Source organism: Ricinus communis, chromosome 6 (assembly GCF_019578655.1).
Source record: "Ricinus communis isolate WT05 ecotype wild-type chromosome 6, ASM1957865v1, whole genome shotgun sequence".
Lineage (NCBI taxonomy): Eukaryota > Viridiplantae > Streptophyta > Magnoliopsida > Malpighiales > Euphorbiaceae > Ricinus > Ricinus communis.
In genome coordinates, this window is record NC_063261.1 from 22521924 (window position 1) to 22661813 (window position 139890).

At 30.1% G+C, this 139890-nt stretch overlaps 16 protein-coding genes, 1 long non-coding RNA gene, 2 other non-coding genes and 1 pseudogene across 25 annotated transcripts; 10 read left to right on the top strand and 10 right to left on the bottom strand.

Moving 5' to 3' along the window:
- The first annotated feature begins 5924 nt into the window (after positions 1 to 5924).
- LOC8287254 (E3 ubiquitin-protein ligase MARCHF8) lies at positions 5925 to 10962 on the top strand. Its single transcript, XM_002530356.4, has 2 exons — positions 5925 to 7152; positions 10379 to 10962. The coding sequence occupies exons 1-2, from the start codon at positions 6770 to 6772 to the stop codon at positions 10611 to 10613; spliced, it is 618 nt and encodes a 205-aa protein (XP_002530402.2). The 5' UTR covers positions 5925 to 6769; the 3' UTR covers positions 10614 to 10962.
- Positions 10963 to 16958: 5996 nt separating this feature from the next.
- LOC8287252 lies at positions 16959 to 19734 on the top strand. Its single transcript, XM_002530354.4, has 3 exons — positions 16959 to 17528; positions 17750 to 18115; positions 18969 to 19734. Exons 1-3 carry the CDS (start codon positions 17244 to 17246, stop codon positions 19593 to 19595), a joined length of 1278 nt encoding a protein of 425 aa, XP_002530400.1. The 5' UTR covers positions 16959 to 17243; the 3' UTR covers positions 19596 to 19734.
- A 148-nt stretch (positions 19735 to 19882) lies between these two features.
- On the bottom strand, positions 19883 to 20667 carry LOC8287251 (18.1 kDa class I heat shock protein). Its single transcript, XM_002530353.4, has one exon. It carries the CDS (start codon positions 20576 to 20578, stop codon positions 20078 to 20080), a length of 501 nt encoding a protein of 166 aa, XP_002530399.1. The 5' UTR covers positions 20579 to 20667; the 3' UTR covers positions 19883 to 20077.
- A 3184-nt stretch (positions 20668 to 23851) lies between these two features.
- On the top strand, positions 23852 to 25969 carry LOC8287250 (UDP-glycosyltransferase 76F1). The gene is made up of 2 exons (XM_002530352.4): positions 23852 to 24740; positions 24821 to 25969. The coding sequence occupies exons 1-2, from the start codon at positions 24269 to 24271 to the stop codon at positions 25720 to 25722; spliced, it is 1374 nt and encodes a 457-aa protein (XP_002530398.1). The 5' UTR covers positions 23852 to 24268; the 3' UTR covers positions 25723 to 25969.
- A 7293-nt stretch (positions 25970 to 33262) lies between these two features.
- Positions 33263 to 35273, bottom strand: LOC8287249 (7-deoxyloganetic acid glucosyl transferase). Its single transcript, XM_002530351.4, has 2 exons — positions 34644 to 35273; positions 33263 to 34303 (listed from the first exon to the last, which is right to left on the bottom strand). Exons 1-2 carry the CDS (start codon positions 35191 to 35193, stop codon positions 33378 to 33380), a joined length of 1476 nt encoding a protein of 491 aa, XP_002530397.3. The 5' UTR covers positions 35194 to 35273; the 3' UTR covers positions 33263 to 33377.
- Positions 35274 to 40754: 5481 nt separating this feature from the next.
- LOC125370366 (17.3 kDa class I heat shock protein-like) lies at positions 40755 to 41366 on the top strand. The gene has a single exon (XM_048375452.1). The coding sequence runs from the start codon at positions 40863 to 40865 to the stop codon at positions 41349 to 41351; it is 489 nt and encodes a 162-aa protein (XP_048231409.1). The 5' UTR covers positions 40755 to 40862; the 3' UTR covers positions 41352 to 41366.
- Positions 41367 to 45397: 4031 nt separating this feature from the next.
- Positions 45398 to 47481, bottom strand: LOC125370376 (7-deoxyloganetic acid glucosyl transferase-like). Its single transcript, XM_048375478.1, has 2 exons — positions 46819 to 47481; positions 45398 to 46466 (listed from the first exon to the last, which is right to left on the bottom strand). The coding sequence occupies exons 1-2, from the start codon at positions 47366 to 47368 to the stop codon at positions 45547 to 45549; spliced, it is 1470 nt and encodes a 489-aa protein (XP_048231435.1). The 5' UTR covers positions 47369 to 47481; the 3' UTR covers positions 45398 to 45546.
- A 2037-nt stretch (positions 47482 to 49518) lies between these two features.
- Positions 49519 to 50340, top strand: LOC8287248 (17.3 kDa class I heat shock protein). Its single transcript, XM_002530350.4, has one exon. The coding sequence runs from the start codon at positions 49630 to 49632 to the stop codon at positions 50116 to 50118; it is 489 nt and encodes a 162-aa protein (XP_002530396.1). The 5' UTR covers positions 49519 to 49629; the 3' UTR covers positions 50119 to 50340.
- A 5975-nt stretch (positions 50341 to 56315) lies between these two features.
- Positions 56316 to 58663, bottom strand: LOC8287247. 2 transcript variants are annotated; one of them, XM_015726146.3, is made up of 5 exons: positions 58170 to 58663; positions 57802 to 58068; positions 57318 to 57648; positions 57103 to 57222; positions 56316 to 56757 (listed from the first exon to the last, which is right to left on the bottom strand). In XM_015726146.3, exons 1-5 carry the CDS (start codon positions 58299 to 58301, stop codon positions 56645 to 56647), a joined length of 963 nt encoding a protein of 320 aa, XP_015581632.2. In that variant the 5' UTR covers positions 58302 to 58663; the 3' UTR covers positions 56316 to 56644. The 2 variants fall into 2 exon arrangements, with proteins under 2 accessions (XP_015581632.2, XP_002530395.3); XM_002530349.4 differs by having other exon boundaries at positions 57802 to 58071.
- Positions 58664 to 59562: 899 nt separating this feature from the next.
- Positions 59563 to 62155, bottom strand: LOC8287272. Its single transcript, XM_002530348.4, has 5 exons — positions 61595 to 62155; positions 61155 to 61484; positions 60515 to 60965; positions 60315 to 60428; positions 59563 to 60196 (listed from the first exon to the last, which is right to left on the bottom strand). Exons 1-5 carry the CDS (start codon positions 61889 to 61891, stop codon positions 60084 to 60086), a joined length of 1305 nt encoding a protein of 434 aa, XP_002530394.1. The 5' UTR covers positions 61892 to 62155; the 3' UTR covers positions 59563 to 60083.
- A 20114-nt stretch (positions 62156 to 82269) lies between these two features.
- On the top strand, positions 82270 to 82797 carry LOC125370320 (secreted RxLR effector protein 161-like). The gene has a single exon (XM_048375350.1). The coding sequence runs from the start codon at positions 82270 to 82272 to the stop codon at positions 82795 to 82797; it is 528 nt and encodes a 175-aa protein (XP_048231307.1).
- A 6814-nt stretch (positions 82798 to 89611) lies between these two features.
- LOC8287507 (guanylyl cyclase 1) lies at positions 89612 to 95728 on the bottom strand. Of its 4 annotated transcripts, none has more exons than XM_048375738.1 (11): positions 95480 to 95728; positions 94377 to 94688; positions 94100 to 94224; positions 93423 to 93486; positions 92900 to 92974; positions 91767 to 91855; positions 91599 to 91660; positions 91342 to 91414; positions 91110 to 91185; positions 90303 to 90362; positions 89612 to 90047 (listed from the first exon to the last, which is right to left on the bottom strand). In XM_048375738.1, the coding sequence occupies exons 2-11, from the start codon at positions 94551 to 94553 to the stop codon at positions 89889 to 89891; spliced, it is 960 nt and encodes a 319-aa protein (XP_048231695.1). In that variant the 5' UTR covers positions 94554 to 94688; positions 95480 to 95728; the 3' UTR covers positions 89612 to 89888. The 4 variants fall into 4 exon arrangements, with proteins under 4 accessions (XP_048231695.1, XP_048231694.1, XP_015577887.2 ...); XM_048375737.1 differs by having other exon boundaries at positions 93423 to 93534; positions 95480 to 95722; XM_015722401.3 differs by having other exon boundaries at positions 89612 to 89930; positions 93423 to 93534; positions 95480 to 95714.
- An 11706-nt stretch (positions 95729 to 107434) lies between these two features.
- LOC8287509 (rop guanine nucleotide exchange factor 5) lies at positions 107435 to 110885 on the top strand. 2 transcript variants are annotated; one of them, XM_048376235.1, is made up of 7 exons: positions 107435 to 108113; positions 108305 to 108421; positions 108516 to 108670; positions 109176 to 109250; positions 109327 to 109617; positions 109709 to 110065; positions 110147 to 110255. In XM_048376235.1, exons 1-7 carry the CDS (start codon positions 107771 to 107773, stop codon positions 110195 to 110197), a joined length of 1389 nt encoding a protein of 462 aa, XP_048232192.1. In that variant the 5' UTR covers positions 107435 to 107770; the 3' UTR covers positions 110198 to 110255. The 2 variants fall into 2 exon arrangements, with proteins under 2 accessions (XP_048232192.1, XP_048232191.1); XM_048376234.1 differs by having other exon boundaries at positions 107437 to 108113; positions 110226 to 110885.
- A 96-nt stretch (positions 110886 to 110981) lies between these two features.
- TRNAP-AGG lies at positions 110982 to 111053 on the bottom strand. Its single transcript has one exon. It is a non-coding gene; the product is annotated as a tRNA-Pro (tRNA).
- A 1025-nt stretch (positions 111054 to 112078) lies between these two features.
- TRNAD-GUC lies at positions 112079 to 112150 on the top strand. Its single transcript has one exon. It is a non-coding gene; the product is annotated as a tRNA-Asp (tRNA).
- A 75-nt stretch (positions 112151 to 112225) lies between these two features.
- On the top strand, positions 112226 to 113059 carry LOC8287505. Its single transcript, XM_015722433.3, has one exon. It carries the CDS (start codon positions 112370 to 112372, stop codon positions 112886 to 112888), a length of 519 nt encoding a protein of 172 aa, XP_015577919.1. The 5' UTR covers positions 112226 to 112369; the 3' UTR covers positions 112889 to 113059.
- Positions 113060 to 114702: 1643 nt separating this feature from the next.
- Positions 114703 to 115366, top strand: LOC8287504. Its single transcript, XM_002524210.4, has 2 exons — positions 114703 to 115088; positions 115209 to 115366. Exons 1-2 carry the CDS (start codon positions 114746 to 114748, stop codon positions 115223 to 115225), a joined length of 360 nt encoding a protein of 119 aa, XP_002524256.1. The 5' UTR covers positions 114703 to 114745; the 3' UTR covers positions 115226 to 115366.
- Positions 115367 to 115770: 404 nt separating this feature from the next.
- On the bottom strand, positions 115771 to 118342 carry LOC8287503. 2 transcript variants are annotated; one of them, XM_002524209.4, is made up of 6 exons: positions 118041 to 118342; positions 117804 to 117940; positions 117036 to 117102; positions 116509 to 116675; positions 116203 to 116344; positions 115771 to 116084 (listed from the first exon to the last, which is right to left on the bottom strand). In XM_002524209.4, the coding sequence occupies exons 2-5, from the start codon at positions 117924 to 117926 to the stop codon at positions 116252 to 116254; spliced, it is 450 nt and encodes a 149-aa protein (XP_002524255.3). In that variant the 5' UTR covers positions 117927 to 117940; positions 118041 to 118342; the 3' UTR covers positions 115771 to 116084; positions 116203 to 116251. The 2 variants fall into 2 exon arrangements, with proteins under 2 accessions (XP_002524255.3, XP_025014025.2); XM_025158257.2 differs by having other exon boundaries at positions 117804 to 118340.
- A 7499-nt stretch (positions 118343 to 125841) lies between these two features.
- Positions 125842 to 126293, bottom strand: LOC125370446. Its single transcript, XR_007216419.1, has 2 exons — positions 126155 to 126293; positions 125842 to 126067 (listed from the first exon to the last, which is right to left on the bottom strand). It is a non-coding gene; the product is annotated as an uncharacterized LOC125370446 (long non-coding RNA).
- Positions 126294 to 129852: 3559 nt separating this feature from the next.
- On the bottom strand, positions 129853 to 133367 carry LOC8287500 (annotated as a pseudogene).
- Between the last annotated feature and the right edge of the window lie 6523 nt (positions 133368 to 139890).

Sequence of the window (139890 nt, forward strand, 5' to 3'; positions counted from 1 at the left end):
ATTTATAATAGGGTAAAAGAAGTTTGGATGTTTGACATGGAATTTATAGGTAGATGAGTACATGTGATTGTTATCGTAAGAATTTCTAATTAAGCAGGTGGTTAAGAGGAACAATCAAAATTAATGAGCATATTCCGTGAATGATGGGACAAAGAAAACAATATAACAACTCAGCAGCTTGAGTAAGATAAGTTTTTAGGCTAAGTCCAATCTTGTTCCTTCTTTCAATTGAAAGAGACTCCCACAATTGCATGTCCGGGCATTTATGTTAATGGAGATAAGATTGCCACTACACTTTTTTTTAGACAAAGAAAAATGAAAAGGAAAGGCAGTGACAGGAAATGAATGAATGGTACTATATATGGCATACCCATTAATTACTTCTTTTCCATTAGCTAATAATATATAACTAGAGAGTTGAAAAGATTTGGTAACACGTTTTAGCATATGGGCATCTTTGGCAAGCAAGGCATCAAAACAAGGCTTTATTAAAGCAAACCAAGATCTCGGAATCCATGCATGTAACCTTATTCTTTTTTCAGGCAAACACTTAAAAGAGCGGCATAATCAACCAAACAGTGTAATCAATACATTTTCATTATTAATTACTACGCTCTTGAGGGTTGAAAAAGAAGTTTTGGATATTTTTTTTAATTTTTTTTTATAAACCGACTTTTTTTTTCAAATTTGTTTGTGGGAAAGAATCACTTTATCTAATTTTTATAAGAGTGATTTTTAAAAAAATAAAAAAATAATATAAAATAAAAATTTAGGTTAGAAAAAAACACACCCATAATTCCTTGCCCTAGCAAGCATATGTTTTGTCCATGTTTTTCATTATTGTCCCTATATATGGCAGCCGGATGGGTATTTTCGAGTAACCGATCCGACCTAATCCTAACAGGATGAATTCGGATAATAATAAATGGATATGGGATGGAATTAGAATTTAATTTTTCTATACGAATCGGGTTCAAGTCGGATTTAAATTTGAACCGCGGATATCCATTGCCCGAATCTAATTATATTAAAATTTATTATATTATATATTATATTTTATTTTAAATTTTACTAAGTTTATTTTTGGATTGTATTAATATATTAAATATTTAATATTGAATATTTAAATTTTAATTAGTTTATAATCATATTTTTTAGTATATTTTAGAATTTAATTATTATAAATAGGTTTGATAACCAGGTACTCATTCAATTATCCGAATGTTTATATAAACGGATATGGTACTCGCTATCCATTTAAATATTAATAAATATATTTAATAATTATTTCATTTAAACGGGTTTTAATAGGATTCGAGTAGTATGCATGTATTTTTATTCGAATTTGGGACTGGTTCGAACAATAAAGACAATTTCTTAAACAGATTTATTTGTATATTAATTGGGTTCGGATTCAGATATTTCTAAATAGACGAGTATCCTATCCATTGTCATCCCATGTATTATATGTCCCAGCTCAATTAGGATCTTTCTCGAGTTGGAACTTAAAAAAAATAATTTTTGAGTAAATATATACATAATTAATATCCTAGAAGCAAACTCTAGTTGATGATACAAAACACAAATAATAGAAAAGATACTACATCATTTTGAATTTTATATATATATTTAGAGTTAATATAGAGTATGTCCAGTAGAATCTTTACGGGTGGCAAAATATTTTTTAAAATTTTTAGATTCATTACTTTGAATTTTCCAATAAAGAAAAGAGAAATTAGTTCATTACTTAAAGAGATAGTGATCCCAGTAACAAACAGCTTCCATAAAATTGAATCAACTACATATTTATTATGCAATACTTTCATAAATAAAAACTTTTGTAAAATATTTACTCTATAAGTATGTTTTATCTGCGGATGAAGTTAATAAATGAGTAAAATATAATTATTAATAATAAAATATGAAATATGTGCGAATTATTAACAACATTAGATTTTGTATTATTTATTAATTCATTACAGTTTATACAAGTTGGTAAATGTTATCCAAAAACTTTAAATATGTCTATTCTCTTTAGCACGCTGGGTTTTACCATTGGGTTCGTTCATGATGAACTACGAGTTGGGCTGCAATGAACCAGGGCTAATTTCTAAAACCTAGTAGACCAAAATATTTCAGAAAATCTGTTATTGGGCCAAACTTAATTTTTGAAAAGGCCTACTGTATACTTGGGTTAGTGGACATGTGCACAGAACCTTCTCTTCCATGGGTTAGTGACTCTTAAATACCATTTAAAAATAGAAGAAATTTCATGGTGCATGATTTTTGTTAAAAAAAAATTAAGTTCTTTATAATTTTTCTTCAGTATATTTTTACTACAATTTTTTTTTAATTTATTATAAAAGAATCAATAGTATAACTAAAAAAATACTGAAAATATATTATTTTTAATTTGTATTATTATGAATTTATTTTTTCATTTTATATCTTTTTTATTTTTTAAAATTTTATTAGAAAAAATACTAAAAATACATTTAAAAGATATCGAAAGTTTATTTATTTAACTTGTATAATTATAAATTTTTATTAAAAATTTTGTCTGATAAAAGATATTAAAAATATATCTAAAAAATACCATAATGATATTATTTTTAATTTGTATTATTATGAATTTAGTTTTATTATATATAAATATATGTATTTTTTTTAGATTTTATAAAAAATACTAAAAATGTACCTAAAAATACTGAAAATTTATTATTTTAATTTATATTATTATAATTTCTTTTAAATTTCGTCCAAAAGAAAGTATTAAAAGTATATCTATAAAATATTAAAATGATCTTAATTTAACTATAATACTATCAAATCAGCCAAATGAGCAAGATTTAATATCTTTTATATTATATTTTTATGTTTGGTATTTATGAATTAAATAATATATGTACAATAACTAGTGTGTTTTGATGATATATAAATACGTATATTAAAAAAGACTATAATATATCAAAAATATACTAAAATATAGTTTAAAATACATGAAGATATAATTAATATAAAATTAAAAAAATTATTTAACAGTAATAAAAATATATTTAAACAATACCAATTAAAAATAGGATGTGATAGTACAGTTAAAAAAAAACTGTATAAACAATTTTTTTTTAAAAGAATTGTTAAAAAAAAAAGACAGTACTTTTGTAAAAAAAACCTTAAAAATACTGGATTAACAAATTTACTCCTTTAAGTGATATTTAGGCATTCGGTTTTCAGTTTAAATAATCACGAGGACTTGCATTGCTTTAACTTGAGCATGAATATCATTCCATTACATTATTATTGGTTTGCACTATGAGTATAATAGTTAGTGAATTGATAATTGCAGTAGAGGTGTGAGGGACATACCTTTCTTGTCCCATACTATATACTAACCATCAGTTCAAATGCAAATTGGTACATTTCAATGCAGGTTGCTAAAGGTATTAGGTTAGGGAGGGTTTAGTGGAATCAGCTTGTAATAAAGAGGTGCTGCTTGGTGTACTCCTCATGAACCTCCAGGCACTACTGTTACCATTAGATAACATTATAAACGATAGGAGGATTAAGAAATGTACAAATACAATCTGAAAGGTTTAGTCTGATATAAGAGAACACGTTTTAAACTACTTGAATTAATATTAGTCAAACTCACAAAAAGTTAAGCACTGAATATCAAAAAGAAAAAAGAAAATTGCTCAACTGCATAAGAAAGACAGTAACTGAGACTCCACTGTTTGATAATATTTCTGCATCACCTGAAGTCAGTGTTACAGATATTTACAGTAAAGAAGTATCAGTTGTTCAACATTTTGATGTGGAAAGCCAAAGAAGTTATCAGAATGGTTATATGAAACGAGAGATCATATCTCTTGATGTAATCATACCAACTTCATATTCATTTGCCATCATACAAAATCTTGGAAACCAAACTTGTGACATAAGGGCCAATGAGCAGTCCATTTTATAGACTTAACCAAAAGGGCATGCAGCTCTTAGGAATCGGAACTGAACCAGCCAGTTGAGGAATCAGAACTGAACCGGCATGGGCTGGTTTTGTTGTTCTACTCCAAGGCACAAATACATGGAAGCAAGGGAGTTTGAGAACAGGACATAGGCATGCAATGAAAGACAGTAGCCATGATGAAACAAAGGCATCATCAGAAGAACAGTGTCAGTTATGATGCTAATTCATTCAAGCCCCCAAATGAAAGACACATCATCAAGGGTGATCAGACCATCTTGCCAACAAGAAGAGAATGCTCAGAACAACAATATTCCCTCGAGCAAATAGGGTTTCTTTATGCTGCTGAACCTATAGCCAATCTTCACTTCCTCATTCAGAGGCACTTGTTAGCCCATTTAGTGCTTATAATCTTCCTAGTGGCCTGAAAATTTGCTTCAGGTTTTTTTTAGAGCAATTCCAACTCAGGGTTTTTTGAAGGTGATTATCCAGATTTCATAAATTTAAGGGTCAAATTGTCATTTAAACTATATTTAAAAATGAGAAATTTAATTTATTCTCCTTCTATTCTATACTAATTATTTTCTTTTCAAACAAAAAAAATTAAATTATTTGTTTTTTTATATATTCAACGTAATATTTTTTTTTCTTTTATATTTTATCCTTATGTTAACCTTATTTATAATTAGTTTTACAAGATTTTATAAGTTTATAGAATAATATAATAAATTTAATAAATATCTATAGAAAATAAATTAGACTTTATTTAATTATTTTTTATAAAGTTTATTAAACATTTTTTAATTTAAATAAAATATTAAAAAATCAATTAATATGAAATGGTGAGAATAATATATTTTGATGAATATAGAGATATATAGACGTCCTATATAAACAGTCCAATCTATTAAAAAACAAAAAAGGAAAACTTCATTAGACTATCATTTTGATTTAATGTATTTTGCTGTAATTTACTTTTTTATTTTTTTATTTTAATACTCTATGGATATAACTGTTAATAAATAACGATCAAATTATATAATAACATTAACAAATTTTGACATGGCACACAATAACCAATGTTCTTCCAACTGACACTTCAGCACTTGTTAACAGTGTTATGCAATTTGACCGTTATTTGTTAATGATCAATATCCACATAATGACAAAAAGTAAATTATAAATTTTAAAACAAAAAAATATTGAAATATAAGATAGTTTACTAAATTTTTTTTTTTTTAAATCAGCAACATTTCTGCACTAGCTAAGATACTATATAAATAAATATCTATTTCAAATGACTAGAGCTAAGATAAGCTTAAATAAATTTCACTTAAATTTTAGCATCATACACTTCAAATTAGGATTTTATTTATGATTAATTTTTATTATTATCCATGGATAAATAAGTTTATGAAAACATTTGAGGTTTAGCTCGAGTAGTAAGAGCTTTTGTTTTGAAATCTCTCCATTATGTGAGATGAGTTTTTATTTTTATAGCAAATGTAAATAAATAATTATATCTTTTTATATAATTTACGGCTAATTAGGCTTTCTATTAATAAATAAATAAATAAATTATACGAAACATTAAACGGATAAACCTAACAAAAAGGATATACATTGTCGAAACTTAGATCAAGATATACAATTACTCATACATACGTAGACCCACTATTTTTCTGATCGTAGTTCAAGATTCCTTAAGAATCCAAAGAACCGGGCTCTTTTGATAATTTGATTTTGTTTATTATTCCCTTTGCAAATTTACAAGAGTTGTGTGGTTGGGATCTCTGGAGTCTCAAGAATTGGTAAAAGATCTTTCTATCCCAGAAGGATGGCCAATTGGTCCCCTGGCTGTCTCCTTATTACAACTTTGACCAAAAGGGTTAAACTTAAGACAATGCCTTAATTACACAAGGTAAAATCTAAAGTTAGACATCAAAATATTATCATGTTCAATCATGAAGCTGCTGTGATCTGCCACACCTCTCCTTTACATAAAGAGAGGAAACAAACAAACAAGAAGCAACCCTCATAAAAGCACATGATTATGTGAAAATGTCCATTTTACCCTTTTGCAAACATAATTTGTACCCAAAAGGGGAAGGACATCATCGGCCTTTTAAAGCTTAGAAAGAGGAATTACCTCCTCAAAGAAAGAGTGCAAGTCCCATGATGCAATTAAAGATAGAGTATCATCAATCCAAAAAAATAAATAAAGTATAAAAAAGAAAAAGGAAAGACTGAAGAAGACAAATTAAAATCTGCTTTTGGCACTTACATTATCCTATGCTGTCTGAGGAAAAATAACAGTTTAATAGGTCACTTCAACATCACAACATCTTCCAAATCCTTCATTTTTTTAAAGCAATTTTCTCTTCCTCTCAATCATTTTAGCTGCACACGTATCCTTTCCTTTGCACTAACCCAATTAATATAATACTAAACAAATACTAAAGGGCAGCGCTTTACACTCAAAAACAGCAAATAAGAAAAAGAAAGGAAACAGAATCTCCATTGTTATTATCTCTTCTACACTCTGCATAATACTGTATTTTCTTTGTTGATCTTTCTCTCTTTTACTGCATAAGTTATGTTCCAAATCTGACACACTATAGTGAGAGAGAAAGAGAGGTGAGGCAGAGAGCACCTCTCACACTACAGTACTGTGATGAACTCAAATACTGTTTCCTAGTTCCTTATCAAAGATTATGAGATAGCTTAAAGATTAAATCTTTTGATTGGGTATTTGTGATCTCTGTCTCATAGTTATTACATGAAGATTCGCTATCTGGGTCTTAAAAAATGGAAACTTTACAAAAATCCCATGTTCTACAAAAACCCCATGTTGTTAATATTGATGATGCTGATATAGAGGGAAGTAGCAGTCATCACCATCAGTCAGACGATGAAGAGCAAAGAAGCTCTTCAAGTGAGTCTGGCTCGAGCAGTGAGATTGCGAAAGAGAGTAGATCCTCTGTGTCTGAGGCGGATCTGGAGTGTGGGATGACTGAGATTAAGGTACATTTGTCAAAGGTTGAAAGAGATTGCAGGATTTGTCATCTTAGTTTAGATGCTGGAAATCAAGATGGTGGTATGCCTATTGAGTTGGGTTGTTCTTGTAAAGATGATCTCGCTGCTGCTCACAGGCAGTGCGCAGAAGCTTGGTTCAAGATTAAGGGAAACAAGTAAGTATCTAAATGAGGAAAAGAACTGACCTTTTACTTTTGTTGTAGTTGTTGAGTTAGTTACCAATTTGTTTCTATTCTTGGCATTTGGTACCTTTTTTTTTTGTGTGTATCTATCACGACTCTTAGTAAAGTATGCTACTAATCTGGCAAACATAGATGTCAACTTGTTGGTTCTCGGTGTTTTATATATTTAAATGTTCTCAGACGTTTTAACGTCGGCAGTAGAGACAAACAAGAGAGTCAATTCTATTTGTAGGCAGGAGTATTGCTACTCTTGCCTTCAATTTTAAACTGGCTTTGTATATTTTCTGACAAGGCAATATGATGCTACTGCTAACAAATTTAAGGATAGAAAGCGACTATGACAAATCGAATAATGTCATATTAGGTGAAATAATTGAAGCCATAATAATAAAGAAAGAGTTGATTGTTGATTGCTGTTATAAATAAGCTCCATGGTGTCTTAGTTGGTTGTTGTCTGAAGTTGTTTTTGAAGTTTGTTGCTAAAGGTATATTTGTTTAGCATAAAATTCTGGAACGATATAGTGAAAATCGTGCAATGAGGATCATGTTGTTGCAAGAAACATGTGAACTCTCTCTAGTTAATAGAAACTAAGTTTAGAATAAAATCCACTTCTATAGAGTAAAAACAATGAATGTAAAATCAGTTTAGCAAAAAATGCAACCACCAAATTTCCTACTGATATACCAATTATGCAAATGTTCTTTCAATTATCTGCTTTCTTTTGTTGTCAAAACAAATGTGTCCCTTTGTCCTATATAATTTCAGTATTTCTTTTGAATCAAGTTGGAGTATATAATTGGAAGGATGTTTATTTCTAGGTTAATATACTTTCCACTTGCAGATGTTTCCAATATAAACGAAGAGTATGGAATCAAATTTTATTTTTCAGTTTGCAAGAATTGGATCAATCATCAATATATTTGTTTGGCACTCAGTAGTTTAAAAATGCTTGCATATGAGAAAGTCAGGTACCCCCTTCCAATTTGTCATGTTGTCTAAATTGATGGCATCTCAAATATTGCTGTCTTATGACATTGATGGCTTATGAAGACTAACTAAAGCGGATTATTGACACTGTATTCAAAGAAAGAAAAGTTTAGTTGGGTGGCCTTAGTCAATTGACCATATCTGTTTCAAGATTTCCACCAGTATTGTAGTCCTAACATATTGTATCAGCGTCTCCACTTAAATTACCTTTTCCCATTTAAACAATTGTTATCATTAACTTATAGAGCTTTTGATGATTTACATTCAAATTCCATTGTAACAATATTGTCTCTTGGAATACATATGAAGGAAACATATATTAGTTCATAAATTTACTTAATGAGGCTTTTTATGTTTGACTGCATGTACAATACGTGATTCCCATGGTGTGCTTGGTATCTACTTTACAGAAATTTCTTATGTCTGCTATATTCTGGAATTACCGTATATTTTATTCGAGGACATCCTTTATGGAATTCCTGGGAAAGTAGATTTGCTTTTGGGGTTTAGTTTTCAGGTATCTTTACTTATAAACCATCCAACTGGCTTCCTTTCTGGTCTATTATCGGTTTCTGAGTTCTATAAGAGTATTAAGTTTTGGTCCTGCAACTGTATTGTATAACTGGAAAACAGTCTACCATTCAAAAACCTTTATGCATTAGGAAAAATCTCTACATAGGGAAGATGGGGAATGAACATTCATCCACCTTTATATCTTGAAATTCTTAATTGGAGCATACAGACTCACCCTGTGCATTTTCATGTGTTATACAGCAGGCAATCCATTGCTCTTGCCAGCAAATCCTTTTTGAGGAATTAAGATTGAGCTGCCATGTAGTGCTGGAAAAAGGAAAATGCACACCATGTACAGTCAAAATTGAACATCCATGAATATTGATTTCAAATGCAGAAACAGGTGTTCAACACCCTGGGTAGTTGCCATGGAAAAGTTGGTCTACAAAATTTAACTTTTAATATCATTTTCCCTGTCATTGTTTAGAATTTTAGTTATTAGAGGCAGAATATCAGTTTCTCCATGTGGTTTCTTACTACATTGTGTAGGTTGTGTATGCTGTGCACAAATCACTCATTACATATAAATGTTAAGTTTTGATTATCACCAGCCTAGAAGACACCTGCCTAAGGTTGTAGCAATTTTTTGGTCCCCTCTAGGCCTATCTTTTTAACTGCCATCATGTTGTCTTCTTCCTGTTTGATTCTACCATCCTTGTTTTCTAGATTGCTCTTACTAGACTTGGTTCCATCTTTCAACAACTGTAAATCTTTCATCTCAGGTCATTTCTCTACTGATATAAATCTATATTATGAGTCAATTTGCATGTTTCGGAACTCAAAATTGCCTCAATACATTTGTCCCTGGTAAAGTAACAGCTTCAATATTGAATATTAAAATGCATAGATGTTGAAGAGGATGAAGTAATTAGTTATAGTTGTTGAGGATACCTTTCTATGAAGTAAATGGAGCACTGATGCATGACAGTTTCAGATTATTTTGGTTTTTCTTAAGTTTTAATGTCAATGGTTATTGGGGAGCATGGACCATTGAAATAGTATGTCAATTAGGTAACCAAGTGCAAAATGCCTTGGAAGCTGCCAATTCTTGGAAAAATGGTCAAGTGATGGATCAAGTCCAGGTATTGCTCTGCAGACCATAAAGGGCATTGACTTTTAGTTTCCATCTAAATTTAGGATGAACTAAAACTGACAAGATTGGGAATTCTGTTTGCAACTTTGATTTTTCATTCTTTGACAATAAAATGGAAATTACTCTCCATACTGATCAACGAGAACCATTACTATTATTGTCTATGGTTTTTGTTTGTTGTCCGGCGAAACATGTTTGATGTTTAACAGTATTGATCTGTGGGAATAGTTACTTTTGCACCAAGTTTGCCTTACATTTTGGTTTTTGTTTTTCTGACTCAATTGCAGGGTGCTAATAGTGCACATGGTACATTTTTGTTTCTCTTTTGACTTGAACAATTTGGAGGATGCTAATTAGTGCACATAGTACATAATTATTGTTGTCTTTACCTCGTGTTTGGAAAAGGAAATATAGTCTTCCCGACTTATATGGATCATACTAGGCATATGATTGATTTATGCATGGTGATTCAGAACAAAATATATATCAGGATGTTAGTGTATTATTAATCGAATTTTAGAAGTGATTTTATTGTTGGCTTGCAGAACCTGTGAGATTTGCGGATCAGTTGCCCGAAATGTTACTGGTCCAAATGAGGTTGAATTGGTAGAGCAGTGGAATGAAGCCAATGAAGCTGCAGTAGCAACCGCAGTTCCATCAGTACACACAGCAGAGACGCGACACTTCTGGCAGGGCCACCGATTCCTGAATTTCTTGCTAGCATGTATGGTCTTTGCCTTTGTCATCTCTTGGCTCTTTCACTTCAATGTACCTTCATAGTCATGCATTTGAGCACTGTGATTTTCTTGAATTCGATGATTGAAGAGATGCCAAGTACCATGGCTGAGTGCATATGCAGGTACCAACTCTCTGCCAATTGATAAAGAAAGTTATTCCCCTATCTATGTTCTGTTTATATTAGTATCAGAGCTCGAAGACAACATTCTGTAACCTGTTCTTTGTTAGCGATGATGTTAGTCGCACAACCAGAGAATGTTTCCTCTACTAGTACAACCTTTTGCTTTTAGCATTCGCAACACAACGCTTGTCTTCTCATTTTCTGAAAATCTGTCCATTTCCGATAAAAAAATCTGAAAGCTTCTGTGTGGTTTTGCATTTTTCTTTTGTGTCTATATTCTCTGATAGTATAGAACTAGTAACCAAGAAAGAGCCCCCCTGATAATGAAATTATGAGTCTCAATCATCATGAATTATAAGTCAATGCTGATAACCAGTAATTCAATCCTTCTATATCCATAGTTCCTTTGTCATTCCTGATGCTTATAAGCTCATCACTCAAATTCTTTCGTCTCAAACATGAGAACGAAATGAGCAATCTATCAACAGGGTCGCCTGTCAATTTTGTAAAGGTCTTTTTTTTTTTTTTTCTAAGGACTTATACAGCTTGAACCTAGTCTCTTATCATTAGTTCATTTTTGGAAACAAAATGAAAATGTGGATCCCAAAATTATGTTCTAATTTTATTTTTGAAACAGTTTAAGTAATATTTTAATTAAGTTGAGATATATATCTATCGTCAGGATAATAATAAAATTGTAGGTGCAGTTCATCAAATATATTTTTATTATAAAAAGGATTTAATCTTTTGTTAATTAAAAAGAATTAAATTACATTTTAAAAAAAAAATTATTCTAACAGTTGCATTTTTAAAAAGGAGAGGTTGCGCTTTTTTATCTTTTTCGATGCATATATAATTAGAATTAATTTATAGCGTGATAGATAAGATATTTATAGTGGTAAAATACTATCCGAAGAGTTTTAATCTAAAATTTAGAACTTTAATAAAATTAAATGACATTTTTATTATCTTATTTATTTACTCAGTCTTTCATAGATAATACTATGAATGCACTTCCCACGTCGGCTTACATGCATCAAACTCGGACTGCTATAGAGAAACTAACTCTCTTAGCCACTCAGACCAACACTCGGCTTTCAACAAATATTTTTTAAATAACCTCTCGTAAAGGGTTGGATACAATGTTTTCTTTTTTAGTTAAAAAAGTAAAAGAAAGTTAGATGAAATCATGAGCACCCTGAATATGCTTTCATTGCCATGAGCTATCATGCTGAGTTCTTTTTACCATATTAGGAGAAATTATTGGCTAAATTTCACATCCATGCTAATCTCTTTCCTTCCTTTCAATTCAACCAATAGAAACTGGAGAAATTATCCTGGAATTTCCACACGTACTAATAACTGCTTCCATGAAATAATATCATTCAGGTGAGTAAACAGGCGTAAAAATTACATAATAATATTCGGTGATGAGACTGAAAACCAAGAAAAGAAAAAGAAAAAGAAAACACAGGTGGTGTCCCATTAAGTACAGTGGTGATATTATAAAAGCAAAAGGGTGGACCTGAGCAGACCAAAATCCGTTAATTATTTGGTGTATATAAACCCCCAATATATCAAATAAAAAATCTTGACAATCGAATCTATGTAATGATAGAATATATGTACAAATATTCTATAGGGATCAAGAGATGTGTACCCCATTGAATTTCAATGATAAAAATGGTGCATTTCTTCTTCTTCTTCTTTTTTCTTATTGAGAATGCTTCTTTATGATATAAAGTAGCTAACATGGGCATGGGACCTGGCTGCTTTAGGGAGTCACTCCTTAATTATTGGAATTGATTAGAAAGGTCCAAAGTGGGAAATGCACTTGCTATTTCATCTAGTTGGAAAACAACTCCATGGCTGTTTGTTATTAAGGTTACCTACTTCTCTTTAAAATATGGTCAGCCCAATAAATAAATAAATACAAAATAATATGGTTAATTATTAAGTTGGAAATCAATCGGAATCAGTTAACTGAAATAAATAATGTCAATTTCAAGTTGGTGTGTAAAGGCAGTCCATATTCTTTTACAGGACAATAGCTGTAAGGCAGTAAATTTGAATCAAATTCCATTTGTATGAATTAAATTAGTGAGACATTTTTATCTCATATTATAAAGGTGTTACAGTGTCTTTTATTTTCTTTAAATATGGGTTGAAGTTTGGTTTGTTCGTATCTATTTATTATCAAATCATTTTCTTTCTTATTTTAAATTAATATGTTTTTGGTTGCATTGTGGTTATATTAATCTTAGATGTTAAGTGGGTGGTCACTCATAATTCACATGTTCATGGGATACCTCTTCCATAGATAATAGAATAATATAAATAATAATTAAGCAAATAATTCGGTATCATTATAAAAGGGTGCACGAGTGGAGGCGCGTGCTATGCTCATGAATAGAGTTCATAATGATATTTAATTTAATACGTTAACTTTTTAATTTAATTTGATAAATATTTTAATTTATTTTTATGTTATTTATATATTTCTTGATATATATAATCATTCAACACACATCTCTGTATATTTTGTGTAAATATATTGATATAATTTTAACATTAATTGAGAAAATATGGTTTTTGATTAATATATAAATTAGAGTGATCTTTTTAATATTATTTTTATTGTATCAAGCGATTTTGATGCTTTTAGTGAGAAATTATTTATTTTTAATGAACATACTTTTAAAATTTAATTGTGAATACATAAAGCTGATAAAATAAATTTTAAAATTATATAAAAAGAGATACTGTCTCGATTAACATATATTCCACTATTTAAAATAAAATTATTTATGTATGTTAAGAAACAAAAGTATAAAGTAATCACAGATTTATGCAATTGAGGTATTATTGATTGCAAAATCTAAAATATTTATGTGGCTTTTGGAGTTTATGAAAGGACAAATAGTTTTGTACCCTTTTCTTCATACACAATCACACTTATTCATGTGGCTACCTATTCAATCATCAAGAAGGAAACAAAGTGATGAAGTGTGATCCGCTATAATTTATATGAGATTGATCTCCAATTATTATTATACTATTTTGCCTCAAAATCTAGAGATTCTATTTTTTTGTAGTTTCTTTTTCCTCTTTTCAAAAGAAAAACAATATATCAAAATAACGTCAAGACAAATTAAATTAAATTAATAAACAGAATTTATTACTTTTCTCATAGGAGGACCACTAAACTAATGATTTTAGTTTTGTTTATTTAAATTTTGATAGTGTTAAAACTTAAAAATTTACATTGAGGTTACTCATTTAGAATTTATCGATAAAAAAATATTTTCCTTTAAATATGATACTTATTTTTATTTTTTTATTTAAAATTAATTTAAAGCGTGTCAAATAGTAAAATATTTTTTTGAAATAATAAAATATTTTTTTTGAAGATTTTTAACACAATTACATATTTAAAGCATCTCAATGATGTTCTTTATTTTAAAGAGCATAATTTCTATTATAAATAGCATTTTAAGGAATATTAACATATAAAGAGTAAAATATTTTATTTAGGTCCAATAGACTCTTTATATTTTATTCCATACCTTATTTTATTTTTATAAATATTAATAGTTTTAATTTTTTTCTTTTTTAAAAAAAAAATTTACTAATAAAAAATAAGAATTATAAATACCAATCAAGTCAAATGCATGAAAATTCATAGTGCATTTACTAAATATAGAGTAAAGAGTGAAGTTTGGCTCTTCGTATGTAGAGAGTCAAATTAACTCTCTACTTTATATTTAAAGAATAAATAGTACATTGAAATCTTATTTTATAACAGAGCTTTTTAAAATAAAAAGTTTGACATATATAAGGAGTACGTTAGAAATACTTTTAGAGCTCAAACTCAAAATCTTAGTTAAATTCAAATAGATATTTACCATTTTATTATACTTCAATCTGCTTTTAGGTGATTTAGTTCAAAGTGATTCTTATTTTACTATTAGACTAATACTTATCTTATGTTAAAACAATATCTACCTTTGTTGTGGAATTCAGATATGAGGAATAAATACTGAATTTGATTAATAACAATAGATAAGATGAGTTGATAACTTTACTCATAAAGAAGATTGACAGTTTCTGAGTAGACATGTGCTAGATCTGCTGAAACATGGGGGAACAAACATCACAAAGCAAGAACCCATATCATTTCTGAAACTTTTAATTAGTGCATATACATTGTTTTATCACATTAATTATTATGGCCCCAAAGGAATAATCTGTTTACATGTTACATGTGGGACACTAATGGACAATCTACTAACATAAATCTACCTTCAGCTACAAGGATTAAACTTAGTAATGTAAAATTTACTGTCAATCATGTCTAATAAACTGGATGTCTTCTCATAACAAATTATATATAATATTGGAAATGGAGATTGAGAAAAGAAAAATAGATTAAGGATCTAATAAAATACAGACATTCTTTAAGAACCTGGTGCCTAAAAAGAAATAAAGGAACCTGATGGGTTTTTCCTACATTATTATTTGTTTTGGATTACGTAGGTCATAATTACATAATTCTATAAGGAACTAAAAATAATAAGAAAATAGAAGCTTAATAATATGAGCTTTTCTGATACATAGAATGTCTTCGCGAATGATACCTATACTTGCCACCTTTTGAATCAAAGGTAATCTAAGATTGTATTATTAAGTTTTGCAAGAACGTGCACAACATAATTGGATACATTATTTTCAAGGCTCACAATATTAATCTTTGGATTTTCCTATGAAAAATCTTAAAAAATATTCTTGCTGTCTTGGTCCAACCAAAGATTATGTATCAATATTCTCAAATGCAATTTCAATTAGTTCTTGAGTATAATTTAGAAAGAAAAAGAAAAACCAGCTAATAAGGCACGGCAAATGAGACATACAAATTTTTGATCGATTGTCTTATTAACCAACATTGCTTCCAATCTCAATTAATTTGTCAGTCGCTTGCTCCAGCACATTTCATGTTTCATGACATTTTTTTAGTGCTGATCAGAATACAAATCATTACTTCTTATCCAATTTGATTGATTCTAAAGTATTAGGAGGATTTAGTGTTAGAAATACTGCTGTCAATAGGCGGTACTTACAACTATTGGGGAGGGAAAAAGGCGAGTATTAAACTCGAAATCTACTTTGAAATATGAAATGAACTTGAATATGATTATACGTAGATATGTATATATATTAATATGTCGTTTACATTTTTCACTATCAGAAGCAAAGAAAAAACTCAAATGTTTACTAAATGAATATTTCCAACTATAGTAATTTTTCTTGTTTTATTTTTCATCAGCAATCAGGTGGTAGCTGGTAGACATCATGAATCGATTCCAATTAATTGCTTCAAATAAGGAAACTTACTTAAAAAAGAAAATTTATATTCTTTTTATAGTATATTTTTCTGGCAATAAGATTTCTAGACTCTAAGCAACTATTGATCCATATCAGTGAAGGCTTACAAATACAGTAAAGTTGGGATATACAGTGAAATTAAGAAGAAAACCAAAAAAAAAAAAAAACTGCTTTAGCATATTATATATCTGTAATCCATTTAGATTGTGTTGATAATTACAGTAATGCAAGACATATCCCATTCACATTATTTTTCAAGAATTTGGTTCAAATATCAAATGCTCTTATCTCTAAATCCTTGAAAAAGTTGTACTTTTAGTATGAAAATTATTTAAACCTACCATAAGAACCCAATGAATTTAATTGAAAAATCAACTGCTTATAGTATATATAATATATTTCCCTAAAGAATTGCTATAAATACTATATAATTAATTATTTGACCTACGTTCACTTAGCAAAAAAAAAAGAGAAAAAGTATGTAAAAGGGGGGAAAAATGTCAAGGTCCTTGAAGACTATATATCAAAAAGAACACAAAACGACATTCTAGAATTCAAATTAAAAAGCGACATTTATGCCAAAATTACACAAATTTTCTTAAGCAGAAATTTCAATGGATGGTTTGGTGTGATTAATTAATTAAAAATAGAGAAGTCGTTGGAGAGGGTATAAAAATAAATTAAAATGAAAAATAATATTTTGTACCCAAAAAGCCAAAAGAAATTTTTAAGTTCTTGCAAACCCTTAAACCACCAAATAAGCATTAATTAGACCAGCTTGATTTGATAATCATGCATTAATCTATAAAATAAACATTAATTATGACCAAAATCCTATTTGTTATATAAGAAATTAGAGATGAAAGCGTGCAAACACGACATTACAGAAAGTATACCACGTTAGAAGAGTGGCTAATGGTCGGTTGGTACGTAATATGTTTTTCTTTTTTTTTTTTCTTGTCCCTGTAGCTGCCAAAACACAGAATACACTTATACTACAAACGCATCTCTCTCTCTCTGCCTTTCAATCCAAGTCTTTTCTCTCTTTTCTTTTCTACTCAAAACCTCTCAAACTTAGAAGCGAGAAAAGAGAACCCAAATCTCTTTTGAATCTTTCCGTGCCAGGAACATCAAGAAAGTGAATCTTTTCTTTTCTTTTTTGGTTTCTGATGAGGAAACTTTGTCCTAATTTTGATAGAGAAGATGGGTTGGACACAGTCCTTGAGGTTCCAATCCCAGAGGAGATGTTTGGTTCTAACAAGAATGGGAACAGGTCATGGCAGAATATGAAAGCTTGGATAAGACCGCAGACAGATAAATCCATTGCTAATTTATTTGGTGGTAAGAATACAGAGATCCAGCTCTTGCTTGGTGTTGTTGGTGCTCCTTTGATCCCTCTTCCTATTCGTTGTGATCATCAGTTCATCAATCGTAATATGAAAGACGAACCTATTGTAAGTGGTACCAATTCACCTCCTAATCATTTAATGCATATATTTAGCTCACTGTAGTGGTTTACAGCAGTGTGAGATTAGTTCAAATTCTAGTCTGATTGATCTTACAGCCATTGGGCGACCCTCCAGTATCATTTCAGGGTTGGGAATTTATTCTTTTATATTGGTGGGAGTCAGTGAACTTACATATTTATCTTCTCCTGTTGATTTTGCGTTTGCAGGAGGCATCAATGGCGAAATACATAGTGCAACAATATATAGCAGCAGTTGGAGGGGAGGGGGCATTGAATTCAGTAGACAGCATGTATGCAATGGGAAAGGTGAGAATGGCGGCATCAGAATTTTGTGCAGGAGAAGGGAGCTTAAACAATAAGGTGTTGAAAGTAAAGAACATGAGAAATGGAGGTGGAGAGATGGGAGGTTTCGTTCTATGGCAGAAAAGGCCTGACTTGTGGTGCTTAGAGTTAGTGGTTTCTGGCTGCAAAATTAGTGCTGGTAGTGATGGCAAGGTTGCTTGGAGGCAGACCCCTTGGCACCATTCCCATGCTTCTAGAGGCCCACCCAGGCCCCTCCGCCGTTTTCTTCAGGTAAATCTATTTGAAATCCTGAAAACTTTGCATTACGATAATGTGATTATTATGATAAATTATTAGACAAGTCCTTGAAAAACATTCACTAATTTGAGATCTTTGCAAATTTTCTTTAGAGGAGGGAGGAAGGGAATGGGGTATGAATTCCACATTGATCTTAATCAAGTAATATTACTGTGGGACCTGGGCACCAAGATTATCGGGTTGTAAATTTGCCCTTGCCCACTAAGTTGTTGATCTTGATTATATAAGTCAACAATCTTGATACAGTCAAAAATAGCTCATAAAAATTCAACATATTTGGTGGTTCTTATTGGCTCTAGCAAAATTAAAACCCAATAAGTCAGGCCTGTTAGCTAAAATGCATCATTAAGGTACTAATTGGTTTTGTTTTATTGAGCTGTTTAATTTATATTTTATTTTTTATAATTAAATTAAACTATTAATCAAAACAAAAATATCAAAATACAAAATCTCAATAAAGTTGAAAATTTTATTGATCAAGCCTTTTGAAAATCTTATTTGATCAGGCCTTCTTTAATGGAGGCATCTTCAAGGTCTAGAGTTGCATAAACATACATAATCCTGAACCATTTAGAGGGTATTTGAGATTTATGCTGAGTGTTTATTTTATAAACTGTTTTTATTAAATTCCTGAACCATTTAGAGGGTATTTGAGATTTATGCTGAGTGTTTATTTTATAAACTGTTTTTATTAAATTTACTTGGAGAAAAAGCATTCATCCTTTTGGAAAAGCAGAATTAGCATTCATAGTCCAAATAAATAGACTTATAATTTCTTTCTCCATTTTTAAAGAAAGTTGTAATAAGCCTGAATCAAATTCAACAGGGTCTTGATCCAAAGTCCACAGCTAACTTATTCTCCAACTCCATTTGCGCTGGTGAAAAGGCGATCAACGGTGAGGATTGTTTCATATTAAAACTTGAAGCTGAAACCTCATCACTAAGAGCAAGAAGCACAAGCAATGTAGAAATGATAAGGCACACAGTTTGGGGTTACTTCAGTCAAAGAACTGGCCTGTTAGTCCAGTTAGAAGACTCTCATCTTTTGAGAATTAAAGCTTCAGGAAATGACAGCATTTTCTGGGAGACATCAATGGAGTCCACAATTCATGATTATAGGACTATTGATGGCATTAACATCGCACATGGGGGCAGAACCTCAGTTTCATTGTTTAGGTTTGGTGAGAACTCAGAAAGCCATTCAAGAACAAGAATGGAAGAAGTCTGGACTATTGAAGAAGTTGACTTTAACATAAAAGGGCTGTCTATGGATTGCTTTTTGCCCCCTAGTGACTTGAAGAAAGACGGAGAAGAAAGTTATGTTGTTACTGGTAATGCAAAATTACCATTGAAGATGAGATCAACTTCTACTAGGATTAGTTCATCCAAGGTTGTTGCCATCGATGTTGATGATTCGGATAATAGTGACGATGAAGACCTTGATGAATATTGAACTTCTTGTAAATTTGTTTTCCCCATTTTGTAAATATGATATCATATATTTACCTCACCTACTCATGAGGTCCTTCTGGATTTGAGTTAATTAGGTAAAATATAATTATAAAGCTTGTAAGGTCGAGCTTTTTATTTAATATCCTCTCTGCTTTTTCTCAACATTAATCAGGATCACCAAATGAAAGGAACAAAGATCACATGATTTTCCACAAGTTACCTACTTGGAACATTCTAATAAATGCACCAAATCTGTTTTTACATGCATAATCATGATCAATAAGAACATACAGACAAAAGGATTGTATTTATTCATATCTTACTATTACATATAGCACAGAGTACTCACAAAAGAAACCTGCAGAAAGCCAAAAAGAAGAAAAAAAAGAAGCATACATATGTCTCAAGCAGAAAGCTTGAACTAGTACCATATTATACATACTGACACCCATTTATAGATCATTACAAGTCCCAATAATTTGTTCAAGTATGAGTTGGGTCCTGGGAGCGAGAAGTACTGATCTCAATAGACTTAATCTCAGGTTTCTTTGGCTCCTCCTTAGGCACAATAACATTAAGCACACCGTTCTCCATAGTAGCTTTGATTTCATCCATCTTTGCATTCTCTGGCAACCTGAACCTCCTCAGGAACTTGCCACTGCTTCTCTCAACTCGATGCCACTTATCATCCTTGTCCTCTTGCTCTCTGCTCCTCTCTCCACTGATTTGGAGTACCCTTCCATCCTCAACTTCCACTTTCACTTCCTCTTTCTTTAATCCTGGAAGATCAACAGTGAATTTGTGAGCCTCTGGAGTCTCTCTCCAATCCACCCGTGTGGTGGCCATCGCGGCTGTCTCGCGCTGAGTTGATGGGACATTGGCCACAGTTCCGGTGAATAGAGGGAAGCCCTCAAACGGATCCCAGATGTCTAGTGAGAAAGGATCGAAGATGTTGCTCCTTCTGCCTCCAATGCTTAGAGCCATTCTTGATGAATACTTGAATTGAAACAAGGTTTAAGAGCTTTTCACGTTTCTTGATTCTTTCCTTGTTCTCCTTTTGTGCGTGTGTGTGTGTATATAAGGACAGAAGCCACAAGGGAAGAGTATGGTGCTTTCAAGATTATCCTGGATAAGTCTGGGTCTTGCGATCTCAGATGAGCTCAGAAACTTACGTGTCTTTTGCCTGAATACTGTTTCAGCGTTCGCTTACACGTCTTCACAGGTCTTAATCTTGTGGGGTCTTAAGGTATGGCCAAATGGCAATGGAGTTGGTTCGTGGCTTCACATGCTGGCATCCCTTAAGAACTCATTCATTCGATTAGACAATGACATGTCATCAGATGAAGGCACGTCAGCAACTCCCCTGCAGAAAGGTCCCTTCATTCCATTAAAGAGGAAAAAGAAATAATTTACAATAATTAAATACGCTCTTGGCTTTTAAATCCTTTCTGTAAATATGATTAAAATATGATCAAAATTCCACTACCGGTGTCGAGAAGGGTAATGGGTCGATGGTTGCGGGAGTGGGAGCGGGGAGTCAAACCTCTATTTTCTTTTTCTAATTTTAATATTAAATTAAAATTTTCTCATATTTAAATTAAAAATAGATATTTTTATAATTTATAAATTAAATTAAACAGTTAAAATTTTAATAAAAATTTAAATTTAAAATCTAAAAATAGATAATTTTTTATTAAACAATAAATATCACCGTTAATTTTAAATTAATGATTAAGATTATACAAACATATCATATGGTGTTCAACTTAAACATAAAAAGAAATTTAATTTTAGTATGATTTTTTATTTATATGATAATATGAAAATATAATAATTAAATTTTGGTAATTAATGACCAAATTAGACTTATGATTGGAGCAGACCTTATAAATATTTAAAAAATTAATAACTTTGATAATATATTTAAATTATTTATTTTACCATATTTATATACTAATTATCATAAAAGAATTAAATATTAAAATAAAAATTATGATTAAATCACATTAGTACAGAGTATAAGAATAAAATAATAATAATTTTTATTTATAATTTTTATTCTATTACATGATTTAGCAGTCATGCCAAACATAGTTCTTGTGCATGCATGTTTCTTATGTGATTTCTATACATTGAACATAAACAAGTTTATGAGACATGGCCACTAGAAATAACAATGCGGCTTTCTGTAGAGAAATCACGGCCAATAGTTTATGAGACCTCTACTAGAAAGATTGGTGGCCTGGTCTGTTCTCCTAAGAACTGAACTTTATGCTAAAGTTATAAGTTTCCTCTTTTTAATTTTACGTCACTCTTATGTCCTATTTTGAGGGTTCAATAGCTAACTGATAAGTTATAGTTGATATATGCAGGCATCCATGGTCCATCTTCCACTAGGAGGTACCTGTTTTGTTCTCTCTGCAAACCAATTTTGAAAAAGGTACCACTTTTGTAAGGTTTTCATCTGTATTAAAGTTAGGACTTATATATAACAACTGAATGGACTGTATGATTGCTTCTTATTTGATGTTTACCACGTTCTACAAGTTAGATTAGCTTACAAAACACTCGTAGAAATAAACTTGTATTGAGATTCCTGTTCCTATGTAGTTTCAGGATTTTAGTTGAACAAATAGGAAATGAATTGAATTGCTGTTGAGTAATAAAGGTCTGAAATGTTGCGGTCAACTAATCTAACGTAGATGATAATACTTGTGTTTACTTTAGACTCAGGGACAAAAACATTGATGTCCATGCTTTGTTTCGCTACGTGATATTGCAGGTGCCCATGTTTTCTTGAAGCTACACCAGTTTTGACAATGTCCTGCACCGTCAAGGCTTGGAGGCCCATAGCTACTCTAGTTGTATTTCTGAGGTCTTGATCTTGATATTTCTGAGGTTTTGGCGGGATTCTTTTCAGATGGAATTTTATTGTCTGGGTAGTTAGCATGGATGCAATAGAGCAAGCACATCGGCTCTGGGTATTCGGTAATGCATATCCATTTTCATTAAAAATTAATGAAAAAGAAAAGAATGTTTTGTTAACCTGGTGAAGCAGAATAACTTCAACAATGAAAAATGGATAATGTTTAAGAAGAATTTTATTTAAAATTTATATCTCAAACGTATGACTATCATAAAACATTAACCAAAAAAGTACAAATTTATGCATACATAGACAGTACCGAAATCGAGCAGGAGTTTTATAATTGAACGTAGTTAATTTGGCATATGAACACAATACCAAGATAAAGAAGTAATTCAGATAAACAACCAGTTAAAACACACTACTATACTACAAAAAGAAAAAGAAAAAGCATTACTTGAAAACAAAGAAAGTAACTCGGACAAACAAGTCCAGAACCATGGCCATTTTGGTACATATGCAATTGTTGTCCAAAACCTTGTCAATACAAACAAAAGCTTGTAAAATTGCACCAAATAAGTTCATCGCCATGCCACAGGAATTACTTCTCATATTCTACAGAACAAAAAAAAAATGAAAAAGAAAAACACAACAATACTGAAAAACAACAGCTGCATATGCAAAGGCTTGAAATCATAATTCACTACTGAAAATTATGAAGCTGAAAAGGAAATAGAGTATAAATTATTCAATGTTAACAACATAATAGAATTAGATTGTACTATTGAAGTAAGCACGTAAAGGAATTTTCAATATAACTGATATGGGCAAAAGCTGTCGAGGCGTTGTTGATCACTACTATGTGAATTTTTATGGATTTGAAGCAGACTATGTGCTTGAATACTTGCTTCCTAAGAATCCATATTATCTAGCAATAGGCACAACTTATAAGAGGGTGATGGTGGCTAGGTTGTTTACAAGCATGGTCAATACTGTTCCCATTCAATTGTCCTGGGGTTCAGTTGTGAACCTTTTGATTGCAGCATGGTTAGATTAGGTGCCAATTAAAGTGGTCCAAAGCAACCCTATCTTTAGTTGATAAGTCTTTTAAGGACCAGAAAACTACATGTTCTAGAATACTGCAACTTGTTTTATTGACACAACCACTGCTCAACTGTCAGTGACCCCTTTTCAGCTGATCATAGTTCGAGAGCTGCTATAACTTGTCGGCTCAGATGTGCTCTTAATTGAATTTAATTAACTAGCTCCATGCAAACAGAACATGTTGATTCATCCATACTGGATTGTTTTTGAACTACTAATAATCCAACCTAATGAATCAACCTGAAAAAGTGAGTATGGTCATGGTTTTCATACTCCAACTAGACCGGTTACTTAGCTCACATTTCATTACTTGTGAATCAATAGACTGCTTGATTTTATGATTTTAGTTATGAAAAACTCATTTTTGAAAAATAATTTATATTAAATTCATTGGGGTGAACCGATAATATCATATGAGACAGATTTATTGGTAATGACACAGCAATCAGTAAAACTACCATATTACTTCTATTTAGTAAATTCTTTATATATTTTATATATTATTTACAATTCATTATATTTTAATTAAATTATGCTTCAAGTTTTGATCGTTCTGGTTTTTTTTTTTTCTTTTTCTTCTGGCTTTACCGCATATAGACGGTGGAGCCGGATTTGAGAACCTTGGCATAACCCCATGTAATTCAAGGTCAGGAACAATGTACCCAAGCAAAAGACTCTTTTGAACTTGAAAGAAGCTCATAACAATGATGCAAAGAAATGGTAAGCGATTAGTTCTCTTTCCATTACCACTGCAAGGGCACATTAACCCTATGCTTCAACTTGCAAATATCCTCCATTCTAAAGGTTTCTCTATCACCATAATCCATACGAATTTCAACTCCCCAGACCCTTCAAAATATCCCCACTTCACCTTCCATTTCCTTCAAGAAAACCTGACTGAAACTGAATCCTCAACAACAGATGTCTTAGATCTACTTTCACTTCTTAACATCAAATGCATTGCGCCTTTTCGCAATTGCTTGTCTAGTTTGTTATCTGATGTATCACAAGAGGCTGTTGCTTGCTTAATCTCAGATGCTATCTTTCACTTCACACAAGCTGTTGCTAATAGCCTCAAGCTTCCAAGAATTGTGTTGAGGACTGGTGGTGCTTCATCTTTTGTTGTTTTCGCCGCCTTCCCATTTCTAAGGGAAAAAGGTTACCTTCCTATTCAAGGTATACAGTCTTCTTTTCACTTCCTTCAACTAATAGTTATATGTACAGATTGAACTAATCAACTTACGCTTTGCAAACAGAGTCTAAATTGGAAGAGCCAGTGAAAGAGTTTCCTCCGCTTAAAGTGAAGGACATCCCAGTGATCAACACATGCCACCAAGAAGATCTATACCAATTAGTAGTGAACATGGTGAATGAAACCAGGGCATCTTCAGGACTGATAATGAACACCTATGAAGATCTTGAGCAACTTGCATTAGCTTCACTTAGGGAGGAATTTCACATCCCAATATTCCCAATAGGACCTTTCCATAAGTGCTCACTACCCTCTTCAAGTAGCCTGTTAGTACAAGATGAAAGTTGCATTTCCTGGCTGGACAAACAAACACCAAAATCGGTAATATATGTAAGCTTTGGTAGTATTGCTGCCATAAATGACACTGAGCTTTCGGAGATAGCATGGGGGCTAGCCAACAGCAAGCAGCCCTTCTTGTGGGTGCTTAGGATTGGATTAGTCCGCGGCAAGGAATGGCTTGAACCACTGCCTTTTGGGTTCCTAGAGGAGGTCAAAGATAGAGGGCAGATTATCAAATGGGCACCTCAACTAGAAGTGCTAGCTCATCAAGCAATAGGTGCATTTTGGACTCATAATAGTTGGAATTCTACATTGGAGAGTATCTGTGAAGGGGTTCCAATGATATCTATGCCTTGCTTCACAGACCAAAAAGTCAATGCGAGATATGTTAGTGATGTATGGAGAATTGGGTTGCATTTAGAGAATGGAATAGACAGAGGGAAAGTAGAGAGGATCATCAAAAGATTAATGGCAGAGAAAGGAGGAGAAGAGATTAGAAACAGAATCGAGTGCCTGAAAGAGAAGGCAAAGCTTTCTTTGTGCCAAGGTGGCTCTTCATGCCAATCTTTGGATAGCTTAGTTGCTCATATTTTTTCTTTTGAGTCTGTAATTTTTCAGAGTCAGTAGAACACCTTTCTATTAGTCAGCTAAGTTTATTAGGAGATGAGACATTCAATGTGCAAACTATCTTTAGGCCTATCCATGGGGTCTTGGTCTTTGTATGCATGTTGTGATATGCATCATTGTTCTTTCTTTTAGAACATGAATTTCATTATGCTTGTACTAGAATAAGACAGTTTTGCTCATTGTTAAGACAAAAATAAATCTGCTCATTATAAAATTAATTGATGGGTAGAGACTCAAATTTGAGTAATCTTTTCAGATGTTGTAAGAGAAAATACAATAATCACACCATTTCTCCATAGGGCTTTTTCCATCAACACATTTGATGTTTATAATCTCTGCATTTCATTTTTCTTCTCCAATTGACACTGATAAAGACTGTGTATATTGTATGAAGAGTAAAATTCATTTTCTCATATGTATTCAGTTATCTTTTGATTTTGATTTTTATTCTTGATGCAATAAAAATCTTTTTAAAGAGGGTGCTGTGGCCCTTGTCACCCCCAGTTGCTGGAGGATCTCTTGCTTTCCTATTGTAAAGGCAACTATTTCCTCAGGGGCCATGGCTTTTGCTAGAAGCTAAATCTGCCATGTTAATATGCTCTCAAGTGTGGATCTCTGAAGTGCTGCTGTAACAATAAATCAACTCCTGAAAACACATTGGGAACAACTTTCATCTACAGATTAAAATACGTACGCATTGGGCCATGTGACATGGGAACATACACCTAAACCTAACATGTGCTCTCTCAGTAAAATACTAAGGTTTACAGCTTCAATGTAATGTTATCTACATTTTTATTGCCATTAATTAACTTATAATTACACGTCAGACCATGATATCAGTCCAAAATATAGATATCAGATTTTATAATTTATCTAATAAATATAAATATTTATATTTGAGTTTAATATTTTAATATAATTAATTAGAAAAATATATTTAAATTGTTATTTTATATTATAATATATGTTTTGATCCGATAAAATTAGACAGACCATGATATCAGTCCAAAATATAGTTTATTATTAGACAAAGGAAGATAAATATTGTGATGTAAAAAATTACTAAATCACGTTATCCTTGTATCATCCATGGCCTCTGCTTGCAGCCACTTGCCTTCATCATCATGACCAAAGTAGTCGTCTGTGCGAGTCGTCACCACCCCACCAGAGCTCGCCTTTACTTTCAGGAGCTCGTAGCTGGAATTTCATACGTGATTGTTGCCGGTGAGGCCTTTATAAGAGACGAAATTTCATTGGAGCCGCCGACCTTCTCCGCCTTGATTCGTCCCAACCATAAAACTACTGGGAAAATGATATGTCTGGACTCGTCGAGTTCAGGGCTCCGTGCTGGTGATGTTTAATTACTTCCTCTCTTCTATATTAGTTACTTTTTTTAGTATTTCATGTAAATTAAAAAAATATTTAATAAATTAAATTAGATTAAATTGGGTAATATTGTATATAAAAACTATAAATAATAAAAAAATTAATTTAAAAAAATCAATTCTATAGAACAGAGGAAGTATACTTTTAAAGATATAATGTGTTTGGTTTATTAATTACCAATTAAAATAGTAAGATCATTTTTCTTGATAGGATTATAATTAACATAAATTCAAAATTTACAAAACAAGGAAATAGATGAGATTCCAATTGCTTAAATAAGGATGCATATAAAGCCTCAAATATAGAAGTTAAAGTATGTAATAAATTAAAATTTTATTATTCAGATTTAATTTAATTATTTTTTAAATTTATAGATATTTTAATTTTAATTTTGATATATTTAATTTAAATTAACTCTTTTTTTATAAAAATAATAGAGTAAGTTGTGTACTCTTTAGAAAAAGTGTAGATATAAAAAAAAAGATATTAAATTTTTCACATTAAATTAAATTTTTAAATTAAAATATATATATTAATTTTTAAATAAAATAAAATAAATAAATAAATAAATATTACTACTTTTTAATATTTTTATTATTTTTTTACAATATTAGTATAAATTTTTTATTTTTTATTTTAAAAAAGAATTATACTCTCACTTTTTTATTTTTCTTTAAAATAAGTTTAATTTGAACTAGATATATAGAAATTTAAATTAAAAAATTTATAAATCTAATAAATGAACAAATTGAATTTAAATAACAAAATTAATGCCCAAATTCAAATTTATTCCTAAATTTATAGGTGAAAGTATATGTCTAACCAATTTCGATCTCTCTCTCTCTCTCTCATCTAATCTGGATGTATAATAAGTATATTCCTTTTATTCGTTATTTTGTCGGTCTTACTTCACTTCAAATCACTAATAGGATAATCATTAGATAATGGACCGGTGGTCAGAAATTTTGACACTTTAATAAATAGGAGATTAACAAGTATATATGAATATTTTTATATTTTAATATTAAATGATTCATACTTCCTCTATCATTTAAAATTAATAAACATATCTTAATAATCTATCGATTTGGTGCATAAGTAGAGACATACATCAATCCTAAGCAAAAAAAAAATTTCTCTAAAGAAAATAAATTTTGACTTGGAGATGGCAACGGCACGGGATTTTTTCTTCAGATATTTGCTCTATCCAAATTTTAATGGGACTAAATTGGGCAGTTATAACTCTATTAGAATGAATTTAATTTTAAATTTTAATATTTATATCAAATTTGAAATTAATCTTTCAGATATTAGCTAGACGAATCTGATTATATATTAAATTTGAGTTTAGAGCATCTTATGTCTATTTATTTTGTAATTTTTTATTTTTTTATTTATCTTTTCATTAATACTTGTTAATTTATTCTAGAATAATATTTTTGTAAATTGATTAAATAAATGTATGTCTAGTTAATTGTCTAAACAGTCTTATAAATTGGTAAGATGCCTACTATTCAATTAAATATCTATAAAATTTATTTTAAGAATTATATATTAAATAAGTTTAAGCGGATTCATATAGTGTCTAACTACTTTTATGAGACAAGTACAAATGATAAAAGTAACTTTTAGAAGAATTGGATGAATTTGCATATGTACATTTTAATTGAATTTAAATTTAGATAATTTTAAATGGATGGATACCTGTCTTACTGCCTGTTGCAGGTGATTAATCTCTTATATGGCAAACTAACTTATATGCAAATTAGAAAGATATTGCCTCGTGGATACGTCAAATTACCAAAATCTTGGCAATGGCAATAAATACAATGAAATGATGAGATTCGTTCTGAACTAAAAATTAGGGGAGAGCGTTGAGGTGTGTTGTTCTACTAAAAGGGCTGAGTTGTAGGGTGTTCTAAAAGGTCTGCTCCTTGCATGAGACCTGGGAATTCGGCAATTGCTTATAGAATCTGATAGTCGTTGCGTGATCCAACTGATACAAGGTGACCAGCTTATTGCTACTGCAAATGACCTTTAGTTCTTGAAATCAGAAACTTGATGGTGAGAGATTGGGATGTCATCGTCTCCCATGAGTACAGAGAATCAAATTTTGCTGCTGATTGGATTGCTACAAATTCCTTACAGTTAGATTATCATTCAATTAATTATCCTCCCAATGGGCTTGGCCTTTGGCTTGATCATGATCTTTGTGGGGTGACCCATCAACAGGTTGTCCCGTTGTAATTTCAGTCATTTCTCCTCTCTAAAAAATATTAGGAGAGGGCGGACGGGATCGGTAGTAGCAAAATATGATTATATAAGTTTTATTCTATTATATAATATTTATAGAATCATACCTAGTTTGGACTGAATTCAAATCTATTATTATAGCATCAATTTCGAAACTAAACAGAAAAATTCAATTAAATCGAAATCTCGAATACTTCCAAAAGAATATTTTTTTCTTAAAATTTAAATTTAAAAATTTCAGTTATTTAGTGAAAGCCAATGTAAATGGTACGGGATGATGAGACTGATTATACAAACTTACAAAGGAGCACATGTTTTCATTTCAGCGTCAGTCTCTCTCTATGTTTACAATCAGAAAATGAAATGCCTTGTGCAATTACCTCATTCAGTGCGTCTTTGCTCTTGCCAGTATGGACCATGTTTAGGTAACATTTAAATACTGAAACAACATCAACCAACTTCTTTTTTATTTCTTTTCTGAACAATAGAAACGCACTTATAGCAGTCAGCTAACTGGCAGATTCGTCTCGGAGCAAGAAAGCTTAGCCACACCGATGAGTTCGACATAATGCAATAAGTTACAAACTTTTTAGGTCACATTTTGAAAAGTTTATCTATTCTAATTATAAAATATTTTCCAAAAAAAATACTATGCTACAGTAAAAGTTTTAAAATAAATAAAAAATATTCATGTTTTGATAATAATAATTTATTGCTTAGAATTATTAACGCGTCTTAAATTTTTAACATAATATTTTTTAAAATTTTTAATATTACAGTTAAACCTTTCTATAATAATATTTTATATAGAAATAATATTTATATAATTATTAAAAGTTATGATTCCATTTTAAACTAGTTATAAATAGAAATAAACTTTCTGTATTAACAATATGATTGTGTCAATGCATAATTATTGATAAGTTTATGATATAGATTTTCAGACTGAATGTATCTTATTTTAATAAAAAAATTATATTATAGAAAATAACTTTACTTAGTTATTGTTTTATTTAATAACACTTAATACTATCATTTTATTTAATAATTTTAAAATATGATAGTTATAAAAAATAATTAAAAAATTTATAATAGATATATAGTATATAGTAAATTACAGTATATATATATATAGATAAGAGAAAAATTTATTGTAGCTATTTATTTCATGAGTAGTGGTGCCAGTTAGTATATGTTATCATAAAAGACGAATTTTGTGAACACCATGCATTAATGTGATATGGGTATTATAGTAAATTAGAATACAATAATTTTATTTAATAGCACTTAATACTATCATTTTATTAATAATTTTAAAATTTAATAATAATTAAAAAATTCATAATAGATATATAATGTATAGTAAATTTGAATAATATATAAGAGAAAGATTTATTGTAGCTATTTATTTCATGAGACATATAATTAGTAGTGGTGGCGGTTAGTATACATTATCATAAAAGACAAATTTTATGAACACCATACATTAATGTGATGTGGGTCTTATACATAAAACGACCGTCAGAATTCCAACCTAACTTTCTAAAAATATTCTTTGAAGGTCTATCATAGAAGTCTACAAACTTATATGACCTCTTGGTTAAACCCCTTTTTATTTCTAGGTAAAATTTATTATTAAGGTTACAAACTTTTTAGTTTTATTTTATAAATCTTTTGATTTTTTTTATTTTCATATTTAATTTATAAGAATATTACATACATGTTTTATGAAAAATTTATTTATCTTATTGAGTTTTTAATACTTTTATTTTTATTTTAATTAAAAATTATCAAGTCCTCAATAAAAATAAAAATATTTAATAAATAAAATTAAAAAATCTAAATGTTAAAAGATACATTTTGCTTTATTTCTATTTCTAGCTTAGCCATGCATGGAGACAACATAAGATGGGTCAGATTTCCCTATAATCACACAAATCCAATATGTTCATATTGGTGACATTATTGTTGTGATGATCAAGAAAGCGGCACCAAATTCACCTCTAGAGAGATTAAAAGTAATTAGAGTTGTAATTGGACACACTTGTAAAGAATTCAAATTTGGTAACGATATGATAACAATGCTGGAGTTGTCATTGATCCGTAAGAAAGGCACAATTGCTAAGAATAGAGATGATTTTACTAAAATAGTTTTATTAGTGCTGAAGTGTTATAAAAATGAAAAAAAAAAAATTCTAAATAAAATATAAAACAATACCATCTAAAATTAAAATAAGACCATGATACAGTTATATAGTATATAATTATAGTATTATTATATAGTTTTTATTGTATAGTTATAGTATTTGAATAATAATAAAATAGAATTTCATTACTAAATTGTGTTTTTTGAGTTGGAAAGAATTAATTCTGGAGCATTAAATAGAAAAAGAAATGATGAATTGAGAATTCAAACTGTGATACAGACTGATACCAAGTCTAGTGAATTCAGTTTGACAAATCAAAACCTGTACGAACCTGACCTTGTTAACTGAACAATGAGTAAGTTTTTACTGCAGAGCATTAAAATATGTCGATTTTTCCCAGCAAACAAACAGAAAATGGCACTTACACATTTATCCAAAAGCAAAATACTGATACGTGTGGTTGGAAATTCAGTGGCCTTAGTGAAGAGAGAAATAAACCCAAAAGCAACAAGCACAAATAGTACGAAAAAGGAAATTAAGGGGATGTCAAATGCATTAGCAACAACTAGGAATGAATGACCCCAAGATATCATCTTGAATTGGATAAGAGGATATCGTTATTCAATGTTAATTTGTGTAGTGAAGTGGACGCTAATGGTTGTATTGTGAGTTGAGAAAGCTAATTGACATGGCCTAGAGCTGGAAAAGGGAAAATTAGTACATGAGGAGGAATAGGAGTTGGCCTATTGTCTCTCATTTTTTTTGCTTGGAACTGCTTAAAGATTATACCATTAACATTTCTCTGATGATCTTGCTTTAGATACTGAATTCTGGAAATTTATTGTTTCTTGGTAATTCTTTCTACCTCTCTGTTCAAATTTATGACTTGAGTTTCCTATTGGCTGTGCCTGTGACTCTTGAGCATTAGAAATGAGTGGTGGGCATGAGAATGAGAATGTGATGAAAAGTCCAAAAATTGGATTGCAATTGGTGACTGTGACTACGAACAATTTCTTAGAGAAAAAAAAAAAATGGTTCTGTTGTTATATACATGTAACTCTGATATAAAGTATGACTTTTCATCTTAGATAAAACATGATATTGTTTTGGATTTTATTAAATTAATTATAAAAATAAAACTCTTTATAATTAATATATTTGATGGATTATAAATTAAAAAATTAAATAATAAGTACATATTTTTTTGCTTATTATTGAATAATAGACTTACTAATTGTTTACTGAGAAATAAAGCAAATTTTTGGAAATTTAAAAACTAATAAAATTATTGATTTATCAAATATTATATATAAAGAATCCATAGTAGTTAAAAGAAAATAGAAAGATTTGAGAACCAAAGCAGAAGATAATGAAGATTTTGCCTTCAGAGACATTCAATTCATAATATGAATAAAGTTAAAAGTATCAGTTCAGGAAATCCAAGAAAGAAAAATGTAAAATAAACTTGACCCACCTCATTTATTAATTTGTACAGAAAATTGATGTAATGACACAATCAACAGTCTTCCGTCTTGCCAAGTTTATGAGGTGCCCTCCTAAAACTGACTCTGCTTCTCCTCCAAATCCATGTTTGGTTCGGTTATACACAATTTATATTTCACATTAGAAGTTGAAAACCAAACTAGTATTTATTAAAGTATATGGATTGTCTTGGTGGCAAAACTAAGAATAACGAGATAAATAGTTTAAACAAATACCAACAATTTAATATCAGGAGAGTGAAAATAAAATTAACCCATAAAGTAGGCTACCACTTGTGAAATTAACCATATTAAATGCTTGAAAATAAAATTACAGGATTCGTGAACTCATGTGAGCCAATGGTTGTTGTAATTTAAGGTGCCACTACATGCTCATCAACCTTATATCTTTTATCAAACTCTCCAAATTACAGAAAGAAGATCCACCATCTTTGACACTGTTTTTTGCTGCTTCTGCCATCCTAGTCGATGAACCCACAAACTCCTCCTTCCTATTCACCATCAGATCAATCACCATCTTCTCAACAATTTCTCTGTCGCACACATCCTTCATGTCCAAGCCCACCTTCCAAACCGCACTCACAAACCTGCTGTTCACTTGCTGATCACCATAATAAGGCCAACAAATCATAGGCACACCAGCGGCTATACTTTCCAAAGTTGAGTTCCATCCACTATGTGTCAAAAATCCACCAGTTGCCTTGTGCCCTAAAACCTCTTCCTGAGGTGCCCATCTCACAATATACCCACTTTCCTTAGGTCCAACCTCAAACTCATCAAGAAATCTTTCAAGATCATCACCATCTTTAGCAGTGATAGACTGAGGCCTTAGAACCCACAAAAACCTTATCTTGCTATTAACAATACCATGCCAGAATTCCATCATTTGGTCTCTTGTCATTAATGTAGTACTACCAAAGCTTACGAAGAGCACAGAACGCTTTGGTTGCTTATCCAACCAATTTATACAGCTTCTATCCACTTCCACGATACTGTTGGAGGTTGTATATAGTTCCTGCTTCTTGATGCTTGTTAGTCTTGATTTCAAGAGCATGTGGAGGGGTCCAATGGTGTATGTTTTTGGGTAGTGAGTGCGAATTTGTGCAAGTATTTCTTTATCTAGTTCTTCAAATGTGTTGAGGATGAGTGCTTGGGATTCTCTCATCTCCTTTGTGATGATCAAGAGGCTAGGATCTGAAGCTTCTTGGCAGAAATCTGGAAGATCTCTGCGCCGGAGAAAGTTTTCCATGCCTGGTACTTTTGTTATCAATTGGTCCATATCTTCTTTTCCTTCAAAATGAAAACAGCACTCATCACACTAGTAATTGTTTTCCAAAAAAATGAGCTTACCAGTGTGAAATTTGGACCTCAATAATCTAATTAAATACCTTACCAATGAAGCTAATCCAGTAATAAATGTAAAATCTCAACTTCAGAATAGGAATAAAAAATGTTAAATATTGAGAAAATTCCTATTATAGATATATTCAACTTCAAAACGATTGTATAAGGCGTAAACTCACTACCAAAATTAACAATGTGTATTGGAGAGAAAAAGTTTGAAAATCTATACTAGGTCTAGCTATATTCAGGTAGTAATACAAATAATGAGGATGTTGCAGTGATATACCTTTGACAGGAAGTTCTTGAGCTGCAAGAACGTCAGGAATTGAAAGAAACGTCAAGACCGAACAAGCACTAATGGTATGAAATTGAATAGCTGGAATTCCAACCTCACTGGCAACATCATAGACAAATCCCATTAACATATCTCCGATTATACAATTAATTGGTGCAGTAATGTTACACTCAACCAGAATCTTCTTGAAAATCGGCTTGCTCTGCATTTTCATTGCCTCTAATAACTCCCTCAACGTATCTGATGTATTTCCAATTCGGCGTCCTTCCGGCCAACAATTTGGTATGGTTTTGAATTGGAATCCAGGATATTTGTCAAAACGAGCTTGAACATCTGAACAACGAAATAGATTTTCATGGATATACTCGAAATTTAGGAAGGTAATCTTTAAACCGGCAAGGGCTAAAAGCTCAGCTAGTTTAAGCATGGAGTTTACATGGCCTTGGCCTGGGGCAGGAAAGATTAACACATGAGGAGGAGGAGGAGGAATTGAGCACTGCTCCATCTCTGAGTAAAGGAAGTGTTGAAGTGGGTGGTACATATGGCTTACAGAGTTGGGCGTTAAATATCTTTCTCATGTATTGAAAAATATTACATTAACTACTTTTCAGAGAGAATGGTAATAGGCGGCTGAACATTGAGACCGGCCACTCACGGCAATAAATAATTAATATATATTTATTAATTTTAAATAAAAAATATGTATGCATTAATTTATAATTATATATATATATATATATATATATTTTTTTTATTAATTATATTATATTTTTCAAATTTAAATAAATGTCTTTTATTGTAAAATTAGTAATTTATTCAGTTTTTTTTTATTATTTTAATTATAAGTAAAAATATAAAATTTAACTTGTAAATTTTTTTATTATTTATAATACAATATTAATGTGTTAAAAATAAGGAGACATTACTTCTCAAGATGTATAGAGCATTAGATGTAGGGTGTACCTCAGATATCATGCAGCCTTCAAACAAACTTGGAGATCAAGATACTACTTTGGAGCCACAAGACAGGTCTCAACAGAAAGGAATCAAGATACAAAAGGACACGTGTTAACTTCAATTAAACAATAAAAAAGCAACTTCCAAGTAAATGGTTCATAATTAGAGTCTTTCTTTTATTACAAAAGAAGAAAACGGGATTTCAATAGGAGATTTAGCTCAAATTAACTCAATAAATACAATTAACTCGTTTGCACCCGTAATGGCAAAGATACTCTTAGTTCAAATAGGTTTTTCTTTTTCTTTTTCTTCTCTATTTTTCTTTGTCTTTCTAATTTAACTGCTACTTTTCTGATGCAAAAAGTAAAATTTACGACATATTCTATATGAAGGATATTTTATGAAAAGTTAAAAATTAAACTAAATTTTATATTTAAATTTAATATAAATTCATTCCATTTAAATATAATATATAATTAGATTTATACACAATTGATCAATCTAAATTGTATATAGATATTTAAGGGTATTTTAGAGTTTTAATGATTTGTTTTTATATATAATATGGTATAAAGATGTGTTTTACCTCATTTTAGTTTTTTTTTTTCTAAATTCAGGAAATAATACAAAAGAGGAGAATTTGAGCTAAAAGTACACTAATGGGCGTTAATTGTATTAAAGACCCAAAAAAAAGAATTTAAATAATTATTATGTAATTAGTGGATAATTATCATTTGAGTTATTTAGTTTGTTTAGGACAATAAGAGATAAACTATAAGAGTTGTGTGTTGAGAAAAGAACTCTAAAAAAGGGAATCTCTACAAGGAGTACAGGTGAATTAGAACAGGGAGTTCTTCGGCTACTGAATCTCTCTAGAGAAGGATTCTATTATTCTCTGCAAAAAATTCTAGAGTTCATCATCTTTGACATCTTGTTAGCTTGTGTTGCATTATTCTTTGAAGAATCAGAAAAGCTTTTCAAAGATGTGGAGAAAGAGGATCAATCTTCTTCATTCCTTGAAGAGCCTTTGAACTGGGAGTTTTAGTTTTCTGTTTTATGAATTTTAAATCTTTCTATTTAATTACAATGATCGTTGGATTAACTATGTTAGCCTAAGTCTCATAAGTGTTTAGTTTGACTTTTTACTTATATATGAACTTTATATATTTTGAGTTTAATGAATGATTCCTTCATATGTTCATTACTTTCATCTATTATTATTGATTGACCATCATATCAATTTAGCAGTAATATATGTTATGAAAATCTTTAGGTTAAAAGTATTAGAAACATCATCTTTACTTTAATTTATATTGGTATAAGAAACCTAAGTTGCATCATTAGCTTGAGTAACTTAAGGAAAAGGCACATCACCATCTCATTGTTAAATTAGGGCTTAAGGGAATTAAGGGGATTACTAAGTAAAAGCTAGACTAAATGCTATTTTATCATATAGTTCATATTATATTTACTTTCAGTAATTTGTATGATAGTTGGTCTTTATAATATATGCTCTACAATTCTTTATGAGATCGACCTTGTGGTGAGCTTACCCGAACTACCATTTGATTCGTACACTTGCGAGTACTACTTTTGACACATCAATAATCTTTACTTTATGTTTTCATTTGATATTTTTTCATTTTGATATTGGAATATCAATAGTACCGATTGAAAATTCATTTAATTTTAATAATGTGTATAGTACAATTTCACATAAGCAATAAATCGAACACAATAAATAGTTTAGCACAAATTAATCTAAATCAAACTGCTATTACTATTACTACTATTCCTCTAAACCTAACTACAGTGGACTTCTTACATTTAATTTAATAAATTAATAATTCAATTAATTAAAAAGATTGAGAAATCAATTTTGAATTTATTTGGGTAATTATTAATTAAATTATTTAATAATTAATTGAAAATTTTAAAAAAAAACTTTATAATTATTAATTATTAGAGAGTAAAATGCTAATTATTTTTATATCATTTTCCTTTATATTTTATCTAGTTGAAATGAATAATTTTATGAAATTATTTTTCAAATTCAAAATTTATGTATTCAGTTAAAATAAAAGTTTATTCATAATTTCAACTCATCAATTCATTAAAAATTTATCCTAACTATACTAACTTCTAGGACTGAGCACGGATCGGTCCAATTCCGTTATCTATAAATCACCAGTACCATACCAAACCTCGGTTCTTTTAAAATTGAAGGTACTAGTACCGTACCAAATATAAAAGGATCCGTACCGTATTGTACCAATTTTTATGGTTAAATACAGTTCGGTTCTGTGCTATTTTCGGTTCTAAAAAATTTTAAAAATACAACTTTAATCTCATTTTTAATCAAATACATTTAGAGAAAATATGATTACCAACCTAAAGAAAGTAGCATGAAAATCTGAATTAAAATTGCAATCACAATCTTAACAACCTGTTTTGCAATTCAATCACTTGTAAGTATAACAATTCATTTAATGTTCAAATACAAACTATTAAAATATATATTACTGCTAGCATAAAAATATTTTGCAGATGGCAATCATTAAAATAAAATATTTTTTACAGTTGCAATCAACAATCTACCCATCAAAAATAAAAATAAAAAAGTAAAAAAGAAAAGAAAAATATCTGGGACTGAACAACGACGACACAGTTATGGGAAGAGAGAGCGCTAAAGAGGAAGACGTCTACGCGAGCCAATTCTTGCTTTTGCATTTTTGCGAGCCAATTATGCGTTGCGCTAAAGAGGAAGACGTCTAGGGGAGCCAATTTCTTCCTTCTTCCTTTTGATTTTCTATCTAGAAATTTGTCTTAGGGATTTTTTCTTTCTGAATTGAAAATTGAGAGGTGCGTCAGTGTGTTCTAAAGAGGAAGACGTCTACGCGAGTAAATTTCTTCCTTCTTCCTTTTGATTTTCTATCCAGAAATTTTGCCTTAAGGATTTTGTCTTTCTGAATTGCAAAATAGAAGGTGCAGCGGTGTATTCTAAATAGGAAGACGGTGTGTTCAAATTGTTAGGTGTATGCTTATAGTATGTGGTAAGAAAAGGCATTAGGATTAAGTTAGTAGATAGTAAATTATAAATTTAGTATTAAAATATATATGTTAGTATCAGTATACTATAATATATTAATATATAACTTATATTTTTTTTTATAGATTATAAAGTACATTATAATATTATAGTTATTTTAAATATGTAGTATTTTTTTATTTCAATAATAATTGCTTGAATTATACAAAATGATAAATATAAAATAATTTTTGTATGTAGTATAAAGTATTTTACAATTATAGTTATTTTTAATAGGTATTATTTATATAATATAAATAATTATTAATAAATATATGTAAAAAATTCGTTCCTACGGTTTGGTTCGGATCGGTTCTGATACGGTTTTTACTAAAGAACCAGTACTATACCGTAATAGAATTTCGGATCAGTTCAATTTGGTTATAAAGAATTTCGGTTATTTCAGTTCTAGTATTTTTCTGTACGGTTATTCGGTTTGGGCGGGAATCACCGAGATCTATGCTCAGCCCTACTAACTTCTAAAACAGAAAAGGTAACACTTCAATAGAAATTTCATACTATGAAAATAATATATTTGATGGCATTAATTTATTTAATTATCTCTCCTATTTTCTATATCTATAAATTATTTTTTAATTGTATATTAATCAAATACAATATTAACTCATCTGGATTGAATTCTACAGTTATTATTTAACACAAAAAAATATATCAATTCATTTGTAAATAAAATAAATATTTCAATAATTTTCAATCAAAAGGAATATTAATGTTTATTATTTTAATGCTTAATAGTAAATTTGAGATTTTAAAAATTATCAAATAGAAAATTATATTTTCTATTAAGAAAAAGTGCTATTATTGTGAAATTAATTTAGAGCATTTTTTTTTGAATGCCAATGACTTGTTGGTCGAAAACTCTAGCTTTATATAATTTTTAATTTTTATAAACTTAATAAATGAATAATTTTAATATTTAATAAATTCTTTACTGACCTGGTATATTAATTATACGAGTGGGTCGACTATACTACTACTACTCTAAACCTAACTACTACAACTACAACAATAATTGTGGTTTTTATGTGAGATTATGTGGTTTTTATATAATTTTGTTTGTTAATTTGTGATAAAGGATATTCGTAATTGGATTTCATTTCTGTTCAAATTTGTTTGGGGTTTTTAATCTTTTATTTTTTTTCCATTTTTAAGCTTTGTTTATGTCTCTTTTTACATGTTCATCAATCTATTACAGTCAGTATATTCAAATATTATATTTTCAATTCAATGTACAAAAACATCATTCAATCAGTAATTCTTGTGGGAAAAAATAATGAAATAAAATTAAGTAAAATCTTAATTAGTTACCATTTCCTTAATCAATTTGGAGTCCTGTAAATACTAATCTAATCTAATGTCAACTTCACTAATCTATAAATGATGTCTAGTGAATAAATAGTTTTCAGTTTATACTCCAAAAAATATTTAATATTTTTCTTTTATTTATGAACGCACGCAATAAAGTCTTAAAAAATAGAAAAAGAATTTTGTAGCAGAGCTAATTTATCATGATAGCAGAGCTAGTATTTTGTGTGTGATGGTGGGTTTGGTTCCGGCCTATTTGCATGTCACGCTAAACTTGAGAGAGGATGTTAAAAGTTATATTTATCTCATATCGCTTGGTTACTAGGATGTTATAATATATATAAGTGGACTAGACACCATCTTCTTTTGAACTAGCTTTTGATATGAGTTCTACAGAAGACTATTTATGAGTATGGTTAAAATTTATAAATATCTTAATAAAATAAATTCAGATTTATATATCACTTTGTTTATTATATAAATATATAAAAACTATAGATTATATAATTAAATTGTCTAAATTTATGTATTAAAAAATTAGTATAGGAATCTATTAATTAACCGATAAATAAAGCCAGTCTTTGCATGCGCATCTATCTGTGCCTGTCCAGGAATTTCTTTCCCATTCCAGAAAGATCACATGTCTCCATCTTCTTGAAGCATCAAGAACTCACTGCAAGAGAAGTACTCAGCAATTGAAGAACACCCTTTTCTTCTCCTATAAATACCTGTATGTTCAATCCTTCAAAGCACGAGAAATAAGTAGCCATTCCAAGCAAATTAAAGAAACACACGCATCCACAACCCAATCTCAAAAACACCAACGGCCCTGAAAGAAAATGTCTCTTGTTCCGAGCAGCATTTTTGGTGGCCGAAGAACCAACATCTTCGACCCATTCTCTCTTGATATCTGGGACCCTTTCCATGACTTCCCATTTACAAGCACAGCCCTAGCAACTCCTCGGTCTGAAATCGCCAATGAGACATCCGCGTTCGCGAACACACGCATGAACTGGAAAGAAACACCTGAAGCTCATGTTTTCAAGGCTGATCTCCCAGGGCTAAAGAAAGAAGAAGTGAAGGCGGAGATAGAGGAAGGTAAGGTTTTGCAAATAAGGGGTGAAAGAAGCAAGGAGAAGGAAGAGAAGAACGATAAGTGGCATAGAGTGGAAAGATCAAGTGGGAAGTTTATGAGAAGGTTTAGATTGCCAGATAACGCTAAGATTGATCAGGTTAAAGCGAGCATGGAGAATGGAGTTTTGACTGTTACTGTTCCTAAAGAGGAGGTCAAGAAACCTGATGTGAAGGCCATTGATATCTCTGGCTAAATATATTATATATAGTCTATATAATCAATGGCAATTTCTGTGACTAGTGTGTGTTATGGTCAATCTAAAAGATGGGTATTAGACCCATCTAATAATAAATATGATGATATTAGATGTGTTAATGTCATGGATTCTATGTAATGGGATTTATGGGTTCATTTTCCATGGAAATGTAATAATAAACTTGTTAGGTCATATTTTGAAAAGTTTATCTATTCTAATTATATATCTTTTCAAAAAAAAATACTATGCTACAGTAAAAGTTTTAAAATAAAATAAAAATATTAATGTTTTGATATAATAATCTATTACTTAGAGTTATTACCGTGTCTTAAATTTTTAATATAGTATTTTTTAGAAATTTTAATACTATAATAAAAATTTTCTATAATAATATTTTATATAGAAATAATATTTATATATTTAAACTAATTATAAATAGGAATAAATTTTTTATTGTAATAAATTACATATTTTTTAAGATCAGTTTTAAAAAATATTTCTCTCTTTCTATATATATATATATATATATATATATATATATATATATATATATATGATTTCTTTAAATATATATTATGTTATGTTTTAATTTTCTATATAATGCATCATACCAAGATCAGTCATTTCAAATTCAACCATCATAGACTTCTTAAAGTCTCTAAACATGACATTGCAATTTCCAGAAAAAATGAGATCATCAACATATAAGCAAACAATGAGCATTTTACCTTCATCTCCAATTTTAACAAAGAGAGAGTGCTCATAAGGGCACTTTGTAAAACCAGTTTAAGAAAATAAGCTTCAATGCGACTACATCATGCCCGTGGAGCCTGTTTCAGTCTGTAAAAGGCTTTTTTTCAATTTGTACACTTTATGCTCACTTTCATGTTTAACAAAACCTGGCGGTTGCTCAACAAAGACCTGCTCCTTCAAGTGACCATGTAAAAATGCTGATTTGACATCTAGTTGAAAGATAGGCCAAGATTTTTGAGCTGCTAAAGCAACCACTATTCTGATTGTATCATGTCTTGCAACTGGAGAAAACACTTCTGTATAATTAATCCCATATTGTTGCTTGTATCCCTTTGCCACCAAACGCGTCTTATACTTGTCAACCTCACCATTTTCTTTAAGCTTTATTTTAAAAATCCATTTTACACTAATGGTTTTATGTCCTTTCGGAAGATCACATAACTCTCATGTATTATTTCTTTCAATGGCATCAATTTCATCATTCATGGCTTTTCTCGACTTTTCTTCTTTGACAACACTTTCAAAAGTGGTAGGATCACAATCTAAAAACAAAGCAAAATGAGTAATTGGATCAGAAATTCCAATTACCTCAAAATCTTCCATCCAAGTTGGTCTTCTTCTAATTCGAGATTGTGTTTGATTCTCTTCATCATCATTGTTTATTGGTGAAGTGTCAGTTGTTGTAGGAGATCTTCGTAGGGAACTTTCAGAAAGTGAAGGAGCCGAAACTCGCTCTTGCTCATCATTTTCATCAAGCAAGACTTGGGTAGGCTGCTGCCTATTCCATTCCCAAGTGTTTTCTTCATCAAAAACTACATCCCTGCTAGTTATAATCCTTTTTGTACAAGGATAAAACAATTTGTAAGCTTTAGAAGTTTCACTTATGCCAACAAAAACACATTTTTCAGCTTTATCATCAAGTTTTTTCTCTTCTTATCAGGGACATGAGCAAAAGCGATGCATCCAAAAATGCGAAAATGACCCACATCTGGTTCTCTCCCGCTCCAAGCCTCTTCTGGTGTTATATTTTGAACAGCAAATATTGGACTTCTATTCAAAATATGCACACTCCAGTTTATTGCTTCTGGCCAAAACTGCTTTGGAACCCTTCTTTGTGCTAATAAACTCTGCACCATATTGAGAATTGTTATGTTCTTTCTTTCTGACACACCATTTTATTGCGGTGTATAGGTTGCTGTTAGTTCTCTTCGTATCCCATACTCTAGATAAAAATCCTCAAAGTCTTTTGAGCAATACTCACCATCTCGATCAGTGCGTAGAGTTTTAATATTTTTTCCAGTCTCATTTTCAACTTGAGCTTTAAAAAACTTAAACATCCCAAATGTTTCAGATTTTTCTTATAAAAAATACACCCAAGTTTTCCTTGAAAAATTATCAATGAAAGTAATTAGATAACTTTTACCTCCATTAGAAGATGGGCCGATTGGACTACATATATCTGAATGCACCAGTTCTAACAACTCTTTTGCTCTCCATGATTTGTTTTTAGGAAATTGGGAACGGTGTTCTTTGCCAACAACACAATCTTCACATACTTAGGAAGGGGCTGCTATTTGAGGAAGTCCTGTCACCATGGGTCTTCTGGTTGAGAGTTTTTAGTCCACCAAAACTGAAATGGCCATAACGAAAATGCCCTAACCAAGAAGAGTCTTTGATTTCAGTAGCCAAACAAGACTGAATTGTTTGAATCTTCAATGGAAACAGTCTGTTGGAACTCATTTGTATAACAGCAATAGCACCTCTAATTGGATCATAAATTTCACAAGCACCTTGTTTAATAATGATGACATAACCCTTTTCTTGTAATTGACCAGCACTCAATAAATTACTTTTCAAGTCAGAAACATGTAAAACATTAGATATTGTTTCCACAAAACCATTCTTGGTTTTTTTTTTAATGTCCCCTTTACCCATCACTTCTACAGTAGAAGAATCACCAAAACTAACAGTTGAATGAAAATCTTCATTTAGAAAAGAGAAAGAAGACTTACTTCCACTCATGTGATTGCTGCAGCCCGTGTCCACATACCAGATATTTGGTTCAGGTTCCCTGCTACTTTGAACAGCCATTAACAACGTTTCTGCTTCTTGCTTTTCAATAAAATTTGATATTTCTTCCTTTACTTTATCATGAGAAAGCTTAGTATAGCATTCAGAACGATAATGCCCAAATTTATGATATCAAAAGCACTCAATCTTGGATTTATCAAATTGTTGGTCTCGTCCTCCTCTACCTCGACCTTGCGAGTGACTGTCATTGCCATTGCTATTGTTTTGATCTCCTCTTCCTCTGCCTCTTCCACGCCCTTTCCCTTTGCCTCTACCTCTTCCTCTTGAATTTGAGGAAGGAATAGACATAGAAGCCTTTAAAGCTTGCTCGTCTGCAGGAGTATCTCGATTCATATTCTGCTCATGAACCAATAGAGAGCTTTGGAGTTCAACTAGGGAGAGTGTGTCAACATCTTTGGGTTCTTCTATAGAACAAACAACATAATTGTACTTTGTTGACAAAGAACGCAAAATCTTCTCTACTATAACCACTGCATCCATCCTTTCACCATGGAATCACATTTTATTCGCTACTATCATGGTCTTTGCAAAGTAAGTAGTCACAAACTCATCACTTTTCATTTGTAGAGTCTCAAATTCCTTTCTCAAGGTTTGAAGTTGTGCTCACTTTGTTCTAGTAAAGCCTTGATATTTCTTCTTCATTGAATCCCAGATATCTTTGCAAGTTTCCTTACAAAGAATTGTTTCCACAATAGAGCAATCGATGGCCTGAAACAAATAATTTTTGGCTTTCAAATCTTTCAACTTCAGCTCCTTCTATTATTGCTCCGTGAGTACTACATCGGGCTTAGTTGTTTCAACACCATTTTCAACAACTTGCCAATATTCTTTAGAACGCAGGAAATTCTCCATCAACATGCTCCAATGGTCATACTGACCATCAAAACGTGGAATAGCAGGCTGCACATAGTTTCCTTCATATGACATTTCTTTCCCTTCTTGTTAGAAATCACATAAACTGCTGCTAATTTCCTTCAAATTAAATAGATCTGATTTTGAACTTTTCTTTTAATCAAATTAAGGCTAATAACAAGAAAAATCATAATTTTGTACTAAATTTTAATTATATTTTAAGATTTAGATTCTACCCATCTAATACATGAATTTTCATATTTGTTTCACTTTTATAACCAATAGAGATAAATTTTTAAATTCTATTGACTAATTATATGAAAGAATAACAATAATAACAAAGAAGATTGATAAAAGAAAAGATTAAAGTTTAAAAGAAAATAAACGAGATAAATAATTCAAGCTAATAGCAAGAAATTATAATCTAGAGAGTGTAAATAAAAGTAAGCGACAAAGTACACAGGAATTGTGAACACATTTGTGGTAATTTACGGTGTCAGTGCATGTTCATCAACCTTATATCTTTCATCAAACTTTCCAAATTACAAGAAGAAGATCCACCATCTTTCACACTGTTTTTTGCCGCTTCTGTCATCCTAGTCGATGATCTCACAAACTCCTCCCTCCTATTCACCATCAGATCAATCACCATCTTCTCAACAATCTCTCTGTCACACACATCCTTCATGTCCAAGCCCACCTTCCAAACCTCACTCACAAACCTACTGTTCACTTGCTGATCACCAAAATAAGGCCAACAAATCATAGGCACACCAGCGGCTATACTTTCCAAAGTTGAGTTCCATCCACTATGTGTCAAAAATCCACCAGTTGCCTTGTGCCCTAAAACCTCTTCCTGAGGTGCCCATCTCACAATATACCCACTTTCCTTAGGCCCAACCTCAAACTCATCAAGAAATCTTTCAAGATCATCACCATCTTTAGCAGTGATAGACTGAGGCCTTAGAACCCACAAAAACATTATCTTGCTATTAACAATACCATGCCAGAATTCCATCATTTGGTCTCTTGTCATTAATGTAGTACTACCAAAGCTCACGAAGAGCACAGAACGCTTTGGTTGCTTATCCAACCAATTTATACAGCTTCTATCCATTTCCACGATACTGTTGGAGGTTGCATGCTTCTTGATGCTTGTTAGTCTTGATTTCAAGAGCATGTGGAGGGGTCCAATGGTGTAGGTTTTTGGGTAGTGAGTGCGAATTTGTGCAAGTATTTCTTTATCTAGTTCTTCAAATGTGTTGAGGATGAGTGCTTGGGATTCTCTCATCTCCTTTGTGATGATTAAGAGGCTAGGATCTGAAGCTTCTTGGCAAAAATTTGGAAGATCTCGACGCCTGAGAAAGTTTTCCATGCCTGGTACTTTTGTTATCAATCGATCCATATCTTCTTTTCCTTCAAATTGAAAACAAAGCCCTCTTCAGGCATCACACTATAAGTGTTTCCAAAAAAATGAGGTTACCAACTGTGAAATTTGGACCTCAATGAGAACCTAATTAAATACATAGGTATTTAATTCTTATCAATGAAGCTAATTAATCCCGTACTAAATGTAAATCTCAACTTCAGAATAGGAGTCAATGTGAAATATTGAGAAAATTCCTACTATAGATATTCAACTTGAAAAAGATTGTATAAGGCGTAATTCACTACCAAACTTGACAGAGTGTATTGGGGAGAAAAAGTTTAAATTTCTATACTAGGTTCAGGTAGCAATACAAATAATGAGGATGTTACAGTGATATACCTTTGACAGGAAGTTCTTGTGCTTCAAGAACGTCAGGAATAGAAAGATACGTCCAGACTGAACAAGGACTAATGGTATGAAATTGAATAGCTGGAATCCCAACCTCACTGGCAACATCATAGACAAATCCCATTAACATATCTCCGATGATACAATTAATTGGTGCAGCAATGTTACACTCTACTACAATCTTCTGGAAAATTGGCGTGCTCTGCATTTTCATTGTCTCTAATAACTGTCTCAACGTATCTGATGTATTTCCAGGTCGGCGACCTGGTGGCCAACAATTTGGTATGGTTTTGAACTGGAATCCAGGATATTTGTCAAAACGAGCTTGAACATCTGAACAACGAAATAGATTTTCATGGATATACTCGAAATTTAGGAAGGTAACCTTTAGACCGGCAAGGGCTAAAAGCTCAGCTAGTTTAAGCATGGAGTTTACATGGCCTTGGCCTAGGGCAGGAAAGATTAACACATGAGGAGGAGGAGGAGGAATTGAGCACTGCTCCATCTCTGAGTAAAGGAAGTGTTGAAGTGGGTGGTACATATGGCTTACAGAGTTGGGCGTTAAATATCTTTCTCATGTATTGAAAAATATTACTTTCCAGTGAGAATGGTAGTAGGTGGCCTAAACATTGAGACTGGCCACTGGCGGCTAGACATCAAAAACATCAAGATGGACTGTACAGGAGGCAGCGGCAGAGTCTCACAAAGCTTGGTATATACCGTATCGATGCACACATATATTAATTTTAAATATAAAAATATATCTCAATTAACTTGTAATAAAATATAAAACATATAATATTATATATATATATAATATTTTTTATTAATTATATTATATTTCTCAAATTTAAATAAATATTTTTTTATTGTAGAATTAGTAATTTATTCAGTTATTTTTATTATTTTGATTATAAATAAGAATTTAAAATTTAACTTGTAAATTTTTTTAATAATTTATTATATAATAAATACAATATTAATGTGTTAAAAATAAGGAGACATTATTTCTCAAGATGTATAGATACACATAAGCGTTAGATGTAGGGTGTACCTCAGATATCATGCAGCCTTCAAATAAAATTGAATATCAAGATACTACTTTAACTTCTAAAAAAGAAAAGGTAACATTTCAATAGGAATTTCATACTATGAAAATAATATATTTGATGGCATTAATTTATTTAATTATCTCTCCTATTTTCTATATCTATAAATTATTTTTTAATTGTATATTAATCAAATACAATATTAACTCATCTGGATTGAATTCTATAGTTATTATTTAACACAAAAAAATATATCAATTCATTTGTAAATAAAATAAATATTTCAATAATTTTCAATCAAAAGGAATATTAATGTTTATTATTTTAATGCTTAATAGTAAATTTGAGATTTTAAAAATTATCAAATAGAAAATTATATTTTCTATTAAGAAAAAGTGCTATTATTGTGAAATTAATTTAGAGCATTTTTTTTTTGAATGCCAATGACTTGTTGGTCGAAAACTCTAGCTTTATATAATTTTTAATTTTTATAAACTTAATAAATGAATAATTTTAATATTTAATAAATTCTTTACTGACCTGGTATATTAATTATACGAGTGGGTCGACTATACTACTACTACTCTAAACCTAACTACTACAACTACAACAATAATTGTGGTTTTTATGTGAGATTATGTGGTTTTTATATAATTTTGTTTGTTAATTTGTGATAAAGGATATTCGTAATTGGATTTCATTTCTGTTCAAATTTGTTTGGGGTTTTTAATCTTTTATTTTTTTTCCATTTTTAAGCTTTGTTTATGTCTCTTTTTATATGTTCATCAATCTATTACAGTCAGTATATTCAAATATTTTATTTTCAATTCAATGTACAAAAACATCATTCAATCAATAATTCTTGTGGGAAAAAATAATCAAATAAAATTAAGTAAGATCTTAATTAGTTACCATTTCCTTAATCAATTTGGAGTCCTGTAAATACTAATCTAATCTAGTGTCAATTTTCACTAATCTATAAATATTTTCAGTTCATACTCCAAAAAACATTTAATTTTTTTCTTTTATTTACGAATGCACAGAACAAAGTCTTAAAAAAAAATAAAAAATAAAAAAAGAATTCTTTTCATTCTTCCCAAGAAAAAGAATGCCATAATATTCTTGTAGAAGACAGTGGAAGGTTTGAGACCTTTCGGCTTTATTATGCAACCAAAAAACAACACTTTCCCACTCAATAGTGCACACGTATTCTCTTGGTCCTACCAAATCTCTTCCACCAGGGAACCCACACTTAAATATGCAAACATAATACAACTTCTTCTGTAAATGGTTAAATATTTTATATTCGAATTTTAAATGATTGTAGGGTTAAAATTTATAAGTATTTTAATAAAATAAATTCAGATTTATTATCTCTTTGTTTATTAAATAAAAATAGAAAAACTATAAGATTATATAATTAAATTGTCTAAATTTTATGTATTAAAAAATTAGTATAGGAACCTATTAATAAACCGATAAATAAAGCCCGTCTTTGCATGCGCATGTACCTGTGCCTGTCCAAGAATTTCTTTCACATTCCAGAAAGATCACCTGTCTCCATCTTCTTGAAGCATCAAGAACTCACTGCAAGAGAAGTACTCAGCAATTGAAGAACACCCTTTTCTTCTCCTATAAATACCTGTATGTTCAATCCTTCAAAGCACAATAAATAAGTAGCCATTCCAAGCAAATTAAAGAAACACACGCATCCACAACCCAATCTCAAAAACACCAACGGCCCTGAAAGAAAATGTCTCTTGTTCCGAGCAGCATTTTTGGTGGCCGAAGAACCAACATCTTCGACCCATTCTCTCTTGATATCTGGGACCCTTTCCATGACTTCCCATTTACAAGCACAGCCCTAGCAACTCCTCGGTCTGAAATCGCCAACGAGACATCGGCGTTCGCGAACACACGCATGGACTGGAAAGAAACACCTGAAGCTCATGTTTTCAAGGCTGATCTCCCAGGGCTAAAGAAAGAAGAAGTGAAGGTGGAGATAGAGGAAGGTAAGGTTTTGCAAATAAGTGGTGAAAGAAGCAAAGAGAAGGAAGAGAAGAACGATAAGTGGCATAGAGTTGAAAGATCAAGTGGGAAGTTTATGAGAAGGTTTAGATTGCCAGATAACGCTAAGATTGATCAGGTTAAAGCTAGCATGGAGAATGGAGTTTTGACTGTTACTGTTCCTAAAGAGGAGGTCAAGAAACCTGATGTGAAGGCCATTGATATCTCTGGTTAAATATATTATATATAGTCTATATAATCAATGGCAATTTCTGTGAGTGGTGTGTGTTATGGTCAGTCTAAAAGATGGGTATTAGACCCATCTAATAATAAGTTCAACATATGATCATATTAGATGTGTTAATGTCATGGATACTGTGTAATGGGATTTGTGGGTTCATTTTTCCATGGAGTTGTGATTTGAAATGTAATAATAAACTTTGACTATTATTGGGTAGATGGCATTTTTAATGTCTATGGACAAGAATATTAGCATTCCTTTCAATTTTTATGATAGTGTTCATAATTTGCTCAATTTTGACCGAATGTGCTATTCAAGTTAGCAGGATTCCCAAATGATTTCACAGAAAAGAAAGAAAGCTCTCTGTCACCAAACAAATCGAAAGAGCAAATAGATTCAGAAACACCAGATGGGTCTTCTTTAAAAGATAAGGCTTCAATTGAACCCATGATTTGAAGCTTAGTCGGTACCACACCAAAGAAAGGCTACTAATGAATTCAATTGAGGTGAAAGCTACTAATGAATTCAATTGAGGTGGTATAGTGCCTGAAGCACCAAACTTTCTAAGTCCACTCACTTCCTCAGCCCATGAAGGAAAGCACTAAAGCGCTGATCTGGACAATATGGTAAAGGCCCTATTTCAATCAATCAAAATTACCAAAATTGAATTCATAATAAGAGAGAAGACTTGTCATTGCTAGCTTCACCTTATTTATTTGATTCAGCTGATATTAGATATTTGGTTAAGATAACTAATAAATTAAACTGTTTAGTGGAATTTTATCAGCAATTATTGTTAGTATGTTAGATATATTTTATTATTATTTATATTATTATTTAATAATATAAATGAATAAAAATAATTTATAATAATTAAAAATATTATAATTAATATTTTTAATTTAATTTTATTTATTTATAAAAGTTATTTTAAAAATAAAATTTAAATTTAGATTCTACTAATAAAAATTCTTAATTTTAAATACAAATAATTTTAAATATTATAATTATTTATTTTTAAATATAAAAATTTAATTATATAGAATCAATTTAAAATAAATATTATTAATAATTTATAATAAAAATAATAACATCTAAATAAATAAATAAAATTTATCAACTAACAGCTAATAAGAAAAAATTTTAAAATAGAATTAATATATCAACACCTGATTAGGACTAAATCAGCTATCAGCTGTTATTTTTTAAATTTTTACTAAATATTTTAATATAGTTGTTCGGTGAGAAACAGCTATTGATTCCATCAGATCTTTGAATTAAACACCCCTTTAGAAACTTGTTTGAATGTAAATGAGTAATAAATACTAATTATAAATTAAGATTGATTAATTTATTTATTTAAGAACAAAATATTTATTGTAAAAATATCAAAAAAATAGAAAATTTATATTTATTTTAATAATAAATTTGAATAGATATTTTTATATTTATAGTGCATAAAAAAATATAAAAAAATTCTCAATTAAATATTAAACTAGCGAGATTGCTCACCGATCTATTAACAAATTGCCTCATTTTAGGACTTATTTTTTAAATAAGTATTATTAAACGAATTTAAATAAATCTTTATTGAGTCGATAAAAAACATATATTGGTTTACGGCCTACACAATGTACTTCACCTCTCACTAATTTCTTTATTATTATTTTATTTTTATTTTTCACCTAGTTTATAAACAAAAATTAATTTGTTGTTTTTTCTTGACCACTCCCTTGAGCTACACAATGACGGTCCAAAATTTGGTCAAACAATGACATTATGCCAAATAGTTTTATTAATTAAGCTTGGTATCTGCATAAAATTGCATCATTTGATTTTCAATGATCATAAGCCATTGCCATTCATGTGTTCTTTTTCCCTGTCAATCTTCTGTTGATTGTTGTTAATATTTTTATAAGATTTCAATCCATGCATCTTTTTTATTTTTAAAATATAGCATACTTTGCTTAATTTTATAAAAGTAGCTTCTAATTAATAAAGGCCTCTGATTTAGGTTTCCTAATTGTTTATTTTTTTTCTTTTTTTCTTTTTTTGCAAACATAATTACTTGCAAAAAGAAGAAATCACATGATTACTGTTAAGCATGCTCTGAAGCATCATTCAACACATAAGTATGGACCCCCTATATTGGTTTTGTCCACTGCAGCTGTATTAATCTGATTCATAATTTCTTTTCCATAATAATTAATATTTAAACCATTACCTAATCTTATGCTTTTTTTATTATTATTATCATTAAGTTTATAATCTTAAAACAGCATGATTTGACTTGCTCACATGCATAACCCAGTATCATCAAACAGGTATGTTTCAAGATCCATTATCTTCACTTATTAGTTATTTTATCAGCTAATTTAAAATTAAAGATGTAAACCATGAAATTAGCAATCTAATCATTCATCTCATTCCCTTAATTTATTGTTGTGTTCCTGGTATATTAAGTTACATTACAATTAAGCTTCACTTTTTCATTTTAAGAAAATAAATAAAAATAAAAATAATATAGTTTAAGCCACCCATCAATATTCCAGTAAACCCATCATTAGAGCATCATTTAACTCTTTCAAATCATTTTCAACTGAAAATAGCAACGATTAACGAACTATGAAGCTTAAATCAGACTGATTTCAAATTAAAGGATAAAGAAGAGAGCTTATAATTTCTAATTTTAGGAGATTAACTGCAAGTAATATATTTGATGGATTAAAAAAAATATTAATCTATTAAATCTATAATGATCGATATAATTTAAAATAGTTATCCACCAATATACTCAAAGCTTTGAAATTATTAATTCATTAAATATTTTATATATATATATATATATATATATATATAAGAGGGTCTACTATGCATCTAATTAGCAATTGCTATAGTTTCTAATTTCTTAAAATATTTGATTATAGGAAGGGAAAATGAAAATCACTATGGTTAAACAACTCACAAGAAAGAAATCAAATGTAACTTTGTAATTGCATAAAGCTTAAATTTTGAGTACCCCTGAATGCATGCAGTTTTCTTGATTGCTTGCTTGCAATCCAATTTCATTTTATGCATGGAGACATCTATATTTCTTGGAAAGCAAATAAAGGCTCTCTCTCTTTGTTTTGCTGACTTGAAATTTTGAATTGTAAGCACAATCATGGGACTTGCCTTTTCTCCACCTACTCTCACTAGTTTTTTTATTTTTATTTTCAAATTCAAACTTGTACATTAAGTGATATCCACTAAAGTTGATGTCCCTCTCCCAGCTAAACTTGGTTTTGATTAATAGATTTTTTATTATATGGGGTTCTTATCTTACAATAATTGATGATTAGGGTAGTGCTTGAATTGATCAATTTGTTTAGTGTAGAAATTGGAATATCCCACCATAATTACTGGTGCAAAAAAGAAAGATTTGCTCCTATGTCCTCCTACAAACCCAAATATTTTTCTTAAATAAGTGTCTGATTTTGTTATATTACTATTTTACTTCCACTTCCACTAATTTAATTAACATAATTCTTTTGGATTTGATTTATTTCATGCAATAATCAGAATGATTTTTTTTTTCTTTTGAATATATTTGATAGGAAGAATATAAACTAGGGCTTTTCTACAATGCAGTTGTGGCACTGATGCATGTAAAAGTCACCTATTATAAGAGGTCATTTAGTTAAATATTAATTTATTACTTAGATGATTATAAGTAATAGTGGGACTATCTTTTTTTAAACATATAGCATTTAAATTTACTAGATTGTCTTATTAAAATTTATTTAAAATGGGTTGGGTCTTATATTAATTATTAATTGTTGCATATAGTCTTTAAAATGGACCAAAAGACTGTATTATGTATGGCTGAGGTGAAGAAATAGATTAGAAGTTGTCTTATTGGTATGGACAAAAATTGGAAGCCACTAAAAACAGGGTATCTTCTAATTTAAATTTTAAAAATTTGAAACTATGTGGAAAGAATGCCACTATAAGAGTAATAAATTCCGAGAAAAGACGAAACTTTGATCTTTTTTTCTTTTGTATTTTTCTTTTTAATGTCTTCAAGCCAACTCACCCCACATGCTGGGGACGTGTAAGGTTGCATGAAGAAGTTGTCTTTTTTTACCATTTAATAAATAAATAAATAATTAAAAACTTAAAAGTTGTGCGGTGCATTTTATCAAAAGATAAATCGAAATTCATATTTTCCGATAATTTTAAATAAAAATTTTCAATTGAATTATCTTTAATTGATAATATATGATCCATATTTAATCTTTTTATAATTACAATTATATAATTGATAATAATTACTTTAGAAATTCTTTTACTCCTTTTGTACCATTTTTTTCCTCTTTTAATTTATGCATATTAAGAATTTTAATTTTTTTAATTATTATTGTTAATTAATTTTTCTTTTGAAAATATCATTGTCAGGCTACCTGCCTTCATAATTAAGAAACCAAATATTAATGGAAAATAGCTTGAATTATTATATTATTAAATTAATAATTAAAAAGTAAATTATATTTTTGAGACATATAAATATGAAAAAGAACAATTAAAATGGGATGAAGGAAGTAATGTATTGGCAATGTTTGCACTAAAATCAAAATAAGACAAGTTTTTGAGTTCACAGAGCACCAAATCACAATAACCAAAGATGTCTATAAGTTTCTTTTTGACAAAGAATAGGCGGGAAAATATATAATAGTTAGTAACTAAAGATGATGGAAAATGACCCAATTGCATGCATATGGGTCCCTACAATTACAAAATTCAATATCACTATCCCCAATTCCCCACCACAGCATTTTCCACCCCTTCAAGCTGAAGCAATTTCCCTCTCCCCCAACACATCTCTTCACCTTTTTTTTTTTTTCCTTTTTCCCCTTTAGCTTTCTTCAATAAAGTAATATTAGTAGTGTCTTTTGGACTATTACAATTGGGAAGAAGAGAAACAAGTGTTGAACTTGAGATGCCCTTAATACATGAGAGTAGGGATGGTAATTGCTCGAGTATTTTTGAACGTCCGATTCTAATATAACGGATTTTAGAAATAGATAATCAGATTTAGAATGGGTTTATCTTTAATTTTTTATATCCATAATAGTTTGGATAGTATTTGAGTTTTATACTTCCAAGTGAAAGGTATCTATTTAATTTTAATATTTTATTTTATTTTTATTTAATTAATTTATTAATTTTTTTCTTCATCGAATTAGTACTTTTTATTTTAATATATTTTTCTATTAATTTAATTGCTGTTTTTTTATTTTATTAATATTTTTATATGATATAAATTTATTAAGCAGACACTAATTTTGTTCCCTCACCTATTAATATAAATAAATTGTTAATAGATAGGATTTTATTATCTGATTAATACACTTAAATACATCTATAAATATAAAATATCGGATTTGGATGAATTTAAATAATATATAAGTAGTACTAACCAGATTTAAAATAAATATAGATAATAAAATTAAATTTTTTATATTAATTTAATAAAATCTAAGTAATTATATTTTAAACGAGTTTGAGATTTTTGTAGCCACGAGGCTACTACCCAATCTTAAAGAAGTACAGTGATATTTTAGTGTGGGAAATTTCCTTCATCACTGTGGACCTATTAGTTTAAACTGAATGATACCATGAAGTCTTTGCTCAATTTAGATCTTTTAAAGGCAAAACCATTTTCAGCCCCCTGAAATTTGAAGTTTGTTTTGTTAAGTCCAGAAACTACAATTATGTTGTATAAAGATCCTATATACTTATTTCAACACTCGTTTCACTTATTTAGGAATTTGGAATAATAATGTTAAAGAAAAGTCAGCAAAATTCATATATTCAAGCGCTTAAAATATTACGTACTGTTTTATCAGTACGGATGGCTATTAAAGGACAAATTGGAGCTCGACAAGTGTACACTCAGCATACATTTTAGAATTTGAAAGGGATAATGTTTATTTAAACACAAATTTGAATATATAATCACTTTAATTTTTAATCTAATTTAATAAAATATTTTAATTTTTTTCAATACCAAATTAAATATAATCTCATTTTAACATTGCACAAGAATATTATTTAGGATTGACCCCGGTTTTACATAAAAGCATGTAAATAAATAATTTCATTTCATTTTTAATGTTAAAGTTAATACATTATAATCTCATTTTTACCTATTAAAAATATAAATCCTCCCTAATAAATATCATTAAGAAATCATTGAAAGAATACTTTGACAACATAACCCACTTATTAGTACTACTCTTACAAAAAAGAAAAAAAGAAATCCAAACTCTCACTCTATTGCCACTTATCTTCCTATATTTTCTTGAAAACTGAAGCAAATTAATCCCATGAAAAAAACCAGGACTTTCTTATTGCTTTGCTGTAAGCTAACACTCTTGAAATTCCTACTTGGAAAATTAAATTAATCAACATTACTAAGAGTCTATAGAATCTTCTTCCTCTAAACTTCCTTTCTTGTATTCTTGGAGTCACTTATTGATCAATATATCCACTCTTGAGGCAATTGTATTTCATGAGTGAGTACACATTGATCAGGATTTAACTTCCTCTTTTGCTGGGCCAAAAGGGTATTTCTTTTTGCTATCCAAGCATCTGCAAAACAACCCCCCGGTGACCAAAGTCATACTCATTGCTTTCAAACGATATAAATCTATAGCTAGTTAATCACAAGAATTGGACATAATATCCCAAATCAAATACTAATTAGCTCTTTTTTAAGTTAAAAAAAAAAAAGATTTACGAGAGAAAGTCTTTGAAATATATTCGTCTAACTCGATTAAGCTTACTTCTTTTTATATATTTAATTTTGATTCTTTAAAGAAAATATTACACTAATGGTATTATTTGTCAAGAATTGAATTTGTATTGGTTAGATTTTATGACGAGTAGTTAATAGTAATAAATAAATTAACTACTCTAAATTAAGGACATGCTTACCGTAATCAGAGGCAAGATCAATGTTAAAACGTGATTGGGGATTGCCCTGCATGTTCACGTCCTCAAGGTTCAATTTCAGAGCATCGACATGCTTTGCTGTATGCAGAACTGAAATGCAAGCTGATCATGATACAAGAAGATCGAATGTTAATACAAAATTGTTATGTCAAGTAAAACCAGAGATTCCCCAAAAGAGACTACAGCACTAGCTATACCGGATGTCTTTCTGTGATCAGTGGTGTCATTGCCATATCTGCGAGGCAAGAAAACCCCAGTGCCAACGCACTCTCGTTTAACACCAGTTCCATTGACCGAAAGAGCTCTGGTGCCTGCACTAGACTGTTGATGGTGTTTATTATTTGGTTGCAGAGGTGGCCAAGAAGACTGAGGCAGACCTAGAGGACGCCCTACATTACTTGTTCCTCTGCTCTGGATTTGTTGGTTGTGGGGCTGGGGGTGAACATGCCAGCCAGTTGCCTTTGCTTGCTGCTTTCCCCAAACTGAAGAGCACTTGTGGTTTAGCTTCACTTGATGCTGCTGCTGGTACTGCAAAACAACAACAGAGAGCCAATAAGTCCCATTAGCCCTTAAAAGCCAAACATACTCATACGATCCCCTGCTTTCTTCTTAGCTAGATAAAGATTCTTATTTTACTTCTCTTTCTAGACAACCAAACAGAGGTTGCCCTTTCCTGATTACCTGATTTAACTGCCAAGAACTGTGACCAAAACTTTGATTTCTCACTACTGTTTCTTGATTCTGGATCCTTGCAGGACGCAGCAATCCCTTCTGATCCCGACAGTTACAGTTCTTGTTTATCTTTAACCTCGCAATATGATCAGCAACTGTATAAAATGGATCATCCCATGTATCATTTCTAGTCCCAAACGGAGTCGTTGGAGGCGACAACGACCAACTTCCGATTCCGCCCAGTACAGATTCTGGCGATCCACCCATTACCCAATTCTTCTATTGGATTAAACAAAAAAATTAAATCAAACCCAAGTCTTGATTTCATCAAAAAAGAAAAAACACAAAACTAAACTTTAAATATCAAGTGCCAATACCTTGGTATCGGCAGCAAGTGTCAAGCAGTACAAGAAATCATCCTCTTCACTACACTCTGTGCCAACAATCGTACTCAAGTCAAGAAACTGAGATGGAAGCAGAGATTCTAAATCTTGAACGGAGGCAGACATGATTAATATATAACAGACAAGAGTATATGTTTTGAGTAATATATAGTACAAGTAGGAGGAGAGGGAGAGAGAGAGAGGGAAATGAAGTGGGTTTTGCTGGTAAGAGAAGATTTAATAATTCGTTAATACAGTTGAGTTGTGAGGTTGTAGCTGGGTTTTTCTTGGCAGGCCGGTGGTGTGTGTGGTCCAAAGCAAGAGGAAGAGAGATGGATTAAGCAAAAGAAATGGACATTTTTGCCTTTGTGGAACTCCACGTATGTTCATGTGGATTGCACGTTATTTTTTCTTTCTTCTATTTATTTATTTTTCTTTTTCTTGTTTTCTTTTGTCTTTAGATTTGTAGCTTTGCATATTGGGCGTTATGTTCATAAATAATAGAATTATTGTCATGCTATGGTACTTGATAATTTTTTGAAATAATTTAGTTCATGAAAGCTTTTCTTTGTTTTATTGATTGGTTTGTGTACATATTTTGAATAAATGGAATTTCGATCTTCATTCTTCCTTAGGTTAAAATAATGGAATGGATTTGAATTTTGCTTGACGTTGAAAGACATTAAACCAAAATTAGGCATTTTCTTTTGATGCATTATTTTGCCTGAGCATTTGTGTTAAATAGATAGGGATTATTAGGGAGAATAAATATAATCGAATTCTATGTAATAGCTGCATAGCACTAGTGCTGCTGGTACATCATCCCCTCCCAATTACTGCTGCTTCACGCTGAAGCAATTTTTTCCTCCAATCCAATCCCTTGCATGTTTCTCTTTTTTCTGTCTCCTTTTTCTTTATTTTATAATAGTTCAGCTTATGTAAAATAAAGCAGTCTTAGTCTATAAGATTTGCCGTCCCCATTAAAAGCTCCCTTTACTTTGAAAGTGCAAAATATAAACAGTCTCCATCCAACTTAATTGATAGGCCAGGTTAGATATTAGATAAAATAAAAGACAAACCAAACCATAATGTTAATCCAAATTATGCTTTCAACTTTAGTCCAACTCTATCCTTGCCCCACATTCTCTTCTCTTTCAAATTGGCACTCAAAAAACCAGTTTTAGCTTGAATGTGAGTTAACCCCAATTACAGAATTTACTGTGTGCCAAAGTTTCAAAGTTCAAAGGATTATATAAATGAACAAAACATCAACAAAAAGGCAAAGAGGGTACACTTTTCTGTGTTCAGATATCCAATTTTGCACAAGAATTTTTTGAAGAGAGTTTAAGCAAAGACAAAACAGAGACATTCAATGGAACCTAAAGAATAAAATAAAATAACCATTTTCTTATTAGAATTTGAACTTCCAAGTACAGGAGGAGCATAAGATAGAAGAAGGTTGTGTATTGCATCAATTTTCACAACCTCCCTCCTAGCAAAGCCTAACCTTTCCCTAATTAAATAAAACAAAAACATAGATTGGAGTACCCCAAAATTCAAAACAGAGAAGACTTTCAATTTCAGCCCATGCTCCCTTCTGGAAGAACCATATTTCATAAACACAATAATTAACCCACTTATTACAATAAAAATACTAAAAACCCTTCTGCTGCTACTTCTACTACAGCTACTTCTACTATTCGCTTTCCTTTCATCTGCAAACTTTCCCAAAAAAAACCCAGGAATTTTTCTTATTTCTGCTTTCTTGAATTCCTTTAAACCTATAGTAAAAAAACCAAAATACCATGAAAACCCTATTTAGATACTTCTCTCTACCTTCTATACTATGCTTAAATTTCTTTATCCAAAAAAAACAAACACTAATAATAATAATAATAGTTCTTGGGCTCAGTATGTCCATTCTTGAGGCAACCGCACTTCATGATTCAGGACCACTCCATCATGGCGTAAATTTCTCTTCTGCTGTGCTAATATGGCATTCCTTCTTGCCATCAACATATCTGGTACAGAAAAACGACAGCCCGATATTAGTTCTCAAAGAAATTATGTTCAGTTCATACAGAACAGAAGTTTAAGGAAAACCCATGATTTTAAATGCTGAAATTTTAAGTTCTTTACCATAATCAGAGGCAAAGCCAGTGTTTGAACGCGGTTGAGCATGGCCATTCATGTCTTCAAAGTTTAAATTTAAAGCTTGAACAACCTTTGCTGGGAGAAGAACTGTTGAGCAAGCTGAAGAAAGAAAAGAGCAATTAGATAATTTTTACATAGGGTCACAAACAAGAATAAAAAGAGATGGTTCAGTAACTGTTTTATACCGGACTTTTTCTTGGATTCAGAGGGGCTGTTGTTGCCATATCGACGAGGCAAGAAAACACCAGTACCAGCACATTCTTTTTTATTATTAACGCTATTAGATCCACCAAGCAAAACAGCTCTCATGCCTGAACCAGAGTGGTGATGTTGTTGATAATTTTGGTGCTGATTTGATTGAACTTGTAGAGGTGGCCAAGCAGACTGAGGTAAACCCAAAGGACGCACACATCCAACACCATTTTCACACCCAACAACACTTCTGCCTCTACTCTGGATCTGCTGCTGTTGATGATGGTGGTGGTAGTGAGACTGGCTCTGTGCCTGAGTGTGGTTGTGGGGGTGTTGGTGCTGGTGTTGTGGATGAGCCTGGTAGCCAACTTTCGCGTGCTGCCTTCCCCAAACTGAAGGACACTGTTGCTTTAGCATTTCTTCCTGCCTCACTTGACACTGATACTGCAACAAACCAAGAAATACCCATTAGCCCACACAAACAGAAACCAGAACCCACTTTATAATTACTTGCATTAAAATATTTTGCTTCTTTTAACAGAACCTCTCATTTTCAAGTTCAACTTCTTGGTAACCAAACACTCAAGATTGCTAAAATAAAACATTTTTTTGACCCCGATAAATATGTATTACCTGATTCATTTGTGATACTGAGTGACCAAAGCTCTGGCTAGAGTAAAACCCAGCATGGGTCTGATTTTTAAGTTCAGTTTCTTGATTTTGAGTCCTGAAAGAACCCAGGGAACCCCTTTCTTGGAAGTTATTGCACTTGCTGCCTTCATTACTCATCTTTAACCTAGCAACTTGACCAGCAGCTGCATAAATCAGATCCCATGTATCATTTTTCACTCCGAAAGGGGTTGTTGGCGGTGACAACACTCCGTTTGGACTCCCGTTACTTGAAACCGACCAGCTTCCGATTCCGCTCAGTGTAGACTCTGGTGACCCGGCCATAACCCATTTCTTTTTTAAGAAAAAGAGAAAAGAAAACGTCAAAACCTACTTTAACGCATTTCAAGAACACAAGAAAAAAAGAAAAAGAAGCAAGTGGGTATTTATTTTTATTTTTTTACCTCAGGTTGAACAGTGAGCTGCTGAGTGAGTCTCCGAGTTAACCCAGCAAGAAAATCATCTTCGTCGCTGCTTTCTGTCTCGGTAGAACCGATAACAGACTCATCTGGTGAGCTTAAAGAAGTAGGGGAACAGCCAAAAGAGTCAAACTCGTAAGGGAACTCAGTTGGGAAAGTAAAACTGGATTTCTTGAACTCAGAGAAATCGTTCTTGTTAAAGTTTTCTTTTTCCATAGAAAGAAACTCAGTTGGCAACCAAGATTCTTTTTCTTTCGAAGACCCAGAAGCAGTGGCCATCATAATATCTCTATAGAAGAACAAAAAAAAAACCCGAAAAAAAAAAACAAGAAACTTAACTTGGAAGAGTGAGTTTATGCAAGAAAATAAAAGAGGGCATGAAAGAAAAAGAAAGAAGAGGAGATGGGAAATGAGAGTTGCTGGTAGAGGAAGATTTAATAATGAGATTTTGCTGCTTTGCTAGGTTTTTGCAGGACTTGGAGGGGCCCAACAAAAAAAGGGAAAGTAAGAAAAAATAAAATAAAAAGAAAAAGAAAAGAGAGAGAGTTTGGAAGTAGAGAATGTGGAAGACAACCTGCTTTTATTAAGGTTTCAGGGTCTAATTGAGACAAGATTCAAAAAGAAAATTCAAAAATAAATGAATTGTAGCAAAATGTTATTTAAGTGAAGAGAGAGAGAGAGAGAGAGATTGAGAACAACTGGAGGCATGGTCCCAGTGGTTGGAAACATTTGTCCTTCTATGTAACCTACCTGCCATTTGTCTATAATTACACTAATTCATACTTTATTATGTGCTAATGTTGGGTTGTTATTTTTGCCTTTATTAGTAATAACATAATTGGCAACACTGGGGAGTTTGAATTTTTAGGCTACTTGAGTTCAAATAAAATCTGAGAAAAATTATTCCATCACTAAATGAGTGTATTCCTCATTTTATTATTATGAAAATTTTTTATTTATAGAAATTTCACTGAAAGATTACATATTATATAAACTTCATTCATCAAATGAATAAAAATTTATTTTCTTTACTTTTTTTATTAATTTTAAAATATTAAATATTATTATTTTATTAGACGAGTCTTTTTTAATAACACGATAAATTAGGTCTATATAATAATTTTTTATACCATAAACTATCTAATAAATAGTAGTTTTTTATTTTTATTATATAAAAATAAAAATTCATTTAATCCAGAGAATTTAAATTGGAAACTCCATTTTTTAAAAAATAAGTATTTTCATAATTTAAATTAGATTTTAAATAAAAATTACTAAATATGATTTATTATATAGAAAATTTAAATTTTAAATTTAATTAGAAAAGAAAATAAATTATATTATATAAAATTATTTAGCTTTTATATAAACTACATATATTGATTTCAATGTAATCAATCTTTTATCAAATTAATCAAAACACTAAATTTATCTTAAAAATAATATATTTTAATAAAGTAAGAAATAGAAGTTTAATATGGTATGTGGAATTAGTAAATAGCTAGTGGTATGTGGTTAAATGAGTGTTTTTCATTAAAATAGATATTTGGTTAATATGATATTAGTGGTGTCTCCTCTCCTTCCATTTGTTGTACATAACAAGAGTGAGGTTAGAAGGGTATTGTTGTCTTTTACTTCTTCTATTCAATTTTAATAGACTTTCTTAGTTCTTTTAGAAATGTAAATTATTTTCTTACTTTAATTATTAGTTTAATAATAAATATCTAAAATATTTTTATTAAAATATAGATATCAATGCTCATAATTAATTTTTACTTACATGGTATGAAAATTAAAAATTACTATATAAGTTTTTTTAATGTTCAATACATAATTTATTTTATTCAAATTTTAAGAATTATAAATAGTTAGATAAGTCTATCAATATGTCAATTAATACATATAAAAAAAATGAAGAAAAGGAGATGGCGATGTCATTGTAGCCAAATATATGAGCTTCACTTGTCCCTCCTAAAATAATGATACATGCAGGTTCGGGTTATCTAGTGTTAATGTTTTTGTTTTTACTTTTATTTTTATTCTTTTGAATTATAAATTAAAAGAAAAAGACTCTTGATCAAATTAAAATATTGCTCGATGTTCTTATTTATTTAATTCATTATAAAAAGAACTTGCATTTGAATATGAGCCTTGCTACGGAAATCATAATTAAATCGTTAATTGATGAGACTGTTTTAAAAAAAAAAAACTTTCATGTAATTTATTTTAATTGTCGAAATTTAATATTTTTATTATAGATTTAGAACTTCGCTATTTAATAATTTTCTTTTTATCTTATTTTTTTATGTTTGATATTTGAATATTTTTTTCCGAGTAACTCTAAATACTAGATATTTTATTTTTTCGTTGATTTATAGAATGTTGGTATCTGATTATTTAATATTCTAATAATTTTAAAGAGGCATTCTTATATTTACCCAATGTATTCATAAGTAAATATTTGGAATAATCTCTAAAAAATAATATTTAAGTTAATCAGAAAAATAAATATTCTCTCGTCAATTGGACTAACTCTATTGAATGATATATGAAATTCTTTATAATTCATATAATGAGGAAGAAATTAGCATAAATTATAATCATGGAAAAGAAAATAAAAGAAGTAATGTCAGAAATAGGATAAAGGAGACATCAATTTTACCGTTGTTTGGGTTCAAATTTATATTTCTTTTTACCTGAATTTACATTATCATCAACCTAATTTGTAGCATCATTTGTTATAATTAACATTCTATGTGATGGTCCCATCGGCAGAGAAATAATATTTGATAAATTTTGGCCCTCAACTTGGAACGTGGGTTTAAGAAATATATGCAAAAATGGGTTTTAATTCATTTATTAATCTCACAAATTGTCATTTTTTATGCATTTAAATTTAAAAGAATAATAAAAGTAAAATTTAAAATTTTTCTAAAAATATTCTTTTTGATATTCAATATCCGGCTTTTTTGCATGTCTTTTTTCTGATTTTACAATTCTCTTTGTTATTTGTAAAATAAAAAATCATCATTAAAACATTATAGAACAGATACCCTTTTTTCTATTACATAAGAATTGGGAGATAGTTGAACAGAAAATGACAGCTTATGGACTTGAATGGTCCAAAAGCTCATTTTGACACTTTTTTGGCACCGCATTGCAATTGCAAGGGCGAAAATGAGCATTTTGTTCATTAATAAAATCATACCAAATGTATGTGTGATCTTTTCTGAAGGTCTCGATCACTGTTTAGATTTAAAAGGAAAAACAAAAGGAATAATGGTACCATTTTAGTTCTAATTAATTTCACTTTGTTTATCATAATTAGCATTGGTCCCACTGCTATAATCTCATGCATTCACACAATCATGCGAAATTAGTTTATTAACCCACTACATGTTTAAGCATGTCTTTGTTATCACTCTAAAATTAAGATATACTTTTATTAGACCCACCTTGACTAGTAAGTAGATTTACTTTTCATTTTAAAAATATATTGTGCTCGAATTTTGAAATTCAAACTAAATAATCTGTATTCATTATTTATCAACTTTTTAGTTTTAAAGCCAATGATCTATTTATGCGATCAGATAAAAAAAAGTATAATATAATATAACGGATAATTTAAACATTAGATTATTCAATCAAATGTAAATTAATTAATTTTAGTTTAGTGTTTACTATTTGATCTTTGTCAATTAATCAAACTCGAGTTAACTGCTCTAAGTAGTGAAATCTCATAACTTTAAAATTATAAATTTGAGCCTAAAAGATAAAGTTAGCATTTTATTTAATCCTAGAAAATATTTTTATATACGGAAATTGAACTCTATGAGATTTAATTTACTGACTTCTTTATTTGGACTCCAAAATCTATCTATGGTGCTCCTTTGGCATGGTTTCAAAGTCAAAAGGCACCATCCTACTCAGGTTTCATTAGGAAAAATCAATGAAATGGAGCATACGGGTTTAAATACTTGGCGCTCCTTTTAATTCTTAAGGTTTGTATCAATCGTTTAAGAGTAAACCAATTGAAATGACTCGATGTGGTTAGTCCAATCATGCAAAAATTACATGTGGGTAGGTCAACTATGCCACTATATATTGGCTAGAAATGGTATGGTGTCAATATCATGAACCAACTAGGATAATTGAAGAGGGAAAACCCATCTAATTATCATCCCAAATTGGAATCATAATCAAGATTGAGGATAATGATGATAAATGAAAAAATCAAACTCTAAACAAAATATAGATTAAGGCAATTACATAAAATATTTTAATTTATATCTATAAAATTTATTTAATATTCGAATGAAAATAGATATTACATGAATAAATAATTATAGACTACATATAAATAAAAATAAATAATGAATGAACATATATATATATATATATATATTAATTATAATTCTAAATGATATAATTTGCAAAATGCATATTTGGATTATATGTATAGACAATATCCAAAATCAAAAATTTCATGATGTATGTTTATATACATGATGTTATATAATATGAAGGAAAATTAAGAAAAGATGCATGCTGTGTTGGACATGAATGGGATGATTAGAGCATGGAAGGGACCTTTTTTCTGATTATTTTGATTGCATAATAGCGAACAAATAGGAGCACATTCTGGGTCCTTAAACCGATGCTTTAATTAACACTGTCTCACTGATTAAAGCATGGACATAATCATTAGCTCTTGTATTGCATTATTTGTTGTCCACACAATCATTCTTGCTTCAGTTTTCCTTCCCCATCATGGTCAAAAACTTCCATCCAAAATGTCAATTGTTTTCTTATTCTAACTTTTACCTTAATCTTTTTACTGAGTGAGACCTAGTACCCATTGGAAAACATTTTATCATTTTTGCATCACACAGTCAATAGCTAGACACCTAAAGGGAGGGAGATGAAGGATTTTCTTAGTTCTACTTGGCCTATCATATTACCTTTAGATAAAATTAATTATACATTGAATATAACATTATTTATTAAACATAATAGTTGTATAAATTGAGTTATTTATTACCACTAATTACTCGTGATTAAAAATCTATTTAAAGATTAGAGTTCGTACTTACAACTTTAAGGATGAACTTTCTTCTTTCCTTTTCTTTTTTTGCAATTTTTTTTTAAAAAAAATCACTTGTATTGTTAATATACATTGATTAACTTGGAATAACAATTTTTTGGTTCGATATAAGGCCAAATATATTGTGAATTATGAACCCAAATTTAGAATAGTTCTACAAATAGCTCAATTGAGGTGTTTTGGTAAATGAAATAGATAATGCATGGTTCTATTTCTTTAAATAAGACGATTATAAAATATAATTGGTATTCTTGTAAATGAAAATTAATAAGATTTTGATTCGAGTCTTTCCCTTCAATCATATATTAATATTACTTGAACTATATTATTTTTATAATGAGAATATATTATTAGAAAATGACTATCCTATATTTAGCCACTGATAATATAGCTCCATAAATTATTGACTAAATAAAATACTAGTTAACTAATTCGCACGCTACTTAATCGGTAAAAAGCTATTTATTTACAAAAAAAAAGTCACATAATGAAAGTGACTAATTCGGTCTTGTCATCATAAGATAGAAAATGAATAAATAAATAAATAAATAAATATATATATATATATATATATATATATATATAGACACACACTTTTGCTTTTCATTTTGTTTCTGAATTTTCCTTTGTGAAGAATAATGGCGTGATTGTTGCAAGCATCATGATGTGGTAGGTTATGGAGCAAAGTTTTATTGCAATGAACTTTATAATTTCCATGATCCAAAAACAGGTGTCAACATAATCACATCAAATATTTCTTTCAATTGCTCACTCCCTTTAGTTCCCATCAGATAATTTTAATTTTATAACGAATGTAAAAAGATAATTATTTTTTAATGCATAGCGTACGGCTTATTGAATCTCTAATAAATAAATAAAATAAAATAAAAACATTATCCAAATTGAGAAGCTCTTATTTCATATAATCTCTTATTTTTTCAAGCAATTTTAAATGGCCGAGAATAATCATTTAGTTATTTAAAATTTTGTTTGATTTTTATAGTCATCTAAATTTGTTCTTTTGGATCACATAAGTCATTTTTTACTAACTTATATATGTATGTATAATCATTTAATTACTTAATTATTTAAATTTTTGTTTGGTTCTTATAGCTATTTGAACTAGTTCTTTTGGACCACATAAGTTTTATTTTATTGTTTCTGGGAACGCATGGAAAACAAACACTTTAACATTGAAATGACTTATAAATGTATTAAAAGAATACTGAAAAATAAGCTAAAAAATTAAAATAATACTTTTTAGAATACTAAATCTCTAAATTTAAATTTTTACTTCTCATCATCAATAAATTTATACTTTTTATATTAATTATAAAACTTTATTATTATTTTAAACATATCTACTCTCTAAGTTATAATTTTTTATAAATTTTTTTATTAAATATGATTTATGCATCACATAATCACTCGCATTTAATATCTGCCAACCAAAGCTGATGGCATCTAAATATAAGGAGATTTATGATTCTAAAAGAACTAGTTCAAGTGGCTATATGGATAAAATAAAAGTTTCAATGGTTAAGTAACTATTTTTAAAAAATTCAAGAGATTATTTATACATTTTATTGTAATTTATTTAACATATGTAAAAATAAATTCTATGTTATAGCATTTATCTTATACGGGTTCCTAATAACATCAAAATAAAATATATATTTTTCAAAAAAATTAGTTAATATGGTTATAAGGGCTAAATGAAAATTTAAATGGCCAGAAACTATTTCTAAAAGTTTAAAGAGCCAAAGTATGCATTAACTCATCGCAACCATTTTCCATAGATTCAAAGAAATTTAGCCTATAATTCCATTTAAAAATTCATTCATTCATTCATTCCAACTGAATATTTAAAAGAAAAATTAACTCAGTTACATAATGTTATTTTATTGTCAAGAAGAAAGAGGAAATCCTAGAAAGCTTCACCGTCTTCAATGTAGCATGCCTTTTACACAGGCAAAATACATAAATAGTCACTCAATTTGTAGGTATTTATAATTCGCTTTTTAAATTCAATTTTAGTTTTGTTTAATTTTTTAATTTTATAAATTATTATTTTTAACTCTTCACTAATGGTAATATAAAAAATTAATATTCTCACAATAACGTTATTTATAATAGATAAAATACATGATTGAATTTTAAAATTTATTCTATTTTTATAAATATCCTCTAAATTTAACTTTACTTCAATAGGGCATATAAACTTCATAAATTGTTATTTAAACCCTTCATAAATGGAAGTTAAGTGTGTTGGATTAATCTCTTGTGAAAAAATTGTTCTATTAGTTTTAATATGTTATTTATTGTATATTAAAATTATTTTTTAAAATTTTATTAAATAAAATAATAAAATAATTTTTAAAAGACTAAAATAAACTTTTATAATTCTTCGTATTTTCTGCCATTAAAGATTCTTTTTTATGCTAATAGACATAATCAATAACTGTAGTAAGAAAATATATAACCGGTGATAAAAAAATAATGAATTTTGTTTAAGAACTAATCTTTACTGTTTTAATTTTTTTTCTCATTTTATATTTTTACTTATTTTATAATATAAATATTATTATTTTATTTAAATTTATATATTTTATAGATGGCATAAAATATATGCGTATAACGTCTATGATTGAAAAAATTAAAAATAATAACTCGTAAAGTTGAGAGATCCAATTGAATTAGAGTTGAGTTCAAAGGGCAATTGCAAAAATAAAACAACTTCAAGATGCTTTTTACATATTTAGCTATTATTTTATATTTTAAATATTATTATTTTATTCGAATTTATGCACTTTTTAGATGACATAAAATACACGCGCGTAACGTCCGTGACGGAAAAAATTAAAAATAATAACATAAATTTGAAAATTTCAATTGAATCAAATTGAGTTTGGGAGTCCAATAGAAAAATTAAATAAATTTAGAAAGTCATTTATATATTTAGTCCTTTTATGTAATATTATTAATAGAAATTTTATATAAACTAATAAAAGTTATCTAATATATATATATAATAAAGCCAAATTTTAATTAGTAAAAATGACAGCTTTCTTGGGCCAAAAATTTTGTTTTTTGGAGAAACTTTGGCCAAAAATTTGTGAGAAAAAGGCAGCTTAAATTAATACTGTTACTGTGTGTATGGTCACAGCTTAAAACCAGGTGTCATAGAAACCCCGTGATTTGTCCTGTAATCAAAGAATTTACCCTCCGTGCAATATCTTTTGGGTTACCTGGGAATCTGAATCTTCGATGACGTGGCAACAGTACAGATTCGGCAGCTTAACTGTCGTTTGTCTTTTTTTCTCTCTCTCTCTCAACCCTCCCCCCCTTTTCTAACGGCTGTTATCTTCTGATTTTCTTCTTTCATTTTTAAAGTTCTTTTAAATAAAATATTTGATTGTTATTCCAATAATGCACCATAATTAGAGTTTCACAAACTCAGCTTATTATTGTTAGAGTTTGCTTTTGTACTTTTTTAATCCTTTTGTTTTTTCAGGAAGAAAATAAAATAAAACTAGAAAAAAACCAAAAGAATTTTCATTTTTTGTTTCATATTTGGATAACGAAAATATGAAAAAGTAGAGTAGACTAAATCTTATGTATTTTTTTATTTCATTTGTTAGGATAAATGGTGTTTAAATACTTAGAAAAGGCAAGTAATTATTTCATTATAGTTTAGGTACTATTCTCTCTTTTTTTTTATTTACTTATTCTATTTTGAGGAGGAATTAACAGAATATAAATTTTTTCAATTTTTCAATTTTTCAATTTATTTTCATTTTTAAGGGTAAAAAATTAACATCATTTTCTTATTATTTTTTTTCTTCATTCTAAAATTTAAAATTTAAAATAAAAAATTAATTACACCAACTGGAAAAATATTGATTAAAAAAATATAATAAGCTGATTTGATTAAGATATTTATCTCAATGAATATAAGATAAATCAACTAAAAATAAAAATATATATAATTATAAATTCAAAATTAATAAAATTACATGAAAATATAAATTATGATATAAAATAAAGAAATCGTAGATATTAACAATTAACACTGAAAATATAAAATATAATTATTTTAACGGTGATTTTTTTATTTTAGTGAGTTAAAATATATTATTATATATATATATATATATTTTTATAATTTTGATGGAAATAAAAATATTAAAATTATTAATTTTATTTTGTTTGAATAGATTAAAAACATTATCCTTATTTTTATTTTTTAAGCTTGTCAAATAAATCTAAATTTGAAATATAATTATTATATTTTTATAATAACTCTATTAATTTAAACTAGTAAATACACCTATACATAATAATGAATTCATGTACTTATACATATAAATATAATAAATAATATATTATTATTATTATCCTTTATGCGTTAGAACTCGTAACGGGCGTTAGGTTCGTGGGGCTCGGCTATGCCAATCTAAGGGCCGGACGCAACGAGCACCATTAAGTCGAATTGATAAAACTTCCCGCCAAAAGGGTGACAGATATAATGATAAAAAAAGAATTAATAAAAAACACAACAAAAATTAATATATAAAAGGCAAAAACATTGTTTTAGGAAATTTCAAGAGGGAAGCGAAAGAAGGGATACGTACGCAGTGGGGACGTGACTCACCAGCCGAAAGGGACGTCACCGTTTGGTAAAAAATACCGGGAAAATATTTATAAATCAAAGTTGTTCAATAAAAAAAAAAGTTGAAAACTTCGATTTTTGATTTTGATGTGTCTGGTGATTTGACGTGGAATGTCGTTTTGATGTATATCCATCACTACTGATGATTATTAAATCAGTAAAATATTAAAAATATATACACTTATAGAAATATTACATCAGCAGCCGGTGTCTGTATTTCCATTTTTTATTATTTTGATATCATAATATTAAAATACATTTAAAATAAGAAAGCAGAAGAGATTTGAAGGAACGCAATATTTTCTTTGCAAACAAACACTAGGCTTTAGTCTAGAGCTGCACAAAAGCTAAGTTTTTTGGCAATCCATTAAAAATTATTTATAGTTTATTTGTTAAGTTAAAATGAGTCGAATTTGGGTTATAATTCTATTTAATATTGAATTGAGCTTGTATTTAAAAAATATTTAATTTATTTAAATTTTTGAATTGATAAATAAATTTATAAATCGACTTGTTTAAAAATTTATAATTTATAAACTCAAAAATTAACTAGTAAATCAAGTTTGTTTATAATTTAACAACATCTTTTATTTGATTTTTATTTTTAATTTCTGTTTTAAATTTTTTATCTTTATCTCTATTTAAAAAAATTGTCTTTTATCATAAATTTATGCGATTTAATAAATTAAATTGAATAAATATTTCCTAAAATATATACATGTATAAAAATTATTAATGCGGATTCTTTAACTTAAAGAAAGTGAATATATGATAATTTTTTTTTCTATAACGATTTAAATTTTAAAATAGTTCTCCCATTAGTGATGGCAATATTATAAAGTATGAAATTTATTGTATTCTAATTTGCTATTGTCGTTATTGCCTTTTATTGTGTACTTTATTTCAGTTGGAGTTTAATTATTATGCTATATTTAAATGAAATTTATTAATTTGAGAAGAAAAAAATATATAAAAAATAAAATAAAAACATATAGATAAAATAAATATTTTGATATTATAAAATATATTAATTTACTACAATATAATTTATTTAAAGATTCTATCTATTTTATTAAAATTTAATTTAATTACATAAATTTAATTATATTAAAATTTAAATTTAAATTTATTCTCATAAATTTTAAATTTATAAATAAATTTTATAAGTTGACTTCAACCAAATATAATATGAGTTTGAAATTAAATTTAAATTTAAATTTAATCATATAATACATAAATTCAAATTTGAATACGAGTTCAAGTTTGAATTCATAATCAAATTAATTACGAGTCAATTTTAAATTAAATTTAAAATTTAAATAATTAAAATGAGCTCATTTTAAATTTAAAAATATTAATATCTATTAAACTCAAATACAAGCCTAAGTATTTAAAAGCTCAATTCGCCTTGATTATATGCATACTTTATTCTGGTAGATAAATAGTCCATAACTTTCCGTCTTCTCTAATACATTTACCGTTAAAATAATAAACACTGTCAACACGTCTTTCTGCATTACGCATTCCAAAACAAAAACTAGACCCACAATATAAAAGTATTTTGCAACATCTCTTGCAAATAAAAAGGTAAATAACCAAAATAAAACATAAATTCAAATAATCAAATTTAGTCTAAACACACTTATTAATAGATACGCAGCGTATTACTGTGATGTACAATTAATTTTATATTACCAAATTTAACCTTCCCTACACAACTCCATTCAAATGATAACAAAACATCTTCTCAACAAAACAAACCCAACCTAAAATGAGGATTTAACAAAGCTATTGGAGAGTAATTTATTTGCTAATTATTATATTATAGCATTTGATTAAATGTTTTAAGCAGCGATCGATAGTCATTTAAGACATTAAATAATTTTAATCTACATAAGTTCTAATTTATATTTTTTTATTTAATAAATATAAAAAATATTTAGATGTACGAATAAATATATAAATAATTCAAGCCCAACTGACATTGGTCCAACAAAAAACAGAGGACCGATGGCAGGACCAATATTAAATTGCTTCACGTATTGTAGTATGGAGAAGAAAGATAGACAGAGGAATGATACAGAAAAATAAAAGAAAATAAAATGAGAGAAATAAAAAGTAGAAGAAAATAAAAATAATAAAGAAATAAATGTAAAGAAGAAGGAAGTAGGAAATCATAGAGAATACAAATTAAATGAAAGAGAATAAATAAAATAAAATAAAAGGAGAGAAAATGGGCAAAGAAACAAATGGTATAATAAAAATGACGAAAAGAATATTTATATATATAAAAACTAGATTTAACAATGTATAAAAGCTCATTGCTAAAATAATAAATAAGTGAAAAATAAAAAATTAGACTGTGATTTTATTTCAAAATTTGAAACAAAAGATTTATGTTTTTAATTTGTTGCTAAATGAATAAGGGCATGAAAGGTAAAAACAGCTAGTAAAATTTAAAAAATAAATTAATTTATTACTAATTAAATATATAACTAAAACTAAAAAAAGTAAAAGTATTTTTAAAGATCTATTTATTAATTAAATTCTAAATTGTATATTTTTGATAATTTAAAAAATTTAAAATAAATATATATATTTTTAGTTTATTTTTTAAAATATTTTTCAGTAATAATATAACATGGCTAATCAATTCTGTTATGAGTTAATAAAATAAATTATTACATTTAAATCATATATGAGAATTTAATGGTCATATTCTTAGCTTTAGAATAAATTATTTTTATTGATCTATAATTATTATTATTTTAATAAATATAATTGATTTTCTATATTATTTTTTATTGTAAATTTTAAAAAATTTATCAGAAAAATATTATTAAACATAATTAAAAATAAATATTTATTTTAAAATTTTAAAATAATTAAATAAAATTTTAAAAATGAAAGATTAAACGTTTAATTTATAACAATTAAACCTTTTAAAATAGTGATGCTATAATTTGGCATCTATCACATCATTCTCTAACGATAAGATAAGAGCTGTTAAAAGAATTAAAATCTTTATAATGCTTATTATACCGTTGTTGTATCCTAAATTCTCTATCACTAAATTTCATTATTATTTTGCTGAATTCTTGTATTATAGACGAAGAATTCATTAAATTCCATAAATAAAGAACCATAAAAATTCTCAAAAGTAAATAATAATAATAATATTTTTATTTATTAAAATTAATTAAATATAGAATAACAAAAAAAAAAAAAACCACCACTGATATGAAAATGGTAGAAATATATATTATACTTTTTAAATTTAAGAAATGCATATATGAAAGTGTAGGCCGGAATTGTGCCAGTGTTAGTTCATTTATTGGAGGGATGATGACCAAAATGTAGGGCGATGAATGTGTCTTCGTCCACACTCAACCAAGTGTGCGTGTCTAATCATTCTTCACCGCACGACTTATTTGTGCTCATCTTTTTCGCTCTTAGGCTGGTTTATCATGCAAGATTTTTATTATATTTTGTTTCTTGAATTTTCAAAATAATAAGTTAACTGATTTTTTCTTTTAGAAATAAAATAAACTTAAGAAAAATATTTTATAAAAATTAATGCATTAAATCAACAAAATTTAAATATATATTTTTAATACTCAAAAAAAATAATCTCAAACACATATCTAATGAAGTTCTATTAAAATTAATTTTAATTTTTTATTATACTATCTTTAGTTAAAATCTATAAAATTTATTTAAAAATTATTTAATAGAGTGAAAATTAATTTATAATTCAAAGTAATTATATTTATATGAAATTGGTTATAACTAAACTAAATTTTAACAGAAAATATAAATTTTTTAAATAAATTATACATTAATGAGTTAATATATTTCATTATATTAAGGTATCTTTTTGAACTATATTTTCTTTTATTTTATTTGATCTCTAACATAGTGTTTGATTGAAACTCATAAGAATTTATAAAAACTAATTTAGTATTCTGTATAATTGAGTAAAAACTAATTAAGTATTCTGTATAATTAAATTTGTATAGCATTGATTATAGCTAAACTAAATTTTAATAAAATTGGTAAAATTTTCAAATGAATTCTATATTAGTAAGTCAATATATTTTATAACACCAAATTATATCTTTCAACTTTATTATTTCAATTTTATTTTTTCATATCTTTTTTTAGAACAAATTAATTTTTTTATAAATTTTAACTAAATATAACATAATTTTTTTTTCAAATTAAATAAATTTCTTAATAAATTTGAACTAAACACATAATCTTTATACATATTTTATTGAATAGAAGCTTTAACAAAATTGTTGTGGATTTGCCTTGTAAGAATTATAAAGAATGAATGGTTTTTGGAGATTTTAAACTTGGTCACAGTAGATTTCTTTATCAATAATAAAACACTAACCCTATGCGATGCAATCGAATTAACAATTTATTTCAAATAAGATGAGGTAATTCGTGAGTCTCACTTTTTGAATGAAAAATAGTCCTTATAAGAATTGCAGATTAGATTATTAAAGTTATCAATACAATAATATTTTATGATGTTAATCTTTATCTCGTAAGTTAAGTGAAATGATTTCATTATAGTTAAAAAAATAAAGAAAAAAAACTCTTTCTTCAATCACAATAGAAGAGAAGCAAATAGTTCGACTGACTAAGAGATTGTTTAGCTTTAATTTTTAACATAAATTATTTTTTAGAAAAGTAAATAAATTGATAATTTTTTTAAAAGTATAATTTAGAGACTGCTTATAAAGATTTTAAAAATCAATATATTGAATAAAACATTAGATTTGCTTCTCCAGTACTAATAACAATTTCAAGTACATTTTAAAACCTTATTTCTATGTAATTTTTCGAAATACATATTAATTTTCTTAATTAATTTTTTAAAAATTAATCTTAAAAGTTTAAAATATATTCAAATTGATATATGTATTGTATTAGATATGTGAGTGTAAATTAATTTTATTCTTTTATTAATACTAAATTAATATTTTAATTAAAAAAGCTGAATTTTATATTGTAATCCATGGCGCAAGTGTAGATAGTGCCAAAATGCACGCACTCTGCATGGTGCGCGTTGAGGCGTTGAACAGATGAAGACAGGAGCAGTATTTGGAAGTGGAAGGCGGTGGGGACGGCCATTGGTCTGCTGGCCAACCAGCCTGCAAAAACTAACCTCTTCAGTTTTCTGGCTATTCAAAGTTTTTGTTTTTTTTTATTATTTAGTTATTTATGTCTTATTTATTAAATAAATTTCCACTATTTGCTTTTAAAATTTAATATTGTTTTAAGGGAGAAAAAGAAAAGTAGCGGCGTGCGACTATCTGCTTTGGGTTTGCTTGATTTTCCCGCAAAAATGTTTTGAATTTCCCGCCGAAAGATGAAAAGAGAAAAAGAAATATCATATGTCACTTTCAAAATATCTTTTGAGACGCCACATCCTATATAAGTCACTGTCATTCCTTCTTCGTTTCTCTTTATCTTTATAATAAGACGGGGATTTTAAGTGGGCCATTCAAAATTTGAACTCGACGGTCAGGATTTAGTCTTCCAGCTTATTCTCCATCTCTGTGGTAGGGGCCGAACCAGAATTTCAAGTATAAAATAAAGATATAAATTAGGAAGGTGATCAAACATTAGAGAATGATACAGTATTATTGTTGCATCTTTCAATCTAAGCTTATCGATTATGTTCCGTTTCGTTTCGAAGGATCGAGATATCTTATTTTATTAAAAAATAAAATAAAATATTTTGTATTCTATATTAGTTAAAATTTTAACTATTTTGGACAGGAATAACTGTGATTGGATAAAAATTATCATTTCAGTCGAGATTAATGAAATAGTCCGAAATGAAGTAATTTTATAGAAAAATATATATTACTGAATTGAATTAAATAATTCGGTAACACTTAACCCTAACACAATAAAATTATTTTTTCTCTATCAATAAAAACAAATTGAAATCTAAGATTTCAAATAATCATCTATTTATCTTTACCTATCACCTCATCTAGCACTCTATAGTTTAACCATATTTTCTTTTTACTAATTAATAATTTTTTATGATCTAATCTATATTATTTAATAATAACTTAAAACTTATGAAATTTTGATTTTTATAATTTTTTCGATAAAATAATATTTTATAATTTAACCGGTTGTATTATAAAAAAATTTTCATTATTATAATTCTATGATAATGAAAAGTTAGATATATATGTACTTATTGCTTTCCAATATACTATTTAATTAGATTATAAACAATATTTTTATAATATTATATTTTAATAATTTAGAATTAACTTACATATATAACTGAAATAGTCCGAAATAGAATAGTGGAATATTTTGATATTGAAATATTTTATTCTAATAACACGTTCAAAATCACAGCCGGAGTTTTTGCAGTTTAAAGTGCTTAAGAAGCAAATTATTAGCCTATGAGAGCTACTATTATTGACTGGCGGCTGCTACATGTTAACTCTGTATGCAAAGCTGTATCATGCTTCATTAGGGTTAGGGTCTACTAATCATCATTTATATAAATTCCGGTGGCAATAAAAGAAAATCATTGAACCGTTACGTTACTAAAATTATATAATTAAATTTTAAATGTTTATCTATTAGTTTTATATATTTAAATAAAATATTTTAATAGTGAAATCATTATTTCAATTTTTTTTTACCATCAGAATTCAGGGTATGTGAGCACATTTAATTGATAATTTTATGGGATAATAAAATTGAAATTACTGTTAAAATATAATATTCAAATTAAATTTATTTATTTTACTAAAATTAATAAAGAATACAGAAATTATAAGGTTTTTTTTTATAGAAATAGTTAAACCTATTTAACAATATATTTTCTATGGTACAATCTTAATATATTATGTTGAATGATGCCAATATCAACCATCATATGCAAGAGGCTGTTAGATGCTTAAATTAACTTTCGAATAACCTCCAAATTAGATTAGGTGAACTCCATCATGGTAACTAAATATGCCCAAAGCCTCGATCATGGCATCTGTGGTTGATATTTTCCTGCTTAACTAGTGTTCTAAATGTTGTGAACATTGATTGTCAAAATCACAGTTCCTCAGGTGTACAGCATTCATTCTCAAAGTGAATCTTCACAATCTTTTTTCTTTTAAAATCCATATGAAGTTCGGATCCCTGAAATTGATGGGTTTTGCTAGATATCGATTATGACTATTATTATAAATCTATTTTTTATTTTATTTTAGACTATTAATTAATATTATTTTAAATAATTTATCTATTTTATATGTATAGATTGTCAATGTGTTTATATATGATTCTTAATTATTTATATGAGTTAAAATTCTATAATGAAATTTTATAATTGTCAAATACTACTAATTAAATTCTAGAAATAAATAAATATTCTTAATAAATAAAAATAATATATTTAATTGATCACTATATATAATTGATTAATTTAATATTAATTATATTAATAAATTATTAAAATTAAAATAATATCATGGTACCCTATACTTATAGTATATTAGAATGACTTAAAATTTATTTATATAATATATGATAGTTATTCTTTTACTAAATTATTCGCCTGATTAAGTCTTTAAGATATAAATAATCTCCTAATTTTTATGAGTCTATTAGTTGTTCTATTTTTATGGTTTGTTTTTATCTTCCGTAACTAACTACTAGTATCTTGTATGGAGTCTCCTTCTTATGGCTAATTAACTAAGCCAATTCTGCATAATAAAGCATCAAAGTATTTTCACTTCTATTTGTGTGTTAATATCAGTTTTAACCTTAACAAATCTGGTATCAGAGCTGTCAAAGAAGACTGATCTGGGGTGAGGGAAACACGAGTGAATCAGGGAGAGAAACTTGAGTAAAATTGCAGAGGGAAACACGAGTGAATCATGGAGAGTTATCAAACAAGATGGCAGAATTAAGCAATTTTGCTCCGTCGTGCATTCCCAAATTTGATGGAGACTATGAAACATTGTCTGATGCACAAAGAAAGACTCTTGACGAAGCAAGATTGAAGGATCTGAAAGCAAAGAATTATCTTTTTAGCTCAATCGATAAGACCATTCTCAAGACAATTACTTTGAAGGAGACCTCCAAGCAATTATGGGACTCAATGAAGATCAAATATCAAGGAAACGCAAGAGTGCAACGTGCCTAGTTGCAGACTTTACGAAGGAACTTTGAATTGCTTGACATGAAGAGTGAAGAATCTGTCTCAGACTATTTTGTAAGAGTAATGGTAGTGGCTAATGACATGAGGAACTGTGGAGAAGATATGGCAGACGTCAAGATCGTGGATCAAATTCTACGCACCTTAATTGAGAACTTCCATTACATTGTTTGTTCAATTGAGGAGTTAAAGATATTGATAGTCTCTGAGTTGATGCTCTACAAAGCTCATTGCTAGTCCATGAGCAGAATTTTAAAAAATCTGTCAATGGTGGAGAAGAGCAGGTGTTGAAGGTTACTCATGAAGATCGTGGAAGCAGAGGCAGAGGAATGCAAGGTCGAGGAAGAGGGAGAGGCAGAGGAAGGCCACTGAACAAAGCGGTAATTGAGTGCTTTAAATGCCATCAACTTGGACATTTTCAATACAAATGTCCAGAACGGGATCGAAAGGCTAACTATGCCGAGATAGAGGAGGAGGATGAGATGCTGCTCATGGCGTTTGTAGAGACAAACAATGCAAAGAAGGAAGAATTATGGTTTTTAGATTCAGGGTGCAACAACCATATGTGCGGCAGCAAGCTATGGTTCTCAGATTTTTATGAAGATTTTCGTCACTCCGTGAAGGTGGGGAATGACTCTCGGATGAAAGTGATGGGGAAAGGGAACATACGTCTGAAAATAGATGGGGTAACTCATACTGTCACTGATGTCTTTTTTGTGCCTGATTTGAGAAGTAATTTACTCAGTATAGGACAACTCCGAGAAAGAGGAGTTACTATCCTAATACAACATGGAATATGCAAGTTGTTTCATCCAAAGAAGGGTCTGATAATGCAAAGATGGATGACAACAAATCGAATGTTCATGTTAATTGCAAACAAATCAGAAGCAGCAATTGGAGAGTCAAAGTGCCTACAAACTACGACAGAAGATGAGTTCAGACTTTGGCATCATAGGTACGGGCACTTGAGCTATAAAGGTTTAAGAACCTTGAAATATCAAAACATGGTGAGAAGGATGCCAATTTTAAAAGGCACAACAGCAGCAACATGCACCAGTTGTTTAATTGGGAAACAACATCGAGAGACCATCCCGAGTGCATCAAGAAGGTTACAGCTGGTACATTCAGACTTATGTGGTCCGATAACCCCTGGCTCAAACAGTGATAAGAAATACAAACTTACCTTCATTGGCGACTATAGCAGAAAGGTATGGATCTATTTCTTATCAAACAAATCTGATACCTTTAATCTATTCAAGAAATTCCAAAGTCAAGTCGAGAAAGAGGCTGGAGAAACATAGGGTTGCTTGCGGACTAACAAAGGAGGAGAATTTAACTTTAAATGAGTTTAAAATATTTTGTGAGGAAACAGGCATAAGCAGGTAACTCACAACAGCATTCATACCACAGCAGAATGGAGTAGCCGAATGCAAAAATCGTACCATCATGAATATGGTGCGATGCATTCTGAATGACAAAGAAGTTCCTAAGAGGTTTTGGCCAGAAGCAGCTAGATGGGCAGTGGATGTGTTAAACAAGAGTCCGACTTCTGTGATAAAGGAGAAGACACTTGAGGAGATGTGGAGTGGAGTGCAACCAAATGTAGACTATTTCAGAGTGTTTGGCTGTTTGGCTCATGTGCACGTTCCAGACCAGAGAAGGAAGAAGTTGGATGACAAGAGTGTTACTTGTGTATTAATTGTATAATGAGTCAAAAGCATATCGACTATTTAATCCAATTATGGAAACAGTAGTGATGAGTCTTGATGTTGTATTTGAGGAAGAAAGAGGTTGTGTGTGGGAGAAAGCAATCGGAGAGACTAGTGATGAACAGTTGATCTGGGAAGGATGTGATAAAGAGCCCGGTGCAACTGATCTAGAGCAAGAAGCACTAAGAGATGCTGATGAAGAACGAGAAAGAAACACCAGGGTTCAAAAAGCACCCTCTTATTTACAGGACTACAAAACTGGGAAGGGACTCTCAGAAGAAGAAGAAACCAGTAATCTGGTCATGTATGCTAGTCTTGAGGATCCAACCACATTCGAAGAGGCTGAGGGAGATGAAAAAATGGAGGAAAGCAATGGAATCTAAATTGGAAGCAATAGAAAGAAATAAGACATGGTGTCTTACATATTTACCTACATGAGCAAAGAAAATTGGCATCAAGTGGGTATATAAGACTAAATTAAATGAAAGAGGTGAAGTAGACAAGCACAAAGCCCGGCTTGTAGCCAAGGGCTATGCGCAGCAATAAGCAGCGGACTACAATGAAGTATTCGCACCAGTAGCAAGATGGGATACAATACGCATACTTTTAGCCTTGGCTGCGCAGAAAGGATGGTGGGTTTATCAGCTCGATGTAAAAAGCGCATTTTTACATGGTGAGCTATGTGAAGATGTCTATATTGAGCAGCCACAGGGGTACATTCAAAAGGGAGAGGATAATAAAGTATATAAACTCAGCAAGGCTTTATACGGATTAAAGTAGGCACCACGCGCATGGTATAGCAGAATTGAGGCATACTTCTCTAAGGAAGGATTTTTGAAGTGTGAATACGAGCATACACTATTTGTCAGAACAGGAGAAGGTAACAAAATTCTCATTGTCTTTTTATATGTAGACGACTTGATATTTACTTGGAATGATAATATTATGCTTGTAAAATTCAAATCGTCCATGAAAGAGGAGTTCGACATGACTGACTTGGGAAGAATGAAGTACTTTCTTAATGTCGAAGTCATGCAAGGAGCTAAAGGGATTTTTATTAATCAAAAGAGGTATGCTGGGGAACTTTTGAAGAGGTTTAATTTGCACAGTGGCAATGCAGTAAAAAACCTAATTGTGCCGGGATCAAAACTTTCCAAGGAAGGTGAAGGAGCTAAAGTGGATGCAACGTTGTACAAATACCTGATTGGGAGTCTGACGTATATCACAGCTACAAAGCCAGATTTAATGTATGTTGTGTGTCTACTTAGCAGGTATATGGCAGACCCTACTGAGCAGCATATGCAGGCCGCAAAAAGAGTACTGCGTTATTTGAAGGGTACCATGTCATTTGGTTTGTTCTACAAGAAGGGAATGGTTGAAGAGTTAACTGCCTATACAGACAGCGATTACGCAAGCGATGTGGATGATAGAAGGAGCACAAGTGGGTATGTATTTCTTTTGAATGGTGGAGTTGTATCATGGGCATCCAAGAAATAACCTGTTGGGACATTATCCACAACAGAAGCTAAATTCATTGCAGCAGCCTCCTGTGCATGTCAGTGTGTTTGGATGAGAAGAATCTTGGAGAAATTCGGGTTGGAGAAGCCAATATGCACTACAATCATGTGTGATAATAATTCAGCAATCAAATTGTCAAAGAATCCTGTACTTCATAGTCGAAGCAAACACATTGACATCAGGTTTCATTTTCTGAGGGATCTTACAAAGGAAGGAGTTGTCAAGCTGGTTCATTGTGGCACAAAAGACCAAATTGCAAACGTCATGACCAAGCCTTTACGGCTATAAGCTTTTACAAAGTTGTGTGACAAGTTAGGAGTGTGTGAAAGGTTAAACTGATTGCTACTGCATTCAGTTTACAAGAGGCATTGTTAGGCTTGATTAAGTCTTTAAGTTATAAATAATCTCCTAGTTTTTAGGAGTCTATTAGTTGTTCTATTTTTATGATTTGTTTTTATCTCCCGTAACTAACTGCTAGTATCTTGTATAGAAGACCTAGTCTTCTTCTTATGGCTAATTAACTAAGCCAATTCTGCATAATAAAGTATCGAAGTATTTTCACTTCTGTTTGTGTGTTAATATCAATTTTGAGCTTAACACTTGATAGCCGATCAAATTATTTTAAATTTATATAGCTGAGTAACTAAATCTAAATTTTAGGAGGATTGACTTTGGTTAGATTTTATCCGAGAACGAGATACATATTTAACAAGAAAAAAAATGATCTTAGAGGGATTTAGAATTTTCTTTATAATATCTCCGTGTAGATCAATAAGACTTTAAGATCCCATATAAGAGTCTGAAATACATCATATTAGGTACATATAATTTGAATAACTCAATTACTCTCAACTTTCATAATTCTTTCCTATTTGGAAATGTTTAATTCTTTCTTTTTCTTTTCCATTTTTTCTTTCTTAATAGGGATTAATTAAATTCATTAATGTTAATATTTAATTGAAATCCATTAAGAAATTCATTTAATTTAGTAAAAATATATGAGAAATAAAGTAAAATAGAAATGATAAAGTTAAAGAAGATATTTAGTGTTGTAGAATACATTGACAAACTAATGTATAATTCATTTACAAATTTTACCTATTTTGATAGAATTTAATTTAATTATAATTAATTCTCTACAAATTTAAATATATAGAATTCTAAATTAACTTTTATTTCATTCAAAATACATAAATTTTATATTTACAATAAATTTCAACCAAACACAATATAAAAGAGGTCAAATTCATTATAAAAATACAAATTTCTTCAAATAGTTTCTCAAAAATTACTCATTTAGTCATGTTAGAAGAGGGGAGTATAGGAGTTGATAATGGTGATTGGGACCTTACAAAATTAACTTTTGAGTAGGTGTCAAGTTACTTTCCATTATAGTCCCCAAATATTTCATGTGTACTCTCTACTTCTGCTCTGGCAAAAAATTTAGTTAGGTCACCTTCCCTTTCCCAACCAAATGACTTTTGTGGGTTTCCTAGGTATCCTTATTCATTTTATTGGGGACCCATAGTAAATTCAACATCTTATATCAAATCCACAGCAGGTAATCTTTTTCCCCCCCCTCTTGTTTGATTGATTTTTCACAAGTTGGAATGGGCCATGATAAGTAATTTCAATTGTACCTTGGCCATAATTTTGTCTTTCAGATTTTTTCTGATTTTGCCACCTGATTTCAAAATCTTTATGGAGTTGGGATTGTGGCTCCCACTAACACATGCATTGGATACCATTGTATTTTAGGTTATATTTGTGTATTGTATACCATAGACTATCTTTGTCCTACAAGTGAGTCCAATTGAAGTGGTCAATGGTCAAAATATTGAAAGAAGTGCTCTAATTCTATCATTTTAGAGATTAAGGCAACTTTATTTATTTCTTTAGATATTGTATTTGTTAGTTTAAGATTTAATAATCATAATTTTGTTTTACAAAAAGAGTATGGAAACACTGAGAACTCTTTCATACAGAAAAAGACCCAAAGGGAAAACAAGTAACATAATGTCTAAAAGTTAAATAAAACTCTAATACTCTCTCTTGAGTTTTCTCAATCATTATCTTTTACTAAGATTTTTATTTTCTCCCTCCTATTATTTTTTAGATAATAGTTGGATATATATTTTATTTCACAGAAAAGATATTTTAAAAGAAAATTGAATTTTTATAAAATTATTTCTAAAAGTTAAAATTAAAAGTATTTGACATTTTAAGAAAATAAATTTTTTATTATTTATTTTAAAAACAATAACCTCCATAAAAATTAATTATTTATATATATAAGTGAAAATATATTAGTTAATTGAGTTCTATCAAATTAATTTTTTTTATTTAATCGCTGTAAGTAAGTTATTCTTTTAATATAATAAAAAAAATTTCTTAATTAAAGCCGATATTTGATTAGAAATGTAATTTATTAATCAATAAATTAATAGAAAAAATTATAAAACTAGATATAAATTTGAATTCTATATGTCAAAATAAAAATTGTATATGTCAAAATTTAAGTATATATATTAAAAAAATTTAAAATGAATATATATATATATATATATATATATATCCCAACGAGAATAGAAGCGAGTCGCTTCCGGCTTAGCTTGTAGTTGTAGTTTTTTAGTTTTAGCTTATGTAGTGGTCGGACTTCCTACACGCACGCGCCCGCCAGAATGCCTCCTTGGTTCGGGACGAAGCCAAGCCGATACATACGATAGGCGAAGGAAAGACTCCCATTTTATTTAATAGCGCCTGGGGAATGCAAGTTTGATCGAGAATTGGAGAGGAGAGGTGGAAGAAAAGGCTCAGGATGGATTTAGGAGTCTTTGTGCGAGCCGTATGCGGTGAGAGTCACACGTATGGTAACGAGGGGGGTCGCGTCTATATGTGTAGTGTGGTGGTTGGGCCTACCCACCCTATTTGTTCCATGATCTATGGGTCTACTGGATATATATATATATATATATAAAAAGAGGCATGCCAAAAATTTCTAGAATGATTTAAAGATAAAAAGCAAAAGAAAAAAATAGAAAAAGAAAAAGGAAACATTAATATTCAAAGAATATCATAATTAAACCAAATAAGAGAAGGGAAAGGATAGAACAACAACACTACTTAGGAACAAAGAAAACTATAGCATCAACAATGACAAGAAATTTGGAAGATAGAAAAGCCACTTCAGCTTTGTTCACGAGAGACAATAATAAAATAAATAGCCACTGAATTTTATTTTTATTTTATTATAAAACTCTAATTTAATTTATATTAATCATTTAATTTAATTAGTTACAATTTTAGTTACTTGTCAATAAGAAGATTTACATGTCATGTTTCTCCTATTTAATTATTTTTTTTATTGTCTGTTATTCCAAATATTAATCTTTCATTTGTGAGATGACTAAATTAAAATATAATTAAAGTTAAATGATTGAAACAAATTTTTACTGAAATATAGAACTAATGATCATTATATAACACTCATAATTCGGAAAGTAAATGAGGGAAAAGAAAATTCTTTTGATATAAGGAAAAAGGAAATTAATTCAGTCACAATACCACTCATTTTAGAGATTTAGAAACAAACTGTTTTTCTTTTATAAAATCTCTAGGCATGCATAGTACGATATCATTTGGACGGTTACCTTAAATATTTGTTCATGTCAAATATGCAATTAAATTCTTTTTCCAAATTATACTGAAAATAAATGTTATTTTATTGCATTATATAAAGTTGCTCGTTTTATGATACAGAAATTATAGATTTAAATCAGGAGAACATCTCCAGGCACTAGATAATCATCCCAAAACTAATTAAAAATCATGAAAGCTTGGAATGCCCTTTTTGTGTATTGTGAATGAATCAAATGAAAGTTCATATTGTCACATTTATAGTTTAATAATAGAAATAGTTCCCCCCCCTCTTCTTTTAGCCAAGATTCCTGAAAATTGCATAAAATGCAATGAAGGTAATTTATGAATTGCATATTAATCTTGCCCATGTGACTAACAGATTTTAAATTAATCACCCTAGAGCTAGACCCCAATTAGATTTAGGACCATACACAATGAACATGTCTTGCCAAATGCCAAAACAGAAAATGGTTCTCATCTTTGGCAGATTTGGTTGGCTTGTGAGAGGGAAACAAGAAATAGAAAATGTACAAAAATCTAATAGAGAGAGAGAGAAGTACCCTAATCTCCAATGGACTTAGACCTAAATCTTAAAAAGAAAATTTTTTTTAAAAAAAACCCACAAGACAAAGTCCCATAATTTAGGAGAATGATAGATCAAATGTCCCACCCTTTTGTAACACTAAGTTATGTGCTTCTAAATTATACATCATGTATAGTTTTTATTATAGTTTTTGTGAATGTTGTCTTGTACTTGTCATGGGCACTACAATTAGAAATGGATCCACATGCTTTCTTTTCTTTCTTAACTATTTTGTGATAAAATTTATATGGCAAAGAATTTTATTCGAATTGGGTTTGTTCTTAGTAGGGAGTAAGTATGTGAGAGAATGGAGCATTGTGGAAACATAAACTTTGCTTTATGCTATACCACCAAATGATTGTCTCTGCTCTTTTTCTTGAGATAATTATATTTTGAACCTAATTTTAAGTTAATTTTAATACGAATTACAGTTTACTCATTTAGGAATTGAAATATTGCATTTAGTTGTTCTAATTACTCTTTTGATAGAGGTGACCAAAGTATAATGTAAATAAAATATGATTAAAGTTGAATAATTGAAATGAAATAAAAGTAAAAATTTAATAACTAAATTAAAATTGAAATATAGAAAATTAGAGTTTGATTATACAGCATAATACTCCCATTGCATCATTCTCTTCTTAAGATTAAATAATTATAGTGGATTATTAACTCCATAACCCAAAGAACCTTTTCACATTCCTCTGTAAAATAAAAACAATAACAAAAGAATTATCAATAGAAAATAAATCCTGAGGGAACTGACAGAAACGCAATCCATAATCTGTTTTGCAGTATGTATAAGTTGTGTTAGTTCTTGTACTTATATGGAAAGTCTTAGTTGGATTCTTCTCTCCCTGAATATAATTATGAAGTTCTAATTGTACTTATTTAATATATATAGAAAATATTTTTATCATTTCAGTTCTCACTTTGCCTAATTTCAGGTTTAGATTCCATGACTGACCCCCAATGATATATGACCATATAAGATCTCTAATTAAAAGAAAAATCCCAATTGCATTGCACTACCTCAAAAGGAACGCTTTGAAGATGAAAAGAAAAAGGCAAAAGATTGTTCCATTCATGTCAATACCATTTGCATAGAAAAGATTTATTAAGGAATAATAGCTTATTATATTTATATAGCACTGTCACTGTGTTTGTTTTCAGTTTGACCCATGTTTGGTATAATATTAAAAAGAATAGAAACAATTTTGTTTTTAATTATTTATTGTGATTGGCAAGATAGAAAGTGGTAGAAACACAGAGAAAAGGGAAACAGATAAGAACAAATAATGATGCAATAACTAGGTGGTATTAGACATGAATATAGAACAAGGTATGGGGTCAGTGTATGGAGAGACATGTTTACATTGTTCTATGGAAAAAAAAAAGAAAGAAAGGGAGTTTGTGTGTCTGTCGGATGGCCTTGTTTCTGGAGATTCTTGGAACTTGTCTTCCCCACTCTTTTTGCTTCTTTGTATCCACCTTCACTTTTGACTTGATTCCCTCTTCCATGTTCTTGCTATATCACCCCTTCCCTTTTCTTTTTATAATTAATAAACTCATATTGGCTTGAAAATTGGGTTACTACACAGAATTTAGAGATTATTTCAAATTATTTATCGATGTTGATATAGAGTTGTTTTTATGTCGAGTGATAATCTAAAACTTTTATTTATAGATTTATTCCGGTGATAAATGTATATATTAATTAAAATAAAACTTTAGTTCATTTATAATTTTTTAAAAAATAAGTCAAGATTATTTAATTTTATATAAGTTAATAAATAATTTTAAACACTAAAATACTCATATATAAAATACTATTTACTAGTAACCTATATATCAATAATCACACAAAATATAAGAAAGTCTCAAATATTAATGTTTAGAGTCCCAATGTTACTGAACTTTAGCTAACATCAGTACAATTCATAATTACTAATCAGAGATGGGCAAATCCTAGTTGTTGATATTTAATATTTCAGTGTCACTGTGGAGTCCTTAGTTCGTAATGCACTAAATTAAGGGTTGCAGAGACACTGAGAGATTCGTAAATTTGGACAAATTTAATGTTTGATTTGATAGAAATAAGATAAAATTGATGAACTGTTCAAACCCTGTAATACATTAAAATCCCTAGGAACGTAGAATCCTGAGTTTCATTTAAGAGGTGAATTATGTAAGAGTCCCTTATTCTAATCAGTGACGCCAAAATTAATCTTTGAAGGCGGTTCAAGAAAGAACAAATCAGATGTCACTGTTTTTCAAGATCGGAAGAGGATTCATGGCCTGAAAATCTTCAACTCCTCAAACTCATCAATGTGTCCCAGTTCATGAAGAGAGAGGCGACCCATTTGAATGAATGTTTCATGTTTTCCTTTTGCAATTTGCAAGGGCTATAAATAAAACCCTCCGTTCCACATCCAGGACACGTGTGAATCTCAATCAGTTGAAGTCAGATTTGGTACACAAACTTGGCAGTTGCAGATATGTGCAAAATGATGCATTTAATCCTGTCACGGGCTTTGCAGAGTTTGCTAGTAAAATAAATGCACACAGAGAAAATTTAAAGGCCATCATTCACTTCATAGCTGAAGTCCTCATGAAAATTATATCTGGTTTCTATTCTAGGCTTTTGACTGTCCAGAAGCAATATTTAACAACCCAGGTCCAAATTCATGACCTAAAAATCGACCGTAAAAACCCTACTCTCCTCCCCTTGCTATTTAATAATAAATAATAACCACCCTTCTTGAAAATTTGGAACGTTCGAGCTCATTCAATGGGAGAGATGCCCAGCTGCAGGCATTCATTTATGTGTGCGCATGAGCTCACTGAATCAAAATTTAGTGCGATGGAATGGAAGGAGTCCGGACAAAAGCTGAAAATGACCAACAGGGCCGTCAACCATTAGCCAAACTTGGGGGAAGAACAGAACATAACAGAACAGAACCGAACCCCCAGCATCAAGAATAATCTTGAGGTCCAGAAGTTTACACTGTTTGAAAATAGAACCATAGACGTTAAAAATAAAAACTTTCATCCTGTTACATGTTACTTGATAATGTACAATTATGAAGTACGGCTGCGTAAACTATTTATGAACAGATTGGTGTAACCACAAGCTAAAACTAGAAATACTTTACACGCATATTATGCACAACTGTTGTAATATACATGCTAAAGAATCATGCAACCAACTATCATTAAGCTTAGCTTGGAGTTAAGTACTACAATGTCCGAAAATATTTACAAGTGGAAAGTATTGCCCAGAAGAACTGTTTTGTTGCTCATTGCTCTTCTCTAGAGATATCTGCATAGACAAATTACAAACAGAAAGTGATAGTTAGAAGATGAATAAGTGGGTCATTCAACTTCTTTCTATCATTAGGTTACGACCAAATCATAACTGGGATCATGCCTGCAAAGGAGGTAAATGCCTCCTTTACGTACATGACTGGACATATAGTTATTCTACCATGAGAGCGAACGCACTCAATCAACTTGGATTTTCAGAGATTAAATACAAAAAATAACTAAAAATAGTTTTTGATCAGTGACCAAGGTAGCAAGTATTTGCTAGAGTATAGCCACTTCTTCCAGGCCCAAGTTTTTCTCTTCTGAAAACTTTTTTATTTGATCAGATAATAATCAGATGATAGTCTTTTATCTTCAGTAATAGAATGCAGTTGACACCTGAATTTTGATAATTTAGTAACTTCAACTCTTAATTTAATTTAGCAGACAGCTGAAACTTCATGTTTGTAAATATTTAAACACCTTTAACTCTCATTTTATTCTAACAAACATTTAATTTTTTTTTTTAAACACCTAAACACAATATATATGGACATGTTAAATAAAGTCGCATATTATTTAAAATATTAAAGAAAAAACAAGTTAAAATGTCTATTGAATTGCATGAAAAGTTAAAATGTTAAAAGTGATCAAACGGCCGAGGTTTAAATGTCCAAATATGCATTTGACACTTATCTTTAAAAGAATTGCAAATTCTGATGCCATACACATACAAGAGATAAAGTCAATTAAGTTAGGTTACCAGGAGAAGATCTTCATCAGTACCAAAGGATTTGCGCGCTTCTTCTAGGCATTTTGATGAGATTCTCTCACTTATCCTGCATTAATTCCAAAACTTCATTCTTCCACCAAAAAATTAAAGCACAAGTTGCTAAAAGAACAGTAGTTGGGGAAATGTTGATTTTCAGAAAGTGCAGCAAAATGTTAAATTTTGTAAGGTTGATTTTTAAAAGTCGGTCCACACAAGGAGATACCTAGAACTGGCAGGATCTCGAATCTCAAACTCGTCCGCATTAGCATCGTAGCCACATATCACAACATAGTGACCTAATAAGACATAAAGATCTTGTATAAGCCAAATTCTGCCACGAATAGACAAGTCCAAGAAAATAATCTTTCCAGCATTTACTTTTGATGAAATTATTGACGACTAGAAGTGATTGATTAGAACATATGCAAATGAATATTCAGTAGGCAAACATAGGAAAGAAGAGAAATTGCTGTCGCTCACCGGTGTAGCTAGATTTGCTGTCTTTCAGGCCTGATAATATAACATCCTCCACCCAAGACCGACTGACATGAAAGTTTACCGAAATAGTTAATCTCGGGCTGTTGTTACAATATAAGAAGTCGCTTGAAAAAAAGAAATCAGATGCAAGATAATACAGAAGATTTATACCTCAGTTTATACTGGTCAACCAAAGCAACTGCAATGTATTTTCCTGACAAGATGAAAAGAGAAATTTCTTTTTCGTTTATTGACCTGCACTGTAAAAGGGGAAGGTTCACAAACTTAACCTATATAAGTAACTAATACAGAAAAGAAATACATCAAGAAAAAGAAAATTCCAAGAATCAAAAAGTTTAAAATTTTGTCTAAATATTTACAATTTCAATGCCTGAAAAGCATTTCTGTGATTTTCAGCTTTGCTGGAACTATAGTTCTTTTCTAGGAGTTATTATCTCAAGTCTTTCCTAGTTAGCTTTGGTATATAATTTTCCTAGTATAGAGTTACTAATTCTACTAGGATTGGGATTAGGATTAGCAGTCTAAAGCCTTTAGGTTTTAGGATTAGTTACTCCTGTAAGCATTTAAGCTTGTAATTTTAGTTGAGAGTTTAATTAAAATCATAGCTATGTTGCTATTTTGAATTGTGTGAATCAATTCTTCCCTAGGTGTGTGATTCTGAAAAGCTTCTAGGTGTGATTCTTAGAAGTTTTTCTATCTTTATTTTGCTCATTAACATTTAAAATATGAAATTCTATGATAAACATCTGATTTCAGCCTTTAACTTCTCTATTTTCCATAAATTTACCCATATAACAGATCAATACTGCACCAGTTTGGTATCAGAGCTTTAAGATCCTTTTAGCTTGATGTTTTAATCTTCATCAACAATGGGAATATATGACTATGCTATGAAAGAGGTGATCCTATAAAATTTGTGAAGGGGAACATAAAATATACAGCACAAATCAAGGGCCGTCTGCGAGGGATATTTACTTTCTCTGACTACTCTTCCATGAGCCCTACTGTTTCAGCAATCATATTAGCAACGAGCTAAAAATCTATACTAAATTTCAATGATCTCAAAGAATCTAAAAATAATTTGTAACGAAAAACAAAGTGTTGATTCATTTGCTTAAATTGCACTAATGCAGGAGCTGGTATTATAGTTATCCATCATGCAGCATTCACATTATTTACTGAAAAAACGCACTTGTGTCGCAACGAACTTTTAAAATGGTAAAACATTCTACAAAGCTATGACATATTAATCTGACTCGTTCTTCTGGATGAATGTCATATACCTGTATATTAATTCCCTTTTCCCGTGCTTTTTGAAAGAGCCTGTCTACTCGCACTAGATCAGTAGGCAGTTGTTCCTGCAAAAAAAGAAATGTTACCTGTTAGGAGAAAAATTAAGTATGAAAGCAAGTTCAATAAATGATATAAACATCTTGAGATTGGTAAAACCCCTAAAGCAATTAAGGTAACATTCTAATTTCTTTTTTGAGTGCCTGCTATTGCTAGCAGAGGGGTGACATACTCATACATGCAATATAGCATATTGAAAGACAGCATCACATACATGTGCCTGCGTGTAAGTGGAAGGTGCTATTACACTATAATGTGTAGTAAGACATTTGGTACTGAGTCAACTGAGCATTAATAATAAATCTCATACTATTAGACAAAAGAAGATGCCTGTCAACAAGTTAATATCCAGTCAATTTGCAACAAGTCAACAACAGATGAGAAATAACAATGCTACTGAGTAAGCTGTAAGAAGGAAAAAAAGAAAAACAAAAGGTCATAAAGATAGGATATTACCTTGTAAAATGTCTCAGCAGAGTAATTTGGATTTGCTCCAAGTGTTACTGTGAAGTAGGAAAACCTAACAGAAAATTTCTGCAGTAAATATGCCAGATCAACGGTCCATATGCTGCAAACAGGATGTCAATAGTAAGATTCGTACAAGTTTTTCAGACCAACTCTTAGGACAACCAACAAACTGATTTATTTGTGCGCTCAGATGCAATACTCAATAGACATCATAACAGAAGTAAAAGGCTATATCATGCAGCATAACTACTAAACCAACAAAATCTGGTAGCAAATCGACAAGATTGTCACGTATCATCAGCATTCCATGCTGACCTCAGTTAGACCTTGATTATCTTCCCAAGATGACTTCCCCATGGACAACAGAGTTTTTTTTTTATCTTTATTAGCCTCTTTGGGCATTGAAGTTTGTATTATTTATACTGCTGTTAGAGCTGTTGTAAGAAGCAGCTTGAAACTTTTGATTCACTGTTTTGAGTTTTTATGACTAGGGTCTATCATACTTATATTCAAATAATAGCCTCCAATTAGCATATTCAAGAAGGTGTATTTCTTAACAGTAGCTCCAACAGAAAAGCACTGCACAAGTAAGCTAAATGAAATCCTGAAAATTACTTCCAGAAGATAAAATTAATCTAATTTCTGATTTGGGAAGCACAATATACCTAGTTGTACTGCATAATTCTGCCAAAGCCTGGATACTGCAATTGTTAATGCCAATAGTATTCAAAGCCATTAGAACACAAGCAAGGCCACAATCCCAAGAGTGCAGCTGGCTAACATGTGGAACCTATGATGCACCAAGACACTTGATGGATTCAAATTAGAAAAGTTAATGAAAAACTTTTGCGGAAGATATAGATGATTAGCAAATTTATTCCATTGCACCACTATTTCATCAACCCTTAGAAAATGAGAAGCATAAAGTCATTGTGTCCTTACTTCTACAAAGTGCGAACCTCCCAAGACTCCATCTTGGCATTTTCTACTACTTGATGATGGCTCACAAGGGAGACATTCTCTTGCATTTATATTATCTCCATCTGAACCATTTACATTTTCTTCTGCTTCTTCTTCCACGTTAAAAATCTTGCTTAATAGAAAATATAATGGCCACATCAGCAACCAAATTAAAAATGTAATTAAACAATAATGTTAACCCTCAATCATAGCTTCAGTTTGCTTAGTAAATATGCTCAATCAGCTTTCTCTTCAGGTCCTTCAAAAGTGCTCCAAGAGCATAAACACTCTCACCTGTCGCAGATTAAACATACAACAGATAAACTTTCCACCAATAACTATGAAAAAGAAAGTATAGCTAAGATTCTGAATCCTCCACGTTAAACAAATAGCAATAATATGCTAGTTTGACCACATAGCAATCACAATTGATAGGTCTCAAGAGCTGCAAAACCTCAACTCAGCTTATACAAGTTGTAGAATAAAATAGATCCAAACAAACCAAGACTGGAACATCTCATGCTTGCATCAAATTCCCCTACTGTTTCTTTATAATCAAATTGCAATATCATGAAAAGGTTTCATATCAAAATCCAAAATTGTCATGACTACACAGTTTTAAATCGAAATTAAATCGCTTGCAAGAGTACAGAGGTAATGTACATCGAAACAGCATGCAAAAAAGGTCAACGGACTGATAAATGAGTTCCAGCCCCACACTTAAACAACCATACTACATCCGAAGATTTCAAGGAAATAATGATCCAAAAGCATTAACAACCCCTCAATTAATTTATATATAACAACTCAATTAACGATCTAGCATGAACTACTATAGTAATTGATCAATCCCTATTCAACTAATCTGAGGAACTTTCAAAACCAGAAAAGATAACTTAGAAGCTATGTACGCCAACAAGATTATGCAAAAAAAAAAAAAAAAGACTAATAATTTCCTTATGCAGAATAGTCCAAAGATTAGTTCTTTACATATATACATTAAGAAACATACATACAAGTATGTAAAGGTGCAAGGCATGGATACCCTTATAGAAAAAAAAAAAAAAGCGAGAGAAAGAGAATACCTTTGGAGAAGAAGAATGGAAGGTATTGAAGTAGTTCAAACTTTGTCGGAGAAATCAGAAAGTCTGATTCAGCTGTTAAATTGCTTTGATTCGTGTTTTTTTTTTTTTTTTTTCTTAAATGAAGTTTTCTTGATGATTATCCTGTTTATCTTCGAAAAGAAAAAAAGAAAAAAGAAAAAGGAAAAGCAAGAATTAATATAATGTATTAAATGCTGTTAAGAGACAATTGGGTCCTGGTTTGTTGCGTTGATTGCTAGTAGTTCGCTGTCAAATGGCTAGCTTGCGGTGGCGAGGTGAACATCTCTTGTTTTTCCTTTCCTTTTTGGGCTTCTAGGCGGCCCTTTGATTGAGGTTGCCAAATTTGCTTTTTGGACAGAACCAAATTTAAATCAAATGATGTCAAAAGAAGTTATTTCAATACAATTATTTAATGATATTGATTAGAATAAGCTTAATCGTTGAAAGAACTTTATATTTGTTATTAAGTTTATCATTTAATTTTTAAATTTAAAATTTTTAATATTAATATTATTTTTAATTCTAGTATTCAACGAAATTATTAATTCAATTTATTTATAATATAAACTCTAACAATAAATAAAAAGATAAAATGGGTCACCACTCCTATTACAAAAGACTTCATTATTTAAGTATATAAAATTAGTAAAAATATTTAAATTAAAAAATTAAAAATTTAATTTTTAGTAATAGAATGTTGATTATTTTTTTATTTTTCCTCAAAGTGCACACTGCACTATAGTTAGTAAAATTAATAGATAATTTAATTAAAAATAAAAATAAAATTAATATTAATATATGATGCTGAAATTAAAAAATTAAAAAAGATATACTAAATTTAATAATAAAAATTGAATCAAACTTATCATTATTGATATAACTCGTCATATTGATAATTTCACGAGAGTTTAACGACCTGCCATCTGCACTAAATACTCTTCCATTTTCGACCTCTGGTAATACAAAAAGTCATGCTTCCTATCGCCATGGACATAATCTCTATAATCCTCCAGCCAAGTCCTATAAATACTACAGGGACATTATCCATTCAAGGTAATAACATTATAACTTTTTTAGTCTAAATACTTATTGTCTTCAACTATTAGAGTAGTTTTTAGGCATATAGTCTCATTCATTTCTATTTTCTTTTTATTTTGTAAGTAATTTAGTGTTGACCAGCAAATTATCTCGTGATACCAATAATTATCTATAATTATTATTCAACAATTGCATATATTGCTATAGTATGATCTCATAAGATAAACATGAAATCTGTAAGGTTCTATTTATTTTGTAAAAAATAACTTATTTCTTTTAATTATTCGATCTACATATAAAAAGGATTAAAAATTATTTTATTTGCTATTTATTTTAGTCACAAGAGCATCAAAGCTCATATTAGAGAAATATTATCACTCGCTCCAATAGCTAAATAAATCATCAGATTTTGTATAGTCATTATATTAATTATTAAGTTATTTTTTAGTTAAAATTTATTTTAATTATATTTTTAATATTATTATTACATTATAAAAAAAATACCGGTGCAGCCTATCATATTTAGTTGTCAGGTTTTTTTTCTTACCTCTCCAATCAACCCGCTTCCTTTCTCCCTTCTAACTCCTTACAATTTCATGACTCCACAAATATCACAAAAATATAAATGGGTTGAATAATGTTATGTATTGGACTTTTGAAGGTTTTTGGGCCTGACCCGTTTTCCTATTTTGAGCACAAATAATACCTTTTAAATTCTTTTAAAAATATACAAAAAAATCATTTATGATGCTACTGTTTTTTTTGTTGTTTTACTAAAACAATAGAAAATCAGTAGAAATTATAATTATTTTTTTTAAAAGCTAAAGACCGGATTTTTATATTTCATATTTAAAAAACTGCAAACTTGATTAAAAAAAAAAAAAAAACATGGGAATTTCTCATATTTTTATTCTTACCAAAAGAGGGAAAGAAAAATGAAAGTGAGAGGATATCTCTCTCCATAATTTTCATTTGTTTTTTGTTAAACTGGAATAGGAGGAGGCCCTTGGATTTTATCTCTTTCACAAGGTATGAAATAGGAGATACACATAAAGAAAGCCACCAGCGAAACAAACGCCGGTCAGACGGTGGTCCATGCCATATAGTTATTATTATTAATAAACTTAAAACTATACGAGTTGAGGTCAAAGCCTGTGAATGTGATACCTAATCTTCAGCAAAAATAGAAACATGACACAATTTTTTTGACCACAACAAAGCTGTACAAATTAAACATTTATTTCTGAACTTTTACATCAGGAGGATCTCATTTCTTTTTTAGGTCAAGAAATGCTTTCTCAATTTCAAATTCAAAATTTTGGCTTTGGCTATGGTCGGTGTGTTGAAGCATTAAACCAAAAAAAAGATTTGAATTTGGAGTGCACATACATATAACGGTCATTTTGTCACTCTCTCCTTATAGCATGCAGTGAAAGTTATATATATATATATATATATATATATATATATATATATGTAATAGACATAATTCTTATTTTTAAATTATAAAAATAATTACTGATTAAAATATAAATTAAATATTTTATTTCAGAATGGATACCACACTAACCTAAATCCTCTTATATATAGTGTAATACACCGTAAGACAGATAATATCACTTTCATTTTTCTTATTTTATAATCATAAAAATAATTACTGGTTAAAATATAAATTAAATATCTTATTTCAGAATTTAGGAAAAAAAAATGGTCCAACGATCCATCATCAAAGCATTCTACTTGAATGCAAAATAATTGAGGTTAACACTTTATAGTTTATACAAGTTTATTGGAGGAGATGAAAATCAAACTCATATCTTTCAGTTCCCTAATTGTACTTTGTGGTTAACCACATAAGCTAACTATGGTGGGTATTTTATCTTATATTCATACAATACTATAAGTTAAATTTTGTGCATTTTAATTTTTCCTTTCATTTAAATTATATTATTCCGTTAAGTAATTATGTAAAAATCCAAGAGCTTTTCTTACAATGATAATAACTATATGGATAACATTACTATTGATGCCCTTTCAACTAAAGAAAATGATGCTTGAAATTTTTCTGAATAAGTTTAATTCAATTTTCCCAAAAGTTCAAAACTTCCCTTGTAGTTTCCTGCCTATGCCAACCCTTTTTTTTTTTTTTTTTTGTCTAGCCATTAAAATGGGCCATGCAAGAAGGTTAGCCATCCATCCAATTGCCTAATTTCTCATCAGAGAATTTTAAACAAGCAAACTGCAAAAGTGGTTAAGCAAAAAGGGAGAGAACATAGAGAAAGTAGTTAAAGTAGGAATCTTAACCCTTTTGGAAAGTAAGGCAAAGAAATGGCAAATGAAAGAGTGCACACACATTCCCTACTTCGTTTTTTCCATATGCTCAAAAGGAACCCATTTCCACTTGTTGTCTTTCCCTTTTTCTTCACTTTTTCCCTTTTCATCTTCTTCACCAAAACATTTCATTTAAAGTTTCTTGCTTTTTGTTATTAGCTTATCAGTCGAATATCTTTTTTTATAATGCATAATATTTTGGGACTTTAAATTTCAATCTCTAATAGTTTCATTTTCTTTAAAATGAAAATTTCTTTTATATAAATGTATATATATACTTTTAAAAACAAAAATAGTAATATGCAAATATAGGTATTAAAAGCATGATTTCTGATAGTGGTTATTACCGTCAAAATATTGTATGCAAAATAGTTTGGTTAACCATTATTATGATATTGATAGACCACAAAACTATTAATGCAATGACTTAATTAATATTTGACTTTATATCCATATATTCATTAACAAGTGAATTTTGTGCCTTAGAGACTAGGAGTCACACAAATTAGATATCTACTCAATAAGCGTAAAGCTGACATTTGTATTGTGTCATGTCTAATCGTTTGTCGTGTCGAAATATATATATATATATATAATATGAAAAGAATTAACGACTTATTTAATTAATTTTGTTAAAACATCAAATCCAAATATAGACACGTTTATTAACTAGGTTAAACGGATTGATCCGTATAATCTTTTTAATAAATTTTATTTCTTAAAATATATTTTTAAATAAAAAAACTAACTGTTATAATTTCAAAAGATATATTTATTTAATTATAAAATAATTTAAATTTAAGTTTTTATTTTAAAATTCAATTATATCTTTATAAGTGATAAGATTATTTATATAAATATATGAATAGATAGAATAAAGGTGTTTATACATATTGTATATACATATTAATTTATGTGCATGTTTAAATAAACGTATTTATTCATGTTACTCGTGGATTAGACATGTCAATCCGTTTTAAACCTAGTTTATTTATATGCTATAAACGAGAATCTGAACCCATTTATTCTAAACTCAAACATGTTTAACTACGTGTCATGTCGTAGTAAAAAATTACCATAGACGGGAATCCAAACCCATTTAATCAAGTCCTGTAAAAAATTATCAGACTTAAATAAGAGTATTCAAAATCATCTAAGAATTGAAATTTATTATTTGTATCCATTTCAAATCAAATTAATAGTACCTGTATACTATTTGAACATACTTAAATCTAATTATATTTTATTCGTACTTAAACTGGATGATAGATACTTATTAAAAATATAAACAAAATTGAATAATAAAAAAAATGCATGCTTAATAAATTTGTATAATGTATAAATATTAATATATTATAATGAATAAAAAAGTACTAAAAATATAAATAAAAAATTTATAAAATCTAAATTAAAAAAATATAAAAATAAAATATTAGTATTAAATAAGTGCACAAGGCCAATAAACATAAACTCAAATTTTCTTCAAATCCGTTATGGATAAATTTAAATTAAATCTAAATCCAGACAAATAGAATTATATAATTTTCAAACTCGAGATATCCAAAATTCCCGACCCATTTCCATTCCTGCTGGAGAGTGAAGATGCATAAAGTTCAAAGCTACGACATTCTGGACTAGTAATAAGGAAAACTACATTGTTATAATAATAAGTTGACAGGTTGTTCTTATGGAAGTAAGTTGAATTGGAAAGGCGGGTCCTGAAATTTCAGATGATAAAACTTGGGGAAAAGTTACAGGAAATCATAGGTTCATATAAAAAGTCAATGCTTGCTTGCTTGCTGTTTCTGCCATCAGAAAAATGCTGTAAAGCAATCGGTGGCTTTTAATTTTCAGTTTTTCTCAAGTAGCTAGCCATTGTGGGTCTTTTGCCCTTTAGCTTTTGCAGTTAGGAAGCTGAAAAAGGTGGGGAACTTGCACAAATATTTAAAATTTTTTGATTTATAAGGATGCAATTATTTTTATTTTAATTAATTATTATTATTATATTATTTATATTAAATAATTTAAATTTAGAATTTAACAAATTTGACCATTAAATTAAATTTTAAAAAGTTATTGATATGATTAAATTGATTTAACGGTTAAAAAATAATATTTTAATTTATCAAATAATGAAATCAAATAATACTTTCTTTATATTTATCTCTAGAAGAATATATATCCTAAACAAATAGGAAACAACGACGTACAGAATTTTATTATAAATTATTGGAATGTAGAAGATTGTATACAGGATTTTATCATTATTTAAATAACAATACCAAGAGGTTCATTCCACAAGAAAGTCCGTACCTCATATTGAAAGCTCAGCAGCAACTTCTCTAAGTTTATATTATATTTTTAAATGTCTTCATCAGAAATCACATGAAATTCAGCTAAACGCATGTCACATGAAAATCTGTTGCATTTTAATTTGGACTGTCCCTTAGATAGACTTGTGACAGTGGAAAGTCTTTGCTTTCATGGTAAATAATAATTTTATTAATGGTCCAATAATTCTAATTAAGATACCTATTTTGTATTATGTCATCTAAAATCTCTTTAGCTCTTAAAAATTTAAAATTTACTAAGGAAAAAAAAAAGATAATGGATTCTACCAATCTTTAACATTGTCCCCATGTCTCTAAAAAAATCCAACTCAATAGTTGTGAATTTTATTAAGAGAAAGTTTTAATAGCAGTAATCTAAATATTGATGTTGATTTCTAAAATAGCTTTATTTAACTAACTGAAAAAAATTTTATTTATATTTGATGTATACATTACAATTAATAAGAAGGTGACATATATGTATAAGTACCTTACATTTTGGTATTAGATGATTGACATATATTTCATTAACTAAAATTAATGAATATATATCAATTATCTATCGATTTGATATATATATAATACATACATCAAATCTAAACAAAAATTCTCCTAACTATTAATCAAATACCATAATTTTCGATGAAGTAAACTGCCTAGGAATATGAAAAAAAAATTACTAATATGTTCTTTCTTTTGTGTTTTTCGAACATATGATTATTAGTCTTGCAATAAAATAATATTAATGATCCATAAATAATCTTTTGAATAAAAATGAATAAAGTATGACAAATTCTAAACTTTTTCAAATTAAGATATATATGCTCATTATAAGGCTAAATTTGTGGATGTTCCTAAATAATATTTTAAAGAAGGAAATTAAATGGTATTTTTCTTTTGCATATAGTTTATGAAATAGCAAATAAAATACTTCTCGAGATTAAATTTGTTTGTTAATCAATATTTCATATATAAGTATTTAACAGAATACATTTGTGAAAAACATATACTTGAAAAGTCTTTAGTTTTAGTTATTTTTTATGTATTAGGTGAATTTTTACTTTTATAATAAGTGTATATGATTATTTCCTATTGTATAGTTTACGACTTATTGGTTCTCTTTTTTTGGAGTATTTCTCGTCCTTAGTATAAAAGAAAAAACTGATAAAAACATACTTTTCAATTTATTCAATTAAAATAAAAAGTTATTTTATATTTAAAAGAATAAATTATAATCAACTAATATATAATTTTCAATTGTTACAAGTCTAATATTATTTAATCCTAATCCTTACAGAATTAAAATTCATCAATTAGTTCTAATTATTTAAAAAATTTAAACTCGAATACAAAAAAGAATATGCATTCTAGCTAATCATATTTAACTCAACTCATAAATTTTCATTTTCTGTTTATTACATTCAAGTCATCATGTTTAAATTTGACCGCAGATATTTTTAGCAAATTTCTTTAATTTTCATAAATTTTACAAAAAAATACTCATAAAAAAATAAAATAAAGAGCTGATTAAAGATATAAATAATTTATTTGTTCATATTTATATTTCCGGTAAGGTTATTTTATGATACATTCTTTCAAATTTTAATAAATCATATATTATTTAATAGTAAAAGATAATAAAAATCAATTTAATTAATGATAAAATTATATATTTAATATAGGAAAAGGTCTTATTCTATGCATGGGAGACATCAAAAAGCACATTCCTAGCTATATCCCTCAACCGGCTATCCCACCAAATCCATTTCCTTTTGGAAAAGGATAAAATTACTATATAGCCCTTGGCTCATAACATCCTTATCTTATCTTCTCTCTCTCTTTTTTTCTTTTCTTTTTCTTGTCTATTTCTTTTAAAGTGGCAAAGCTTCTAATTTAGGGCAATGGTAGAAGAAAGTGAGATAAAGGATCGACATCTTCATTTTGTTATACTACTACTTAGTATTTGAAAAAAAATAATTAAATAATTATGATTTCTTTTCTTATATAACTTGATAATAATATATAAAAGTTAAAATAAATCAATTCCTCCTACATGTGAGAATTTGACAATTTAAAGTTTGGGTCTATTTTCTTGTCACTTATCAATATCGATTAAAATTTTATTATATTTATAATGAGCAAAAAGATGATTAATTTTATTGCATATTTTGCTCTCTATTGACTGTGTGATAAATTAAAAATTAAATTTTTGAAGTTAAAACAAAATCAATCAAGAAAGAAAAGTTAATTTTCTATCTAAGTAAAAGAAAAGTGCACAAATAATTACTAATAAATATAAAGTAAATATTGATAGCTATAATTTTAATTATTTAATATTAATAAATAAATGAAAAACTAACAAAAATAAAATGTACGAGGAAACAAAAACCGGAGTTCACAAACCTAAAAATTCAAATCTAATATAGACAAATCTAACTTTTATTTTCTTTTTTTTTAATATTTAGATTTGGCTCCATATATAATTTGAAATAAAAAATGAACAAATTTATTTTAAATTATATAATATAAAGAAGTACATGAGTGAATATCAAAAAGCAGGACTAAACCATTAAAACCATATAAATAGAAAAGCAGGACAAATATAAACAGTTTAAGGGTCTCGCTATTATTTGCAGTTTAAATTTACTTTGAATCTTTTTGGCTATATTAATCAATTGGGATAACTACTATTTGCTAATGTATTTGCCATATTATACTACTTACTTTTTAGTATTTAAAAGTTATTAATTTTTTATTATTTCATTTTATATTTTTATACTAAAAAGTTTTTCTATCTAATCTTTTATTAAATAATCATTAACTAAGTTTGATTTTATATTGTTTATCCATTGATTTTGATATATTCTATATTTTATTATTATACTAAAATCATATTTCATTTTAAAATTTAATATAATTAATAAAATAAATTTATAAAATAATATAATTTGATTATTAAATTTATTATCAAAACTAAAATTTTAATGTAAAAATTAATAATAAAAATAAAATATATTTTAATTATTTAAAGTTAAATTATATAAATTTTTAATATTTTATTAATTATAAGTATTAAAATTAAATTATGCTAAAAACTAAAATAAGTAAAATATTTAATAATTAAATTAAAATTTTTATTAATTTAATATTTTAACTGTCTTAACTTTAGGTGAAATAGGTGAAAAAAATTAATATTAAGAAGTAATTTGTATATTATACTAAAAGTTAGAAGATAAATAATATAAAATCAAATATAGTTAACAAATAATCTATTAGAGAAATTTTAATATAAATTTTCAAATAAAAATTTAAAAAATATAACTTTTAGATATAAAAAAGGTAATTATAATTACCCCTTATTAGTTTTGATTCGAATACATATTTTGAACCGTAGGGAGGAAATTTCTTTCTTTTATTTATGAGCACAATTTACTACTCATGACTAGATCATCATGTCCCCATAATTGCATGCAAATTAGCTATTTTGTATTTGTTTCTTTTTCAGTGAATTTGTGTCTAGACTAGACTTGGTGGGTCTGCCTGCAATGGCTCCGGACCAGCCAAGTGGTTCGAAGAACATTTAACTATTGGTTTTTAGAGTCAAATTCCCCAGATATATAAAAATATATAAGAAACAATTAAAACACCTATAATCTTTATAGCCTCATGACTTAAATGTAATTAATATTTAAATTTGTATGAATACATCTATAATGCAAAATAGATTTTAGTTATCATACTATGTTAGACTGGACCAATTTGTTCAGACTTCAGACTTATGAATAGGTACATTTTTCTCAATGTTCCAATTGTATACATTAATTTGTGGTTTTATTTTCGTAAAAGATTTTGTGTTATCTATTCCAAAACCTATTATATTTATTTACTGATGAGTAATATATATAAAGTAATTATAAAAATTAAAATATATATTACTTTTTATTTTTAAATATAAAATACTAATATGTGTCGCGTAGCGAATGATTATATATAATACACTGAAAATATTCAAATAATCTTTTTTTTTTCATTTTTCCTTGTATACTTGGAAGTTATGAGTCAATTTATTTATGATCTTTATTTTTTATAGGTTTACACAGTTGTGAATTTTCATTTTCTTGAGAAATTTGCTTTTTAATCAAGACATAAAAGAAAAAAAAAAGAATAAAGGTTAAAGATGGAAAAAAGAAAAAGAAAACTAAAATTAATATTGTTTTATATCTTTTTTTTTTTTATGTAGCTTACTTGTCCCAAAATGTATATGGAATTCACTTTCTTAAATAATTTATTTTGGGACGATTTGAGTCTTAATTATAAGTTCAGGGGTCAAATAAACTAATTAAACCCAAAACTTTATTTCTCAAACATTACCGTACATTGTCGGATTTTGGCCGAGAAAATAGGAGAAATTTGGCTAAACATTAGGTTGGCTTCCTCTCCAAAATAATTTATGTCTTGGCCTTCTTTGAAAATTTTATCGTCCAAACAATGCATATTTCGAATTCTTTTTATCAATTTAACCTCTAATTTTTAATTTTTTCACTTTTTATACAAATTTTCAATCTCATAATTTTTTTCATTTTTGCCCTTCAATTTTTAAAGTTTTAAAATTTTATTTGAAGACCCATTCGAGGTCAATGTCAAAATTGTCAGGGCTTAAATATAAGATTTTATTAAAATCCTTAATGTCCGAAAAATTGAATGCGACATTAAAAGGCAATGTCAAATTGAATCAATAGATACGATGCTGGAAGTAAAAGATCAATAGCCTAGTGGGGCCGAAATGGATGAATTAAGAAGCACATGTGATTATGTTTCTTTCCTTCCTATTATCACTGAAATTAAGATTGACTCTCTCTCCTTGCTCGTCTCACTCCCTCTTAGGCAGCTAGAGGTTGAAGAAATGCCACATATATTTTTGTTTTTCTTTTCATTTTGGTCCCTTTTAACTTTTATTTTTTAGTCCCTCTCTTTTGAACTTCTGGTTGCGCCCCTTCTTCTATTGCTGTGGGCAAATTTTTCTCGTCTGTTCTATCCTGTTCATTTTCCTTCTGTTTTTGTTTTTTTCTTGATTTCCACTTTGTCTTATGGAATTTTTCTTTTGCTTAGTTTAGATTCATATTTGTTTGCTATCTATATAATAGTCCCAAAATTTAATGTCCGAAAGTTATTATATCAACATATTTTGGTGATTAACTCAATCTAACTTAAAAATTAAAAATTATTTTAATATTATAAATATTATCGAATTTTGTTCAAATTTATGGCTCGGATTTTATGTTCGCCTTTTTCAACTTTTAGTGAAGGTGTAAAAAGCCACAATAGAACATGTTGTTGGAAACTCAAAATATTAATGATATTTTATTTTTTGATGGTCCGTTTAATTTTTCTTATATTTGTTTACATAATTTTATAGAATTTTGTGTTCTTTTATATATATATATATTGAATGTTAATTAATTGGCTAGATAGAAATATTAAATGAAAATCCAAGTAATCAACCCACCTTAAATTCGTATCAACTCTCAACCTAACCCATGTATTTTATAGATTTCTATTTTAGTGAATAATGTACCGTGTTGTATAGGTGAACCGATTGATATTGAATTAATTTCAACTAAATCTCATCCCATTAAATACATACTATAACTACATATTTTATGGACCCAAAGCCAATGCATAGCACTTTTTTTTTTCTCTTTTCTACTGAACATGCACTTAGTAACATAAAATACATCACAATTACAATATTTTCCAATCAAAATTAGAAACTTTTAATATGTGAACTTTTTTTAGAAAGACTAACTTGTTTTTTTCAATGTATATTTTGATTAAGTCTGAAATATATTAAAGTAAAATTTAATAAAATTAATAATTAAACTCATTACACTTTAATTTTAAAAACGATTCACGTGTAGTATATATAAAAAAATAAAGATTAATTTTATATAATAAATATAGTAGCTTTTTTTTAATCGATTAAAAGCTAAAAGAATTTGAGTTTTTCTACTAATTAAGAAGCTTCGTTATACAAATTTTTTTAATAATATTTTAATTAATATTAGGTAATAAAGACCTTTAATTATCCTTTTAAAATGTGACGGGATAAATTACCGGGGTAAAGTGGTAATTTTAGATTCATTGACATATCCGTCCGCCCAAAGTTATCGGATCTTTAGTATTTTAATATTATTTTAAACGTATTCTCTACACAGAGAGTGATAGCGAGAGAGAGAGAGAGAAGAGATAAAGAAAGAAAGAAAAGTGAAAACAAAGAGAGACGTTAGCTAATGTCCATGTGCTCATTGGCAGTTACCGTTTTAATTTTCAACCTTCAAAAATCAAATTTCAAGTGAACATGTTTCTTATATAGAGAAACCAAAGCTTTCATCATTTCCCTTTACTATCAATAGTAGCCTGAATCTAACCATGACCCACTTCAAAAACCTCTTTAAGCTTTTGGGGTTATCATTTATTCAGTATCTATGAGTTTCAAGAACATGTTTTTAGTGAATCTTTCAAGAATCTAAGCTTTTGGGTTCCATAAAAATTTCGAACATTTTTAATCAAAGAAATGGAGAGTAGTGTGAAAAAGAGTGGTGGTAACAGCGGTGGTGCTGCTGTTAAAGGAGGAGGATTTGAGAAGAGGAAAAATGGGTCCGAGTCAGTAACTGAGTCTGGGACCGAGTCAAGAGATAGCAATAGCAGCACTAGCAGCTCTAGTTCTGAGGCTACTTCTTCCGAGGAAGTGAAAACTGGTAATGGGCGTGATTTAGTTTCACAGTCTCCTTTAGGCTGGCCTATAAGGAAAGCTGGAGAGTGTAAAAAAAGCTTACTGGGTTCTACTGGAAATGAAAATAAAGATTCTACTCATTTAGATGATTCCAAGTTCAAACAGCTTAGCACAAAGATTTCGGGTTGGTACTTTTTTCTTTTTCTTTCTAAAAGCTTTGTGCTTGAAATTTAAAAATAAGATAAAGTTTGCACCTTGAAGGTTAAAATTTCAAATTTACATTTCTACTAAGATCATGGTTACACACATTTTGTGACTTTTTTGGCTGTTAGCTGATTTTTCCTCGTTATTGTAAAAAAAACAAATTCTGTGTAGAAATTGATATGATGAAGGAGAGATTTGCAAAATTGCTACTTGGTGAAGACATGTCAGGGTCTGGTAAAGGGGTTTGCACAGCTTTGGCTATTTCAAATGCCATTACCAATCTTTGTGGTACGTTTTTTTTCTTTCTGTTTATGTGTCCTGTTTCTTCTTCTTTTCTTTTCTCATTGGTTTGTAATTTAATCTTTGGTTATGCAATATCTAGTTACTGTCTTTGGGCAACTGTGGAGACTGGAGCCGTTGCCCTCTGAGAAGAAATCAATGTGGAGAAGAGAAATGGAATGGCTTCTTTGTGTTGGTGATCACATTGTGGAGTTAATACCTTCTTGGCAAACATTTCCTGATGGTAGTAAGCTTGAGGTATGCCTAATTCTACTCCCATTCTACTATTTCTTTTTCCTTTTTGAACTGAGAACCAATTTAATTTAGAACCATACAAATTATGACAAGTGTAATCCGTACAGTTCCCTTTTCTTTTGTCTTGATGAGAAAATAAAGAAAAGAATTAATAGATTTTCAAATTTGTAACCTGAGGAGTCTTGGTGCACCTGCGGATGCAGATCAACTTAGCAATTTGGCTGTTGGGTTCACGTATGCTTCAGGAAAATATTTATCCATCTCTCTTTTTAGCTTTCATTTTAAGGATTTATGCTAGTCCCAAGTGCGCCTTTTCTATTGTAAGCCATAACCAAATGAAGAAAGCTATACTGGCTTGCTGTATTAGTATGAGCACACAGCAATCTTATTGAAAAAATAAAGACACTTTTAGTGAATGGATTTGCTTATGGGAACCCACTTGTTTTTCCTTTCCTTGGCTTTCCGTTCTTTTTCATGAAGTTAACAATTTCCTTTTCTTTCTCGGTAGGTGATGACTTGCAGGCCAAGATCAGATCTTTTCATCAATCTCCCAGCACTGCGAAAACTGGACAATATGCTTCTTGTAAGATATAGCATTGCAGGTTAACTTTTGGTTAATTTTGAACTGAATTAGTCATTCTGAAGGTTTGTCGATGCAGGAAATATTAGATAGTTTTGCGGACACAGAGTTTTGGTATGTTGATCAAGGGATTGTAGCCCCAGATGCAGATGGATCAACCTCTTTTCGCAAAGCAATCCAGAGGCAAGAGGAGAAGTGGTGGCTTCCTGTACCCCGTCTCCCTGCTGGTGGTCTTAGTGATAAATCAAGAAAGCAATTGAACCACACTCGTGAATGCACAAATCAAATATTAAAAGCTGCAATGGCAATCAACAGCATTGCTTTGGCTGAAATGGATGTTCCTTACTCATACTTGGAAACACTTCCCAAGGTTGGTCCATTGAACCAAATTTCTTGTATTTTTCATAAATTTATCACGATATGTTATATCATGAATTTCATTTCTTTTAATTTGTTGTCAGAATGGGAGAGCCTGTCTAGGGGACCTTATATACCGGTATATTACATCAGATCAGTTCTCTTCAGAGTGCCTGCTGGATTTCCTGGACCTATCAACTGAACATGTTGCTCTAGATACTGCAAACCGTGTGGAATCTGCTATATATGTATGGCGTAGAAGAGCTCATTCAAAACCTCAAGTTTATCCAAACCGGTCCACTGCAAGGTCATCATGGGATATGGTCAAGGATTTCATGGTTGATGGAGATAAGAGGGAACTGCTTGCAGAAAGAGCAGAAAGCCTCCTGCTTTCCCTGAAGCAGCGGTTCCCTAGTCTAAGTCAGACCACATTGGATACCAGCAAAATCCAATTCAACAAGGTTGGATTTCTCTTCTACACCAGTTATTAGTCCTGCATTATGTTTCAAGTTAACTAAAATTTGTCTTCAATTTTTTTTCAGGATGTTGGAAAATCTATTCTTGAAAGCTATTCAAGAAATGTTTCAAGTTAACTAAAATTTGTCTTCAATTTTTTTTCAGGATGTTGGAAAATCTATTCTTGAAAGCTATTCAAGAATCCTAGAGAGTTTGGCATTCAACATTGTAGCTCGTATTGATGACTTGCTATATGTGGATGACTTGACTAAACATTCAGATAAATTACAAGTTTCCACAGTCAGCGTGATTGCTCACAAGAAGGTTACGATCCCTTACTCTGTGCCTGTCTCAGGCACTCCATACAGAACAACATTTAGTACACCAAGCTTTTCGCCTGCACCCCTTATTAGTCCGGCGAGGGGAGAAAGAACTCCATTTCTCCCTAACGCTGCCACCGCCGCCACCAACAACAGCAACAAGCCTCATCGTCGCGGCTTCGGAGTGAAAAGAGTGTTGACGAATTATCTTGGCGTTGACTCAAAACCAAGGATATGTGGCAATTCAACTGAAGGGTCATGTCCAAATTCCAATATTGGTGGCACAGAAGGTCGAGGGATTGATAATGGGACGGCTAAACCATATCAAACTGCTCTGAAATATACTGTAACTTGAAAAGTGAAAAGCTGAGAGAGATTGGAGAAAAAAAAATGAATACATAGAGTTTGAGAATTAGGATTTATTTATGATAGAAAAGCTTATGATGTAAACCAATTATTGTTGTCTAATATCTTAATTCAATGTTTATTTTGGTTTTTATAGTAAGCCAGGAGCAATGATTTATTTTCTTTTGTGTTCTGGTCTTGCGTGGCTGAGGACATCATGCTGCAAATTTTAAAGGAAAAAATTAAAACTAAGAAAGGGGCATTCCGAGAATTGAACTCGGGACCTCTCGCACCCTAAGCGAGAATCATACCACTAGACCAAATGCCCGATTTGATTAATTCTAGCTTTGCGTATTACTGATATCAAATATATAGTTGAGTATAAACTAATGAATAACATTACTTTCACTTTGTTAATGCAGTTCGCAATAATTAATGAAAGGCATTTCAAACAATTAGCTATTAAATTAATAATAAAAAAGTCAACTATATATTAGGAGGGATTAAAAAGGAGAAAATATTATCAAAATGAGACGGGAGAAGTAAAGTACACACTTATTAAATCACTCCCATCAAATTTTTAATAATTTTAATGTAGAAATATATATATATATAAATATGGATAAGAAATAAGCAGATTTACTAAAACCTTTGTGTTAAGTATTGTTAACTATTTTTACATGATAGAGTAATTTTAGTAATTAATTAATCAATATATCAATTTTACTATTAATGAATTAACTTATATATTAATTAATTTATATAAAATAATATTAAAGTAAACTGTTATTTGTCAATGGAAAAAATAGTGTTATTTTATAGAATAAGTATCATTATTTAATTAGAAATTTGTTTACTATTTGTAATATACTTTTACCGATATTAAACCAACTAAATTTATTTATTTAAAATGTTCCCCATTTTAGGATAAAAAATAATTTTCTAATTAAAACATTAGTCATATATTATTCAGTAATGATTTATAATAAATTTATTGAAAAAAAATTAATTCTAATTTTATCCTTTAGTTTATAAATTTAAAATACAACAAATTAATATATTCATAAATTATAATTATATGTTGTTTTGAAAATATTTAATGGGAGATCTAGTAAATTTTCTAGAATTGCTTAAAATTATCATTTGCATAAAAGAATAATATAAATTATAAATTTGTAAAATCTCTCATCAAATTAGAATTCTTAAAATAAGAAATGTTAAAAACTTACAATAATTTTCATTATAAATGAGAGATTTTAACTTTTTATTTTATAATAATATCTTTAAAATGTGTGTCTTATGTGGAATCAGATTTTTTTATATTTAATACGGCTTCGCTCTCTCTCCAAACAAGTCGTTGTAGTATAGTGGTGAGTATTCCCGCCTGTCACGCGAGTGACCCGGGTTCGATCCCCGGCAACGGCGTAATTCTTTTTTCAGTTTTGTATTTGCTTTTTTTATTTTTAGCAATTATTAAAGTTAAAACGCAAGCGTATTACACACTCCACCGCGGTTCACTTTCGCCACTTTCCTACTCATTTCCTGCAAAAGTTCAAAAAAAGCACTAATTACATAAATAAAAACTCAAAAGCTCTCTACTCCACCGCCACCACCGTCTGATCAATTCGCAAATCACAAATTCCAATGACGACCAGCATCCACATCACCGCATTAGACGGAATAGTGAATGTCAATTCCCTATTCACACTCGCCGTCTTTCTCGGCCTAACCTGGAACCCATCCGACCCAAATAGCTCCTTCATCACCGACCCCACCTCCCCATGCGCCGCCTCACGCTCCGTCGTCGAAAACCTCGTCGCCTTCCACGTCTACTCTTTCAGTTCCTTTCTTTTTTCTAGCTTGCTCGCTCTGGCCCTCAAACAAGCTTTCCGAATCACTAAATCCCCTAATTTTCACGTGCCTGAATTTTGGACCCATATCAACAAGGATTTGGTACGGGTCGGGTTGTTGGTTTCGGGTATTGGGTCTGTTTGTGGGTGTGTGTTTTTGATGTTGGCTTTGATTAATGTTGTTCAGTTTAAGCTTGGGAGCTTGAGTTGTGGAAGTGGACATACTTTAGCTGCTGTTGTTCCTCTTGTAATATTTGTGCCTATTGGACTTCTTATTTATGTTTGTATTGTTTTGTATGCTTTTACTCGATAAATTGTTTTTTAATTGTTAGAATATTTGATTTGTTGAAATATAATTGTGGGATCTTGCAGATTGTTAGATCCCAATGATAAATTTGATGTATTTTCTAGCGTTGTATGCTACATAAGGATCCTATTAATGCGATGATGTTAAAAATGAAAGTGACTTTTTCGTTTCTTTTTATTTATTTTCGTATTTTTAAATGTATATATAGTGAGTTATTTATTTGTTTTTGTTTTTAATTTTATCATAATTGGGCTTTGGGTTTGAATTCTAGATTTCATAGTCTGAAAGCGACTAGTGCTGCTGAGCTAAAACCATTAAGATGGATAGAATTTTAATAGCATTTGGGTGGGAGTTAGAACATGGTTGCACTTATATGAATGTTGGGAAATTATTAGTGGTTTAGTGGAAAGAAGAAAAAGTGATATTTTAATGTGGGAGTTGGTTTTTGAAGTATGATAGATTAGTGGGTTATACTAGGAAAATTCGTAAGTGGGGTTATGCGGTGTGGCAGAGAAGAGGGTAGGATATGTTAATTGTAATTGTGATTAATGGATGAAAAAGTTTGTGTTTAATAACTGATATTAATTAGTAACTGGTGCTTGATGATGGATGGAAATTCTGTGACAATGTAATGGATTAGGAGATGAGGGATTCATTGTCTGAAATTTTCAGCAAAAATGGTTTGGATGTGCTGGAACAGAACAAAGAAACTGCTGCTCAGGAGTGTGAAAGGTCACACATTACTCGAGTGTTAGAAGTAACTTTGCATCAACATTTAGATCTCAAGCTGGTTTCCGTGGTAGAATGATGGATATTCAAAAGAATACAATGGGTGTGCTCTTAGATATGTGAAGATGAGGGCATAGAGTGGAGGAATAAAATTGCAGGGGGCACCTTGCTTTTGGTATGATTTTATGATAACACCATCTAGCTTGCAATGAGGTTCTACGAGTTAAGTGCCAAAAAGAAAAAAAAAAAAAAACTAATAAAAGAACAACTGTCCTCTCCTAATCTGCTTTCTTCTAACCAGGTCTCCCCTTATGCTCTTCATGGTTGTCTGCACTCATTCTGTTGTGTGGTTCTGTTGTCTGTTTATTCTGAAATTGACTCTAGATTCTGTGGGGTGGTCATTAGTTCATTCTCACTTGGAATTAGTTATTTAGTTTGGATTGCCCTGAGATCTTGCAAATTGAAATGAAGTTGGACAAACACCACTCATTCATCTCCTTCCTTTCTGCTGCAAGTAGCATATATTCTCATCTGTTTCTTGCACTGGATCCCTTTGTCGGAGAGGAATGAATACCATTAAATCAGGGTAAAGGGATAGATATTTTTGGGGGATAAGGAAGTGGATGCAAAAGGAGAGTATATTGCATAATTCTGTGAACATATGCTATCATAGGACTATCCCTTCTGGGCGGATGGTATTTGTTCAGGTGTTATATTTTGGCAAGCTAAGCTAGGCTTGGTCCCCTGCTGCTTAATGCAGCATGACAAGAGTAAACGGAGAGCTAATTGAGGCTTTGGTGGTTGGGCTTGTTGTTGTAGGTAGAGTGTATGCTTTGCTATGCTGTCAACTTTTCATAGGAAGTTCTTCTTTTCTCCTTCGAGTATGTAAATAATAATTGAATGGACAGAGACTTTAGTGAGCACTAGCCGTCTTTAGCTTGAGACAGTCAGTTATTTTTTGTAATCTATCATGGAAGGAGTAGGTGTAATCACTTTTGTTGCAATAAACACAATTAACTATGGTTCTAATAGTGCTACTTCCACTATGATTAATGGAAGGCACGTGTAATCACCTTTCACTTGTTTCAGTATAAAATCCTTTGAAGAGATCTGTTGAGGCATTGCAGTGTAGAAATGGCAGTTCCAATGAAGTCTCTTTGCTTTGTTATGTTTCTTGTGCTTCTCGGCGTTGCTGGGTTTAATCGAGTCGATGGGGCTGGTGAATGTGGGAGATCCACCACTCCTGACATGGAAGCTTTCAAGCTAGCACCTTGTGCATCAGCAGCACAAGACACAACTTCTCCAGTTTCTTCTCAGTGCTGTGCTCAGGTGAAGAAAATGGGCCAGAACCCACCCTGCCTTTGTGCTGTTATGCTTTCTAACACAGCTAAGAGTTCTGGAGTCCAGCCAGAGAATGCAATTACCATTCCCAAAAGATGCAACATTGCTAATCGTCCTGTGGGTTACAAGTGTGGAGGTATATTTATGAATTGACTTACTGTTTCACTTCATTTACTTTTTCACTGTTTCAAATCTTATTATGAGCCATAACTAACATCAATTTTCAACTCCTTAAATTTGCCCTTTTATCTTGCAGCTTATACATTGCCTTGAAGAGCAACATCAGTCATGGCTCCCCTTTACTGTACTTCTACTGATCTGCTGGAGTCTACATTCTTGTAGCTAGTTAATTCTAGCTTCTGAATGTACTGTGATATCTAAGCATCTGATAATAAATAAACTTTTAATGCTTAATGTCCTTTTCTGACTGCTAGTTGTGCTTCTTTTCTTAGCTTTTATGGCTTCTGTCCTATGTGAATTAATCTAAAACTGCTAAATGCCAAGCCAACCCGACAGCCTGGAACCTTAAGATAAAGAGCAACGCATAATACTCCTAATATGGCTGCTAAAGTAGTATGTATTTTCCAATTAAGGATTTGTAGGTGATGTTTTGAGATGCTCATTATCGTTTTTTCAGGATCACATTCAAAATCGCTCTTTTACCCATTTCAACAAAATGGAATTAATTAATTAATTGAGGGGATGATTAATATTACTCTCTGAAGATCCATCTTGCAGAAGGTACGATCTGGTTTCTGCTTGCACAGTCGTGTGCAAGACTAGATAGTGTTGGCAAGTATAACAGTTCCTCAAAGACATAAAATGTAAGGTTCAAAACTTAAAAGATAAGCGCAGAGATCATTGTTCATAGTACATGTAGGATTAGGTTAGCTGTGCAAAAGAAAATTAACTTGGTATACAAGAAAACATCAACTCCTATAACAGCATATATATATATATATATATATATATATATATATATATATATATCAGCTCATGTGTAAGACTAGTAATTGGGACAAATGGAACCCAACTCTACCAACACAAATTGCTTTTAGCTACTGCCATATTATACTCCAACATACTATCAGCTTTATTTCCATGGTATGTGGTTAGATTATAGCCATCATTCCTGTATCACAGTAAACAAAATTTAAAACTTCAGTAAGTTGAATGATGGATTAAAGGCAAAGAAGAGATTTTCTGATAGAAAAGTATCCACTAATAATTCTTGAAAAGAAATGACAAACCTTAGCTTATAGATGCTAAGTTTGCATTTTTATGAGGGGAGGGATGTTGCTAGTAATAGAGAGAACCCTGCCACCAATTTCCTCGTGAAGCACTGTTTGAACTGTTGCCATTTGGATCATCTTTTTTATCATCTTTCTTGAACTATTGATTCAGAAAAAAGATTAAAAAAAAAATTCAGTTTCTTGTACCATAATATTCCCACAAATGTTTATCAGTGATAAGAAAACCTGACTCGCCTCAAGTGCTGTGTGTATATATATATATTATATATATATTTTTCTTTGAGTACATAATAGGTCACTTACAACATGAGATTCTGAGTTCCTGGTCCTTGGAGAATAATTTTCTTGGCCACCATAATAGATTGATGAGCTAAAATAACAGGGTTCTGCTGTTTCATTTTGATAGAAAGAACTCGAATCTTTTCCCATGATGCCACTGTTACTTCCCTTATTGCTTTGAGTGACATTATCTGAAGACAACTCAACTAATTATATTTATGTAAAAATCACACTTTGATGAAAATAATTTCCACTTAATGATAGAAAGTGCATGCAAAACAGATTTTTTAATCATACTTTTTCTAGCTAATACATATTTTATCCAGAAATGTAACACATAATTAATCAGATGAACAATTCCTGGTGGAAAATACATATTTCAATTTGATAAAGTCCAAGTTTAAAATACCCTCCCACCCCCAACAAACATTATGGTAATTAATCTTATATTAAGCAACATAACTGAAGTAGTAGTGGGAGAGTGGATTAAGTTCATATCATTACTAATCAAGTTTAATTAATTTTTTTTCTTCTTCTTTGTTTTAGCATACCTGGAATCCCATACTTGCTATTCCCAGCTTGATTTCCCATAATTCCAGCAGAGTCCCTACCCATCCCCTAAAATTATAACAACAACAGTTAATCAACTTTGCAATAAGATATCACTAGACATGGTGTTCTCATTTCTTCTATAAGTTAGAAAGATGCATGCAAGATGATATAATAAATATCAAAGCACAATGAGAAGTAAAGGGTGGTCCAGTTATAAATAAATTATTCCAAATTCCAAATTCCAAATGCAAACTGTCTCCTGTATATATCAACATCCCAATTAGTCAACTCTGTCTATTGGTAACATTACATAAGCCTCAAGACTGTATCTGAGTATATATATTATGACAACAAGTAGTCAAGTATGTTTGCAAAATAATTTTGAGTATTTAACCAAAGTAAGATCATAAAAGATATATCTCTAAGCTCATAATTAATATTATCCATTTATCTGAAAAGAGTTCAACCTCATTTAGAAAACCTAGATGACCATCATCCCTAATCCATATTTACTCTAACTTCATCCCCATATCTTTTCTTAACTAACTAACCACCCTATCTTTTCTTTTGTCTTGGGAACTTTTTTCTTTTTTTTCTTTTCCTTTTTTCTTTTGGGCTATACAATCCCCATGAAAGCCAATACAGAAAGCTATTATCTTTATCCATACCAAGAATCCCCACCAACCATTACTATAACATACACACAGAGTCACCCAAATGGGTATCCAGAAAGGTGTCAAATAAAGAAAATTAAGCACAATTAGTACCATTGATGGAGGAGAGAAAATAGAGCCAAAAACACTCGATGATGATGAAGAAGAAGAAGAAGAGTCTTTAGGACCAAAAAGATGATCCAAAGAAGAAGCACCAGTCTGCCTCTTGTTCTCCATGTTAGTAATAATAACTACCAAAAAAAAAAAAAAACCTTAACCTTTCTTTATCAACCAACTAACAAAACTGTAATCCTCTTTGATGGATATATGTATATTTATAGCTATAACTACCTTCCTGACCCCCAAAAGAAGACACTAAGGAAACAAAAAAGAGGTAGCAGCAAGGCAACAGATAGATTGACGGAAGGATGAGTAAGATTTTTGGATAGTAAAAAAGAAAAAAAAAAAAAAGGAACAATTAACAAATAGACCAAAGCAGATCGATGATATTAATAAGAGAAGCAGAGAGCACGTGAAGATTGCAGTTTGTGGAGATATTGTAAGAAAGACCAAACGGTCTCTGCTATTTATAAGCCCCAAAAGACGCTCTCTTTGGATTCTACCTCTCTCTCTCTCTGCACCCTGCATCAACCCATGTGCCTCTTTCTTAGGTAATGTTTGGCCCAATTTTACAACACTTCCATTAATTTATATTTTTTCTAAAGGAATTCAATTTTATATATAATATATATATATCTTCTTATGAATGATTACTTAATTGAATAATTATGTTTAATGAATATATTATCACTTCAATGGCTGCATTCATCTAATTGTTGTCTATAAAAATTACTAAAATTCTTAAATTGAGCTACCGGCGGGGGAATTCATAGCCCTTCTTTTGACACATGGGTTCACTATTTTATGTGCAAGTGGACATCATGCCAGCCCCAACCCCTTATTGCCATGTGTCCTCCATGCCCATATCTTTGACTTTCTTTCTGTTTTCTTTTGCTGTTACTTTCTTGCATGAAGATAAATGGATAAGGTCGTTGGCCCAAGTTGTGGTTTCTTGGGATATGCCTTCTACACCAAATATAGTTGACCCCTTCATTTGAGATAATAATATGTGTGTCTATATATATATATATATATATAATTTCTTCTTCACTCGCTCACTGAAACCAGTAAAGATACTAATATACCATGCAATGGAGAGATGTATATTATAGCTTAAATCTTACATTCAAATCTTTTCAAGAATGAATGGTGGAATATATGTTTTTCCTTTTCCAAGGAACAGACAGTATGTATTCACATGCGTTCTCATGCCTTTGTTCAATGCTTATAGCGTTCAATGTACTGAGCAATTTGCAGTGTGTATATATATATATATATATATATATATAATATCAGTAAAGAAAATTCAATGATTCTTCACGAATAGTAGTTTCGATCTAATAAGGTAGTATTCCTCAGGTACATTCAGATACATGTGTGCATTTATTAGACCTGTTTCTTGGATGTAAGAACCCATTCTGTCTGCCAAAAAAGCTGCAGTTAGATAAGAGCTTTGTCCTTTGGATCCAATCCTATCACCTCGGTTCAGGTCATGCCTTCAAAATTGACCGAGCTTAATTTTGCCCTTTTTTTTTAATCCATACAAAGACAGAACATCAGTACAGGCCTCTTAATTTGAGAGTCAAAATCAATAATAATGGATTCTTAACTCAACTTAGGCCATGAATTAGAAAGAATGCACTTAAAACCTAAAGTACTAAGAATGTAACCTCAATATTTATTGATAGCGAATAAAGAGATTCAAAGTTGATTAATTTGCTTTTTACTACTGTTGGCACAGTAAAGATAACATATATATAGGAGGGTGGAGTTGATATTTAAATCTTCTCATTATTATCTTCTCTTGTGGCTAAACAAACAAAAAAAAAAAAAAAAGAAACAAAGAGAGTTGATATTTAAAATGATGGTTTCGCATGGGATTCAAGATAACAATGATCCTAATCTTGAAATGATTATCAGGCTCTTTTTGATTAATAAACGTTTGGCACTTTTGATACAGACAAAGAACACAAATTAGTTTTGATGAAAATAGGAATAGAGATGAACATAAGATTTCTTGATAAGGTTCTGTTTTCTTTCTTTCTTTTCTTTTAAAAAGAAACCACACATATTAGCAAGATGATAATGCACTGATCCATATCTTCCTCTCTTTCTTCTACTTTTATTTTGGTTTTTTTTATTGTATAGACATTTAAAAATATATATTTATCTACAAATTAATAATTAAGCGTATGTCTTATAATTAATAAACTCGATGTTCAAGCTTTGAAGATATATTTTTCTTGAGTGATTTTCTTTTAACAAAAAATTGAAATAAAAACTTATGACATTTGCACTAGATCAACTCAAATTGAATGTAGTCGATCATCCCTATATTTGCAAGAGACAACGAAATCATATTGCCAAAAGCAGCAAGAGAATTACAGGGATTGGTTAATTGCCACATCAATGGTGTCATTGTTAAGATATGGTGACCACTTTGCTTTAGTGGGATTTTCTTTTTTTATTTTATAAAATACCAAAGACCTATGATTTTGTGATAAGTAAAATTGGGTCACATTTAATTTGAGTTTGTTATGTGAAAACCAATTCTAAGATCTTTGACTAGTGAGAAAAAAAGCATATAAAAATGAATATGTGGTGGTGATGATGATACGGTCCGTATATGGTTTTTTAAGAATTAAGAATTATGTTGGATATCATTCCTTGAGGTTCCTTTTGGATAGCTTAGGATAAGTGTTTCTAAATTCTAAAGCATATTAGCTTTAGCTTAATTAAAGTGTCACATATAAGTGCTTTCTAGGCAGGCCTCTCTTATCTTGGCTCTTGTTTTTTTAATACCATTTGTCCAAATCCTTTGTATTTTTTTTACTTTTCATAAATTCCCTTTTGCCTCCCCAGCTCATGTTTTTGCTTCTTCACATTCTGCTTTGTTTTAAGATTTTTCTTCTTCTTTAGATTATTCTTTTAGATTATAGTTTGAGATTATGGAATAAAAAGGGTTTCTCTTATTTCATTAATTCTTTTTTTTTTTATGGGTAACCATGCTTCATCCATTAGGTGAAGAATCATTATTTATTAGATATATTATGTAGAGTTTCTAAAAGGGCACAAGTCACTTAAGATAATACTGGTAAATTAGTTAATATTTAGGAGATATGCTGTCTTGAATTTTAATTTTATAGATAAATATGTTCCAATCTTAAAAGAAGGAATTAAAGAAATTACAGATAAATATTTTCCAAATTTAGAAAAAACCTATTAAAGCAATAGATACTAACAGATAGAAGATCTGTTATTAGATATATTCTGAAGGTATAGAAAAATTTCTGAAGATTTGTTACAATTTGCACAAATTAATTGAAGGAATACATTCTTTACCAATCTAAAAGTAATAATACAAGTCGAGATGTCAACTGTTGCTTTGAACCTTTTGGTTATAAAGCATGAACAAATTGGTCAAGAACCAATTTATGGCTGTCTTTTATTGGGAATTTTACCCACTGAAATCCTTGGTAATTAAAATGTGCATAAAAAATAGAGAGAAAATGAATGGAGATTTGGAAAACGATGGCTGAAAAATGGTGATATCTAGAAGTTGTTGAACTAGGGCTGGTTACAAATCTTCATGCCATGGCAGAAACCACCATCATTAGTCCAATCGGTTAATGGATTTGTAACCTAGGGTTTGGTCTAATTAACATTTTCCCCCATGAAGTATTTAATTTGAACTTTTTAGTCAATATTTGTGAAAATTTTATTATTTTATAATAAATGTAAACAACGACTGTTTTTGTTACCTAATTACAATCCATTAAACTTTTAATAAAAGAATAATTATCATATGTATAAACTAAATATGAGATTATACTTTAGATTTATTTGATAAAGTAAATTAATCGAAATGTATATATATATATATATATATATATATATATATAAACTCATTAGAGAGGTATAAGCAAAGGAATAAATAGAATTAATCATATATCATTATTTTCTGCTCAATATTTGACAATCATACTCAATATTCAGAAAAATTTATTAAATGTATAAACTTGGCGTGCGAGATTAATTATGATGCTTTTGGACTCATCTAGGAAGTGGATCAATTAAAATGCACATAATTTCAAACTCATTTGAGAGGCAGATTAATGAAAATGTACATAAAATTAAATACATTACATTAACAAAAAGGAATAGACTGGTATTTGAATCTATTGCTATCTTTGACAAGAGAAGGTAGATAAATATTCTTGAATAGCAACTGGGTCAAATTGCAAGAAAGTAAAGAACCATTATATATATATATATATATATATATATATATAGCTTTTTATGATGGGTTCTGGAATATCAACCAATTTGACTATATATTAAATAATTTTCACGTGGCTTATTTTACAAAATAACTTGCATAAATCAAGTTTTCAATTGATGGTATATTCAGGGTCAGTTCATTTCGGTTGACATTAATTAAAGTTACAAATTTTCTGCATCCTTAGATTTTTTAAGAAGTTTCAAGAACAAAAATGTGAAATAGATTTTTTAAGAAGTTTCAAGAACAAAAATGTGAAAAAGAAATAATAATAGTAATCCAATTGAGAAGTGATATTTTAGGCTTAATTAGTTTTATTTTTTGAATAAACTTCAGAGTTTTAATTGAATAGATTATTTTAGTAATTAATATGTTTCCTTGGAGAAATTCTTTGGTAAAATTTGTTCATATTTTTCACTATAGCATATGGCATATTTTATAACATGTAGTTTTAATTATAATGGTAAATGTTATTTTCACAATGTAAATTGCTACTCTCATTACTTTCTCTTCATGTAAATAATTTTTTATATAAGAAAAATATTATGACCTTTAGTGCTTTATATTATGGAAATAAACTCACTTTTAATTATTATAATGATAATCTATAATTCTACCAAAAATAAAGTTTTCACTAAAAAATCAATTTTTAGTAAAAACAGTCTATCAATTTTTCTAAAAATGTGGTCAATAAAACTTGATATAAGTAAATAAATCCATGTTAATACATTCATTTAATGATTTATACTCTCTTTATAAGGAAATTAAATATTCACCTTATTAAATGATTTTAAAAGATAATATTTAAGTGAATTTATTATTTAAAATAAGTAAGGTAAAAGTTTTAACTTATAAAACCAATCAAAGACACTATATTATCTTTTTTTAAATAAATTCAAACATTTAATTTAATAAAAAAAATAATTTAAACATCAAAATAGAAAAATAGAAAAATTAAAATACTAAATTTATAACTTTCCTATAACTAACCCCACGTATATATCTATGTATTAGCATAGTCTTCTCAGCGATGTTATATGCACTTCACAAAGACATTGAAATCTTTAGGTTAATATTTTCCTTTTCCTTGTTCATAATTATCTATCTCAATATTTAGAATAATGATTTTTTTTTTCTTTATTTTCTTATGGTAATCAAATCTTTTTTAATTTATTAAAAGAATACTACAACTATATATAATAAATGATTAATTTGCTTAACAATCTTAATAAATAATATAAATTATATGAATTTATTAAGTTATATGTTAAATATTCTACCTTTACTTGTTTTAATCTTTACCTATATGGCATTACATAATTTTTTTATAGAAAACAATTTCTGGACGATATAATAAAAATATTATATATCACATCAGATAAATAAGAATTAAGACAAATAAATATAAATTTTGTAATAGTACTTGAACTTTTACGAATTGAGTTTTTATACAACGTCGCGAGCTCTCCGGTTTGAGAACCTTTCCTCCGAAAATCATATATCTAATAAAAAAAGTTTTTATTTGAAGTTGATGTATTCTCCTACACTTATTTTCGTTTTTTTTTTTTTGAAAAATAAGGCATATTGAAATTCTTTAAGGATATATTCTAAGAAGAAATTCTGAGGGGCTATATAAAGAAGGGTTTAGTAAGATACGGCAAGGTATCTTCATTATATTCTATGATAGATTTGGAAACTACAGCCCTATAAGGAAAAGAAATACAAAAGTAAAAGAATGGATGCTATTTATATGTTTGTTTGTTTCTTTAGGTGTTTTTTTTTTTTTCAATTTTTATTTTACATGCATTGTGCAGTTGTGTTGCACGTTGAAGTTTTGATTAAAAAATTCTTATATATACTTAGTGTATGTCCCTACTTATACACTAAATTGATAAATAATTGATATATATTTATTAGTTTTAAATAATGAAGTATGTGCCAATCATCTAATATCAAAATATAAAATACTCATACATATACGTCACTCTTTTATTAATTATGGTGTATACACCAAGCCTATATAAAAATTTTCCGTCTTGATTATTTTAGTTTTCAAAATATAAAATAAATTTCACATTATTAATTATTGAAGCAGCACATTCTTCTAATAAATATAATATATATAGTATACTGATAAGAAAAATCACATTTTCTTTTTATGGTTCATGACTTTTATAAATCTCATTTTAATAATTTCTAAAGGCTAATGATATAATATAATATTTTTTTATATTATTTTATAATTATATAGCTGAATTACATTGAAGTTAGAAAATAGAAACTGCATAATTATAAGATATGAAAAACCATTATTTTTTAAACTGAACTTCATTATAAACAATCGCAAACAATATAGACATGTTAGTATATACATCTCAAAATTAATAAGAATATTGCTACAACACAAAAAGAAATAATAAACATTTACTATAAGGAAGAAGAAAAAAAGTGTCCGTTGATTAATTTATTATTAATTCAATGAAAAAGATGAGAGTTGTTATTGGTTTGAACATGAAAAAGAAAAAGAAAAAGAAAAAGAATACTCCTTAATGAAACTAATTTCAAAGATCCTAGTTACCGTTGGATTAGGTGCAGTCAATTCAAATTATATTAGAATTCAACTTTCTTCATACATATGTGTATTCTTTCACCTACAAGTAAGAAACAAAGTGAAATCCAATTAGGCAGGCACATGATTTGAAATCCAAGTAGGTTAGGGTTTTCAACAATTAAAAAAAAAATTACTTAACAATTCTACCTTAATAATAAATTCAAATATTCTCTTTAATATATTAATTTAGAGCAATTTGGACCGAACGTGTCGGATAGTATTGTGCGAATAATAAAACACTACTTCAAGAATTTTAATGCAACTATATATCTAAGATTTGAACTCGAGACCTTAATTAAATTAGAAAAGATTCTTAATATCTCATTGATACGATGTTAGATAATAATAAATTTAAATATTAATTAAATAGCCAAATGATGGAATTGACCTTACACATTATAACAATCAAATGAAGACTTAAACCAGGTTCTGATTTCACTAGAGGTCATCCACAGTCAAGCTGTCGATTTGTATTAGCAATTAAATATAATAATCAATCTTAAATATTTATTTGCAGGATAACTATTCTAAATTTTATCAATATAAAATAAATTTATATAATAAATAATTCGAGACTGAATAAAGGACTAGAGAAGTGAACTTGTGAAATTAATCTTGTACTCGAGATCTTCCTCACTTTAGTTAGAAACTGAAATTGCACAAGTGTTGGCTAATGGTTTTCTTGTTCTTATAGCTTTTTAAATTGCTGATGATGTAACTAAGAATCATTGTTATGTTAGCAAAAAAATCAAGAATGAAGACGTACACTTCTTTACTAGCATTTCTTTTAGGACACACTTGCTTCAAGAAAGTAGCCAAATTGTACACATTGCTTAAGCAGAAAGGTTTGTGTTTACATTTCGACAGTAATTAATAATAATGAAAAGAACTTAAGTTGGATTGGTTGATCTCTTATTTAGCCACTAGAATTTACTTTAATACAAAAAGATTTTGCCAAAGCGGTGGACACTCTATCATATTCTTTATTATGCTTCAACAAGAGGATCTAAAGAGTTGATATTACAATACATTAAGCCTATCAAACAAGATTCGCTTGGTGAATTTTACAATTCTAATTGTATAATTAAAAACGTGATAACAGTATGTATAAAAATTATAAGTTATTATCGTAATTACACATGTATAATATTGCTCAGAATTATTCATTTATTTTATAAATAAAAGCTAAAAACCATGCGTGCACACCACGGCAGGAGACGAAACTACACCAACAAAATTAGTGAGCTTTCCATGGATGGCATTGGAGCTTGGGACAGGAGGACTCCCATGAGCTTCTGCATTCACCATGAGCACCATCGCAGCACTTGCATTCCAATCCTAGGGTGGCAAAGAACTTCTTTGTATTTCCTGTAATTATCCCATGTGGCTTCTAAACAATCACTAACCTATTTGCATGAATAACACAGGAAGAGTTAGAGATAGTCTGTAAATTACCTTGTTTGAGTGTTAATGTTCTGGCTTCTCCACCTCTTGGGGATTGATGAAACATGGCAGCAATCATTAGTAGCAAGAGACAAGCTAAAAAACCCTTGGGCACAGCCATTACAGCAAGTAACTAAATTATGATATTCTCACAAATCTCTCTCTCTCTCTCTCTCTATATATATATATATATATATATATATATATATATATATTTGCTAAAGAAATGAGATAAATTATGATACGGTTCTAAGATGCTTATGGAAAGTATTTATATAAGTAAAAGCCAGAAAAATACATCACTTGCTGAAAATATGAAAGGCAAACGCGTTTCCATATGGCTCAAGTCATTTGTTGGTGGGCCAAAGCAAAGAGTGAGAACTTCTCTAATTTTCTTGATTAAGGAGTTTTTATTTGGTAAGTCCATTCTATTGAAAAGTAAATCATGAATATACACAGCCAATAATTTGCTGCTAATTATATTTTCTTAATTCACGAGTGTGAATATTATTATTATTTTCTTGTTTATATTCATGTGAACAAAGGGAAATATTTGTGTCGATTGAAATCTCAGTTTCACATGTTTATAGAATTTTAGAAGCTTCTTGCCATTTTGTTCTCTTGCTATTGCATTGGATGATTGGAATTTTGTTTTCAAAACTTGAGAATAACAGCATTAATTAGCTGTTGGAATTCTTTACCTTTTACAACTCTGTTTATTAGATACTGTGGAACTCATTGAAAGATCAGTTCTTGCCAAATATTACTTTTACAATCTAATTAGTTTTTGAAATGATTTTATTTTTAATGAAAGAATTATAAAATTCTTATTTTATTTTTTCTTGTTGATTTCTATATTAATAATACATATAAAAGCTAACATAACAAATTACTCAAATGTTATCACAACCATACAAAAAACATATATGATTTGATATGATATTGGATGCTATTAATTTGAGGCGAAAGTATTTCTATATTATGATCTTGAGAAGCATAATTTAATTTGGTGTTTAACATTTTTTGATGCATTAGATAGATAATCCCAAAAATGAATTATACATATTCAATAAAATGTTTAACATTATTTTTTATTTTATTAAATTTTTTTTATACATATTTCATAATATTTTTGTTTATTTTACTGAGCTCTTATACTTTTATTTTTGTTTAAAATATAAGAACTCAATAAAATAAAATAGAAATTAAAGAACTCAATAAAATAAAACTGAAAAGCTCAAGAATTTAAAAATACAGACTAACCATTGAATATTTGAATATAAAAATTGAATTAAGATTTGAATATGAAATTTCAAGTGCAAATTAACTATTGAATATATTTTCTAGAATAATCACAAATGAGTGACAGTTATGAATTATAAAGACGCATGTAACGCGTTTGATAAAAGAAACTATGGAATCTTCACTTTAGTCAAGCCATGGAAAAGAAGTACTATTTTGTGCCCAACTTGGTCCAAAATAATTGAACTTCTTTTACGGGGGGGAACCCAAATAGCAATTTGTTAAATATACAAAACAAGTGTCGCCAAAAGAAAAATCAACAGAAGTAAATTCAAGATCTCAAATGTGTCATTTTGACTAGAACCCAAATACAGGTAACCAAATTCAATTTTTGTTGTTTGGAATTTTCACTTTTTCTTACTTTTTACCTAAGGGTACTTTTCTTATGTGTTTCTTGGCTATTTAGCAGAAGATCTGAAAGAAGAATTGGACCTCATCACAAGAATAATTCTTTTTGTGCCATTTGGTAGATAGTTTAAGACTGAAATAATTGGTGGTGCCAAGAAAGCAAAAGTCATAATTGTGAATTTGGTGTTAGGGCAAATTGGATTTTATAGTAATTTAACTCATTTTACTGTATTATTTATAAAAATAATCTCTATTGAAAGAGTTGAATAGACCGCAAGCCATGAAGATTATGTGATGATACTTATATCAATCAATGAAGATTATTTTTGACAATTAATTATTAAATTATTAATTAACAAAAAAAAAACTATATATTAGTATCAATGAAAAGAAAATGAATTATCAATTTAAAAGTAAATTTTAAAGTGTTGTAGTTTCGTTTCAATATCTTTATATGTTTATTTACAAATAGGAATAATAAGTACATAAAAATGCCATATAATTTTCTTATTTGACAATTTTAAGTATGTAAATTTTTTTTCAGACAAAAAAAGATATGTGATTACAAATTGTGATAAAATATATTTTACTGTTAAAAGTCTCGATTTCTGTAAATTACACGAGGGATACATTTTAGCGTCAGTAATGTCTTACCGAAGTTTTCCGGAGCGTCACTAATACAATCAGTATATCCACCTTCGAGACAAAGCGACGAGGGAAATTCAATTGGCCTGTAAAACGTCGGTGTAATGAGGCATCGTGAGTAGGATCACTGATTGATTTCTACTAACCTCGCTTTTCATCGCTGAAACCTGACATCTCGTCGCTAAATCTGCAGGTTAATTTTAAGAGCTGCACTGATCACTGTGTTATGATTTTCTTTTTCTTTTTTTTCAAATTGGAGACTAAAGCTGTAAAAATGAAAACAAAAGAAAAAAACAAGAAACTCCACTATAAGAACATATATAAAACAAATTTATACATCTAGAATGAAGTATATTTATGGGGTTGGAATGAATCATTTAACAATTAAACCATCACAGCTAAGGCTAAAAATTGATCCAAGTTGCATCAATGTTTGAGATAATACTCCCATGAATCTTAAATCTTTTGCAGTCTTCATTATGTTGCTTTATAACCTGTAACCGTAGAAACACAAATGATCTTGCTGTCCAAACGTTTTTCCTAAAAGAGGACTAATTGCAAGTCTTGAGGTGATGGTCAATTAATCTCAAAACTTATTTACTGGCCATACCTAATTTTTACCGTGTCGCTAATTAAGTCCAATTTTCTTCATTACACAGATAATTTTATTGAAACTAGGCCTAATTAGCCACATTATAGAAGTTATGAATTAATTTAGTAGAAAGGGTATAATTTTGAGCTAATTATCCATCTTACACAAGTTCAGGATAGAAATTGGCACTTTAGCCTGCCAATTTATATGGCTTGTTACATCTTTTTGGCTAAAGCCATCAAACAAAACCTTGTGCAATGCCAAGCCAGATACTGTTTTTCCTCCTGTAGGCACTCTGCATACTTCTTGCTTTGTTACTATCTAATTTATTAGTTTTGTTACTATGTAATTGTTGCCTTTTGTATGTGACATCAATTAGGAGCTCAACAGTTTTCTTCACATTTTCCCTAGTTTTGCCTTTTATTGAATGTTTAATTGTTATAATGCTGCTAAGTTCTATAATGGACCTTGTAGCAGGGTTGGCTCCCTGTCCTGATATGTGTCTGATATATAAGTTCTCACATATAAAGGGTGGCAGATGTGATTATTACATATCGATTTAGGTTCTGCATTTCTATCCCAATGTCTGGGGAGAGTTTAATATAATCTTTTTTCTTTTTCGGTTCATGGATCCGATTGAGATTCAAACTCTTAATCTCATAGTGGGTGATTCCAGTACCATTGAGTTAAACTGGGGTTCAAAGTTACAATCTCATAGTTCATGATTCTAGTTCCACTGTGCTAAAGCTAAATGGTACAATCCCTTTATTTTATGACAATTGGTAAAGACAAGCTGGGATTATTCATCATAATAGTTGAAACACTGACCAGGGAGAGATATTTATTCATGCGAAATTAATGAAAATTTGATAACAGAAAATGATGAAATATGCTAATGCATGAACTCTAAATCTTCTGCTAGTTATCTGATGCCAACTATGCAAGGATCAAGAACATTAAGAAAAAAAGTGTGCAACAATAGGGCTCCTCACATGATGCAGATATTCGCTGTCTTCCCAGGTCAAAGAGCCAGACAGTAAACTATAACCCATCTTTGCTGTTACAGTAACAACAAAAGATTTCTTTTCCCCGAGAGATTTAAAAGAAAGGACTTCAGGTCTGACTTGGATCTTGAGCCAGTTTGGAGCTTCTACAATTGCATGATAAGTGGATTTAGCCTTTCCAACATTGGTGACAGTTCTGTGAAATACACGAGTTACAGATTGGCCAGATTGAGCAGATAGAGTGAAAGAAGGGTAGTTTAGATCCCAAACAGTAGACTGTCTGTCTTTAGAACAGCTGTTATTGTCTCCAGTGACAAGTCTTAGTTGTTTAGTACGATACCCTTGGCCAAATAAAAATTTAACATACTCAACTTCTCTAGCATCATATATTAAACCAGGGTCAGTAGCTGCCCTAGGATTTATATGTCCTGCTCCATATGCAAACTCAGCATCCGAATTAGTTTCACCGTTCATGATATAAGCTGTAGAAAGAAGAGATAGAGGGATTAAGTACATTGTGTTGGATTTGAGTCCTTCACCTGCAATAAGGTTAATTACCTGTTGGCAGCTGGAGACCATTTTGGGTGAAATGACTTGACATAAGCTGCTGCCCCAGTTGCATGTGGCCAAGCAATTGATGTTCCTGAGATTATGTTATATGGAGATATTCTTTTATCCCCTAATAGTTTGGTTACAGTGCTACCTTGTCCACGCTGCTAAAATGTCCACTCCAGGCGCTGCAAGATCGGGCTGCACCAGAATAAGGAGTTAAAATAAATAAACAAGTTCCTCGAATTAAAGAATTAGAGTTCATTGAATTGAAGAATTAGACTATGTATTCTTTATTATTGTAAGAAATTGCTAGATAGCCGTTCAGTTTACCTTGAGAATGTCGCTTGTTAAAGGATTAGGCCCCCTTGAAGAAAATGAAGCTACATTGGGGCTAATTTATCAGTTCTTGCAGCGCTCCTGAATATTGTTGCAGTTGGTTTTCTAACGTATCATAGTTTGGCAAAATCAAGGGTCAGAAAATAGAAAAAGGGCAAAACACCTTACAACTGTACTTTCAGCAGTGAACTTTGTTGGTCCAGGCAGTTACCTGGTTTTGTTCACATATTCTGAAACATCGCTTCCATCAGTTGAGCTAGAGTGGGAAGCTGGTAAAGGAAAAACAAAGGTTGTATCTCTGAAATATCCATCTTGCATCATGGTGCCAACTGCTTCAGCAGCTGTTGCTGCCTCTCCATTATTTATTGAATCACAAAGAACAATTTTTCCTTTCACCAAAGTCTTGTCTAAGGAGTCCTGGAGGCAGTACCTGCATTTAATCATTCATTCTCTGATATAACAATGTTTTCAGCGATACATCAACTAAATTAAAACGTAAGTACATTTTTTAATCTAGCATTGTTATAGGATCAACATATATTGTCTTTCCTTTTACCTGGATGTGGACTCACTGAATCCTTCTTTTCTATTTGGGGCATTTCCACCATAGATTACAGGGTACATCTTATTGTTGAGGTCAAAAGTATTTACAGAGATTCCCTACATGGAAAATAGTACATAATTATGGTTAATGATACTTAAAGGCGTTGTTTAAATGATGTTTTTTTATCATGGAGAACAAGCATGTTTGCTCATCTCGCAAGTGTCTCCATTTCCTAGCTTAACCTTGGTAAGAAATTTCCTATCAATGGTGGTAGCAGCTACTGTGAGAGACCAAGGTGAGAAATTGCTGAGTGTTGTTGGATCAGAACCTGAATTTCCTGCAGAATTTGATTTCAGTATGCCATTCTTCATTGCATGGAAAGCTCCAATAGCAATTGCATCATTTAAATAATCTTTAGGATAAAACCTTCCAACAGAAAGAGAAATTATATCAACTCCATCAGCAATGGCATCGTCGAATGCTGCAAGAATGTCAGCAACATATCAACCATCAGACCAACAAATCTTGTACACTGCAATGCGAGCAGAGGGAACCGCTCCTCTAGCAGTTCCATAGCCAAGGCCAACTAAGCTAGCCTTGTTAACCGAGTTCCCTGCTGCTGTTGGTGCAGTATGAGTACCATGGCCTCTTGAATCTCTGGGCGAGAGGAAATCATCTTCACCAAAGTTTCCATAGGCTCTGTAGTAACGAGCTCCAATTATTTTGCTGCAATTGAATTAAAAGATCTAACCGTTAAGAAATTTACACTGTTGATCAGAAGATGCATGTGTACTTAAGTCTAGTTTGGCTCAGATGTGCACATAATCTGAGAAGGCAAAAGTATCTACTGAGAAAAGCTTAATTTCGTGGCTTTTTCAAACAGTTTTCTTTTTATTGTCTCAGCATTTGTGCACATCTGCCAAAAAGCTATGCTAGACTCCGTGTCAGTAATTGGGATTTACTTGTTGCAGGATGTGAAATTAGATGATATTTGGCAACTGCCCTTCCATTTCTTAGGAGGAGCACCAAATCTCTTATCATCGAAACTCTTATACTCTGGCCAAATTCCTGTGTCAAGCACTCCAACAATGATGTTACTTTCAATGCAAGTTCTTTCAGAATTTTTATAGAAGCCCATGAAGTCCCATGATCTTGTTGTATGGAATCGTTTCTTTTCACTTGGGAATACAGACACCATGCCTGCAAGAGTAGTTAGCATTATTACAGTTAAATCATGGATTCATTTTCCATTTGAAATCTGACATAATCTCTTGAAGGAATTGAAGTCAACCCATCAGCAAGTTTAAGCATTTGCTCCTTGGTCAACTTGGCAGCTAAAAGCATTAAAGCTTCTCTGGTAGCTGTATATCAATGCATCTGATCCATCACTGTTCAATGTACCCCATCTGAGAAGTTAGTTTCAGTAAATCCCAAAAGATCTATTGGATTATATTGACATGTTAAAAGAAGTGTTAGTTCTTATTATTATTATTTTTTTTATATATTCTTTTTATACTGATTTATGCTTTATACCCTTTTAAAGGCTCTATATTAATCTTTATTTTCCTTCCAAAATCTGAAGTGCATTTCTTAAAGCAATGTAAATAAACCTGCCAATGACTTTTTCTAGCATGCTGGCATGAATATCTGAGGGGAACAAACCACTCTGTACACACTATAAACCTGTTTTAACAAAAAAATATATGGAGTATTAATTAATCACGCATATGTAAATCAATGCTCTAAATGCTTGCAAGAAGAAATGGGTTCTTTACTTTTCTACACTAACTATTTCATGGGCATTAACAGATAACCACTAATCATATATGGCATGCTTACCAAAATAATAGAACAAGTATACTAGGCCAAGTCATAGAACAATTTGCTACTGCATAACGCCATGTTGAAGTGCTAATGAAGGAACCAATGCCTTGGCCTAGCCATGAAGGTGAGGTTATTAGGAATGGATGCTGAGATTGAATCACATCTTATTAAAAATAATCCTCTTTTTGTATTAAATACTAAAAGACCATATTTCAAAATTATACACTTAATGAATATATAAGAAATGCTGGTTTGAATATACCATAATATTCGTTCATTGAAACTAATAAATATGTATCATTCATTTAGTAGATAAGTAAATATTTTTGAATAAGAAGTAGTAATGAGAAAAGTAATTTTGTATTAAGATGTGTAAAATCTTAATAAAAAAATAAAATGCCAGGATGTTTCAGTCACATGGAAACCTACAATCTAGGCTTTCAAGACTAAAACAAGAGTTAGATGTATGCATTTTCCTTAAAAGAAATTATCTCTGTGAATTTAAGATATACTTCTAGTTCAAAATGCAATAACTGGATGGTTGCACTTATAGGCCCCAGAAATATATAAAGGAAAGAGGAAAACAACATAAACAAGTCATTAGTTATACGTAGACAAACATCAAATGATAATAATCAGGAGAAAATAATCTTTTGCCTTTTTCTGACAAGGAGCCATGGCAGCTAATAATTAGTAGACTAAACACAATAAACAATTATTTTATTGAAAATAAAATTAAGGACGGGTAGACACTAGATAATAAATGACACCGAGAATTTAACGTGATTTACCTTTAATGTTGGATTACGTCCACGGTACAAAATCCGAATAAATCTTCCACTATCAAAATAGCAGGCATACAAAGAGAGTACTTTTACAGAGAAATCTCACCAAAATAATGACACTCAAGTGTTTCCCACACACCCGAAATAATCTCACTATTTTTATTTCTCACCTCTCACTCTTCTCGCACCCTTTAGAGAAAATGTTTCTCTAGCTTGCCTATTAGCCTAAAGCTAATATTTTTGTGCTACAGCTTCCTTCATTCACCTCCGTGCTATTTATAAGCAAGGAGGTGAGTAACCTCTAAGCTAATTTGCTTGGAGGTTACTCCAAGTTATAATTTTTTTTTTAATAACGTGGGGTCCACCATGTGGAGGGACCGCCAACAAATCTCCCCTTCCCGACTACATGGGAGGCACCACCATTCCAGCTGCTTGTCGACAGTATTCAAACTTTCCTCATGGAAGAGCTTTGGTTAACATATCAGATCCATTTTTATCGGTATGGATCATTTCAGCTGTAGCAGCTTCATCTCCAATACATCTCGAATCTAGTGATATCTCACATCGATATGTTTAGATCTTAAATGAAAGGAGGAATTCTTCTAGAGGTGAATAGCACTTTGACTATCACAAAACAGCTCATACTTCGTCTGGTGGAAACCAAGTTCACTTAAGAACTTTTTCATCCATAACAATTCCTTACATGCTTCAGTTGCTGCAATAAACTCTGCTTCTATTGTTGAGAGCGCAAAACATTTCTATGGTCTAGACTGCCATGACACAGCTCCCCCTGCAAATGAAATCAGATAACCTGATGTGGACTTTCCCGACTCAACATCTCTGGCCATATTTGCATCTGTGTAGCTAACTAACACAGGTTTTCCATCTCCAAAAGATAGACACATTCTTGATGTACCTTGAAGGTATCTAAGAATCTATTTCACTGCAGCCCAATGTTCTTTTCCAGGATTTGAAAGGAATCGACTCACTACTCCAACTGAGTGAGCAATATCAGGCCGTGTACATACCATGGCATACATCAGACTCCCAACTGCTGAAGCATATGGAAATCTTTTCATCTCCTTCTTCTCTTTCTCAGTAGAAGGGAACTGTTCAGAATTCAGTCTGAAGTGATTAGGGAGGAGATAACTAACTGCTTTAGCCTTATCCATGTTAAATCTTTGAAGTACTTTCTGAATGTACTTCTCTTGTGATAACCATAATTTCTTGGCGCTTCTATCTCTGGTTATCTTGATGCCTAGAATTTGCCTTGCCGAGCCTAAGTCTTTCATAGCAAAAGACTTGCTCAATTGCTTTTTCAAGTTGTTGATTCTTGACCAACGATCAATATGTCATCCACATAGAGTAGAAGTATAATAAAATCATTATCAGAGAATTTCTACACGAACACACAATGGTCTGAAGTAGTCTTTTTATACCCCTGCTCCCCCATAATTGACTCAAACTTCTTATACCATTGTCTCGGTGCCTGTTTCAAGCCGTATAGGCTTTTCTTCAACTTGCAGACATATTGCTCTTTCCCATTTTCTTCTAAATCCTCTAGCTGCTCCATGTATATCTCTTCCTTTAAATCACCATGAAGGAAGACAGTCTTTACATCCATCTGCTCGATCTCCAGGTTGAGACTTGCTGCTAACCCTGGCACTGTACGAATGGATGTCATTTTCACCATCGGTGAAAAAATCTCATCAAAGTCAATCCCTTTCCTTTGGCTGAATCCCTGGACAACTAGTCTAGCTTTGAATCGTGGTTGGAGACCGTGTTCCTCATTCTTTACCCTGAACACCCACTTATTTTTCAAAGTTATCTTGCCTTTAGGCAACTTTACCAGCTTGAAAGTATCATTCTCATGCAAAGATCTCATTTCATCTTGCATGGCTTCAATCCATTTCTGCTTGTGTTCATCATTCATAGCTTCTTCAAAGCTCTCGGGTTCTCCCTCGTCAGTTAATAACACATACTGATCTTTAGGATATCTGGCAGATTATTGTCGAACTCTACAAGATCTCCATAGAATTGGAGAACCCACATCTGCTGGTGGATGATGATGAAGACCATAATCATCACCATTACGTGGTTCAAACTCAATGGGAGCATTTTGACCATCTATCTCCGGTTGGTCGCTTTCTTCATCTCCAACTTGTCTAGGAACCGTTGTTGGAGGAATTAATTCCAAGTTTGTTGAATCTCTATCAGATTGCTCAGAAACATTCTGAGCCCTTTTAATATCCTTAGTAGTTTGATTTTCAACAAACACGACATCACAGCTTCTGATAAGCCTCTTATGGACTGGATCGTAAAATTTATAGCCAAACTGATCTTGACCATAGCGCACAAACATGCACTCTCGTGTCTTAGCATCAAGTTTGGTCCTCTCATCTTTGGGAATATGCAAAAAGGCTTTGCACCCAAACACTCGCATGTGACCATAAGAAACATCCTTTCCCGTCCATACTCTTTCTGGAGTATCAGACTGTAGAGGGATACATGTTGAAATTTGAGCACATAAACTACTGCCAGTAGAGCTTCACCCCAAAATATTTTAGGCAACTTTGCATGTGAGAGTAAACATCTAACTCTCTCCATTAAAGTTCTGTTCATCCTCTCAGCTAATCCATTCAACTGCGGGTCTTAGGAGGTGTTGTTTGATGCCGAATACCATTATTTTTGCAATAAGCATCAAATGGTCCAATGTACTCTCCACCATTGTCTGTACGGATGCACTTCAGCTTCTTGCTGTTCTGTCTCTCCACCAGAGATAAAAATTGCTTGAAAACTTCTAACACCTGGTCCTTTGTCTTCAAAGTATACACCCATGTCTTCCTTGAATGATCATCAATGAAAGTGACAAAGTATTGAGCACCACCAAGTGACTTCGGCATTGGTCCACACAAATCTGAGTGAATCGGATCTAACACATTCTTCATTCTAGAAGGAGGGAAACTTTTGAAAGAAACTCTATTTTGCTTCCCTGCCAGACAATCAATACATTTCTCCAAATGAACTTGATCCAATCCATGTAACACATTTCTTTTGGCCAATATCGACATTCCTTTCTCACTCATGTGACCGAGTCGTTTATGCCACAACTCAACTTTACTATCATTCTCCACTGTATTGACATTATCACGGGAGAGCTTTGCCTGCATCATGTATAGATTTGAATATCGTTTTCCCCTGGCCACCACCAATGAACCTTTGGTAAGCTTCCATTGGCCATTGAAGAAGGTGTTGCAAAAACCTTCATCATCTAGCTTGCCTGCTGAAATCAAATTCAGGCGCATATCTGGAATATACCTGACATCCTTTAAGACTAGTTGCGTACCATTTTTTGTTTCTAGAAGGATGTCACCTTTGCCTATGACTTCAGCAAAATTCTCATTTCCCATTCTTACATCACCAAAATCGCCTGATGTGTAAGATGAGAAGAATTCCTTCTGAGATGTAGCATGAATGGTAGCACCAGCGTCAATCCCCCAACTCATCTCATGGATTGCAAGGTTGACAATATCATCATCATGGACTGTTGAATTCCCCGACAACATTTGCTTGTTCATCATCACTGTTGTCATCTTTCTTCACATCTTTGCCTTTGTTCCTTTCTTGGTCATTCTTTAACTTTCGGCAGAATCTTTTGATGTGGCCCTTTTTCTTGCAGTAATGGCACTCAGTATTAGCATATTTGTTTGACTTTCCTCTGCTTTTGTTTTTAGGTTTGGACCCCTAGCTTCACTCCTCCCTCTAGATTCTGCAACGAAGACATCTGGCTGTGATTAAGAGGAACATTGTGATCTTCGTCTACTCTCTTCATTCAGGATGCCACTTTTAACAGCTTCCACAGTTACTACTCCGTTTGGTGCAGAATTTGTTAGTGAAATTTTTAAAGTCTCCCAAGACTCTGGTAGAGAGGCGAGCACGAGGAGAGCGAGCACCTCAACATCAAAATTTATGCTCATACTTGACAACTGATCCATGATCCCTTGAATTTCATTCAAGTGATCTTCTATAGAAATGCCATCCTGATATTTTATCTGCATTAATTTTGCAAGATAAAATAGTTTGTTGTTGTCAGTTTTCGATGCATACAGCTCCCCAAGCTTCTTCCATAATGTCTGTGCGTGAGTCTCATTACAGATGTGTTTGTATACATTATCTTCGACAAACTGTCGAATGAAACCACACACCTGCTCATGCTCGAACGCCCATTCTTCATCCGATTTTTCTTCGGGTTTATTTGTTGCAAACACTGGTAAATGCAACTTCGTCACAAATAGGAGATCCTTCATCTTGTTTCTCCATATGCGGTAATTCGTGCCATTTAAACTAACAATCTTGCCCATCTTCGCCTCCATATTTTCGACAAATGCCCAACACTTCAAGAAAGAGTAAATAAATATATCTAGCTTATTTTCTGATGTGGAGGATCTATTATCTAGTGGTAACCGCAGAGCATACAATAATTAGAGATATATATATATAGATACTCAAGGATGGCTCTGATACTAGTTGATGGGCGGCGCAACGGAATTACTTTGTCGAAAATAAATTTAAGGATGGGCAGAAACTAGATAATAAATGACACCAAGAATTTAACGTAGTTCACCCTTAATGCTGGGTTACGTCTATGGGACAAAATCCGAATAAATCTTCCACTATCAAAATAGCAAGCATACAAAGAGAGTACTTTTACAGAGAAATCTCACCAAAATAATGACACTTAAGTGTTTCCTACACACCCGAAATAATCTCACTATTTTTATTTCTCACCTCTCTCACTTCTGGCACCCTTTAGAAAAAACGCTTCTCTAGCTTGCCTATTAGCCTAAAGCTAATATTTTTGTGCTACAGCTTCCTTCATTCACCTCCTTGCTATTTATAAGCAAGAAGGTAAGTAACCTCCAACCACTCCAAGCTAATTTACTTGGAGACAGGTTATAATTTTTTTTTTTTTAATAACGTGGAGTCCACCATGTGGAGGGACAGCCATTAGAATATGCGGTAGAGATAGGCAAATCTGTACATGCACAACAAGTAGGATTGAGCTACTGTTAAGCTCGCCAACAAACAAAACCATCAAAAGGTAGCTCTAATCATTTGTTGTTTAACCAAAAGTACGTTCTTGACATTGTTTATAAAAAAAAAGGTAGCAGTATTCTTGATAATCTCTCTGCTTTAGGTATAAAATTCTAGTGACTAAGTGTTTCTAAACATAATTGTTTGATTGTGGGAGAGTAAAAATTGGTAGATTGAAAATGGACAATTATAAAACCAAGTATGAAAAAAATGAAAATAATTTAGTGCAAAGCTTGAAACTAAAGTGTTTATCCTTTTAGAAACATAGAGATGAAAGCATTTGTTGTTTTATAAACTTAGAATAAAATTTATAGTTCTCGTTTTCAAAATGTTTTCAATATGAGTTGAATAATACTCTTGGAGTCATGTAAACTTCTTTTATGATTGTGGAGAATATATATAGGTGGCAATCTCGTTACTTAGTACTGTGACAAAGGTTACGAGCATGTGCCAATATTCTAACATACAATACCACGCTATCCCATAAATTGTATCATCTTTTTCTTGTATATTCATACTTTAGACATTGTTATTTCAGTTATACTACTTTACCTGAAAGACATAAAAATTAAGAATTAATTGTTTATCTTGTCTTTTAATTTTAACACATTCTCTGTGTTCAAAATACATTTAAGAATTAAAAATGAAAAATTAAAAATTTGTAGCATTCAACAGTGTGACTTGGGTATACATAATATCAATCATATATTCAAGATTATTTT

Coding starts and splice junctions, on each gene's coding strand:
- LOC8287254 (XM_002530356.4), top strand. CDS start 6,770: ATGGAAACTTTACAAAAATCCCATGTTCTACAAAAACCCCATGTTGTT. Junction 7,153..10,378: donor TTCAAGATTAAGGGAAACAA/GTAAGTATCTAA, acceptor GTTGGCTTGCAG/AACCTGTGAGATTTGCGGAT.
- LOC8287252 (XM_002530354.4), top strand. CDS start 17,244: ATGAGGAAACTTTGTCCTAATTTTGATAGAGAAGATGGGTTGGACACA. Junction 17,529..17,749: donor ATATGAAAGACGAACCTATT/GTAAGTGGTACC, acceptor TTGCGTTTGCAG/GAGGCATCAATGGCGAAATA. Junction 18,116..18,968: donor CCCTCCGCCGTTTTCTTCAG/GTAAATCTATTT, acceptor CAAATTCAACAG/GGTCTTGATCCAAAGTCCAC.
- LOC8287251 (XM_002530353.4), bottom strand. CDS start 20,578: ATGGCTCTAAGCATTGGAGGCAGAAGGAGCAACATCTTCGATCCTTTC.
- LOC8287250 (XM_002530352.4), top strand. CDS start 24,269: ATGATGCAAAGAAATGGTAAGCGATTAGTTCTCTTTCCATTACCACTG. Junction 24,741..24,820: donor AGGTTACCTTCCTATTCAAG/GTATACAGTCTT, acceptor CTTTGCAAACAG/AGTCTAAATTGGAAGAGCCA.
- LOC8287249 (XM_002530351.4), bottom strand. CDS start 35,193: ATGTACCACCCACTTCAACACTTCCTTTACTCAGAGATGGAGCAGTGC. Junction 34,304..34,643: donor TCAAGAACTTCCTGTCAAAG/GTATATCACTGC, acceptor TTCATTTTGAAG/GAAAAGAAGATATGGACCAA.
- LOC125370366 (XM_048375452.1), top strand. CDS start 40,863: ATGTCTCTTGTTCCGAGCAGCATTTTTGGTGGCCGAAGAACCAACATC.
- LOC125370376 (XM_048375478.1), bottom strand. CDS start 47,368: ATGTACCACCCACTTCAACACTTCCTTTACTCAGAGATGGAGCAGTGC. Junction 46,467..46,818: donor ACAAGAACTTCCTGTCAAAG/GTATATCACTGT, acceptor TTCAATTTGAAG/GAAAAGAAGATATGGATCGA.
- LOC8287248 (XM_002530350.4), top strand. CDS start 49,630: ATGTCTCTTGTTCCGAGCAGCATTTTTGGTGGCCGAAGAACCAACATC.
- LOC8287247 (XM_002530349.4), bottom strand. CDS start 58,301: ATGTCTGCCTCCGTTCAAGATTTAGAATCTCTGCTTCCATCTCAGTTT. Junction 58,072..58,169: donor CACTTGCTGCCGATACCAAG/GTATTGGCACTT, acceptor TTAATCCAATAG/AAGAATTGGGTAATGGGTGG. Junction 57,223..57,317: donor TGATCACAGAAAGACATCCG/GTATAGCTAGTG, acceptor TATCATGATCAG/CTTGCATTTCAGTTCTGCAT.
- LOC8287272 (XM_002530348.4), bottom strand. CDS start 61,891: ATGATGGCCACTGCTTCTGGGTCTTCGAAAGAAAAAGAATCTTGGTTG. Junction 61,485..61,594: donor AGCTCACTGTTCAACCTGAG/GTAAAAAAATAA, acceptor TTCTTAAAAAAG/AAATGGGTTATGGCCGGGTC. Junction 60,197..60,314: donor TGGCTTTGCCTCTGATTATG/GTAAAGAACTTA, acceptor TTTCTGTACCAG/ATATGTTGATGGCAAGAAGG.
- LOC125370320 (XM_048375350.1), top strand. CDS start 82,270: ATGAAAGAGGAGTTCGACATGACTGACTTGGGAAGAATGAAGTACTTT.
- LOC8287507 (XM_048375737.1), bottom strand. CDS start 94,553: ATGTGGCCATTATATTTTCTATTAAGCAAGATTTTTAACGTGGAAGAA. Junction 94,225..94,376: donor GAGGTTCGCACTTTGTAGAA/GTAAGGACACAA, acceptor GGTGCATCATAG/GTTCCACATGTTAGCCAGCT. Junction 90,363..91,109: donor CTGATGAAGATCTTCTCCTG/GTAACCTAACTT, acceptor TTGTCTATGCAG/ATATCTCTAGAGAAGAGCAA.
- LOC8287509 (XM_048376234.1), top strand. CDS start 107,771: ATGGAGAGTAGTGTGAAAAAGAGTGGTGGTAACAGCGGTGGTGCTGCT. Junction 108,422..108,515: donor TGCCATTACCAATCTTTGTG/GTACGTTTTTTT, acceptor TGCAATATCTAG/TTACTGTCTTTGGGCAACTG. Junction 109,251..109,326: donor AACTGGACAATATGCTTCTT/GTAAGATATAGC, acceptor TTGTCGATGCAG/GAAATATTAGATAGTTTTGC.
- LOC8287505 (XM_015722433.3), top strand. CDS start 112,370: ATGACGACCAGCATCCACATCACCGCATTAGACGGAATAGTGAATGTC.
- LOC8287504 (XM_002524210.4), top strand. CDS start 114,746: ATGGCAGTTCCAATGAAGTCTCTTTGCTTTGTTATGTTTCTTGTGCTT.
- LOC8287503 (XM_002524209.4), bottom strand. CDS start 117,926: ATGGAGAACAAGAGGCAGACTGGTGCTTCTTCTTTGGATCATCTTTTT. Junction 117,103..117,803: donor TTTTCTCTCCTCCATCAATG/GTACTAATTGTG, acceptor TTATAATTTTAG/GGGATGGGTAGGGACTCTGC. Junction 116,345..116,508: donor GGAACTCAGAATCTCATGTT/GTAAGTGACCTA, acceptor CTGAATCAATAG/TTCAAGAAAGATGATAAAAA.